General features: G+C 39.0%; 1 protein-coding gene and 1 pseudogene across 3 annotated transcripts; one reads left to right on the forward strand and one right to left on the reverse strand.

Annotated features, from left to right (window-relative positions):
* The first annotated feature begins 32,192 nt into the window (after positions 1–32,192).
* Positions 32,193–113,073, forward strand: ZFR (zinc finger RNA binding protein). 3 transcript variants are annotated; one of them, XM_027605044.1, is made up of 21 exons: positions 32,193–32,331; positions 32,631–32,730; positions 49,443–49,466; positions 50,967–51,249; positions 53,503–53,647; positions 56,081–56,299; positions 62,598–62,845; positions 65,923–66,114; positions 66,816–67,107; positions 68,983–69,176; positions 70,946–71,065; positions 72,058–72,203; positions 78,327–78,489; positions 79,509–79,714; positions 80,686–80,836; positions 83,674–83,815; positions 88,663–88,760; positions 89,628–89,723; positions 106,701–106,812; positions 106,921–107,018; positions 111,542–113,073. In XM_027605044.1, exons 1-21 carry the CDS (start codon positions 32,295–32,297, stop codon positions 111,719–111,721), a joined length of 3,246 nt encoding a protein of 1,081 aa, XP_027460845.1. In that variant the 5' UTR covers positions 32,193–32,294; the 3' UTR covers positions 111,722–113,073. The 3 variants fall into 3 exon arrangements, 2 of the variants coding, with proteins under 2 accessions (XP_027460845.1, XP_027460846.1); XM_027605045.1 differs by lacking the exon at positions 49,443–49,466; XR_003521987.1 differs by lacking the exons at positions 88,663–88,760; positions 106,921–107,018; positions 111,542–113,073 and having other exon boundaries at positions 106,701–106,715.
* On the reverse strand, positions 102,723–103,727 carry LOC113929166 (annotated as a pseudogene).
* Positions 113,074–131,079: the final 18,006 nt, after the last annotated feature.

The following is a 131,079-nucleotide window of genomic DNA, read 5'->3' on the forward strand; positions in this document are numbered from 1 at the left end:
CAATAAACAAATAAAAAAATTGAATAAAATTAAAATAAAAAATATTTTAAAAAGACTTCTTTTATCAACACATCTTTCCATTTGTATATATCTACATGGAGCCATTTAGTTCTTTTTAACTGCTACATACTATTCCATAGTATTGAGAGTTTAGAAAGCCAAAATAAAACTCCTTTCTTTCCCTCCTAAGTCTATGATCAATGGGGAAAGACAGGTATAAGTCGAAAACTTATAGAAGTCAAAACAACTGTGTTGTTAACATGCTGATTGGAAAACATGGTTTACGGGTGCATCTAGAGGGACTTGCATTTCACCCCTGAATGATTGTGGGGTCACAGGCATCCTTGGATGTCCACATGTCCTCAGGCGTCAGAGCTTACTACAAAGCAGGGCGCTGCCCTCCAGGCAGACACCTTGGAAAATGCGAGCAAAAGGGCTGAGCTAAGATGCGCCGCCCCTTCTCCCCGGCCCCCAATCGGGCAAACGGGTCCCCTCCTCATAGAAATGCATAAGTGGATGAAGGAGAGGGAGGGCAGGAGGGCAACATAGAATCTAACTGAGGCCAGGGAAGCGGAGATCCCCCTGATCACCTTCCAGCTTCTTGTTCTTGTAACCCTTTTAGACCAAAATGCACAGGGGCATGGTTGACTCCCTGTTTCTCCCTGGAGCAGAGAACAAGCATTTATCAGAAGGTTCCTGGCTTCTGCCTTCATGAATCCATTCCCTCAATACCAACCACTACTCCTTTATAGATCTGTCTTGTGAACATTTGAATTTTACATTGTGAAGTTTACAATTTAGCCTCAGAAGACTCCAATATGGGTTAGGACAGCCCTTTTATTAAATCGACTCCTAGACCTTGATGTTATCTAAACAAAAATGTGCTCCATATTTTGTTTCCCATCACAAATATGCCCACAATTTCCAGTGTAACTCACCAAAGGTTATACAGCAAAAAGATACTTCTTTTGAAAATGCAATATCTAACATAATAAAGATCATATATTAAAAACCCGGAGCTGACATCATACCGAACAGTGAAAGACTGAAAACTTCTCTCGAAGATCAAGAACGAGACAAGGATACATGCTTTCACCACTTCTGTTCAACATAATATTCCAAGTCCTAGGCAGGGTAATTAGGCAAGTAAACGAAATAAGAGGCATCTAAATTGGAGAGGAAGAAGTACAATTACCACTATTTGCAGATACCATGGTATTGTATATATCATATATAATTGTCTTTAGGGTTAAAAGACTCCACCAAAAAACTGTTTGAACTGATAAACAAATTCAGTAAAGTAGCGGGACACAAAATCAATATACAGAAGTATGTTGCATTTCTATGTATTAATAATGAACTATCAGGAAGAGAAATTAAGAAAAAAAATCCCATTTACAGTTGCACTGAAAAGGATAAAATACCTAGCAATAAATTTAACCCTGTACACTGAAAACTATAAGATATTGATAAAAGAAACTAAAGAAGACACAAATAAATTGGTATTCCATGCTCATGGATTGGAATAATTAATACTATGAAAATGTCCATGCTACACAAAGTGATCTGCAGATTCAGTGCAATCCCTATAAAAATTCCAATGGCATTTTTCACAAAAATAGAACAATCCTAAAATTTGTACGGAATCACAAAACACCCCAAATAGCCAAAACAATCTTGAGAAAGAAGAACAGAGCTGGAGGCATTCCTCTCCTTGTTTTCAAACTATATTACAAAGCCATAGTGATTTAAAAACCATAGAAACTGGGCGCCTGGGTGGCTCAGTTGGTTAAGCAGACTAGCCTGCCTTCAGCTCAGGTCATAATCCTGGGGTCCTGAGATCGAGTCCCCCACCAGGCTCCCCCTGCTCAGTGGGAAGCCTGCTTCTCCCTCCCCCTCTGCCTGCCTGCCCCACTCCCCCTGCTTGTGCTCTCTCTCTCTCTGTCAAATAAATAAATAAAATATTAAAAAAAAAACCCATAGAAACCAAAACAGTATGGTATTGGCATAAAAACAGACACATAGATCAGTTGAACAGAATAAAAAGCCCAGAAAAAAACCACACATAATTTTTGTCAATTAATTGACAACAAAGGAGCCAAGAAAATACAATGGGGAAAGAACAGTCTCTTCAGTAAATGGTGTTGGGAAAACTGGACAGCCAATTATGAAAGAATGAAACTGGACCACTAACTTACACCAGACACGAAAAACAGCTCAAAATGGATTAAAGACTTGAATGTAAGACCCGAAACCATAAAACTCCTAGAAGAAAACAGTAGGCAGTTAGCTCCTTGATGTCCTTCTTGGCAAAGATTTTTTGGATTTGTCACAGAAATCAAAGGCAACAAAAGCAAAAATAAACAAGTGGAACTATGTCAAACTAATAAGCTTCTGTACAACAAATGAAACCAAGGCAACTTGCCTAATGGGAGAAAATATTTGCAACTTATGTATTCATAAGGAATTACTATCCAAAATATATAAGAACTCATACAACTCCCTAACTAAAACAACAAATCCATTTTTAAAAATGGGCAGAGGAACTGAATAGACATTTTTCCAAAGACATACAAGTGGCCAACAGACTCATAATCATCAGGAAAATACAAATTGAAACCACAATGAGATAGCATACCTCACACCAGTCAGAATAGCTGTCATCAAAAAGACAAGAAATAACAAATGTTGACAAGGATGTGGAGTAAAAGGAACCATTGTGCACCTTTGGTGAGAATGTAAATTGGTGCAGCCACTATGGAAAAGAGTATGAAAGTTCCTTAAAAATTAAAAATAGAACTACCATATGATCCAGCAATGCCACTTCTGGGTATACATCCAATGGAAATGAAAACAGGATATTGAAGAGATAGTTGCACTCTTGAGTTCATTGCAGAATTATTCATAATAGCCAGACGTGGAAACAACTGATGTATCCATCAACAGAGGAACAGAGATCAATCGATTGATCGATCTATCATTTATCTATACACACATATACATATACTATATATGCATTACATATATATACATACATACACATTATATGCACACACATACACACACACATATATTTAATGTTATTCGGTCATGATAAAGAAGGAAATCCTGCCATCTGTAACAACATGGGTGGACTTTGAAGGCATTATAATAGGTCAGATAAGCCAAACAAAGAAAGACAAACACTGTATGGTATCACTTATGTGTGGAATATTAAAAAAAAATCAAACATATAAACAGAGAATAGAAATGTTGTTGCCAGGACTAGGGAATGGGAGAAAGGGAGAGGTTGGCAAAAGGGCACAGACTTTCAGCTATAAGATGAATAAGTCAAAGAATCTAATGTAAAACAGGGGACTATAGTTGGTAACACTGTATTGCAAAACTGAAATTTGCTAGGAGAGTAAAACTTAAATATTCTCACCAATGAAAAATAAACGTGAGGTAATGGATGTGTTCATTAACTAGATGGGGAGAATCATTTCAAATGTATACACATATCAAATCACCATGATGTACACTTAAATAGCTTACAATTATATGTCAATTATACCTCAATAAAGCTGAAATTAAAAAAAAAAACTTACTGCAAAGCTACAGTAATCAAAACCCTGTGGTATTGGCATAAAGACAATCATACAGACCAATGGAATAGAATACAGCACCCAGAAATAAGTCCTCAGATATTTGGTCAAATGATTTTCAACAAGGATGTCAAAACCTTTCAATGGGGTCAGAGCATGTTTTCAACAAATGGTGCTGGGAAAATTGAATATCCACATGCAAAGGAATGAAATTGCACCATATACAAAAATTAACTCAAAATGGATCAAAGACCTAAATATGAGAGCTAAAACTATAACACTCTTAGCAGAAAACATAGGGAAAAATTTTATGACATTGGATTTGGCGATAATTTCTTGGATATGACACCAAAAAAACAGGCAACAACAAAAATGAAAATAGATAAATTAGACTTCATAAAAATTAAAACCATTTGTGCATCAAAGGACACTATCACAGAGTGAAAAGCAATGCATGGAATGAAAGAAAATTTTTGTAAATCATGTATCTGATAAGGGATTAATATTCAGAATATTCAAGGAACCCCTACAACTCAACAACAACAAAAACAAACAACCCAATTAAAAATGGGCAAAGGACTTTGAGATGGTTAATGTTATGAATCAACTTGACTGGGGTAAGAGATACCCAGATAGCTGGTAAAACATTATTTCTGGGTGTCTCTGTGAAGGTTTCTTTGCAAGAGATTCACATTTCAATCAGTACACTAAATAAGGAAGATCAGTCCTAACCAATGCAAGCTGACATCATCCAATTCTTTTGGGGCCTGAATAGAACAAAAAGGTGGAGGAAGGGAGAATTTCCTCTTTCTCTTTTTGAGTAGGGATATCTATTTTCTCCTGCCATCAAACCTCAGCACTCCTCATTCTCTGGCCTTAGTCTTGGACTAGGAGTTCCACCATCATCTCCCCTGGTTCTCAAGTCTTCAGACCTTCAGACTCCAATTAAATTGTACCCTGGCTTTCCTGGTTCTCTAGCTTGCAGGCGGCAGATCACGAAACTTCTTGAACTCCATGACAGCATGAGCAAATTCCCATAATAAACCTCTGTCTATATATAGGACACATATATTCTATTGGTTTTTTTCTCTGGGGAACCCTAATACAGACTTGGATAGATATATTGCTCCAAAGAAGATATATAAAAGGGCAATAAACACATGAAAAGATGGTCAATATTACTAATCATTAGGGAAATACAGATCAAAACCACAATGAGTTACTACCCCACACCCATTAGGATAGCTATTATCAAAAAACCCAAAAAATAAATATTGGTGAGGATGTGGAAAAAATGGAACTCTTTCACATTGCTGGTGGGAATATAAAATGGTGCAGCCATTGTGGAAAACAGTATGGGGCTCCTCAAAAAATTAAAAATAGAATTATTGTATGTTCCAGCAATTTCGCTTCTGGGTATATACCCAAAAAAACTGAAAGCAGCTAATCAAACAGATTTGTACACCCAAATTCACAGCAGCATTATTTATAATAGCCAAAAGGTGGAAACAACGCTAAAGTCCACTGATGGATGAATAGGAAACATGCATTAACATACAACAGAATATCATTCAGTATTAAAGAGGAAAGAAATTCTGACACATGCTACAACATGGCTAAAACTTGAAGACACTATGCTGTAGAAGAGAAAAAATAATTTTCCCTCTACTCTTCTGAGTTCTTTGCTGAGATTCCTGTAATAAAAGACAGTTTAACACAAGAAAACCAAACAAATTTATTAACATGTATACTTCATATATATATATACGTATATATATATATATATATATATATAAGATAATCAAGGCAAAATGAATAACTCTCCAAAGAGGCATTAGAATTCAAGATTAAATACCATCTTAATAGGGAAAGGCGAGAGTAAATGATTTTTAGAAGAGATGAATGGGCTTTTAGAAGAATAGGTAGTAAATATGATAGTTTGTAAAAGAGTTTGTCTGGGGGTGGGGGTAACTTCTAATCTGCTCTCCTGTGATAAGAGTCAGTCCTCCTGGGTGCCTGAGTGGCTCAGACGGTTAAGCGTCTGCCTTCGGCTCAGGTCATGATCCTGCGGTCCTAGGATCGAACCCCACATCGGGCTCCCTGCTCAGCAGGAAGCCTGCTTCTCCTTCTCCCTCTGCTTCTCCCCCTGCTTGTACCTCTCTCTGTCTAATAAAAAAAAAAAAAGAGTCAGTCCTCCCTAGTTGTTGAAACTCCACGGGAAGGGATTGATGACAATTGAGTTCCTTTGGATGACCTGTCTTTGGGAAGATAAGGGGAGATAGGGAAAGCCTCTTCCTGCATTTGTGGTTTTTCAAGCGCCTACAGCTCAAAGTAATCAATATACTAAAGCAGTGTATTTTGGGGTGGTATATTCTGCTACCTTTCAATGCTAAGTGAAAGAAGCCAGTCATGAAAGGACAGATACATTCTGACTCCACTTACATGAGGTACCTATGATAATCAAATTCATAGAGACAGAAAGTTGAATGGTATCTGCCAGGGGCTAGGGGCAGGGGAGAAATAGGGAGTTGTTGTTTTACAGGTATAGAGTTTCAATTTAGGAAGATTGAAAAGTTCTGGAGATGCATGGAGGTGATAGTTGCACAGTAACGTGCATGTACTTAATGCTACTAAACCATACACTTAAAATAGTTAAAACAGTAAATGTTATTTTATGTTATGTATATTTTGCTGCAATAACCAAAAACACAATATCTGTAACATAGAGATTTGAATACGTTCTCCCTCCTATGATGGCTATCTCATAGAAAAATTAAAGTCCAGATACTGAATTCCCTTAACCTGGTAACTTAAAGTTTGAGGTTAAAATCCAAAATTCTTCCTCTCTGATTGACTTCTTATAATGCTCAGTTTCTGCCTGAAGTTTCTCACACTGATGCCCAGTAGAGTGAAGCAAAATGCATTCCCATTGGTGTCCACTGGAATGAGTGTAGTTCTATTAAGCCCTCACACACTGAATGAGGTAAGACTCTAATGTAAGACTCTAATGTACCTCTCTCTTAGTGAGTCCAAAGAGCAAATAGGATTCACAAGACTGTCATAGCACCAGTCACATACCTACCATATTTTGGGAACTCAAGCAATTCCCAATACTCCATGATGGCTGTAAGTACATAAAGCTAAATCTAGAAACTTATGATTACCAAAGACCAAGGCCATGGGATCTGAGAGAAGGAGACTAGTTGAAGAAATCTTTGTTTCCAGCCCTACCAGAAAGCAAATCATCCACATCAGCTATCTGGAGATGATAGCCTGAAAACGCACTGTGTAAAAAAAAACAAAAACAAAACAAAACAAAAAGAGGTGAGTTAGAGAACCATATAATTCAGTATACATAGAAGAAAAATGTCTCCTTTGGAGGATGGCATTTGAGACATTCCTGTCTTCCTGCAAAGTCACCGTGTTTTATCTGAGGTTCTTTTCTTAGCCACCCAAACGACTTCCAACCACTTAGTTCATATCTCCCCCTGTGTTCCTGGCCACTCCATGCTCTGTCTGGTGACAAAGGCTTCACACTCTCTCCTGAACAGACACAGCACATTCCTGGGCTCCTCTTGCTGTGGATACCCAGGTCTGCACAGGGCTTAAATTCTGTGGAGCTGCCCCAGGAAAGCTGTTCTCATCGTTGAGCACTAGCATTCCTCGGGACTTCAGGGCCTGTTTTCCCCAGTCCCCACTTTTGTTTCCTCGGGAGCCACCTCCCGCAGATTCAGAAGTCCAGCACTCTCCTAGAGGTCTGCAGAGGCCCATACCTCTGGCATCTGTTCTTGCTCAAGCCCTAGGCTTTCTTTGGCCTTGCATATTTTTGAGGTCTTGCATTTGAATTTCAGGTCTTGAAATACTTCTTCTGCCCAGTCTTTTTTTGTAGTAGTGGGGTAAACCTCTGGACTTCCTTATCCCCTGTAGTTCCCATCCCCCTTCAGGAAGATTTTTAAGCAGTTTAGCTAATTATTTATGTCCGTTCACTCTCTAATTCCTGCGTGGCTGATATTGCTCACTGGGCCTGAGTGCCTTCATCCCCACCAGCCTTTTGTTTTCTGGCCCAGATATGTTTTTCTAACATAATCACCTGCAATTCATCTTGTGGGGTCCCTGAGAAAGAGACATTAAATTAGTGAGTTCTGGGTTTCCTGAAAGCTTTCATTTTCAAACAAGGAAACAAATTCTAATATCATCTTCCGGAATCAAACAATTCCACCCTGGGGGTAGGTATTGAAAAAAAATTCCCTCTACCCTTTCCAAGTTCTTAGCTGAGACCCCTGTAATGAAAGACAGATTAACAAGAGAAAGACAAACAGAAATCTATTAACATGTATACCTCATGTGTACATGGGAAATACCCAGGAGAAAATGAGTAACTCCCAGAAGGGGCTTTAGAATTCAAGGTTAAATACTATCTTAATGGGGAAAGGGGCAGAGGGATGTAGGCCTCCTGAGGAGAGTAAATGGTTGTGGGGAAAGATGAATGGGCCCTTAGAAGAAGAGATGGGAGGTATGACAGTTCATGACAAAATCTGTCATTTTCTCTTTCAAATCCATCTAGCATATGCTCTAAGATAGTTCTCAATCTTTTAGCAGGCATTAGAATCTCCTGGAAGGCTTCTTGCTGGGCTCTGCCCCTGGAACTTTCATGAAATAGGTCTGGGGAAGGGCCAGAGTATTTGCATTTCTGTCAAGTTTCCAGTGAGGTTCATGCTACTGCTCTGGGGACCACACATTGATTCCAAGGCTCTCAGATCTCAATCTTCTTTGAAGGGAATCTCTCCTTATTTTGCTTGTATTCTTCCACTGCTCTATTCTAAAGCAGATTTTTTTTTTTAAGTAGGCTCCACACCCAGCATGGGAGCCAACACAGAGCTAGAACTCATGACCCTGAAATCAAGACCAGAGCTGAGATCAAGAGTCAGACACTTAACTGACAGAGCCACCCAGACACCCCCTAAAGCAGATTTTTCAAACCTAGTTTGAAATAACTAGTTCTTCCTTGACCCTCTGACTCCTAGATATAGGTCTTTTAATCACCTTCTTAGCCTTTGGCTTTATAGTAATTCTACTGAGGTGTTGTTCTACTTCAACCCAAAAGGTTGGCATAGTTGCTTACTAATAAGATACTTTTCTGTCTCTTGATCTGAGTGGTTGATATCGGTAGCGTTCACTTGAGCACATTTTTGCATGCATGTTATGCTTTAATTTAAAAATTTTTTTTATTAAAGGGGCACCTGGGTGGCTCAGTCGGTGAAGCATCTGCCTTCGGCTCAGGTCATTGTCCCAGGGTCCTGGGTTTGAGCCCCGAATCGGGCTCCTTGCTCAGTGGGGAACCTGTTTCTCCCTCTCCTGCTCCCCCTGCTTGTGCTCTCTCTCTCTCTGTGTGTGTCAAATAAATAAATAAAATCTTAAAAAAAAAAAAAAAGCCTAGGGGCGCCTGGGTGCCTCAGTCATTGAGTGCCTGCCTTCCGCTCAGGTCATGATCCCAGGGTCCTGGGATGGAGCCCTGCATCGGGATCCCTGCTCGGTGGGGAACCTGCTTCTCCCTCTCCCACTCCCCCTGCTTGTGTTCCTTCTCTCGCTGTGTCTCTCTCTGTCAAATAAATAAATAAAATCTTTTTTTAAAAAAGCCTATTAAACACATGTGAACACGTGCATGCATTCATTCTGATGATGGAGCTGTATTTTTTGAGTCTCGAAAATCCAAGGTCATGGTCAGAGGTTATATAATTGGTCAGCATGGTGGATGTGACTTTTAACCTGTAGACAAGCCAAATGAATCTAAGAGGTTCATTTCCTGCTTGACCCTAAAAACTGCTATAAAAAGTGGCCACATTTCAAACCGTATTTCAAACAGTCAAGGGCAAAAGGAACCCTGGCCCTGTCCTTCCTACAACGGCAGCAAAGCCTAATGCCAGCAGCCGGGGCTGTGCCAGGAGCATGATCTCTCCGTGTGTTTTTTTTCTGTTCTTAGGGCCAGTCCCAGTTTACTGCTCAAGGTACCAAGTTGTTGGGCTTTTAGAAGGTTACTGTTTACAGTTCTTTATTCCCATCCCCAAACAGAAGCAACCGAAAAATAGACAGTAGACCACAGCGTCTGCTTTTTTACAGCTGAGCATTGGATAGAACATGGATTCAAATTTTTGGCTATAAGCAGTTCAGCCTATAATTAGATAGATGGGGTGGAAATAGATAGGCTTCCTCATTCATTTACTACCGTGTCAAGCAGTGGAAAACAGGTCAAAATGCAGTGTCCCTGAGGATCATCAAAAAAGAGGAAAAGGAAAGAACTTGGCTGAGCATATCGAGTTCTTTCTTCCAAATTCATTAATCATAGATGTCCCCTCTTCCCATAGAGAGGTGTGAATGGGGAGGGGGGACTCTAATTTCCTCTCATTGGAAATATGAGACCAGAAAAGAAGTGGAGCTTCCCCCAACATATAGTATGGGCTTACCAGAGTTTATTTAACACTCTCCCCATTGATGGGTATTTAGATTGTTTCTAGTCTTTCACCCAATGAACAGGTGCCAGGGAAGATCCTATATGTTTCATAGCGCACACATGCAAGTTTCCTCAGGCAAGCCATCTGGAAGTGAATATCTAGGTTGAATGTATACAAATTAAAAAATTTAATGAAGACTGATGATTTGCTTTCCAAAAAGACTAGATGTGATTTGCACTTAAGCCAGAATGTGTGTAAATAACTGTTTCCCCACATCTTCATCAATGTTGATTATAAGTGATCTTTTAAATTGTTGCCAATATGATAGGTAAAAAGGATCTCTTTGTTTTGGTTTACTATATATGATTCTATCACAGGGGAGAATGAACATCTTTTTATGTTTTGGGCCATTTGTATTTCCTCTTCACAGAATTGTCTGTTCATTTCCTCTGCCCATACTTCTTTTAGGTTATCTTTTCCTTATTAATTTGTAGACATCCTTTATATATTTTGGATACTAAAATTTTGCCTTTTATATTTGTGATAACTATTCTTTCTAGTCTTTTGCTTGCTTTGTAAGTTGGGTATGTATCTTTGGTAGTACAGAAATTTTATTTTTATCAGGTTGTCATAATTGACTTTTTTTAATTTTTAAAAAAAATTTGGGGGGTACCTGGGTGGCTCAGTCGTTAAGCGTCTGCCTTCAGCTCAGGTCATGATCCCAGGGTCCTGGGATCAAGCCCCACATGAGCTCCTTGCTCTGCGGGAAGACTGCTTCTCCCTCTCCCACTCCCCTTGCTTGTGTTCCCTCTCTCACTGTGTCTCTCTCTGTCAAAAAATAAATAAAATCTTAAAAAAATTTTTTTTTAATTTATTTTAAGTCATGTCTATATCTAATGTGGGGCTCGAACTCACAACCCTAAGATCAAAAGTCATGTGCTCCTCCAACTGAGCCAGCCAGGTACCCCCATAATTTATTTATTTATTTATTTATTTATTTATTTATTTATTTATTTATTTTTGAGTGAGAGAGAGACCAGGGGGAGGAGCAAAGGGAAAGGCGGGGAGAGAGAGAGAGAGAGAGAGAGAGAGAGAGAGAATCCCAAGCAGGCTCCATGCTCAGTGCAGAGCCTGATGTGGGGCTTGATCTCAGGACCCTGAGACCATGACCTGAGCCAAAATCGAGTCAGATGCTTAACCCACTGAACCACCCAGGCACCCCAAATATCCTGAGTCTTTAAGAAAAAACTGAATTATGTTTAAGCCCCTTTGTTTTTTAAGACAGTTAGCAAGTTACATATTTTAAAGCAATTTCTGTTTTTTTAAAGTGGTTAAAATAAACACTGTTTTGGCACTTGAAGAGGCAAGTTTCCATTACATGGAAATATCAGTTGCATGGGACCTTGATTTTCACACAATGTCGGTACACCGAGTGTTGCTGTAATTCTTGGATGCGAAAAGACGTCATGGCGGAACCAAGTCCATAAACGCAGAGCAAGGAAGATCTTACCTGTCATTTTAAACAAACCTGGAAAAGACCCAAGAGTTTTATTTTTCCATGCCAGGCCTGGTTGCTGCATTTCGCTGCCTGAGCATACAGCCCCTTACATGACAAGTTGCAAGCTCTATGTGCTCAAGTTCTCAGCCTTGGTGCTTCCTGCCAGAGACAGAGATTCATGACCCTGTAATTTGAGCTTCCACAGGCTCATATTTTAGCCTGGGGGCAAAAATCAAGGAGGTTCATATTTTAGCCTGGAGGGTAAAAATCAAGGAATATGTATCAAAGTAACAGTAACAAAGGAACAATCTTGGCTGCATGCCCCTACCGTTGAGATTTTACTCTTCTCACTCAAGATGTTTCCATGGTAACTCACTTGTGCCTCTAAACAGCCTTGATGGGCCCTGTAGGATATTGGGTTACTGCTCCTTCGCTTCCTCCCAGCAAAAAAAAAAAGAAACATCCACAGCCTTTTCGGTGTGACTTTGGAGGGTCCCCCAGTGCAGTACCTTTTGATGTCGGGCTGGACACTCTCTTTTGTTTGTCAATGGAATATTCATGAACGTCACCTAAGCAGAGGCTTTAAATGTGCTTGCAAGGTCTGGCGTGGCTTCTTGGACCTCAGCCATGTGCCATGAGAAGCTGCTGGTCCCAGCGTGAGAGACACAGGGAGTAGACCTGAACCAGACTCACAGCCTGAAGAAGAACCACTCCAGCGATCTATGGTGAGAAGCATAGATGTGGTGGTGTTGATATAAGCCTCTGAAATTTGAGTTTGTTTATTTGTTTACACAAAATCATTGCAGGAAAACCTGACTGACCCAGCCTCCACTTTTTGTTTTTTCTTTTTCCTTTATTTTTTTAAATATTTTATTTATTTACTTGAGAGAGAAAGAGAGCACAGAGGGAAAGGGAAAAGCAGGCTCCCCACTGAGCAGGGAGCTGGAAGCGGGGTTCAATCCCAGGACCCTGGGATCATGACCTGAGCCAGAGGCAGACGCTTAAGGACTGAGCCACCCAGGTGCCCCCAGCCCCTACTTTTTAAAAATAGAAATTGTGGGGCGCTTGGGTGGCTCAGTCCTTAAGTGTCTGCCTTCAGCTCAGGTCATGATCCTGGGGTCCTGGGATCAAGCCCCGCATCAGGCTCCTTGCTCGGTGGGGAGCCTGCTACTCCCTCTCCCGCTCCCCCTGCTTGTGTTCCTGCTCTCGCTATCTCTCTGTCAAATAAATAAATAAAATCTTAAAATAAATAAATAAAAATAAAAATAGAAATTGTTCTAAAATATATAATTTATTACCTGTCTTAAAAATCAAAGGGCTCTAGGGATGCCTGGGTGGCTCGGGTCGTTGAGCATCTGACTCTTGATTTTGGCCCAGGTCATGATCTCAGGGTCGGGGGGATCAAGCCCCATGCTGGGCTCCCCACTCAGTGGGAAGTTTGCTTGAGATTCTCTCTCCTTCTGCCCCTCCCCTTGCCTGCATACTCTCTCTCTCTCTAAAATAAATAAATAAATCTTAAAAAAATTTTTTTAAATCAAAGGGCTCTAGGGGCACCTAGGTGATTCAGTCTTTTAAGCATCTGCCTTCAGCTCAGGTCATGATCTCAGGGTCCTGGGATCAAGCCCCGCCTACAGCTCCTTGCTCAGCGGGGAGTCTGCTTCTCCCTCTTCCTCTGCCTCTCCCCTCTGCTCATGCTCTCTCTCTCACTCAAATAAATAAATTAAATCTTTAAAAAAAAATGAAAGGGCTCTAAACATAATTTAATCCAGCCCCTTGCTGGGCACATCCCCAGTGTTTACCGTGCACCTCGCCTGTCATTCCGATAGTCACTACTCACGAGACACACGCTGTGACTTGCTGCACAGGTCTTTACCCTCCCCACTATGGCTGGTGCCCCCACCACCCCCTATAATATCTCTCATGTCTCTGGGGTCACAGGTGAGGTACAACCCCTCTCAGTTCCAGCTGACATGAAACACTTTCTTCCGACCTGGTTTAAACTGTATGAGGCCACAAAACAGTCACACTGTGCTGCTTTCTACAGCTCTGAAGCTTAACTAATTCTTGCATTTTAGCACAAGACTTCTCTCCGCAGGAGATAGTTACAAGACAGCTGGGCCTAAAGATCATTTGAGACTCTTATCGAGGCTGCATTCAAACCCTCTCTCCTCAGCAACCTAACCAGTGCTCACGGGCCAAGTATGAGTGCTCCTGTTGGGGTGAACTGCTTTCCTTTTAGAATACCAGCAGGAAGGTTAAGGTAAAGTTAATGATCTCTAATTGAATGTGGGTCCAGCTCTGGGGGCCAGGTGTCAGTCCCAATGTACCAGGTACCAGGGTCTTTTGGGAAAAGAATCCCTGATAGCCCATGTAGAAATACACATGAACTCCATAGCTCATGCCTACACTCTGAGATTCTAAGTAGGATAACAAGCTGGTATTTTCATTTTCCCATTCTCTAGAGAAGATAAATTCTGTATCAGACTAGTCCTGGAAGATGCATTCATTCAATTCACTCAACAAATACTTATTCAATTACTGAGTTAAGCCCTAGAAATACAATGGTGAAACAAAGTCCTTGCCCTCGTGAAGCCTCCATTCGTGGGAGGAGGAGGGGAAGGAAACAGAAAATAAAGAAATAAACATAAACATATCATTTTAAGTGTCAATAAGTGTTATACAAAAAAAGAGGGTAAATGATAAGAGGTAGGGCTCTTTTGTATAGGGCAGAGAGAAGGCATTTCTTAGAACCTAACATTTAAGTAGGCACTTGAACCAAGGGAGGGAACAAGCCATAAGAAGTTTTAAGGAAGAACAAACTAGAATAGGAAGAGCAAATACTAGGACCTGAGGCTGGAGCAAACATTCGAAGAGCATAATCAAGTCCAGTGGCTAGAGGAGAATGAACCAAAGGGAGTGGGAAACAGTGGGTAGGCAGGGTTCAGGTCGTTGAGGAGCCTGTCAGCCATGGAAGGAATTTGAATTTTGTTATAAGTAGAAAAGGAAGCCACTAGAGAGAGTTAAGAGGGAAGTAGGGGGGTGACTTGTAATCTGATTAATCTCTTTAAAACCTAATCTTCATCAATACAAATGATAAGGCGAGAAGCAGCAAAACCAGTTGGAAGGTTACTGCAGTAACCCAGATGAGAGACACTAGTGATTTGGACCAAACGGTAGCGGTAAAGTGGTGAACAGGAGTCAGATTTGGGGAACAGTTTGAAGGTAGAGTCCCTAGGACTTAGGAAGCAGCTGGATATGGACAGCGAAGAAAAGAGAAGCATCAGGAATGACTTCCCTGGAGGGGCAGAGGGGTGGCGGTGCGCCTTGAGGAAATGGCTGGAGCCCTATTAAACGAGAGCTGGAGAAGCGCCTTCATCACAAAAATAGTCGAACATTCGAGCCGGCAATCAGGAGCGAGGGCAGGGCTGGAGCCGTGAACCTGGGAATCATCACCTTTTAGATGCGTGGAAAGCTGTGAAGCAGGATGAATTCTCGAAGGAGCAATTGTAGTGAGAGAAGTAAGTTAAGGAGGATCTGATGTATCTGGAAATCTCACACTCTGGAAGATGCCCTGAGAAATGTAGATGGTTCTCCATTTGGATGTAATGGTGGATTCATGTTCTTGAGGGCAGGGGCCCTGCCTTAATCATCTTGGTGACCCCTCTGGGTTTTGCATAAGCCCTTGGGTCTGGCTCCTGTCTTTGTAGCAGGAAGAGTCTCACCCGAGACTTCAGCTGGGAACCTGAAGGAACACAGCCAACTCAGGGCTGAGTTGCAGCCAGAAACCAGAAGTGAGCTGACAATTTACTTTGTGTTGTACGTGGTTTCACACGAGTTTGGTTCTGCAACCGGAATGACAATTATGTTGTGTGGGAGGAGGAAAACGGAGATGGAAATTTCTTAGCATCTGAAATTTTCAACTATCTTTTGAGTGAACCTCTAAATTTTTAAATAAGTCTTTCACAGTTGCTGGGGTAGAAATAATTACCTACAATTAAATTGTGCTGGACATATCATAATTTTTAAAATCTTTTTATTTATAGAGAACTTCCAGCTTGCACAAAAGTAGACCAAATAGTATAATGAGCCCTCTATGTATCACTTAATCTGCAAAATTATCAACCATGACAATCGTGCCCCATCCATACCCTTGTCCAATTTATTGTGAAGCAAATCTTAGACATAACAGTATTTCATCCTTAAAATTTTGAGTATGTTTCTTTAAAAGATAAGTGTTTAAAATATAACCACAATACAATCATTACACTTAGGAAAAAAAGTCTTAATAGGGTCAAATGTCCTTTAGATTTCCAATCGTCTCATAAATGCTATGAATTTTTCCATTTTCATTTTTTGAGGTTTTTTTTAAATGGGATCCAAATAATGTCCACATACTGCAAATGGTTGCTATGTTTTTAAAATCTCTTTTAATCATAGGTTTTCCTTCTACTTCTTTTTATAACACTTGCAATTTCTCTGTTGAAGAAACTACATTGTTTATCCTGAATAGTTCCCAATAGTCATGGGTTTTGCTTATTGTATCACATGGTTTATTAAACATGTTCCTTTTTTCCTCTGCATTTTCTATAACTGGCAGCTGGAGTTGGATCATTATTTTGAATGTACCATTTTTTAACATAGATCATTTGAAAACTTACCCAAAAAATTAAAAAGCACCCAAAAAAGCACCCTTTCCTCAAGGTTCCACTACTTACTTTTACCACTCTTTTTGAACAGGAAAGAATAAAAATGGAAGTTCTCCCTTCTCCTCCTGGAATGACACCCTTTAGGAGTAACCACAGGTTACAATTTGGGACTTGGAGCACATAGTTCCAATTCAAAAATGAAGGAAGGTGTGATGGTTAAATTTTTTTAAAGATTTATTTATTCATTTGAGAGATAGAGAGTGGGGAGGGCAGAGGGAGAGAATCCTCAAGCAGACTCCTCACTGAGCATGGAGCTCAACTCAGGGTTCGATCCCACAACCCAGGAGATCACTACCTGAGCCAAAACCAAGAGTCAGACACTCAACCAAATGAGTCACCCAGGCACCCCTTGATGGTTAATTTTATGTGTCAACTTGACTGGGCCATCAGGTGCCCAGACATTTGATCAAACCTTATTCTGGGTATGCTGTATGTTTTTGGATGAGATTAACGTTTGAATCAATAGACTGGATGAAGCAGATGGCCCTTCTTCATGGAGATGGCCATCATCAAATCAACAATAGAACAAAATAGACTGACCCTCTTTGAAGTAAAAAGGAACTCCTCTTGCCTGACTGCTTGAGCTGGGACATTGGTTTGTTTTCCAGTCTTTGGACTCAAACTGGAACATTGACTCTTGAGCCTGTGGGCTTTTCATTGAAACTGACATCATCAAGTCTCCTGGTTCCCAGGCCTTTGGACTTGGTCTGGTTTTACACACAAACTCTCCTGGCCCTCTTGTCAACTGCAGATCTTGGGACTTCTTACCCTCTGTAACTGCATGAGCCATTTCCTGGCAATAAGCATATATATCACATATTATCCATATGTATATCCATATGTGATATACATATATATCTCCTATTGGTTCTGTTTCTCGGCAAAACCTCATGTAGAAGGCTAAGTGGAAGGGATGGAACTTGAGCTAGGCCTTGAAGGATTGGTGGCATTTATATGGTTAAAGACAAGGTGAAAGAGTATGCCAGCAAAGCAAAGTGGAAGAGTCTGGAATATGAATGTGTTATGTGGGGTTCAGAGTGGAGATTGGGCAGACTGCAGCTGAGATTTGGGGTTGTTGAATTATGCAGAGTATTAGAGACCAGGGTTAGGAATAAGTACATTATCCTACAAGCAAATAAGAATCACTGTCTACGCTTACCAAGATAGAAAGGCAGGTATTAAAGAAGCCCGATGTTGTATGCAGAAGAGCTCAAAGCAGTAGGACTTACTGGACAGATTCCACTATGGAATTCTGAAGGAACCTAAGATTCTCACTATCAACCTAGTGTCAGAAGTCTTACATACATGTTAAGAAACACATTTGGAGGGCAGGGACGCCTGGTTGGTTCAGTTGGTAGAACATGCAATTCTTGATCTTGGGGAGTCAGTTCAAGCCCCATGTTGAGTGTAAGTGATAACTTAAAAAATAAAATCTTAAGGAAAAAAAGAAAGAAAGGGGGTGCCTGGGTAGCTTAGCCGGTTAAGGGTCTGACTCTTGATTTCAGCTCAGGTGATGATCTCAGGGTCGTGAGATCTGAGCCCTGTGTTGGGCTCCAAGCTCAGTGTGGAGCCTGCTTGAGATTCTCTCTCTCCTCTGCCCCTCCCTGCTCCCCCTGCTTGCATTCTCTCTGCCTTTCTCAAATAAATAAATAAAATCTTAAAAAAAAGAAAGAAAGAAAGAAACACATATGGGAGCCCTCCAAAGGGAGGTATAAGGTAAATGAGGGCTGTACGGAATTGTGCCTCAACACGGTCACGCTCTCACACCCGGGCTCTGTGACACTCCCTCTTGCTCTGCATCCCTTCTGGCTCTCTGGTTCTCAAACGTGGAATGCAACTCTATCAGTATCTCCCTGACTTCTGATTCATTCTGGTTGCCAGTCCAAATAGTGTGCTTTGGGGTCTATGTTTATCTGCCTGGCTTCCATGAGAGGCAATAGAGGGTACAGTGACTAAGTATCTCTGGAACCATATTGTCAACATTTAAATCCCAGCTCTGTCTCTTCTCTCAGTCAACAGACTGCTTTACCCAGTCTACTGATTCAAATGTTAGCCTCCTCCCAAAACACCCTCCTAGCACACTCAGAATAAGTTTTGACCAAATGTCTGGGCAACCCATGGCCCAGTCAAGTTGACACAGAGTGTGATCCAACGCAAGTGCCTTAAACTTTCTGAGCCTCAGTTTCCTCATCTGTAAAATGAGGAGAGTGATAGTAACTTACACAACAGAGTTATCAGGAGGATTGAAAAGATGGTGCATGTGAGGTGCTTAGAACAGGCCTGGCACAATAGTCATAGTTGTTTTTCTTTATTTTTTAGAGATTTTATTTATTTATTTGAGAGAGAGAGAGAGAGTAAGAAACAGTATGAGAGGGGAGAGGGTCAGAGGGAGAAGCAGTCTCCCCTCTGAGCCGGGAGCTCAATGTAGGACTCAATCCCAGGACCCGGGATCATGACCTGAGCCGAAGGCCGTTGCTTAACCAACTGAGCCACCCAGCCACCCCTCATAGTTGTTTTTCATGAAAATATATGCAAAACATGTGGTCTCTGCTTGAGCTGCTCTATTCCACGGCTGAAGTAACCCAGGACCCTGAATTGCAACCTCTCTGATCTCCGAGCTGTATGCTGCACTTCCTCAGAGAGCTCCCCCGAGAATGCTGGATTTCTGCACTTGCGAAGCTGGTTTCCTATCCTTTGCCCCCAGCGAATTGAGCACATTCACCAGGTGAAGAGATGCACGGTATCTGTCCCTGCTCAGCTGTGGGCCTTGAGGCCTTTTTCCAGCAGGCTGAGCTGACCCTTTCTAAGAATGAAGGGGTATTGGGAATACCAAAGCCACCACGGAAGGCATCTGGAATCAGTCGGGCTGCCACAGGCCTTGATCTGCTGTGCTTGCTTCTCAAACCCCTCAGCCACAAACATGCCCCCTCCAAACCTCTGGGGTCTGCCTCCACCTCCCATTCCTGGTCTAGATTAGGAGTTCTCCCCTAGACAAGCCTGGCTTGTATGTGACACCCTGCCCTGCCCTCTCTGGCCCAAAAGGGTTCTCTTGTGTTTTCCTCTAAAGGCTTTATTGATTTTTTTCCTTTCACATTTAAATTTGCAGGCCATCTGAAATTGATCCTGCCTTCAGTTCAAATGTTCTGCAGAGAATTGAATTGAAAACGGTTGGCTTTCATTCATTAGACAATGGCGTCTGTCCAGGCTATTCCTGCAGCTCTGGCTTCTTTACCTTCCAGAGCTGACTTTGTTTCTGTCCAGTTCCGAGCGTGATCCTCCAGCCGTCCTGCTAAGCATGTGAGCTTTCTACAGCCTCTTCTAAAGTCCCCTGTGGGTTTCATCAGCCAGGGTTGGTTTCTATTACTTGTAATCAAAGATCCCTAATTTTTATACCCACAGAGAAGTGAATGACTCAGGTCCAGCTTTCTGGGGTGAAGGTGGTGGAAGTGAAGACATTTGAAGATACCAAGTGAGGAAGTATGTAGATTACTGTTAGTGAAATACGAATCTGTCATATTTACTTCCTTTATTCAGGAGACTAGAAATATCCATCCCTAGGCCTTGCCTCAAAATCGGGCAACGTGGATAACTATGAAGTTGTTTGTGGTGGAGACAGTGGGCATAGGCAGACAAAGAGTACGTGAGCAGGGAACTCAGGAAATTGCCAATAGGCTACTACTGCACATCGTCATAGATTCCAGACTCTTTGAGATAAACTTGGTCTTGTTATGACAGAAGCAACACCCACCCACACTCAGCCTGCCCTACGATGACTAAGATAATCAAGGACATTGTCTGTGGATAGAGCCCATTCACTAGGAGTCCCAAGCTCTGGAGGTCTGTGAAGGAGAATGTGAGAAAATGTGTTAAGCCTGAGTGGCTAGAGAAACATGATTTCACTATTGCTGAGTGTACCATAACTGCATCTTTGATGTTGCCTGCAACCGACATATTCCCCAGACTGCTACCAAGCTGGGCCCACCCAATCATCCCACAGAGAAGGAATGGCAGACACTATTTATTGCCTACTTGGCAGCTGTTATGAACAGGATGTTTGTGTCCCACCGCCACCCCCGCCTTCCTATGTTGAAGCCCTAACCCACAACATGATGGTATTTGAAGATGAGGCCTTTGGGTGTAATTAGGGTTAATCCAGGTCATGAGGGTGGGACCCTCAAGATGGAATTAGTGCCTTTAGAAGAAGAGACATCAGAGGACTTGCTCTCTCTCTCCCTCTCCTAGCACACACCCTGAGGAAAGGGGGAGCATTCGAGAGTATAGCACACGTTTCCAAACAGGACAAGAATACTTAACAGAAACTGGCCCCTGCTGGACCTTGATGTTGGACTTCACAGCCTCCAGTTCGAGGTTGCAGAAATCACCCAGTCTCCCCAGCAGACAAATACAGCAGCCTTTCCCTTTCTTTCCTAACAGAACCCTTATTCTATAATGGGTGGAAACCTCTGGCAACAGAACCCCAGGGCATGAATAATGATTTGTGTAAGACAATCATTGAGGGGTGCCTGGGTGGCTCAGTCGGTTAAGCATCTGCCTTCCCCTCAGGTCATGATCCGGGGGTCCTGGGATCGAGTCCCAAGTGGAGTCCCGCATCCGGCTCCCCGCTCAGCAGGGAATCTGCTTCTCCCTCTGTCCCTTACCGCCCCACCCCAAGCCCAGCTCCTGCTCGCTTGTGCCCTCTCTCTCTCTCTCTCTCAAAAATAAATAAAATCTGGGGCGCCTAGGTGGCTCAGTCGTTGGGCGTCTGCCTTCGGCTCGGGTCGTGATCCCAGGGTCCTGGGATCGAGCCCCGCGTCGGGCTCCCTGCTCGGTGGGAAGCCTGCTTCTCCCCCTGCTTGTGTTCCTGCTCTGTCTCTCTCTCGCTGTCAAATGAACAAATAAAATCTTAAAAGAACCAGAGGACATATTTAAAATCAATCAATCAAGCAAGCAAGCAATCAAATCTAAAAAAAAAAAAAAAGCTCCACTTGCTCCACACTTGCATGTTTATACATTTAAATGCATTCTTCCTACCTCACCTTACACAGAATCTTGCCTGTGGGGCTTTGAGATGTGGCTACAAGAACCCAGGAAGGTAGGACTGTGGCTACCTAGGCTTGGAGTCCTTTCTGAAAGTCCCGGAGGTGGACTCCTACTTCAGGTCCTTGCTGGCAAGGGCAGGAGAAAACTTGGCTGAGTCATATCCACACCCGGAGGCTCTGGGGCTCTGAAGCTCTGACTGTGTCTCTGAGGGAGAATGACAACTCCAAGCCCTTCCAGGCAGAGAAGGGTCTTTTAGACGCTCCTGGCCTTCAGCCCAGCTGCGTTGCAGCAGTAAGGCGAGACCGACCACACAGGTGGAGTGTGGAGTGGGCAGAGGAAGGGGAGATGAGGGGGCCGTGTAACAGCTAGAAAGCAGATTCAAGGTAGGTGGGAGTGGGGGAGCCAGAGTACAAATGACTGTATTTCCAAGATGTATGCAAATCAGATGTACTTAGAACTGGGTTTTTCATTTAAAAATCAATTCATTATACAAGGAAAACTTTTCAACCGCCACAGAAGGGCAAATAAAGTCTCTTTCACCTCTTAGAAATTCTGGTCCTCCAGGCCCCTTCCCCAGAGAAAAGCAAGTCCTCTAGAAGCTACCTGATTATGCAAGCATAGACACAGAGGGGAAGGTGTAAGGAGCACAGTCCGGAGAGACCCAGCCTCTACTTTTCCTGGTCGTTTCTGACATAAAGGAGAATAAGGGCACTTAATATAACTTTATTTTGCAAAGTTGGGGGTGCTATTATTCATACTAATCATTAGTAATAAATCTTTATGTTGAAATGAAACTGGCTTTGGAGTAGAAGTCAGATGTGTCTGGATGTGCCACCATGGTTCTGTGATCTTGGGTGAGTCACTTACCTCTCTAGACCTATTTCCTTACATAGACAATGGAAGAATGGATTGGGTGGTATCTTATTTTACTGATTCTAAGATGTATGGTTTGTGGGTTGTTGTTGTTTTTCACATTTTAATATCTCTGAACTTGGAATGCATATATAATAATTATAATCAATGCTGTCTTACAATTATTATTGGCAGAGTTATTTTCTTTGCTGCTTTTACAATCTATGGCAGATCAGAACCAATGAAATGACTGAAATTTACTAAAAATTTACTTCTAGCCTGGGAGGCTTCTGGACCCAACACCAAGTACCTATGAGAACTGTCCATCATGAATTGGGTATTATCTTATCCACCAAACTGTAAAATTAAACACATATAGCAACATTCCAAAATAGAAGTGGTATAGATATGAGCCTGGAGCAATCCAGAGGCACAAATACACTATCACAACAAGGTGGCCCAGGATTCTCCTGTAACTTGCTCCTAGTACTTTGCCCTCTCTTCCTCCAGCCATCCTTGGCTTCACCAGGAATTCCCTATGATCAGTTAATGAAAGGGGCAAATGTGGAAGAATCATTGATCAATCTGCATGCCATACTGGTTCCAGCTAGAATTGAACAATTTTGTCCTACTGCCCCAGTCAGGGTAGCCCTGAAATCCTCCCAAAGGGCAGGATTTAGGGTGTATACCTTATTATCTACTTCATGTGTAAGTAAAGATAGACTGAGCATGGATCTATATTTATTAATGAGCCCTGGCTAGTAATTTGGCCAGCTGAGCAGGGACTTGAGAAAGAACAAGCCTAAAAGATGGTGACAGGAAGATCCAGGGAAGAGATACCTGGATGGACCTTTCAGAATGGTCACTGAATGTGAAAATGTCCATATCCCATGTGTGGTAGGCAGAATAATGGCCTCCAAATCTATGTTCTCTTACATAGCCAAACAAACTTGCAAATGTGATTATGTTAAGGATCTTGAGATGAGGAGATTATCCTGGATTTTTCAGGTGGGCCTATTATGATCACAAGGGTCCTTAAAAGAGGAAGACAGGAGTGTCAGAGTCAGAGATTTGAAGATGCTCTGCTGCTGGCTTTGAAGATGAAGGAAGGGGCCATGAGCCAGGTAATGTGGGTAACCTCTAGAAGCTGGAAAAGGCAAGGAAATGGAATCTCCTCTAGAGCCTTCTAAAGGTATGCATCCCGTTGACACTTTCATTTTAGCCCAGTAAGGTTTCTGAACTACAGAATTGTAAGATGATGTGTGTGGTTGCAGGTCAAGAAGTTGTAGTATTTGTTATAGTAGCAATAGGAAACTAATACACCATGTAAATGCCCACAAAAGGGTGTTCCCAGCAGAGGCAGCACTCTATTAATCAGGTGGACCAGATGACCCATTTTTTGTATGTCAGTTGGTCTCTTTTCCAAGCTACCCAAGTGCTAGCTTGAAGTGTGTATGTAGTCACTTAATCCTCACACCAAATTTATGACATGAGTCCTATTATTATTTTCCCCATTTTATAGATGAGGAGAGCAGGCACAAAAAGGTTGAATAAATTGGCCAGTCACAAAATGGAGTCAGGATTTGAACCCAGGTAATCTGATTCTAGCGCTGTACTATCCAATATGGTAGTCATTAGCCATATATGGATATTTAAATTAAACAACATTAAAAATTTAGTTTCTGGGACACCTGGGTGGCTCAGATGGTTAAGCGTCTGCCTTCGGCTCGGGTCATGATCCCAGGGTCCTGGGATCGAGCCCCGCATCAGGCTCCCTGCTTGGCAGGGAACCCGCTTCTCCCTCTCCCTCTACTGTTCCCCCTGCTTGTGCTCTCTCGCTCTCTCTATCAAATAAATAAATAAGATCTTTAAAAAAAAATAAAAATTTAGTTTCTATCACCAATATACCCTTCAGCATCACTCGTTAATTTCATATCAATCTCTAAATGAGACCACAGTCTGGCTTAGAACTCTTCTCCAAGCCCCTAAATAGTTATTCTTCATGGCTATTTTGAATTCTGCATGTTCTTTCAATTCCTCAGAATGTGTTACTGACACAAAGAAACCCTTACAACACTGGTGCTGAGACTTGGCAGCAGATAAACTGTGCTAAAGTGTCAAGGGAGCTACGAGGACTAAAACAGGTTGGCATTTTCTTATGTGCCTAGTACTGTGCCAGGTGGGAGTTGGAGGAGAGTGGAGGGAGATACCAAAGGTACATATCATAAAGTCATTGTCCTCAAGAGATGAAGAACACAGAACTATTCTCGTTCATCCCACAAATAGCTATCAAGTGTCTACTATGTTCTGGCCAGTGTCCTAGACATTGGGAATTTAACAGAAAGACATGGTTCCTGACTCTGTGGTATTTACTACATTCTCTCCTGGGGGAAAGAAAGACATTGAACAAGAAATGACAAGTCTGATGTATGTGAGGAAATGCAAAGTATGGGATGCTTCAGAATAAATTAGAGAGTTGATAATACAAATACTCCAGGAATTTGCGAATGAGATATAGCCATGTACAATAAGTAATAGGCCATGTTTTTATTTTAGGTAAGTGGAAATCTTTGTAAGGTCCTCAGCAGGGTAGTGACGTGTTGGCCAGAGGTGTTTCAGGAAGGTGGTATGTCATAGAGGTTAGGCATTCTGGAATCAGGTTGGTGTTAGATTTAAATCCTGCCTCTGCCATTTACCAGCTTTGTGAACTCAGTTTTATCTCTAAATGGGATAAGCATAATAGTCTCTACCTCCGATTTATTTATTTATTTATTTATTTTTAAGATTTTGTTTATTTATTCATGAGAGACACAGAGAGAGAGGCAAAGGGAGAAGCAGGCTCCCACGGAGCAGGGAGCCTTTTGTGGGACTTGATCCCAGGACCCTGGGATCATGACCTGAGCCGAAGGCAGACGCTCAACCGTCTAAGCCACCCAGGCGCCCCTACCTCAGATTTTTTTTAATATTTCATTTATTTGTCAGAGAGAGAGAGAGAGACAGCAAGCACAAGCAGGGGGAGCGGCAGGCAGAGGGAGGGAGAAGGAGTCTCCCCACTGAGCAGGGAGCCTGATGCAGGACTCGATCCCAGGATCCTGGGACCACGACCTGACCCGAAGGCAGGCACTTAACCGACTGAGCCACCCAGGCATCCCTCTACCTCAGATTTTTTTAAAAGAATGAATCATTGTAATGTACATAGTTGTTCTTACTATTATTAGTGTTATTTTTTCAATCGTAGATCCTTTGATAATTATGTGGAGAATAGGATTGAGAGGATTAGATCCTTAGAAAGACCAGTTAGTAGGCTGTTGAATGGCCTTGGCAAGAGACAAACTAGGGCAGTGGCTGTGCAGAGAAAGAGAACTTGAGATATTTAGAAAGTTTTTTTGTGTGTATACCAGAAATTGCACTCAGGAGAACTGAAAACATGTCAATGCAAAATTTTGTATTAGTCAGGGTTCTCCAAAAAAACAGAACCAATATACAGTGATATATATAAGGGGATATTTAGTATAAGAATTGGCTCACACTGTTATGGAGGCCAAGAAGTCTCTCGATCAGCTATCTGCAAGCTAAAGAACCAGGAAAGCTGGTAACGAAATTTAGTCCAAGTCTGAAGGCCTGAGAACCAGAGCCAATAGTGTAAGTCCCTGTTGGAGCTGAGAGGCCTAAGAACCAGGAGCTCTAAGTCCCAGGGCAAGTGAAGATGAATGTCTCAGCTCAAGCAGAGAGAACAGATTCCCCAGACCTCTGCCCTTTTGTTCTACTTAGGACCTTGACAGATTGGATGATGCCCACTCATATAAGTGAGGGCATCTTTATTTAGTCTACTGATTCAAAGGCTAATCTCTTCCAAAGACACCCTCACAGACACCCCCAGAAATAATGCTTTACCAGCTACCCTTGGCTCAGTCAAGCTGACACATAAAATTAGCCATCACAAATGTTCATAGTAGCATTATTCTTAACAGGCAAACAGTGGAAACAGCCCAAATGTCCATCAACTTATGAATGATAAACGAGATGGGGTATATCCAAACTATGGAATATTATTCAGTCATAACAAGGAATGAAGTGCCAATACATGCTATAACATAAAGGAAACTTGAAAACATTAGACGAAGTAAAAGGAGCCAGATACAAAAAGCTATATGTTATATGATTCCATTTATATTCAATGTCTAGTATAGACAAATCCGTAAAGACAGAAAATAGGTTAGTGGTTGCCAGGGACTCGGAGGAACAGGGAATGGGGAATGAATGACTGCTAATGGGTTCAGGATTTGTTAATGGGGTCATGAAAATGGTCTGATATTAGACAGTGGTGAGAGTTGCACAATTTTATGAATATTTTAAAAACCACTGAATTGAATGCTTTGAAAGGGTGAGTCTTATGGTAAATGAATTATATTTCAATTAAATTTAATTGAAAAAATTTAGGGTAACAGGGTGACAGAGATCAGAGACTATCTGTGCCAAAAGATCCTTTACTCCCAGAGACATTGCTAATATCTATTCAGTCTTTGTGGTAACCAAAAGGATTGCATTGAGCACTTGTTACGTGCCAAGCAATGTTCTAAGAACTTTATTTTTATTAATTAATTTAATGTCTATAGCAACCATATGAACTAGGTGTTATGAGTTCCTGAAGAAACTGAGTCTCAGAGAGGCTATATAACTGGTCGTTGGTCTACACAACTGGTATATGGTGCAGGTAGGATTTGAATCCACAAACCTACTCCTAGAAGAAACCACTATATCACAAACTCTCTTATAGAAATGAAATACATCGTCTTTGTGCTAAACCCCCATTTGCACCAGTAGGTGTCACTGTGTTTATCAAGGATGCATTTTACCTCTGTGGATTACCCTAGTGTCTGACCTTGGACTATGGTTCTCAGTTTTCGCTCCTTAATTCTTTCAAAGTCCTTCATGTCTCCATCCATTTATCCACCATCCACCATCCATTGGCCAAAAACTCAAGAAAGAACTTCAACTGGATTCTGAAGAATATCCTTACTACAGCACATCTCCTAGGCTACACAGTTATTCCTCCGAGGGAAGGGAGGAGAGTAGAGGGGAAGGGAGGGAAGGAGAAAAGGAGGGGGCAATGGAAGAATTTAGAGGGGAATGCTTCCTAGTCTTTCACTGTCACTCCACCACCTGGAATACATCCTTCAGTTAATGTTTTCTTCTTTTTTATTCTTAAGATTTTATTTATTTATTTGACAGAGAGAGACATAACGAGAGAGGGAACACAAGCAGGGGGAGTGGGAGAGGGAGAAGCAGGCTTCCCGCTGAGCAGGAAGCCGGATGCAGGGCTCAATCCCAGGACGCTGGGATCATGACCGGAGCCGAAGGCAGATGCTTAACTGACTGAGCCACCCAGGCGCCCCCAGTTAAAGTTTTCTTAAAAAAAAAAATAAAGTTTTCTTGATTAAAATCAGAACTTTCCCAGGGTGCCTGGGTGGCTCAGTCGGTTAAGCATCTGCCTTCGGCTCAGGTCATGATTCCGGGGTCCTGGGATGGAGCCCCACATCAGGCTCCCTGCTCAGTGGGGAGCCTGCTTCTGCCACCCGCCCCCCCCCCCCCGCTTATGCTAGCTCTCTCTCTCTGTGTCAAATAAATAAAATCTTTTAAAAAAATAAAAATAAAATTAGAACTTTCCCTTTGAATCGTGAACAGTGTCCTACCCATTTAGCCCTTAAGAGCCAGTGTGACGACTAGGTCAGCTCCCTAGCCTGACTCTGTTCACACGCTCTCCCCTCCCAGCACCATCTGCCTATGTTGGTAAGGTCCCAGAATGCTTGGAGTCTCGGCCTGTCCGAGTCATGCGCAGAGCTAGAGCCTCATTTCCTGTTCTTTCTTTATTATCCCCAAATGCAATGACTGTAATTATCCTGGAAGACCATCACAGGTTCCAAGTGAATTTCCTGGCCTTCTTGATCCCTCCCTGGGGTCTCAGGGAAATAATGACGCAGCAGCAGTTTGCCCCTTGCCTTCTCTTGCATGCCTCCCTATGATCCTCTGTGCCCCCTTCCCTATCCCAGTCCCGCCCATTCTGTGCCATTGTGGGCTTGATCTTCCCCTTCCCCTACCAAAAAACCCCAATTCATCCTTTGGCTTCATCTCTGGTTGTGACAAGAATGGGTAATGGTTAGACTAAACAACCAACATTCACAGTACTTGCAGTGAACCCCGCATTGATCTAAGATCTTTACTTCTCCCAGTTAGTGGGAGCTGAGATTTGAAGCCGTGTGTGTCCAGCTTCAGAGACCAAGCCCTCATTCTCCATGTCATATTCTCTTGGTATGTAGAGTAGCTAATATTACTCTCCTTTCTGGCTGACAGGTATGCGTTTTAACAAGGACTTTCAGGATACCAGATCTCGACTCAAAGGTGTGACTAAAGGTGACTAGATATATTTGGGGTGAGCTTAGGGACAGGCCTTCTCAGGCTAGCTCCACCTTGTGGTTAATGGGTCTGCTAATTAACGTTTTCTCATTTGCCCTCAGATGCTAATTGAAGTTCTTAATGATGACCCTGAGGCATTACAGGTTCCTGAAACTGCCTTCTGATTCATCAAAGATTAAGTTGCGCACTACCTGGTTCATTTATTCAGTAAGTACTTACTGGGTGCCTATCACCAGGCACCCGATATTGGCACCCTGCCTTCATCAAGCTGTACTTTGATGGCAGAAATAATGTTAATCATTATTAACAGAAATGCCTGGGGCTCTGAGAGCATAATAAGGGTCTGATGGATCAAGGGGTCAGGGAAGGCTGAGGAGCAATTGACTGAGTGGAAATCTTGAAGCATGAGGGTTAAGTAGGTGAAGAGAGGAAGGAAGAACATTCTAGTCAGGCAGAACTTGCAAAGCCCTGTGGTGGGAGGGAGCATGGTAAATAAGAGGCCAAGGTGGCTGGAATGAAGGTTAGAAGGAGGAAGATGCTGGAAAAGGCTGGTAGGCCTGACTGCACAGGACTCTGTAAGCCATGTGACTTTTGCTTTGTCCTAAGAGCGAGAGGAAGCACAGAAGAGTTTCATCAGACTTGCATTTTGAACCCATCACTCTAGCTGAAGTGTGGAGAATGACTGCTAAGTGTAATTTTTTGTATTCCAATGCCAACCATTTCTGGACATGAAGGATAACGGATGTTGTAATTGGCTTCCTCCAGTCAAGTCTCCCACCTGTTTTTGGTCTAGAGGACTACATATTACCATGTTGGCTAGACTGGGTACACTCTGGGACATAAAGCCTCCTAGGGCAGAGCCACCTACTTTTTGGTTTTAGGTGAGTGACTTGCACAGTGCATTCACTTACTAGAAGGTGGATTTTGAAAGGATTCGCCTAGTTCTTTTTACATAAATACCCTGTGCTTGGCATTGTTTTATAGAAATGCTACCTCATTTAACCCCCACCATAGTCCTGTGAGGGAGATGTTATTATAATTCTTGTCATACAGGTTGAGAAAGATTAGATAATGCATTCAGGCCATTCCACTACTAAATACCCAGGAAAAGGACCCAAGGCTTCTTAATTCCAAGCCCACCCCAAACTCCTTCCTTAAATAAACCCATGCCAAAGGTAAGTTGGGCCCTTCCTACAGATTCCCTCTTTGAAGAGTACACTGTTGTAAACAATTTTCACTACTGCCACACCTACTCTGAACTCTAGGAACAGTTACCAAAGAGAAGAGGCACACCTTCCTCTTTCTAGTTACCTGTTTGCTCACTGAGGTGTGCCGGCAGCCCTCTTCCATTCTCTAAAGGCCTGCCAAGCAGCCAAGCATGAAACTGGCCTAAAAATAATCTTCTTAGGCAGGTGATTAACACCTGTCTTTTCTCCTCCAGTTTTATTCAAGTAGCCTAGTAGCTAATAGTACAAGTTTATCAAAGCAGTTACAGTCAGTGCTTTAAAAGCTTTATTGCTCCATGAAGTTCAAGACAAATTACCTTTAAAATGTGGTTCTAATAGCCTATGTGTAGGAGATACTTTTTCCTAGCAACACACTTGGACTGCAAATAACGTTTGCCTAGAGAAACATCAGTACTGGGGCCCCTGGGTGGCTCAGTTTTTAAGTGTCTGCCTTCGGCTCACGTCATGATCCCAGGGTCCTGGGATCGAGCCCCGCTCCGCGGGAAGCCTGCTTCTCCCTCTCCCACTCCCCCTGCTTGTGTTCCCTCTCTTGCTGTGTCTCTCTCTGTCAAATAAATAAATAAAATCTTAAAAAACAACAACAAAAAAACAAAAAACCCATCAGTATTGTCAAAAACAATGACATTGATTTTTCCCCCCAATGTTCTACACTTTCTCTTTTTTGAAATGAGTAAGAGGATAAATCAGACAGGTTCTTAGAACTCGTACCTTTGTAGGAGGTGTGGGGGAGCCAGGTTGGCACAAGTAAGAATTGAGGTATTGTTTCTGCTGTGGCATAAGAAGGTGGGATAAAGCCCTAAACTTCATGAGTGAGTTCTGATTCACCCTTTGCATTTCTTTTTTTTTTTTTTTAGATTTTATTTATTTATTTGAGAGAGAGAGAATGAGAGACAGAGAGCACGAGAGGGAAGAGGGTCAGAGGGAGAAGCAGACTCCCCGCTGAGCAGGGAGCCCGATGTGGGACCCGATCCCGGGACTCCAGGATCATGACCCGAGCCGAAGGCAGTCGCCCAACCGACTGAGCCACCCAGGCACCCCCCTTTGCATTTCTTTTTAATGCTCATGTTAAATATTAGGAGGGGCACCTGGCTGGCTCAGTTGGAGGAGCATGTGGTTCTTGATCTTGGGGTCATGGGTTCAAGCCCCACATTGGATGGAGAGATTACTTAAATAAACTTTTTTAAAAAAATGGTTAGATTATTTTTTTAAATAAATAAGTAAATAAATAAACATTGAGGAGAGGCCAGTAGCAGAGGGTATGGGGGCATGGGCATGGAGATGAGGAGGAGGTGAAATGGAGCACTTATGCATTGATGGGAGGTAAGGTGGAAGGAAGCAGTCAACAAGAAGAGGGACTGGACTGTAAGAGGAAAGAGAGTGGTTGGAAATGAACTGGGAAAGTAAAGAGAGAAGAGCGAGAAAGCAGAGGGAAGAAAGAAATGCTTGCATGAGGGAGAGTATTCTTGCGTCCTTACCATGAAAGATCTGGCCTCCTTACCAGGGACCTTTCTGAAGATCCTATCTCCTTACCACTCAACTCCAGCCACAACTAACTTCCTTGCTGCTCTTGAGCACTCTGGCTTTAGGACCCTCGATTTGCTGTCCTTCCTCCAGGTATCGACCAGGCTAGTCCCTCACTTCCTTTAAGTCTCAGCTCAGGTGATTGCTGTATCCACACTCTACATAAAACAGCACCTCGCTCCTATCTTTCCTAGGCTTTACTCTTAAAGCTGCAATCACCAGCTCCTATACTATTTGGTCATTACCTGACACCCTCCTTCTCCCTCCCCAGAAGGTAAATTCCATGTGTGCAAGGGACTTCATTTTCTTCGCTGATGTATCTCCAGGACCTAGCCTGACACTGCCAGGGGGTGGGGGTGGGGGGTTGCTCAACACACGTTGAAGGACTCGAGGAGTGGGTGCAGGTGGGGGAGAGGGTGTTGGGGAGGGGTGTTTGGGGGTGTGCTTCCAGCCCAACAGACTAGCATTCTTTTTCTCTCTTCCCCTGTCTTTCCCTCCCCAATTATGAGACTAGAAACAAGAAGCAGGAATGAGGCAAATAAGGAAGCATGCAAATTAGTCCAGCTCAAATTCTAATTTAAAAGTGCACGAGCGAGAAGGACTGAAAGGTAGAGAACATTGCACCACGCAAAAATGAGAGAGTGAAAAGTAAGAGAAGGCTAACAGACGTCACTCTCTCTGGTCATTCTCCCTGATCCCCCCAAGGCAGGGCGAGGCGCTCCTGGCACTCTCCTCTATAGCCCCTGTTGTGGCGCCTTGTCACTACCACGTTGAAGGCGTCCAGACCCGCCTCGGCCGAGGCCCGGCACGCGCCAGCCGGAGCCGCGAAGGCGGCCGGGACTACAGCTCCCAGGGTGCCGAGCGCGGGGGGCGCCTGCGCAGTGCGACGGGAGGCGGCGGTCTGTTCTCCGCTGAGGAGGAGCGGGGCAGAGGAGGGAGGCAGTGGGTGAGAGTTCAGAGTTCAGCAGCAGCAGCCCGAGCCCATGATTCCCATATGCCCTGTAGTTTCTTTCACCTATGGTGAGTATAATGTACCCCGCCGAGGTCCCTGCCCGGCCCCTTCCCCGACGCGGGGCCGCGGGGAGGCGCGGGGGTTGGGGCTGGCTCCGGGGAGGAGGCGGCGGCCGCCACCGGGGCGTGCGAGTGAGTGAGGGAGTGCGAGGCGGGAGGGGGGAGGCGGCGCGGCCGCGGCCCCGGTCCGGGCCCGGCGAGGGCGACTTCTCACAGCTCCTCTCTCTCTCCCTTTCCCTCCCTCGGCGTCTCTGCCCCACCGCACCTCTCCTCCCGCCATGGGACCCGACTCTCCATGCCCGCCGCAGTGCCCAGCCGGCTGGGGGAAGATGCCAAAATGGCGACCGGCAACTACTTTGGATTCACCCACAGCGGGGCGGCGGCGGCGGCGGCTGCGGCCCAGTATAGGTAACGGCTCCCCGCCCTCTCCCTTCTTTCCCCGTGCTCGCTCTTCCGCCCGGATCCCGTCGACACGACGCCCCCGCGCCGGCCCCCGCCCGGCGGCCCCGAGCCTCGGCCCGAGGCGGGCCGGGCCCCGCGGCCTCTCCCGCCCCGCCCGGCCCCGCGGCAGGCAGCGGCCCCCGCTGGGGGCGGGAGCGAGGGACGGCCGCGGTGTTGGGACGTGGAGGGCCGCCCGGGCTTTCGGCGGCCCCGCAGCCAAAATGGCCTCCCGCGGCCTCGGAGCCCAGCCGCCACCCCCGCCCGGCCGGCTGAGGGAGGGAGCCGCGGCCGAGGCTCGGATCTCCCCCCAGTCTCCGCCCCGCCTGTCCAGTCCCCACCTCTAATCGCCCTCCCACTTGGGGAATGGAGAGGGTGGGCGAAGGGGAGTGCCGGAGCGCGCTGCCCCCCGGCCTCTTCCGCGACGCCTCCCGTGCGCCCGTCTCCGCCCGGTGCTGCGGCCCCCAGAGCCCAGATAACGTGTCGTTTTCTCGGGTACTTCTCCTTCGGCTCCTCCTGCCCCTCCGCTCGAGTCCTGCGAAACAAACTGCGGGTGTCACTACATTCATTGGGTTCCTTTAGTTTTTCCTTCGGGGAGAGATGTAAACATACCAACCACCTGTGAATTTGTAGTTTGTAGACTGGAAAAGATGTGCGAAGTTTCTAGTACTGATAAATGAATCCTCGGCCTTGTTCTAACCATGGAGTTTAGGCTGGGGGTGATGGGGGCGGTAATAATTCCCCTTGGCGGGTCTTTCTCCTGGGGCGTGGGGGTGGGGGGAGGTGCAAGTGAGATTATACTGATTTACTGTGATGCATCCTATGAAATCTCCACGTTAAGGGAAGCTCTAATTTGTAGCTCATTATACATCTTATCAAAAGAGAAAAACACGTTAGATTTTTTTTTTTTTTTTTTGTGGTCGTTGTTGCTTTTGAGTCAGAGACATTCTCTTCAGATTCAGAGCATAAACCTACAGGGTTCCTAAGTGACAAGCTTTTTATAGAGAGGGAGATTATATTAGGTATCTGTGTGTTAACTATTTGGTTAAACCCAGGTAATTTTTTCATCTCATTAACTTCAAGCGTTGGGTTGTGTAATGGAAAGGGCATCATCACTGGGAATCAGAAGACCTGGCTTCCCTGTCGTTTTTGCTCTTGATTTTATGACGTTGGGGACATACTTATTTGGGCTTTCATTTTCCTCATCTGTAAAATGAGGTATTGGGCTATCTTCTTGGGTAAAAACCTGTAATTCTGAGAAAGTTGCCGTATTTCATGGATTTCTGAGATGCCATTTATTTGTAAAGAGTGACGTTATTTTATGTATCATTAAAAAAAATTGCTGCCAATTAAAATATACAATGCTTAAGACCCCATTGATTTTAAGAGCTGTTAAAATGTGTGTGCAATATATTTACAAAATTGGTATTAAATTTTTATAATTGTTTTAAATGTCTTGAATGCATGTGGCATTTTTTACATGTTTTATCTTGAGACATATTCCAGAAAAAGGACGGAGATGACAAATTATTGGGGCAGAATCTTGGGGCTTTTCAGATATTAAATTCTTTGTTTATAAGTATGATAATTAAACTAACAAAGTGGCAGTTACTTTGATAAAACCTTTTAGAGCCAGTAATTTTTGTGGGGAGAGAAAAAAAATCAAGCCATTTTCTTTTTCTGGGAAACAAGATAGCTAATCAGCATCTGTGCTATAAATCCTGTGCTACCAAGTACTATGTGTTCTAGACAAAGCTGTATTTAACCATTAAAAATGTGACTTGTTTCACACAGTATTTTTTGTTGTTACTGTGGGCAGAGTGATAAATTTTAGGATTTTTTACTTAAAATATAGTGGGTTCTTTGGCAGTTTTGAAGTATTTTTTCTAGTGCATTTCTACAGACAAAAATGGGGGAGGAAGTGCCAACTTAAAGATACTTAATTTTTTTGACAAAATAGTTGCATGTATGTAATTTATTCTAGTATAGAAAACTAGTACAGAATTTCTGTATCTAATTTCTTCTTTGGCTTTGAATCTCCTCAAGTTTCAGTAAACTGTAACAGTCATCCAAATTCCTAAATTGCTTGTTTATGTGTATGTCTAATGAGGAAAGACTAGTCTTTGGACTATACTTATTTATGCATAGGTATGTATAGCAAAATCGTTAATATGCTCTGTCCTTTTGTATAGATACAGTACATGGAAAGTTATTTGCTTTTAATGGGAAGAAATCAGGACTAATAATGCTAATACTTTGGCTCAAGGAAGATAAGTAGCAATAATAAAAGGATATGCAAAGAATGCTGTGATGATGCTTATTTTTCTTCTGTCTAGAAATCTCTATAATGTAACTTTTAGGAAGACCAAGGCTTACTTTGCAAGTTTTTTGTTGCTGTTGTTTGTGGGTTTTGTTTAATTTAAAGGATGCAAACTTGGGGAAATTTTAAGCATTTACAAGTGGATTGATAAGAGTGGTTGCTACACCTGTCGTTGAATACAGATAACTGAAACTAACCTAAATCTTCATTGCATTCTGGTTCTTAGTTTTCTTGGTTATAGCTATGTAAAGCTATAAATTCTGCTACTTCTAACTGCTAACCTCTAGATAAACTAAGTTTTTCATTTGTATAATGCATATTAAATATTTTTGTGATAAGCATTTACTTAGTCTTTGTGCTGCATGTTCCATCAGCTACTGAATATTTTTCTTCCTTTTTGTATATTTTTAAGTCAAGTAAATAAACCTACTATGCCCATTTACCACTCTAGCAAATGCAATCTTTTCACTTTCTGACCTTTCATGTGCTTTTTCCCCTTGGAAATGAGGAAATCAAAATATTTTTAAAGTATTTGTATGTGTTTATGTGTGTGTTTTTGTGGTAGAATTAATTTGTGGGGCACAGGACGGAGCAGATCTCAAGTATAGTGAAAAAATAGGATGGCTTCGCAGCAGAAAGGGGACTTGGTTGGGTAGGTAACCTACTTTAGTTAGAGTTACCTTTTTTGTTTGAGAAGATAGGCTTACGGATAAATCTAATTTTGTAAACTTGGGAAAAAGTATTTCAACGTGGGGTAGCAAAGAATGTGGGGAAAGATAATCCTCAGTAGAAAAAAAGCTTTCTGATAGTTTCATAGGCTCAAAATCATTTTTTTTCACTCCTTCATTGGAGGTGATACAGAAGTTCTCATAGGTATTTACTTGTAGAAAGGAATTTGTGGCATACACAAATATATGTATATGTAATATAAAGTAATCCATTATATTCCACTGTTAATAGGACATAAACATTTTTTTGAGTTTTAAACAGCCAGTTTCCCTTTAATTGTTGCTTAGAAAAGCCTTGGACATATCAATTTCTTGTCATCTATCTAATCAAGCTTCTTGTCTGTTACCTGGATAACCTAAATCTTTAGATTGTGCTTAATTAAACTAATTTTCTTTGTCCTATATATAACTTAGTGTATCATTGAATAACTTCAATAAAGTTAGCTATTTGAAAAAATCATTTGGCAAATTTTTTTTTAACCCTTCTTATATCTAGTATTTATTGAATTCAAAGGCTTTACGGTAGAGATTGTATAAAGATGCAAAATAATTACCCCCATATTCTTAGAGTCTTAGCAAGTATTGTTAAATGGTAAATATTTTAAGTGGATCGTGGCCGTTTGCCGGACATTAGTTTAAGCATCTGCTAGGAAGGCATCTCATCTCATCCACTGATTCTTGAGATATCTTTAGTATGTCTGTTCCTAAAGGATAATTATCTCTTCACTTCACTGAAATAAATGACTTGGGTAGGATGATTAGCTGGTGAATTTTCCTTTTTTCTCCTTCTCTTCCTTTTTTACTTATTTTGAATGTAGTGTTAAAACTATGTCTTGAGGAAAGAATTAAGAGTAACACTAGTAAGGTAGAAAAGGAGTAATCACTAACTGAGAAGGTGAAAAACCAGGTGAACAGGTTGTTGAAACCAATCATGGTGATGGAAATTTACTGGCTCTACAAAAAAGAAATTCTGCAACTGCCAGTTATATCAGCTTTCATTGTTGAATCAGATCTTGGGATTCATATTGCATGAATGAGTTTGAAATAATGAAAATGTTCTAAAAGGATTGCTGCTGTTACATTGATGATATTTCCTGTCTATGTTATTAATAGCCTTAAGAGTAGTTGTGAGCCAAAATATTCTCATATAGAATGTTTAAGGTGTAATATTTATGCTTTTGTAAACGGCTTTACAATATACTGTCAGGGGAAGAGCATAGATTTGGAGCTTGTTAGATTTGAATCCCAGCTCTATTTGATCAGTCACTTGGCCAAATCATTTCATTTTTCTGAGACTTCCCTCGATTAACCTTCCTTCAGGTAAAGATTATATATAAAACCTTCTTCCCTAGTACCTGATTTTTCAGGAGGCATTTTACCAATGTTAGTTTTCTATAAAGTATAGGTATTTGAATAATACTGTAAGGATTTTAAAGGAATTCCTTAGTTGATGTCTTTCATATACTTTATATAGAGAACTTTCTAATCTCAAGGTAAAATGTTTTAAAAGTAGGTACTTGAATATCAATTGATAGGTCTCAATTTCCATGTCAGTTTAATGGGGAAGGAAGGAAGTTTTTTATTTGCAAGCAGCAGACAAAAATAAGAGAAATAATAAGCATTCAGCAAATTTTCTGGATCTAAGATCCTGCAAAAATTGCTAACATTACTGTTTCAGCAATACTGAGTTAATAAAATTTCAAATTAAATCTTGTTTTTATATAGCCACAAAACCTATTAAGTAGAAATAAAACTAATGAGATATGCAGAACGCTTAAGAAAAAAATACATTAGGATATAAAGCCCATAAAAGAAGACATAAATAAATGAGGATGGGCTGGGTTTGTGGAGTGAAAAAAATCAATACCATCAAGTTATCAATTTTCTAAGTAATCTGTAGATTTAATGTAATTCCAATAAAAATCGCAACAGGTTTTTTTGGGATAACTGGATCATAAGAGATTCTAATGTTGGTAATGAAGATAGTATTTGTCCAAGAGTAAGACTTGTCCAAAAGACTTGTAAGATACGACAAGGAAGGTCTTGTGTTATCACATACCCAAACTTTGTTCAACAGGAGCATGTGGTGTTGTACAGGGATAGACAAATAGATCACTGGATTAAAATAGAGATCCCAGGGGCGCCTGGGTGTCTCAGTTGTTAAGCATCTGCCATAGGCTCAGGTCATGATCCCAGGGTCCTGGGATCGAGCCCCACATCGGGCTCCCTGGGAGGCCTGCTTCTCCCTCTGCCATTCCCCCTGCTTGTGTTCCCTCTTTCTGTGTCTGTCTCTGTCAGATAAATAAATAAAATCTTGGAAGAGAGATTCCAGAGATAGAATTATGCTTATGAGCGGTTGGATTATAATGTATAGCTGTTTAAATAGAGATATTTGTAAAACCAGCCAAATTATTTTTCAGAAGTACACCATCAGGTTAGCCGGAAGACAAAGCCTTGGGCTTGTAAGTGTAGTAGTAATTGACAGAGTATGTTAGAATTACTTAGATACATGATTAAAGGTATGGAGTGCACCTACTGTGCTCAGTCATAAATTGTCCTTGGCACTCTTCCCTCATAATTAGGGTCACTGTTTGGAGTATAGCATTTCTGAGTGTTGTGTGAAAGCTGTGTGCAGTACAGCTCTTTAATTCATGCTTGTAGAGGACAAATTTGTGAAATAAAGATTACATTGGGCTTTTTGTTTTAATATAAGTCTTCTCATATAAATATGTATGATAAAATACACTTTTAGGAAGTAACACATGGTATTTAATGAGCATCTACAATATGTGCAGTCCCTACACTCAGGAGTTTACACTTCTGTGAGATGGGAGTGGGGACAGATATACCTGCAAATAACCATGCCATGATAATGATCATACCTGAATTTTAATGAAATACTAAAATGGGGAATTGGAGAATTCTGACTATGGAGTTTGAGGTACGCTTCATGGTCTTTCACTCTGAAAATTGAGAGAAGATCATTTTATTATTTTTTAAAGCATTTTATTTTATTTTTTAAGATTTTATTTATTGGAAAGAGCATAAGCAGGGGGAGCAGCAGTGGGAGAGGAAGAAAGCAGGCTCCCTGATGATCAGGAAACCTGACATGGGGCTCCCTCCCTGGGATCATAACCTGAGCCAAAGGCAGACGCTTAACAGACTGAGCCACCCAGGTGGGGGCTTACTTTTTTGATAGGAAAAATAATACAAAAGCCTTTTATTTTTTTTTTAAGATTTTATTTATTTATTTGACAGACACAGTGAGAGAGGGAACACAAGCTGGGGGAGTTGGAGAGGGAGAAGCAGGCTTCCTGCCCAGCAGGGAGCCCAGTGTGGGGCTCGATCCCAGGACCCTGGGATCATGACCTGAGCCGAAGGCAGACAGATGCTTAACGACTGAGCCACCCAGGCGCCCCTACAAAAGCCTTTTTTTTTTTTTTAAGATTTTGTTTATTTATTTGACAGAGACACAGTGAGAGAGGAAACACAAGCAGGGGGAGTGGGAGAGGGAGAAGCAGACTTCCCGCCGAGCAGGGAGCCCGATGTGAGGCTCGATCCCAGGACCCCGGGATCATGACCCGAGCTGAAGGCAGACGCTCAACGACTGAGCCACCCAGGCACCACCTACAAAAGCCTTTTAAACAATAATCATATAGTTGAGGGCAAAGAATGCTGTGATTTGTGAAGATGGCTTTGTAGCTTCTCTCACTCCTACCCACCCCAAACCATTTTTTTTTTACTATAAACAGAATGCTCATCATAAAATGTAAATTCAGCACAACACTCTTCCGCTTAAAATATTCACTGGCTGTCCATTACTTTCAGAATGTCTGGTTATCCTAGCTTTAAGAATTTCAGGATCTTATTTTACACATTTATAATTCCTTATCCACATTTATGAAATCAAAATACTTCTGAAAATACTCCTAGTAAGGTTGTAAAACGTTTGACAATAAAAACTGACCTTAAGTGTCAGGAGGCCATTTTTAGTTTTGTTTTTCATCTCACTTAGTGTGAGTGTTCCTATCTTTCCTGGAGAAATTTTTCTTGAGTTCAGAAAGTTATAGGGCACTTTGGTTTAATCAACTTATGGTATTTATCAGCTTTTATTGTACCCAAACGTTTGTGAGTTTTTTGGTGTGTGATTTTTTTTGTTTTCTGGGTTTTTTTTTTTTTTTGAGTACTTTTATTTACAAATAGTTAAAAGGATTGACATTTCATGACTTTTTCTTCCTCAGAGGTCTTCCAAAGAAAATCTGCTTAGTTTTAAAAGTGGAATAAAATTCATTTTATCTTGCAATTACTATATGGATCCATTGGATCCTTTTTATAAGTCTAAAATTTACCATAGGGATTTTATTTTTTCCTATCTTGAAACATTTTGCTATTTCATCTTCCTAGGAATTATTTCCTCTTGTCGCTTACTGCCAGCCACTCTAAAAAAGACTGATACAGGCGCCTGGGTGGCTCAGTCGTTAAGCATCTGTCTTCGTTAAGCATCTGCCTTCGGCTCAGGTCATGATCCCAGGGTCCTGGGATTGAGCCCCGCGTCGGGCTCCCTGCTTGGTGGGAAGCCTGCTTCTTCTCCCTCTCCCATTCCCCCTAGCTTGTATTCCTTCTCTCGCTGTCTCTCTCCCTGTCAAATAAAATCTTTAAAAAAGAAAAAAAAGACTAATACAATAGGAAAATGGAGGAATGTTGGAATCACCTAGAAGGGTGGTATAATAGTGAGATAATTGGAAGATATTGCATTGCCCAAATTTTTGCATCTTTTTTTTTTTTTTTTTTAAGATTTTATTTATTCGAGAGAGAGAGCACGAGCAGGTTGAGCGGCAGAGGGAGAAGCAGACTCCCCACCAAGCGGGAAGCCTGGTGCTAGGCTCAATCCTGGGACTCCAGGATCATGACCTGAGCTGAAGGCAGATGCTTAACCAACTGAGCCACCCAGTCGCCCAGTTTTTGCATCTTTGAAGATGGTATGAAAAAAAGTAGAGACACTGCCTTTATAATTAGCTTTTAGTTTTTTCCTTCAGCAAAGTTGAGGATTCCAAATTGTCCATACTCTGTCCATATTGGTAAAGAAGAAAACACGGGAAGATGTTTGACAATTATTAGATAAAAAACAATGTAAATAACAGCATTGCTCTAGACTAATGATGGTAGTGAAATTGATTGTAAAAGCAAAATCTCAGACTAAAAATCTTCAGATACAGTGTCCTAACTGAATTTTTTTTTTTAACTGAGGAATCAGTGAGTGAAAGATAAAGTTTTTCAAAGGATAAGAAAGTAAATGTGTGTTTATCCACTCAATCAATAGGAATGACTTCATTATGTAATAATACTCCATGACAAGATCTTGAACATCTCAATTTGCTCAAAGTGTATCTGGCAGCATTCTTTCCTCTTTTGTGATGCTTGTGCACCAAAATTTACTTCATATAATTCATTAGTGGACAGATGCTGAAGGCAGGTATGTATTCAAAGATAATTGGGAGGAAATCGATGGTGTAGAAAGGAAAAGATTGATTATATTGACCATTCCAAACTTAAAATTGAAAATGTTTTGCAATTATGGAGCAAAGAAGATGACTGTCTCTCAAAACCATCAGATGTTTTTTGTGTGGTTTTTTTTTTTTCCTATTTATTTGACAGAGAGAGAGTGCACACAAGAGCACACAAGCGGGGAGAGGGAGAGGGAGAGAGAGAAGCTGAGCAGAGAGCCTGATGCAGGCTTGATCCCAGGACTCTGGGATCATGACCTGAGCTGGAAGGCAGACGCTTAACCACTGAGCCACCCAGCCGCCCCAAGCCATCAAATGTTTTTAAAAATTTTGTAAGCATTGTGTTTTGACAGTTCAAGTGCAAAAAGAAGAACCAGAAGTAATGATAAGGTAGAACTCGTTAGAGATATATATGAAATCTGCAATCAGCATTTATGAGATAGAAATGTTCCAGGTTCATGCATAAAAGTTGATTAGCAGTTCTGTTCAGAGAACATGGTTTGTTTTAAAACCAGGAGCATATGGAATAAAAATTTGGGTCTGTTGCTGCTTTTAAGAATTCTGATAATTTTTTTTTATTATTATCCCTTATACTTGTGCAAATAATTTGTCAAATGACTTCAAAAATACAAAAGTGCAAAAGGTCCAGTGGACCCAGGTGTAAATGGTAATGGCTCTTTCTTGGTATACTGTGAGTTACAGATCCCAAGAAAACAGTTTTCATATTACATTTAACCACTCCCTGCCCCAGTAGTAGTCTACTAGTGTAACGTGTTAGTAAAAGTTGTAGGATTGGTTATTTTCTTCTAAAATTCTATGATACAATTATTTTAATAGTATTGTAAAGGTAATGGGAGCATGATACATAATATCAAGTGTACAGAATAAAGATGGTTTGTCTTTGGGGTGATTCTGTGAGGAAGTTTAATTTTGCATCTTTGTGAACACTATGAAATATTAAATGTAATTTAAAGAAAATCTGTCCATAATTTGGTAGATACACAAGATGCCATAATTTGACCTGGAAAATAGAAAAGTCCAACAATGTTGAACATTCAGTTTGGACTAATGAAAAGATCAAATTGTATTTTGTATGCCATGAAAAGGAAAAAAGTGTTTGCCTATCAGTTACTTTGCCATTTTATCCAAAATTGAAAATAATGCACACACACAGAGAGTATGTTTTCCAGGGGAGAAAAAACACATCCAATAATGTGAGTGACAGAAGCAGTCTACATTTTCTTGATCGAGACTTTTTCTCATTCTTTTTATAAGGTCAGAATGAAGATTCTGCTTCTGTTTTATAGTAGCTTCTCTAGAAATTTAGCATGAATATTTCACGTATTCTAAAGTTAATCATTATCTTTACTTTCCTAAACAATGTGAGGACTTAAAATGCTTTAACTTTAATCAGTCCTCTCCTGATTTTTGTGCTGTTATGTATAGTATTTCAGATTTTAACCCCACAACCAGTCATTTTTGAATACTGTTATTTTATATAGTCAGTGATTAAGTTTACCTTCATATTTACCACTTTTTTAACATGACATTTATTCATTCTGAGATCATTTTCATTCTTCCTAAAGGAAATCTTTAAGAATGTCCTTTAATATGGGTCTACTAGTAATAGTTTTTGATTTGTTTTAATCTCACTTCCTTATTTTGAGAAGTCCTCACTTAGTCTCTGTAGGCACTTTTTTTTTCCCCCCGCAGTGCTTCTCTTTGTCTTTGTTGGGGCTTTCAAATTAATCTTTCATTAATTTTGGGAAATCTCAGACTTTTTTTTTAGATGTGTTTCCTCTATTCTTTTTCTCCATTTGCAACTCTACTTAGATGTAACTTAGCACTTTTTATTCTATCCTCATCTTTTAACCTCTAATAATTTTCATCTCTTTGTCTCTGTGTGCATAATGAGGAATTGTGGAGATACTTTCGAGTTCACTCATTTTTTTGTCAGCCATGTCTAATCAGTTATGTAATGCCTTTCTGAGTTTCTGATTATAATTTTTATATACTGTATTTCATTTTTTGTGAGGTCTGTTCTTTTAAAAATAAAAATTCATCTGGTGGTTTTTTTTATCAACTTCTTGGTCCTTGGTATTAGTTCTGATAGTCTAATCTTTTACCTTTCCTTTTTTTTTTTTTTTTTTTTAAGTAGGCTCCACACCCAGTGCAGAGCCCAATGCAGGGTTGAACTCAAAACCCCGAGATCAAGACCTGAGCTGAGGGTACCTGGGTGGCTCAGTCAATTAAGCATCCAACTATTGGTTTTGGCTCAGTCATGAGATTGAGCCCCGCATGGGCTCCATGCTGAGGAGTCTGCTTGAGATCCTCTCCCTCTGCCCCTTCCTCTCTCTCTCTCTCTCAAATAAGTAAAATCTTAAAAAAAAAAAACTGAGCTAAGATTAAGAGTCAGGCGCTTAGTGGACTGAGCCACCCAGGCGTCACTCTTTTACCTTTTTAAGTATACTTATTTTATATTTTATAGTCAATAATTCTAATACTTACAGTCTTTTCAAATTTTTTATTCTGCAAACTCCTGCTTTTAGTAATTTGTTTTCTTATGGTATTTGTTGTGATGTTTTTATTGAGCTCTCCTGTTTGTTAGAACATTGTAGCATTTAGAGAGGAAAATACGTTTTATGGCATCTGAAAGCACTATCATCTCAGGGATATATTAAACTAACTACTTAGCTTCGAGTTTTCTTAGATAAGGTGAATTCCAGAACCCAAACCTAGGGGAAGACTGGCTTGTCATAAAGAATTGTCAGGGGAGGGGTGCTTGGGGGGTTCAGTCGGTAAGCTCCTGAACCTTTGGTTCAGGTCATGATCTCAGGGTCATGAGGTGGAACCCCCCATGGAGCCTGCTTAGGATTCTCTCCCTCTCTCCCTCTCTCTCTGCCCCACCCCTCCACCCCATGCCCACACACTGCTCTCTCACTCAAAAAAGAAAAAAAAAATTATTAAGGGAGACTTCTCTCCCCTTTACCCAGAGCCAAGGCTGAGCTAGGAAAGTTTCTTCTACAGTTTTCCCTTACAAGGGAAAATGGACTTTTTTCTAGTTCACCTTCTGTGCTGGTTTCTTGTGGGAGTCCCAGAGTTCTAGGCCATTGCTTCCTAATACCTTTCTTGTCTGCTGTCACAGAAAATGATATTTGTGCACAGCACACTAGGTAAAGTGGGAGATTTTGAGCCCTGGATAGGGATATTGCAGTTGTAGGCAACAGACCTGGGGCTCTGACCATGTGCACTGCTCATTTTCCCTGAGAACTGTTTCACTGTTACAGAATAGAAGAAAATGTTTTTGTTTAAAGGTGTAAAGAGCAGGGAAATGAATGATGAATCAAAGTTAATGCTCTTTATCATAAAATGGTAGCTCTTGAAGCTTATGGTTTTGAGACCCCTAAAGCAGTTATAATTATTGAAGACCCAAAGAGCTTTTGTTTATGTTGATTATATTAATATTTACTGTCATAGAATTTTAAAAACATTTATTAAATCATTTTAAAATAAAAAGACTACTACATGTTAACCCCAAATTTCTTTATGGAACTATAAAAAAATAACTATTCCTGTCCTCCAATAATAGGGAGACAAGAGGCATTGTTTTATATCTTTACAAAGATTTTTATAAATCTTTTTAATATCTTAATTAAAATGGTTGGTTCTCCATCTGCTTCTGCATTCAGTCTGTTGCAATAAATTGTTTGGATTAAATTATATGAAGGCAATCTGTAATTGAAAAAGGGATAACCTCCTGGATCCTAACAGTCCTTGGATCATATTTTGAAAATCACTGCTGTATAGAAATTAAAAGAGGTATAGGAATGTTTTCCCTGTTACCAGATGCCACTTATATGGACAAGCCATTGGTATGCATAGTTGTTTTAATGCTGGTAGTGACTATAACTTTAGTATAATGTAAATCCAGGTCATATTAATGGAATTTGAAAGCACTAAAAATGGGCTTGGAGTTGGGTATAGGTTAGGGTCGAGACCAGAAATGTAGAAGTTAGAATTGAGTTGGAATACCTAGACAGGAGTAATTTAAATTTGTGGTTGTTGGTCATTCAACTTGCCAGTTTGAAAATTATGTTTTATGCTCCTCCCAGAATAATACATAATGTAATTAAAAATAGAAGGGATTCTTTTTAGATTTTAAGAGAGAAAGAGCACGCATGCACGTGTAGTGGGGGAGGAGAGGGAGAGAATCTCAAGCAGACTCCGTCCGCACCGAGTGTGAAGCCTGATGCAGAGCTCAGTCTCACAACCCTTATGAGATCATGACCTGCGCCAAAACCAAGAGTCAGACGCTTAACTGACTGAGCCATTCAGGCACCCCTAGAAGGGCTTTTAATGAAAACAGCATTCCCTTATTTTCCTAATCCCTTCTCCCCAATTCCACTTTGTAGCGACTCCCACCTTTAATACGTTCTGGTTTTATTTCTAACTCCCTATCATTAAATAATGTGCTTCTCTGTGTCTTTTTATTTTTTTAAGATTTTATTTATTTATTTGACAGAGAGAGAGATAGTGAGAGAGGGAACACAAGCAGTGAGAGTGGGAGAGGGAGAAGCAGGCTTCCTGCCAAGCAGGGAGCCCGATGCGGGGCTCGATCCCAGGACCCTGGGATCATGACCTGAGCCGAAGGCAGATGCTTAACAACTGAGCCACCCAGGCACCCCTCTCTGTGTCTTAATTTATTGACTTTTTATGCATTATATTTTTATTGCCTACAATCACAGTTAAGATTTAGTTCATACCCTCTCATGCCTCTTATTTCTCCTTCGAAGTTCAATGATAGGGCTATTTCTCTTACTTTCAGACACTCCATTTCCAACAAAGGTAGTCTGTATCTCGGTACTCTCTATATTAGGAAAAGAATCTTGAAACTCTGGTGCTTTACTTTCCCTCTTTCCCCACCCCATCCCCCAACTTAGCTCTAGTTCTACTTGTGATTAACATTTACATTATATTCTGTAATCATAGTTTATCTTCTGTAATTTAGGTTGATTCTAAAACTTTTAAGGCAGAAACTTACTAATAGGACTGTAAATAGGACTTAACTGTGAATCCAAGTGGTGGTGGTCTATGATTATCATTCCTAATGTCTTCCATTTTTACAACCCTGTACCACTTAATAGAAGAATCTTCCTCAGTTCAAGTTCAAATGGATGTTTGGTGTTTTTTTTTTTTTTTTACACCCTACTAATTGCTTAACTGTGGTGTCTTTTACCAGGATCATGCCTTTCTTGAGCAATGTACTATTTGCTGAAGTCTTTCATTGCCTTTTTTTCCCAAAAATCTTTTTGGTGCCTTGATTGTATCTTAATATTTTTTCAGGTTCCTAGTCTACTGTCTGTTGTCCAATCCTTTATTTTCCTGGACATCTCTCTCCTGGAGGCTTCTGTCCTTTTTTTTTACTTCGAGTCCAAGCTTGCTGCCTCTTTGGGCCTGCTGCACAGCTGGTGACCTGGGCTCTCATCTCCCTCCTGGGTTTGGATCCACTATTTATAGGATCCCATGATTTCTTTCTTGGTTTATTTTTTGTTAAAGTACATCTTCATGTCACTTCCAAAGAAAAGGTATATAGGAGATAAACTCTCAGTTCTTGAATGTCAAAAAAAAAAAAAGAAAAAACCAACAACCACCTTTATTCTGTCTTAATGGTTTAGCTGGGTACAGAACTCTGTATTAATAACCATTTTCCCTCGAATTTTTTAAGACATTAGTCTACTGTATTCTAGCACTAGTGTTATCAGTAAAAGTCTGGTTTTCGTGTAGTTGTATGCAGGTGACTTGTTTTTCCTCTCTGGAGACTTTGAAAAAAATATATATATATATTTTTTTAACTTTGAGATGTTGTGAAATGCTGTATGTCTCGAGGTTTTGTTCTTTCATTCTGCTTTGTACTCTGTAGGCCCTTTTTTTAAAGAATTTATTCATTTATTTGAGAGAGAGAGGGAGAGAGCACATGCAGGGGAAGCGGCAGAGGGAGGTGAAGCAGGCTCCCTACTGAGCAGGGAGCCTGATGGCGGAGCTCTATCCCAGGACCCTGGGATCATGACCTGAGCTGAAGGCAAATGCTTAATGAACTGAGCCACCCAGGCACCCCTCTGTAGGCCCTTTAAATTTGAAAATATGTGCCTCCCTTCCAGAGTGGGAAATCTTCTTTCTTAATTTCTTTTATTTGCTTTTTTCTTTTCAGAATTCCTTCTAGTTGGATATTGGACTTCCTAGATTTATCTTCTCTTTTATAGTTTTTATATCCTGATCTTGTCTATATCGCTTAACTTTATCTTCTAACTGGTGTTAAGTTCTTATTTCATGGATACAAATTAGAGTTTGTGAAAATTCTTGTTTGTTACATTGAGATATCCATTTCCTGCAGGATTATTCCTGTTTCTTTTGCAGTTTATAGTAGGCTTTCTTTGGTGATTTTGGTCGGCTGTCTATTTTGGTAAGGACTCTGGCTGGTTTCACTTTCTGGTAAGCAAGGAGAGAGCTGGCCATTAACCTCCAGGTGAAGTCCAAGAATATAAAAGTGTAATTACTTTTTAATATAAATAATTCCCTAAATACTTTCTCTGCCTTTTTCTCCCCCCAAGAGAAATACCCTTCCATTTTGTGTATGATTTTTCAAGTATTTCTTAATCTTGTTCATCCCATATTTTTATGTTTGTTTTATGATTTATTATTTAGTTTGTCCTGGTTTAAAACTGATTTATTAGATTTATTCACAAAGGATATTATCTAAATAGAAGCTTCTTTTCTGCTGGATGAAAATGAAAGTTTTTGCATATTTCACAAATATGTTTTTATCGCACAAGATTTGGGTTTTTATTTACTTATCCTATTTTATTTTAAAAATCATCTAGTGACCATTAAGTCTTAAGTTTTATGTAGGGATATAATTTAATACCTTTTATTCTAACACTACAAACTAGGCAAAACCTTGGTTTAAAATATTTCAACCTAAGATTAATTTTGCTTAAACTAATTTGAACTTGATAGGACCTGAATTTTTAAAAATTTACTTACTTTTTTAGACTTAGCCACTAGATATTTAATTGAATTGGTATAACCCAGGCTGGTCAGATACATCACATAGAAGGCAATTTTCTAAGGATATTTCAGATTGAAAGAGAATTTCCCAGATGGGTTTAAGATGACAAACTAGAAAATCTTTATTCTGAACAGCAGACCACTGCCCTAGCCCTTAACCCGTGGGAATTGGAACTAAATCATTATTCTTCATGATGCTTTTGGTAGAGGATATGGTTCCAGCCACATATCTGAGCAGATCTGACTATACAGATCAGAGTTAGGTTAGGCAGCCCTAGGCATGGAGTATATGATAATTGCTAAATGTACTGACATCTTGTTATATGGTTCCTGGGAAGGGAGATTATAAGATTTATTGTTCAAACTGAGACACATCGGTGTGGGAGCATACTGTTAATAATTATGGGGGGACAATAGGCTTAAACCAGAGCATATCATCATCCCTTTTTTAGTCAATGGACCTTTAAGGATCAGAGGCAGTATAAATCAAATTGCTTGCCTAGTTGACTTGACATTCCTATTCTATTCCCACTTTGTTTTTTGTCCTATAGGACAAGTTTTGGAGACCAGGAAGTGTGAACAGATATTCAATAAAGAGCAGTGGGATGAATGGAAACTGTATAGGAATCCAAGATTATCTGAATTTTTACATAACCAAACCCTTTTTATGCAGTATAGTCTGAATGTGTGAAATTTTATCAGTAAATGTTAAATACAAGCTTCACAGAACTGGTGTATTTATATTTTAAATATAATTCTTTTTCAGTTCTAGGAATTTTGAAGAAATAATAATGTTATTGGCATTTTTTCTTAAGGATATGGAATTATCCATAGAAAGTGTCAATCCCAAACCAATTTTTCCACTATTACAATTTAAATTTCCCTTTTCCTGTCTTTTAATTGTCATATATGTAGAAAATATTAGCTACTTTTAATATCAAAATGTGGAAAACCTCATCCGAATATAAATTATAAGAGTTTCTTTGGACTTTGTTCTAAGTTTTTGTTTTTTTTTCTTTTTCATATTGGGCTGAAATCTGCCACCCTTCCATCCATTGGTTCTAGTTCTGTTCTCTGGAGCAGCATGGAGTAAGTCTCTTCTATTAGAAGGCAGCTCTCCTATCTTCCCCAGTCACCTCTTCTAGACTGAATGTTCCCAGGTCCTCCATTTTTTATGTGAAATAATAGCCATACTTATAAGCTTCATATTGATTCCCTTTGAATACATTATAATTATCAGTGTTTTCCCTAATACAGTTAAAATGTGATGGCCCCAAATTCTAATTCTATGCCATATTTGTATGGTAGTGTGCACACCAGTGAAGAATATACTGTACTATAACCCATGAATCAGACACTTAATAGAGCAGCTTCAGCTTATGTTAGGTATTTTTTTCTTAGCTATTCTTAACTGTTGGCTCATATTAAGACTTAACGGTCATGTAAAACCTGTCAGCTGAATAACTGTTGGGGCTCTCCTTTTTTTAGAAGGCATTTCTGCCTTGGTAATTAAGCTTTAGCAAGTGTAATTGTGAGTGTTCTAGAGAACCTAGACCAACAAATACACTTTGATGTGCTTAACATCTGTAAGCCTTGGTTTTATGTGACATAGACTCTCAATTTAAAAGTTAAAATTTTTAAAAAGTTAAACATCACTCTGAGAACTTTAGCTGGAAATTTTATTTGATTTACAGTTTTGGAAAATGTTTTTGCCTCTTTGAGTTTTAAATGGTTATGATTGCAAAGTATCTGGCTTAGGTCTCCTTTTGCAACATGTGCTACCTTTTTGAGAGAAAAATAAATGTGTATAATGAAACGCTGCCTGTAACTTGAGTAATTTATCTAAAATAATAGAGAGTCCATTGTAGGTTTTGTGCCCTAGAGCAAGATTTCTCAACCTCAGCACTGTTAACATTCTTTGGATAATTCTTTGTTGTGGGTAGCTGTCCTGTGCATTGTAGGATATGTAACAGCATCACTGGCTTCTACCCACTAGGTGCCAGTAGCACACATCACCACCACCTCCTCTGCAGTTTGACCATCAAAAATATCTCCAGACATGGCCAGATGTTCCTGGAGGGCAAAATCTCCCCCAGTTGAGAACTACTGCCCTAGAGTATCACAAGTATTTAAGTCAACTGGGTAATAGTTTTCTACTTTAAATGTTTTCTACAGTTGGAGTTAGAATGTAGTATTTTTAACATGATTTCTTTGTAGAGATTTTTTTTTTAACTGTAGAACATAATAAAGAACTCTACAAGCAACAAATAATTTTTTAAATTCCTAGTTTCATCAAGTTTTCCTTTCTTCCTAATACTGCATTTTATCCCAGTTTGTCGACAAGTCCCTGCTTTGTGATATGGTCCATGATCTTAAGCATAGTATGTGTGACTGTCTAATGCATTGAGATTAAGGAATAAAAATTATACAACAGTAACAAATACGGTATTGACTAGGCTTATTGAGTTCAAATACTTGGTGTTTTGTAGTCCATGATTAAATTTCTTGAAAATGTGCTTTTTATTTTGTTAAACTCTTAGATTTTAAAATTAAATTGTATTATGTTTATTCTTCTACTCCACAATATAGCCAGCAGCCAGCTTCGGGTGTAGCCTACTCTCATCCAACTACAGTTGCTAGCTACACTGTCCATCAGGCTCCAGTAGCTGCTCACACAGTTACTGCTGCCTATGCACCAGCGGCCGCCACAGTTGCAGTTGCCAGGCCTGCTCCAGTAGCTGTTGCAGCTGCTGCAACAGCTGCTGCTTATGGAGGCTACCCCACTGCACATACAGCAACTGACTATGGTTATACCCAGAGACAACAAGAAGCACCACCACCACCACCCCCAGCTACTACACAGAACTACCAGGTAAGAAAACTACTAGTTTCAGTAGTCTTAACACACAGGCTTCAATGACCCCAGTGTATGATATAATGTCCAAGCCAGTGCTTATCATACTTGGGTCTTCCAAAATACAACTCTGATGATAGAAATGAATGTGTATTCTTAGGTAATTTAGGGGCATAGTCCAAGCATTAAGTTCCCTTGCAGTGAGTTTTTAGAAATAATTCCCCTGAGTCCATTCCAGTCAATTTTATATCTATGTCTGCTTTAATTAAAAATATCTTACATTAATTGCTGGTTAAATATTCAACCAAGGTTTTCAGAAAAATGAAGACATGGGGAAGATGCTCCTTGTTTGTACTATGGCAGTGTTCCTCTGTCTCCTATTTTGAGAATCATGAGCCTAAACTATATGGGCCAAACAATTACATAGTGTCTTCTTAGTACTTAACAAGAGCAGAAATTCTCTTGCCTGTACGTTCTTCCCCTCAAAGTATTCTTTCTTAGTATGTAACAGAAATTGGTGCTGCTCTTATATCCTGTAGTTGCTTTTGGTTCAGTCTTATTTGAGACATGAAGCTCTAATTCCCTTTTATAGTACTATGTTTATTATGGTACTAAATTACTACTTATTTAAATTTGGTTCTAATCCTTTATTTTTCTTTTAAGATTTATTTGTTTGAGAGAGAGCATGCAGGAACTGGGGGAGAGGGAGGGAGAGAATCTCTAGCAGACTCCCTTCTGAGTGCAGACCCTGACGCAGGGCTCAGTCTCGTGACCCTGAGATCATGATCTGAGCCGAAATCAAGAGTCTGACACTTAACCGACGGAGCCACCTAGGCTCCCCTGGTTCTAATCCTTTAATAACCTGCTTTCTGTTTGTTTGCTTTAGGGTCTTCTGAACTTTGCCTAGTTTTTCTATGTTCTTTCTAAAGTATATGAATTTATTTTGCTAAGTAATGAATTGACATATAAATTATAATGTTAGTATTTTTTCTTAATATTTGTCAAATTACGGGGCACCTGGGTGGCTTAGTTGGTTGGGTCTAACTCTTGATTTCAGCTTGGGTTGTGATCTTGGGGACATGGGATGAGCCCCACAGTGGACTCTGCTCTCAGTGGGGAGTCTGCTTGAGATTCTCTCTCCCTCTCCTTTGCCACGGCCCCCTGTGCTCTCTCTAAAATAAGTAAATTAATCTTTAATAAAAAGATATTTGCAAGTTACTAAACTCAGAGCCCCTTTTGCTATGTGTGATTATTTTCATTATGTCCAGAGATGAAATGTAATAAATTTTCATTGTTTTTAATAAGGTGTATGAAGCCCATCATTTTCTGGGCCCTGCCTACTTCTTCAGCCTTTCCACCTGCATACCTTCCCATCCCTCCTCACTTTGTTTAGTGCCAGAATTCACCCAGCTCACCTTGATCTTCACTGCCTTGGAGATTTATATATAGTGTTCCTTCTCCCTAGAACCTGTGTTCCCCTTTCCTCTCCTCCACCCGGAAGCTTCTATTCATTATGTTAACGATAGTGGTAAACGGGCACCTGGGTGACTCAGTCAGTTAAGCGTCCCTATTGATCTCAACTTAGGTCTTGATCTCAGCTCAGGTCTTGATCTCACGGTCATGAGTTCAGGCCCTGCGTTGGGCTCAGTGCTGGGCATGGAGCCTATTTAAAAAAAAATAAGTTGTAAATAATAGTGGTAAATAAAAAAGAATGAAAAGAAAGCTGGAGTAGTGGCAAAGTTTAAGACACGCAAGTGGTCTTTACTATGAGATCCATTTTTAAAGCAAAACTTCTATGAATTTCTTAATAGATTTTTTTTTTAAGATTTATTTATTTGAGTGTGAGAGAGAGAGTGAGGGAGCGAGCAGGGGGAAGGGAGAGTGAATCCTCAAGCAGAACCACCCCCCTACCCCAGAGCACAACACCAGATTTGATCCCAGGACCCTGAGATCATGACCTGAGCCTAAATCAAGACTGCTACTTAACCTACGGAGCCACCCAGGTGCCCCTTTCTTAATAGAATTTTAAAGATAAGCATTATTTTAAAATGTGTCAGTGGTTTTTTTTTCCTGATGTAAAATTAAACATGCTGCTTGAAATGGCTTTAACCTTATTTTCAAAGTCCAGAATTGAATGCCCTTTGTTTTGAATTTGACTGTTATACCTAGGTCAATAGTTAGTTTTTTTTCCTTTATTACACTTTTATATAATAGAGTTAGGGATTTTTCCTGCCACTTACAGCAAGATTTTCTTTCATTCCCTTTCTTTAGGACTCGTACTCATATGTAAGATCCACTGCTCCTGCTGTAGCATATGATAGTAAGCAGTACTACCAACAGCCAACGGCAACTGCTGCTGCTGTAGCAGCTGCTGCCCAGCCTCAGCCTTCTGTTGCTGAAACCTACTATCAGACAGGTGGGTTTTATTGGCATACACAGTTTCATTGAAAACTACTGAAATACATTATTCAGTGTGCTTAATGAAGATACCCTTTTGAGTCCACCTAAGCTATTGTGTTCTGTTACCTCAAGAAGCAGATTCTAGCCATGTCCTTCTCTTCTGCTGCTGCATACCTTTGAGTACCAAAGAGTGAGAGGGCTATGGGGGCAAACTGTAATCATGCCCTTCTCTCCCTGAAATGTATTTGATTTCTAGGAGTTGTGCTGATAACTTCTGGCCACATCCTTATCTTCGCCAGAAATGCCCAGAACATACTGCTGATAGCCTTTGTGTAACCAGTGGAAACCCTTGGTGGGCCTGTATTTTTAATGCATCTTTCTCTGATCAGTAATGACAGTTGGTTCTGTTTCCAGCCTCTGATACTACAGTAAATGTAATGGTTCAAATACAGGAAATACTTTGTTTTCAAGAAAGCCCACATATTTAGTCTTTCTTTTTTTTTAAGATTATTTTATTTTATTTTAAAGATTTTATTTGAGAAAGAGAGCACATGAGAGGGGGGAGGGTCAGAGGGAGAAGCGGGCTCTCCACTAAGCAGGGATCCCAATGCGAGACTCGATTTTATTTATTTGTTGAGAGAGAGAGAGAGAGAGAAAATAATAGAGAGAGCACATGAGAGGGGGGAGGGTCAGAGGGAGAAGCAGACTCCCTGCCGAGCAGGGAGACTGATGCGGACTCGATCCCGGGACTCCAGGATCATGTCCTGAGCCGAAAGCAGTCGCTTAACCAACTGAGCCACCCAGGCGCCCCTTATTTTATTTTTTTAAAGATTTTATTTATTTGACAGTGCGCACACTTGCCCATGCACAAGCAGGGGGAGTCACAGGAAGATGAAGAAGCAGGCTCGCCCCTGAGTAGGGAGCCCGATGTGGACCTCCATCCGAGGACTCTGGGATCATGACCCAACCCAAAGGCAGATGCTTAACCCACTGAACCACCCAGGCACCCCAAGATTTATTTATTTTAAAGAGTGTGAGCAGGGGGAGGGACAGAGGGAAAGAATCTCAGTCAAGAATCAGATGCTTAACTGACTGAGCCACACAGGCACCACTTGTAGATTTTTTGATAGAGATTCAGCTGAAAACTTTTAAACAAAGCTTTCTGAGTTCAGAAAAGTAGACAGTTCCTTTATTTTAGTTACTTTTGAAGGACCGTAAGAGTGTGGGTAGAGCCTTGGATTAGGAAGGAGTAGGACTGGCTCTCGTACTGGCCTTACCACTAATGTGGTTGAGTGAGTTTTACCTCTTTTCATCTCTGTTATTTGTAAATGAGGTAGTTGACCCAAACCTCTCTACGGTACTTTTAGTTCTAAGATTTCTGTGAGTCCCTTAAAAGTGGTATAAAAATATTTTGAATTGTAATGACCAACTTTTCTTATAGTTTCTTCTCTAAGAATATGTGGGTACACTGATCTGTAGTGAACTTCCTGGTTAATTATCAAAGTTAGATTATGTTAAAGAGTCAGAAGAGTCTTGATTTAGTCTTAGCTCTGACATTGACTATGTGCCTTGTAAGCCATGGAGCTCTTCGGACATTAGTTTCCTTTTGTAAAATGTCCTCATGTGTGTGTTGTGTGGATCAAGTTTTATACTACATGTAGATAACCATTTTATAAACTTTTAAGTGCTATTTATTTAAGGTGCCTTAACTAAGCATAAAGTGAGTTCGGCCCCCTGATAACTGGGCCTTTATCAGGAATTACATTTGTATGCTTTAGTGATCATTAATAAGATTAATTATTAATTTAGGGCTTAATAAGGTTCATAAGATTCTTAAAGCGTACGTCTATTTTGGATATGATTAAAGGCAGCAGAAAGTTTAACAGAAACATGAATGGTAGCCATTTAAAAACAGTTGCACTCAAGCTGTTCATATTTGAAGAATTAAGTCGGTGGCACCTTGTGAGTTGGAATTAGACTGAAGTTCACTATAGATAAAATATGAATGGTATATGAACAAGTTCGATATAATTAAACATTGAAATTTTTACCGTGAATTGAAATCGTATTTGAGGCTCTTTATTCTGTTCACAATATTAAGCATAACCCTCAAGTTAGACTGACTCTCCTAAATACACACATGCCTTTTCTAAAAACTTTATTAGTACCTGTTTTAAGTAGTACTGCTATTTCAGTTAGTTGTAAATTTGGACAAAATGCCATTCTGGAAATACATAGAAAGCATCTGGGAAGGGATGGTAAATGAATTTTATGTAGATGTTATATTTTATTTAGTTGGTAATAAGAATTTCAACCCTTTTGCCAAGAAGAAATTGCTAGCATTAAATTTACAGTTGATATTTACACTTTTTCTAATTTTCAAGAATATTGGTACAATAACTGTTGAGGTTCACCTTTATAATTTTCTGAAATCTCTTTGCCCTTTTAGCCCCCAAAGCGGGTTATAGCCAAGGTGCAACTCAGTATACACAAGCCCAGCAAACTCGACAAGTGACAGCCATAAAACCAGCCACACCAAGTCCAGCTACCACTACTTTCTCCATTTATCCTGTATCTTCCACCGTACAGCCAGTAGCAGCTGCAGCTACTGTGGTGCCATCCTATACCCAGAGTGCTACTTACAGTACCACAGCAGTCACTTATTCTGGTAAGATGGATAAACTGTTTAAATGAGTAAACAAATCAAACTTATTAGAAACTCTCTTGATGTTCTGTGGCATGATCTTACTCCCAGTAGCAAGAATTGAATTAAATAGGTGTTGCTCTATGTGTCTCATGTGACAAATGGACCATACTCTAAGTTGTGTTTTTAGGGTTTTTGTTTTTTTAAGCCAGGAGATACTAACAATGTAAAATGCTCTTTGGGCATTTGAAAGGCAGTTATGCATGAGTCCTGGGCCTAGCATTGCAGTTAGAGAAAATAACACCTAGTATTTTACAAGGTTATTTTTTTTTCTGACTTTTCCAAATGAATTTGAAAACTTAAGGTTAACATTCAGGGACTACCACTGACAAATAGTATTGTTTATTTCAGCCACCAGGGAACTATTTCTTTATTATCAGGAATAAGTAATCTTGAAAATAATTGGGTAGCCTTTGTAAATATCCATAAGGTGGTTATATAACATAAGTGTCTTGGAAGGACAGAGTAGCTCTATTTTCCTGAAATAATCATATATCTATTTTATTATCTTATTACGGAAATTATATATTTCCTTAAATCATTATATTAAGAGAAATATGTTCATTAAAATCTCGCTATGTCCACTGCTTTTGCTAATTTCTAGCTAAGGTACTTTGCATTATTTCAGTGATTAAAATCACATGTTGCTTTTTTGTAGACATGTAACCTTGTACTACTATATGGTTGGTTCTGCATTTTATTTCTCAATACCTTGTCTTATTCTATGGATGATTTAAGGCAATATGGGCAATTTTAGTTCTTGATAATTATCGCAGTTTGGGTGTTAAAACCCTAACTACTGAATTAAAAATTTCTTTTGTTGTTTTTCAGAGTTTGTTTTGAGAGAGAGTACGCGGGCACATGCTTAAGCAGGGAAGGAGGGGCAGAGGGAGAGGGAGAGAGAATCTTAAGCAGACCCCACACCCAGCACAGAGCCCAAGTCAAGAGTCAGATGCTTAAAGGACTCAGCCACCCAGGCGCCCTGTTTTTCAGATATTTTTATTTCTTATCCTATGACAAATGCTTATGCTGGGTGCTGGGGATATGGTGGTGAATTAGGCAGATGTGGAGTATTTAGGAACAAGTTTGTTGTGGCTGGAATACAGAATATATGGGGTAAATATCAGGAGATAAGGCTGGAAATGTCAGCGTGAAAAGCCTTGCAGGCTCTGTTATGATGTCTGTCTTTATCTTGTGGGCCAAAAGGGTGCCCAAAAGGAGCAAATTTATAAGTTAACTGTGACAACCAAGCAGAAATGAATTGGGAGTGAGGAGAGGTTATTCCCAGATCTGTCATTCAGGATTGCCCAGATACAACTTTTCTGCCCCTCTTTATCTCTGATTAATTTTTATTTGTATCTGATTAATCCGTTATAACTATAAATGGGATTATTTCAGTGAGCTCTGACTGGACACATTTTTTTTTAATGTCCACATTCAACAAAATAAGGAGTACGATAGTATCCTTCCCTGTTACTGCTTCTGTCTTATATGTTCTCCTCCTCCCTCTCTTTTCTGTCTCTCTTCCATTGTCTCCATTACTTGAATATATCTTACACAGGATGAAGTTAATTATTTTTATTTACTGTTATATTATGTGAGTATATTTATATACTGTTAATTATTTTTATTTACTGTTATGTGAGTTTATTTACTGTTATATTTAAAACTAGAAACTATAGATAAAAAAAAATATTAAATCACTGGACATGTACCCCTAGATACTAAATGCCATTAACATTTTGGTGCATATCTTTCTCTAGTTTTCTTCATGGGAATATACATACGCAGTATATACATTTCGTTATAAAAGTGAATTTGTCCAGTGCATACTATTTTGTTAATCGCTTTTTTTCTCATTGTGAATGTTCTTTCATGTCACTGAGTATAAGATACATCATTCTTTTGATTTGTGTTTTTCCCCAACTTTTTATTTTAGAAAATTTTAATTCTGCAGGAAATTTGAAAAAATAGTGTAAAGTCTATATACCATTTACCTAGATTTACCAATTATTAGTATTTTACCATATTTGCTTTATCTCTTAAAACATTTCAAATGGGTCAGCATTATATTTATAAGTTGCAGATGACCTGGCGCTTTGCCTAGAATTCTTCAGCCTGTATTTCCTAAGAATAAGGGCATTCTCTTACATAACCACATGCAAATATCATTAAAAGGAATTGAACATGGATATTATCTAATTTCTTCAGTTGTCCACAAGTGTTTTCTATGGCTGAGCTTTCTGTTTGGTGTGTTTGTGCTTTGTTTTAAATTCAGGGTCTAATCAAGGCTCGTGGATTGTACTTGGTTGTCATATTTTGTTAGTTTCAGTTTCCTTTACTGTAGAATAATCTCCTATTTTTATCTTGTCTCTCCTGACCTTGACATTTTTTAAGAGTTCAGGCCAGTTGTCCTGTAAAATACCACAATCTGGATTTACCTGCTTTCATTATGCTTAGATTTTGGCAGTTTTCTAGTCAGTAAAACTACCGAAGTGAACTTTTTGCATTTCATCACATCAGGAGCAGATAAGTAATGCTATAAATTCCTTATTGATGATGCCAAGTATAATCACTGGTTGAAGTGGTGACTACCAGATCTCTCCATTTTAAGGATACCTTTTCCCCTTTGTAATTAACCAGGTAATCTATGGGCCTGTTACCCAACCACTTTTCACTCTATGGTGTTAGATCCTTTGAAAGTCTCTTAACTGAATCAAGTTCTACGATGATGGATATAAAATCTTTTTACATTGATTCTTAGCACTCTTCTCTAAGGAAGCATCCCCTCTCCTCTTCTTTTTTAGTATTACTATAGACTCATTCTCTTTTGTTTAGTGTAGTATAATCCATTACTCTCATTTTTCTTTTTGAGGCACGTTTTCCCAAATTTGGCCAATGAGTTCCTTTTCAAACTGGCTCCTGAGCTGTTTGGACTTGGCATCATTATTCTTTGAGCACTTTTTCCTTTTTTCCTTCCACAGTAAGATATTACTGATACACTTCAAGCATTTCATGCCCAAGACTCACAATCAGCCATTTCACAAAGGAGCTGTGGTTTTTAATATGGTATTTAGAAATCAGAATGTGTGCTTAGAAATACATAGTTTTCAATGGCTGCATAATATTTTATTGTATGGTTGTACTATATAGATTTTAAAGTTTCTTTCTTGGGATGCTAGATTTCATATTAGGGAAAAACTGGAAACAACAGTGGGTAAAATAATCCTTGTATGAAAAGATTCGTGTATTTGCAAGTTGTTTCCCTAAGATAAATTCCTAGAAATTCCCATTATGTCAAAGGGTATGCTCTTTAAAAAAAAAATGTGATACACAGTATGAAATTGCCATCCAAAGAGATCATTGTTAGGACTCCTGAGTTCTGTATGTGCAATTTTATATTAGCTACAATTTAGGTTAGCTATATTTTTCATCTCATTAAACTTAGTTCTAGAATCTTGGTACCTGCTGAATGGTGGCTTGTAACATGCTGAATTATTACTGAAATGGTATATACCATTTTGTTTCTGATATTGTACGTTTAAAAATTACATTTTAACTTAATACATAACTTACTAATTGATAAGCATTTTTAATAATTTTTTTTTTCTAGAGGTGGAGGGGGAGAGGGTGAGGGAGAGGCAGAATCCCAAGCAGGCTCCACGCCCAGGGCATAGCCCAACATGGGGCTCAGTCCCACAACCCTGAGATCATGACCTGAGCCTAAATCAAAAGTCGGATGCTTAACCCCTGAGTCACCCAGGCGCTCCTAGTAAAAGTATTTTTTAAGTGAAACTGTTTTAGCCCTAAAAAATTGGGCTTTTACTTAGAGATGCAACCTTATATTTGTTTACCCATAGTGCTTTTACAAGAAATGTACATTTGTTTGCTAGTAGTCATAGGAGATTAAGTAGTAAGCTATAGTTAAGCTCACCTTTTATTAGTTTTAGACTACAGGTGTGCAAATGAAGGAGATTATTTTGTAAATATTAAGCCTAGCCTGGTGATTTTTGTGGTTTAAATAACTCAGTGTTTAAAGCATCTCACGATCTCTTAGCCTCAGTTTTCTCATCTGTCAAGTAAGGGTAATAATATTTGCCTAATAGGTCTGTTTTGAGACTTCACTGTGTCTGGAACATTGCCCCTCATACTATGGATTCTCAGTTTAAAAAAAAAAAGCTAAACTAAAAGTCCTGGTCATCCAGCATTGTAGGATGCTATTGCCCTTATGCTACTTTTTATTTTCTTGATACATTAATTCATGAGGTTACATTTAAGTGGCATTTTGCAGTTTCTGTACACAATAGCTAGTCATTTGGAAAATGTCTACTTAAAAAATTTCATATAAAAATCATGGTCCTAGCCAGTTATAATTTAAAAATAGCTTTGTTAGTTTTAACTAGACAATTTATGGTGTTTTAAAAGTGAAATTTAAACTACATATTTCTGCCTATCACTTTGAAGGTATTTGGTCTTCTGTCACATTTTTAAGTAACATGACATTGGTAAGACTGACCAGAAGAGTTTATTGATCTGTAGTTTTTCCTTTGATGAGTTATATGAGTTGTTTTCTAATTGTTTTTTATCTGATCATATGCTTATTATTGATATGCCTACCTGCTTCTTCCTATTTTTACTTTTAGATGTTTTCTTCTCTTACCATACTTTCTATCTTTATAAGCATTTATATGATTTAATAGCCTGACATAAAAGTCTAGGAAGGCTTTTCTTTTTTTTTTTTTTTAAAGATTTTATTTATTTATTTGAGAGAGAGAGAGAATGAGAGCCAGAGAGCACGAGAGGGAGGGAAGAGGGTCAGAGGGAGAAGCAGAGGGAGAAGCAGAAGCTGAGCAGGGAGCCCGACGTGGGACTCGATCCCGGGACTCCAGGATCATGACCTGAGCCGAAGGCAGTTGCTTAACCGACTGAGCCACCCAGGCGCCATAGGAAGGCTTTTCATGCAGATCACTTGATTGCACTGTTTTCTGGATATTTCCAGTTTCAGGTGCCTGTGATTCTCATTTACCATGCATCTTAAATCCTCACCTGTCCCAGTTCCTGTTTTCTTTCCTATGTGTGTAGATGCCTCAGAGCTAGTGGGTCATAAGTCTTTTCTTTTCAATATAGCAGTCTGCATTTGAGAGAGGTTCAGTTTTCCTTAAGTAGTTCTTATGTGCCATCCTGGCAACTAGGAATATTTTGCCTGAGCCTTACGTGACTCTTGGCCCACTTAATTCCACTTGAAAAAAAAGAAGTTTTGCAGTGTGATCAATAGGGAGTCCACCAGATTTCCAGAGATCTTAGTTTAGAAAGGAGAGAAATTTTCCAGTTTTGAGGTAGGCTTATGAATAAAACCCACAACTTTGTCAAATTTAAAACTTCTATAGATTTTTAAATCTATAGATCACTGAACATAAGCAACATGTATATGTTATGTCTATGTCAGTAACTAGCTTGGTGTGCTTTATCATTAGAGACTTTGAACAATGGAAATGGATAGAATCAATCCATGCATTCAACCAGAAAATACAGTGCTCTTTTTCTTTTTTTTTTTTTTTGGATACGGTGCTCTTTTTCTTTTGGAAAATGAGAACCAATGTATTTGGTCCTTATTTCCAAAATTTTTTATCTGTTGTCCTATGTATTCATCTGAACTCCAGCTCCATATCACAGACGTCTGCTAAGGTTTCTTCACCTTGCTTCTCCAAACCAGCTTCTGTCGGCTCCTTGCTTTGATCAGTTGCACAACCCCCAATCAATCACTAGAACTCAAAGTCTTGGTGTGTTTTTCTGTTCTTTTAAATCTTCTGTCCTCTCAGGCATCAAGCATATACTTTCATGAGTTTCTTTTTTTCCTATCTAATATCCTAGTTCAGACGCTTCTTCCAATTCAACCCTTCCCAAATTGTGTGCAGAAGAATTCTTTTGGGGAAATATTAACAGATTCTGTAACCGCGTACGTTTATCACTGTCATATCCCACCAACTGAACTATAAGTTTCTCGAAGTCAAGGACCAAATCTTAAGACTCTTTTATGCCTTTATAACACCTGGCATGTGTGGAGTTAAAAACTTGTTGATTGACTTGTATAAAAAGAGAGGGTAAATAAGATTTTTCCAGGTTTTGTGAGATACTCATTATTTGTAAATATGCACATTTAAACCTACCTTTACTAGCAGAATTTATTGAATTTAAATTCATAGCATTTAACCTGGCCTTTGGTAATTATATAACGTACTCTTTGTTTGATTTGATTTGTAAGGTACGTCGTATTCAGGTTATGAAGCAGCAGTGTATTCAGCTGCATCCTCCTACTACCAGCAGCAGCAGCAGCAGCAGAAGCAGGCGGCGGCGGCGGCGGCAGCTGCCGCTGCGACAGCTGCCTGGACAGGGACCACCTTTACTAAAAAAGCACCATTCCAAAATAAACAACTGAAACCAAAACAGCCTCCCAAACCGCCCCAGATTCACTATTGTGATGTTTGTAAGATCAGCTGTGCTGGACCACAGGTACTTATGTTGTATGTTTTACCACACGCCTTCAAGTTATTTTTGATAGTCAAGTATGGTTGATATTCTAACAGTTAAACAGAGAAGGCTTACATTTTCTTCCTGTTAGCTTTTAGCTAACACATACATATTTTGCTAAACAGTCTTTTTTTAAGAGGTATTTGTATTGAGACATAAGAATTCTATTAAAAAAATTTTTTTAAATGATTATGTTAATGAAAAATGGGTAAATTATACTTTTTTCATGAAAGATACTTTGCCCCTTACACAGTTGGTATTGATTTCCTTAGCTGTTCTTAGAGGTCCATGAGTATATGAATAGAATTTTACAGTTGAGAAAGGATGACCATAGAGATCATTCAGTTTTACATACTTGAATTAAAGATGAGAGGACTTTGTCAAATATGTTATTTTTTGGAGCATTTAAATAGCAGAAGAAAATTGTCTTTCCGGAATATTAAAAATCCTTAAAATAAGTTCTTTTAACAGTCTGTAGTTTGCAGGATAACATTTCTAATAAGGCTAATTTTTGCATATGCTTTGTAGAATGTTCTTTCTGTGTAATTTCCTTTGTGAGGGAATAGAAACTTTGGGAACAAGAAAGATGTGGGGAAGTGTCTTTTTCAAAAATATCAACTAATGGAGCATGTAAAATATTTATCCCCCTTTTCCCCCAGGTTTTGTTTTTTTTCCTGATTGTTACACCTTAAAATGTATGATTTAGGCATGAGTGTTTATAAAGTCTAATGTGTTTAACCCTTATCCTGACATTGTTAATTTTTTTAAAAGTGTCTTTTTTTTTTTTTTTTTTTTTTAGATTTTATTTATTTGACAGAGACGCAGTGAGAGAGGGAACACAAGCAGGGGGAGTGGGAGAGGGAGAAGCAGGCTTCCCACGGAGCAGGAAACCTGATGTGGGGCTCGATCCCAGGACCCTGGGATCATGACCTGAGCTGAAGGCAGACGCTTAACGACTGAGCCACCCAGGCACCCCTTAAGAGTGTCTTTTTATATAAGAATTGACAAGCAGTTTGGCAGATAAAAGGCATATTATTGGGAAGGGACAGTCTTTGACTCTGTAGTAGTTTCTTTGTTAATATTGTCTCTGCCCCACTTATGTACATTCTTAATTTATTAGATTAGTTCTATCTACTTTTTAAATACTGATTTTTTAGATTATTTTCAATTACCAGCATTCCCTGAGTTACACAAATTAGGGAATGATTGTGGAATATTTAATATATGTGACTAGTTACATAAAACCTTCTTTCTCCCTATTTGAGTGTGATAGGAAATAGTTTCATTGTGATTACATGGTCAGGGGAGACGGAGCAGGTAGGGAATGTTGGCAGGGACCCAGGATTAAACATGGAAGAAGTATATCCTACTCTGCGATGGCTACTGAGAGGGGATGATGCTATGAGTGGCAAATGTAGACCCAAAAGATGTGTTGAGTATCTGTTACCCATATAAAATGCTAGAACATGGGTCTAAGATCATTGGTGAAAAGTAGCATTTAGAATGATATATATAAGGCTGACCATTGGTTTGGAGTGTCTAGATTTTTATGAAAGAATAGGCCAGGGATACTTCTGCAAGTCAGAGGCAGTGCCTTAAGGGGCTAATGAGCCTTTGAGAAAAGCATCATTGACTTTTTAAGTTAGAATCTAGGTGTGGACAAAGGAGGGAGGAGAGAGATTAAGATTCACGTTTAAGGGGCCATGGTCCCAGTCCTGGTTCTGCCACTGTTTGGCTTTGGACAAGTTGGAGACCTTCACTTCTTTGGGCTTTTGTTTCCTCACTTACTAAGGACTTGCCCTAAATAATTGCGTCTCAGACTGCTTCATGGAGCCACTTCAGGCCACTGCAGATAATGAGAGGAGAATCAGATGACTGGGTCTTAGGTCTCCCTCATTTGTTTCAAAAACAGAGCAATTTTCCCTACTACTGCATATGATTTCATTTGGAGAAAGGATTATCTTGTTTAAAAATTAGAAAATCATTGTTTTAGGTGATCTCTAAAGTTCCATCCAGCTCTTAAATTCTGTGATGAATATACAGTTTTATGCTAATAATACATCTGTCTTAAAAACTTGTGTTCCCTCTCTCGCTGTGTCTCTGTCAAATAAAATCTTTAAAAAAAAAAATTTTTTTTTAAACATGAAAGAGGAACTATTTGACCCCACTCAAGAAAAAAGAGACAGCAGTCCTTATTAACTCCTCATTTTAATAAATCTGCCTTCTTTAATCATCTGATTCCAGACAGTTTTTGTTGGTTTTTTTTTTAAAGGATTTTATTTATTTATTTGACAGCACACAAGCAGGAGGAGCAGCAAGCAGAGGGAGAGGGAAAAGCACCCTCCCCGCTGAGCCGAGAGCCTGACATGGGGCTCCGTCCCAGGACCCTGGGATGATGACCTGAGCCAAAGGCAGACACTTAACCGACTGAGCCACTCAGGCACCCCCAGACAGTTTTTAATATACAGTTTCACTATTTTGTTGGCTAGTATTATAATAATAATGTTTTTCCTTGCAAGTACATGTAATTTTGACTGTTACATATTTTAAATAAGCTTTTGTTTCAGGATGGCATGGGTTCTTATGAAAACACATTCTGAGTTAGAAAAGTTAGTTTTATAAATAAATATACCTCTTCTTAAAATGTCTTGTTACCATTCAGTAACTTTTTTTTTCATGATATAGATACATTCCCTCCTTCATCTTAGTTCTACAGTTAAATAATTTGTGGAATGGTCATTCTGTCCATTGTTACACATAAACAGTAAAAGATGCAAATTCTTAAAACCGGAAGTGGTTACCTTATATTGTTAATATAGCTATGTATGAAAGTCCTTTGTAAATCAGAGTGTTAGATAAATGTATTCTTGGTAAGCAAAATACAGAGAACCACAGATATATCACGTATATAGGGAATCCTACATGCTCTTGTTCAGTTGCTTTTGTAGTTGTTTAGTGCTCATTATTAAATGAGTACTAGAGATTTGAGAATTGAATAATTTCAAATGATACAGATAGAAAATTAGCAAAGCAACATTTATCCTTTTTGTTTGAAACAGACTTATAAAGAACATTTAGAAGGACAGAAACATAAAAAAAAAGAAGCCGCATTGAAAGCCTCACAAAATACCAGCAGCAGCAACAACTCTACTCGTGGGACTCAAAATCAGCTACGTTGTGAGCTCTGCGATGTGTCTTGTACAGGAGCAGATGCATATGCTGCCCACATTCGTGGTGCTAAGCATCAGAAAGTAGGTGTTTTTTCCCACACACCCTTATGTCTTACTCTGTTTCCTTTTACTTTTTCAATGGAGGGTTTAAATATAGGTGGCTTTAAAACTTGAGAACTTTGAGTGGATTATAGGCCTTGTTTATATGCTAATATACATAAAGGTAACATCAAATAGTCATTGCTTAAAGAGGGAAAGATTGGAGACTTTTTTCTTTGAATTAAACTAAATCATTTATTCTTCCAATTGGAAATTTGTTGTATGATTATTTTCCTCTTGTCATGCTTAAGTATAGGTTGGTATGTAGGTGGCCAAGTTGATTTCATCTTTCTTTGCCTTGGTTTCCTCACCTTGTGGTAAATGGAGTATGTATCAAAATCTTCACAGAGATTGTTTTGAAACTAGTGAGTTTTGTGTATACAAATATATAAACAAAAATATAACAAAGAAAAATATAGCTCAGATTTTCATTTTATAAAGTCTTTTATGCCAGCTCAGAGCAACCAAGGGTCATCAAAGAGTCATCAAAAAAGGGCTGGATTTTGTTTAGTTTATGTTGTTTAAAGCGGAGAATGTATATGTATAAATATACTTTAAGGTTTTTATTTAAAATGATAAATACCCGTTTCTTTGATTTCTAAAAAAAAAAATAAACTCTTTTTAGAAAAAGTTAAAAATCAGTGCTTTTTGGGTTTCCTCACAAATGTGCTTTTATTTTGTAGGTGGTTAAATTACACACAAAACTTGGTAAACCCATTCCTTCAACAGAACCAAATGTTGTTAGCCAAGCTACTTCTTCAACAGCTGTGTCTGCTTCAAAACCGACTGCCTCTCCCTCAAGCATTGCAGCAAGCAATTGTACTGTGAATACTTCATCAATTGCAACTTCTTCAGTGAAAGGTCTTACAACTACAGGAAACTCGTCTCTTAATAGTACATCTAACACTAAAGTATCAGCAGTGCCTACAAATATGGCTGCCAAGAAAACATCTACACCCAAAATAAACTTTGTTGGCAAGTACTAAAATTCTGTGTTCCTCCTAATTGTCAAAGTGATGTTTCTCCTCCATTCCAGGACTAATCCTTCTGTTTTATGCTCTTGTACCCATCTCCCTTCTTCTCTGAGACCTTATTCGATCACATATCTGTTTTTTTCTCTTGAAATTTTAATCAGTCCTCCATCTTCTAATGGCTTCTTCCGTCTTCCTTTTGGTCATACAGGTTTGCCTGTGTCTTCCATAATCTTTAAAAAAAATAAAAGAACAGGCATTTTCTTATTACCGTAATCCTCTCAAGCTGCAGCCTAATTCTTTCTCTACTTTATACTTCTTATCCAGTCCTCAGTCTGTTCCAGTGTTTCCACCCTACTCTTCTGAAGCTGCTTTCAGAAGTCACCAAAGATCTAATTGCCAAATCCAGTGACCAGTTTTCAGTCTCACTCTGGTGACCTCTCTAACATTTGACACAGTTGACTGCTGTACCTTAAAGCTTAAAGTCTCTCTTATACATCTACCCACCCCATTCTCCAGGGTCTCTATAGGTTCTCCTGCCTTCATGTTCATTAAATGGTGGTGCTACTAAGATTCTTTTGAGTCTGGTTCTCATCTCACTCACCTCACCTAGTATTCACAAGTGGTCTCATTCATTCCAGTGTGCAGTAACTTTAAAATTTCTTGGGCAAACGCAAAACTCCCACCTTTTAGAGCTGTATTGTAGGAATTACCTAGTTATTTTCTGTATGGCTCTCTATGGCCAACCAGTGTCTCATTCTGTCACAAGAGTGTCATGAAATAATCTCGTCAAATTGCTGCTTTTTTTTTTTCCACATGGAAAATTTTATTGACATTATTTCTACTTGTTTATTGTCTCCTTCGGTTGTGTACATAGTCCTTTTGTTTCTGTCACTACAGTATTTCTACAGAAAAAAAAAATGCCTATTTTTCTTCATATCTACTGCCTTGTTTTTAGGCCTTCAAAGTCTCTTCCTCAGAGCTTTGTCTCTTAACCACATTCAGTCTCTCCAAGGCTTATCAAAGTCATTTTTGTGTCAAATTGTATTAGTCTCCTGCTTAAAAATTTTCAGTGGCCTTCTCCTTGCATGTAGGAAAAAACTATATTCCTTAGTTATGCCATCCAAGGCCTTCATAGTCTGAATGTGTCATCACGTCTGCCTACATAGTATTGATGCTGAGGTCTCCTTGAATTTACCATAGTCTTTTAAACTTCATGTTATTGTGTATGGTATTCTGTTTAGACATCATTCTCTTCTTTCTACTGGGCTGAATTCATACTTAACTCTTCTTTCAAAGCCCAGCTCAAGTGACACACCCTTAGTGAAGCCTTTGCTAACTGGATCATGTTAGAAGGTAGAGGCTCCCCTTTTTTTTTTTTTACTTTAAAAAAGAAAAATTCCCACCACACTGTGTTCCTGTTTATTGTAGCACTTACCACATTGTATTATAATTATGTGTGTCTTCCCTTAAATTATTGGCACCTCAAAAGCAGCTACACTATCTTACTCTGATATTACCAGGACTTAGGACATTGCCCAGTTCCTTGGGAGGGAATTAGGGATACAAACAGGAATTGGGCTTAGACCCTTCCTTTTTAGGTACTTGCTATTGACTTTTAGGTATTAGCTGTTATGAGAGTCATGATGGGGACTGAAAGGATCACTGGGTGTTGGAGAAGGGAAAAATCCAGATATGTATTTCATTAACAGGGTAAAAGCCAAATGGTTGTTGTGTTATTCAAAATTCTGATGTATGTCAAGCAGGAGTTGGACTAATGGTGAAAAAATAAGAACTTCATCTGAAATTTTTGTTGTATCAGATTATACATTTACAAAAAGAAAATGAAAATTACTATAATTCTTTTATGCTTTTCTAGGTGGGAATAAGCTGCAGTCAACAGGAAATAAAACAGAAGACTTAAAAGGAACCGAATGTGTTAAAAGCACTCCTGTCACCTCTGTACAGATTCCAGAAGTAAAGCCAGACACCGTGTCAGAACCAGTCACACCTGCATCTCTTGCTGCTTTGCAGAGTGATGTGCAGCCAGTGGGCCATGATTATGTGGAGGAGGTATTGATTTGAGAATACCATCACTGTGAGATTAGTACAGGAAAGAAGTGTGTCACATTGGGGGTGCCTGGGTGGCTCAGTTAGTTAAGCGTCCGACTCTTGGTTTGAGCTCAGGTCATGATCTCATGGTTGTGAGATTGAGCCCCATGTCGGTCTCTGTGCCAGGCATGAAGCCTGCTTAAGAGTCTCTCCCTCTGCACAGATGCTTTATGCGTAAAACTAGATTTAGGTTACTTATAAAGGAATATCATAGGTATCTTTGTTAAAGGTTTTTAAAAAGCATGTCCTTGGAGCGCCTGGGTGGCTCAGTCGGTTGAGTGACTGACTCTTGGTTTTGGCTCAGGTCATGATCTCAGCGGTCGTGAGATCAAGCCCTGTGGTGAGCTCCACACTTAGCAAGGAGTCCACTTGAAGATTCTCTCCCTCTCCCCCCCCCTTCAAATAAATAAATTTTTTTTAAAAAATCATGCTCTTTAGGCTTGCCTAAGTGACATAATTTTTTTAACTTTTTTTTTTAACTTTTTCCTTACCAACACCATCATTGTGATATAAGGTAACTTTCTATTTGGTAGACATTCTTGTATCCTTAAAGTATCCTGCATATAAAGAGTAAAAAAAAAAAATTGTGAGCCACAAAATAATGACAGAGAGGGCCAATATTTCTGAACAATCATGTAGTTTCGTGTGTAAAATTAAAGTTGCTGATATATCAGATCATGTTTATTTGATTTCTCAAGCTGATTAGAAATCTTCCTGTCTTACAGGTAAACTCAGTAAATTGAGGAATGAGGGGCCTGATAAATATTTGCTATTAGCAAAAAGCCCAACATAGAGTGGTGTAGCACTATATACTTTTCACTGTGTTATAGAACATAAGTTCTCTGAGCTTCAGTGTCCTCATCTGTAAAACTTGGATATTTCCAAAGTTGTGAAGATTAAATAAAGTACCTAGAACAGTACCTAGCATATAGTAGATTTTTGGTAATTATCTCTTCATTTTTTTTCTCCCATCAAGAAAAATTACATATTATGTTGTCTTTGTTTACCAGATAGAAAACTGGTTTATACTGTTTATAAGCAGTTCACAATTTAAAAATTACAGATCTTAAGAGAGTAAACATTTGGTTATCTAAAGAAATGTACACGGCCAGGATACCTTAATCTTTAATGGTATTGGTTAATTAAGTAAGCCAAAACTTAAGAGAATTGGCATTCAGAGCCAATCGTTAAAGCTTTCACAAATAATTTGAACCTAGTATCCATTATAGACATGTTAATAACCCTGTACTTCTCTTCCTTACTGGTTGTGCATTTAGAAAAAAATTGACATTGATTTTCCATAAAGTGACATGTATAAAATCTTGAGTTTTGTAGAAACTTGTATACCATAATAATGTCTTTAATACTCTTATTTCCATCTCCAAGAGCAGTACCTAGCCAGTAGCAGGTATTCACTATTTATTAGAGAACTATTATCCAATTGCATTTAAATTGAAATGTTTACACATAAATAAAGGTATTGAAAATAAAGTTAATATCAAATGCAAATACATGCAGGTACGCATCTTGCATGGTGCAGTTAAGAAAATTAACACGTTTTGATTCTCTAGATTATCCTTTTAAAAAATTATAGATACTGTCTCATTTTCCCTCCACTTCAATATTAATTGTTTACATTTATTCATCACAGAATCTGTGAGGGTTTGTGAATGAAATCTTCAACTATAATATTTTGTTATGATTCTTGAATTCTTTTTTCCCATGTGAAGGTACGAAATGATGAGGGAAAAGTAATTCGATTCCATTGTAAATTATGCGAGTGCAGTTTTAATGATCCCAATGCTAAGGAGATGCACTTAAAAGGGCGAAGACACAGACTTCAATATAAAGTGAGTAAAATTTCAACTGTCAGGGCAGTTCAGTCAGTTAAATGTTTGACTCTTGATTTTAGCTCATGTCATGATCTCAGAGTTGTAGGATCAAGCCCCATGTCAGATGTGGAGCCTCCTTAAGAGCCTCTTGCCCTCTGCCCCTCCCCCGCTTTAAAAATTTTTCAGCTGTCTTTAACACAGCTTGGAACATTCTACATAGAAAACACAACATCTAAATGTAACACAGTTCATGAACTCCATTCTAACATTAGCATGTCATGTCTCACTTGGATTCAGATGTTTGGTTTTTATTGATTAGTTTGTTGTATTTGGCTAAGAACAGTATAACCATATTTCATCATTTTTAGTGACTGTAACATTGGATCAAGTAATCATGTATATATAGATAATTGCTTCACATAAAGTATTTTGAAAGAAGTAATAGGTCTCCATTTATTTACCTTCTTGTCTTGGTAGAATTCCCACTAAAATGAATTTTAAGATAAGGAATTCATTGAAAACACTTCAAATGTTAAGTTAAATCCAAATCATTTATTTATTTAAAGTTTTTAATTAGCCTAGACTAATGCACTAGATTCATGTGTTCCCTTCTAAACAAAGAGGTGGTAAAAAATTAAAATAGTCTGTTTTTTAACCCTCACAGTCTGACATTTATAATCTTCTACTTACAAACAAGTAAAGGAAAATTAAATATCCATTAGTTCACTAAGGATTTCTTCTATTGGTTAGCACTAAGTTACGTACTTTTTACATACTAAGTATGTCATTGTAAACTTAGTTAAGAATTTGGGGGAATGGGAGGGGAAGAAGAATGTTTATTAATGTATTCCAAATCTTTCCTCTAATACAACTTATTTTACTGATTTTACCCTTAAAATAAATTTGCAACTGAAAGCCTCTATGATGAAAGAATATGGGGGATTGTATGATTAATAATACGTGTAGATTGTTACAGGGCCTGCTAATTTTTTAAGTGTCTGCATTAACAGAAAAAAGTAAATCCAGATTTGCAAGTTGAAGTAAAGCCCAGTATTCGAGCCAGAAAGATTCAAGAAGAGAAAATGAGGAAGCAAATGCAGAAAGAAGAGTATTGGCGAAGACGAGAAGAAGAAGAACGCTGGAGAATGGAAATGAGGTAATATCTTTAACTTTTAGTAGCATGATAGAAAGTGGTTCAGCCTTTCTAAAAAACTTAGCTATTCTGAGTATGACTCCTATTCAAAGCAATCTAGATTTATTTAGTGTACTTTAATTTTCACTTTTCAGGAAGATCATAGGTATAGGAAAGAAATGCATTAAAATTAAGATATTGGCTATTCTAGTATTTGACTGTGGCCTTGGTATTAGGAATTATGTGGTAAGTGGTATCTTATATATATTAAATATATGAAGAAATAGTTGAATTATGTATAGATTTTTTTTTTTTTTTTGATTAAACTACTATACCCAGTGTGGGACTTGAACTCAAAAACCCAAGATCAGGAGTCACCTGCTCTACTAATTGAGCCAGCCAGGTGCCCCAGAATAGTTTAATATTCTAAATAAATGCCTCAGTTTAAAACAAAATAGAACATTTTGTTACATGATAAAAATATCCTGAGTATAAGATTTGGTAGATTCTAGACAATAATGTGTGCATTTTATAAAAGAAACGTCTATTATAGAAGCTTTAGAGGCTATAGGGAAGGAGAAAGAAAACATATCTTCTAGAGATATGTTAATGTTTGGTTTTATTGATACAACTGACTTTTTTTTTTTTTTTTTTGGGAGAGAGCGCGCGCGCATGGAGGAGAGGCATAGAGGGGAGAGAGAGTCTTAAGTAGGCTCCGTGCCCAGTGCAGAGCCCAATGTGGGGCTTGATCTCACAACCCTGAGATCATGACCTGAGCCCAAAACAAGAGTTAGGTGCTTAACTGACTGAGCCACCCAGGCGCCCCAACATATCCTTAAATGATAAAATTGAGGGGCACTCGGCTGGCTCAGTTGGTAGAGCATGTGACTCTTGATTTCAGGGTCATGAGTTCAAGCCCCACATTGTGTGTAGAGGTTACTTGAGAAAACTAAATGGTACAGTTCAATGGTTTTTAAGTAATACAGAGTTATACAGCCATCACCACAGTCAATTTTAGAACTATTTTTGTCACCCCCAAAAGAAACCACAAACCCATTGGCAGTCACTCCTGTTTTCCCGCCAATCCCTACATCTACCCCTTTCTGTATAATATACAATATACTTTCTGTCTATAGACTTATTCTGGGGGCGCCTGCGTTGCTCAGTTGGTTAAGCATCTGCCTTCCATTCAGGTCATGATTCCAGGATCCTGGGATTCCAGGACCCCTACATTGGGCTGCTTGCTCAGCAGGGAATCTGCTTCTCCCTGTCCCTCTGTGTGCTCTTTCTCTCTCTCTTGAATAAATCTTTAGACTTATTCTGGAGATTTCACATAAATGGAATCATACAATGCATGGTCTTTTTTGTCTGCCTACTTTTTTTTTTTTTTTTTAAGATTTTATTCATTTGACAGAGAGACACAGCAAGAGAGGGAACACAAGCAGGGGGAGTGGGAGAGGAAGAAGCAGGCTTCCCGCAGAGCAGGGGGCCCAATGCGGGGCTCGATCCCAGGACCCTGGGACCACGACCTGAGCCGAAGGCAGACACCCAATGACGGAGCCACCCAGACGCCCCTGCCTACTTTCACTTAACATAATGTTTTCAAGGTTCATGCATGTTTTAGCATGTATCAGTAATTTGTTTCATGGCTGAATAGTATTCCATCATATGAATGTGTAACATTCATTTATCAGTTGATGGACATTTGTGTTGTTTCCACTTTTGCGCTGTCATGAATACTGCTGCTAGGAGTATTTGTGTGCAAGTTTTAAAGTATAATTTCAGGGGCACCTGGGTGGCTCAGGTGGTTAAGCATCTGCCTTCAGCTCAGGTCATGATCACAGAGTCCTGGGATTGAGCCCCCACCCTGCTCAGTGGGGAGCCTGCTTCTCCCTCTCCTACTCCCCCTGTTGTGTGCACGTACTCTCTCTCTGTCAAATGAATAAACTCTTTAAAATATATATATATATAAAATTTCAAAAAATAGGGGCGCCTGGGTGGCTCAGTCGTTAAGCGTCTGCCTTCGGCTCAGGTCATGGTCCCAGGGTCCTGGGATCGAGCCCCGCTTTGGGCTCCCTGCTCAGCGGGAAGCCTGCTTCTCCCTCTCCCACTCCCCCTGCTTGTGTTCCCTCTCTCGCTGTGTCTCTCTCTGTCAAATAAATAAAATCTTAAAAAAAAAATTTTTTTTTCCAAAAAATAACAGAAGCATAATGTATGCTTTTTTTTTTTTTTAAGATTTTTTATTTATTTGACAGAGCACAAGCAAGGGGAGTGGGAAAGGGAGAAGCAGGAATGAGGGGTTCAGTCCCAGGACCTGGGATCATGATCTGAGCCGAAGGCAGACGCTTAACCGACTGAGCCACCCGGGTGCCCCTGTTCACATTTTATTTGTTTTTTTTTTTTTTTTTTAAGATTTTATTTATTTATTTGAGAGAGAGAGAGAATGAGAGATAGAGAGCACGAGAAGGAAGAGGGTCAGAGGGAGAAGCAGACTCCCCGCTGAGCAGGGAGCCCGATGCGGGACTCGATCCCAGGACTCCGGGATCATGACCTGAGCCGAAGGCAGTCGCTTAAGCAACTGAGCCACCCAGGCGCCCCCCTGTTCACATTTTATAATTCACTTTTTTCATTTACATGTCAACTTAAAAATTAAGCTAGGATTTTTTTTATTTTTCATGACAGCATAGTATTGTCTTATAGGTGTATAATTTTCTTTATAACTTGTCCCATACTGTTAGGTTGTTTCCAGTGTTTCTGTAACATAATTATTACATTGACCATCCTTGAGGCTGTATTATTGCATAAATCATGATTAGTTGCTAATATGTTTGAAGGAGACCCGTACTTCTGCCTATACTGAATACTGTAACTTCAGTGGTTTTCAGATATTTTGGTCTCAGGACTCTATACTCAGTAATTATTGAAGACTCCAAAGAGCTTTTGCTTAATGTGGGTTATAGTTGTCAAGATTTCGCTGTATTAAAAATTAAAACCGAGAAGTTTAATATTTATGAATTCATTTTAAAATGACATTTTAACTATATTTGTTTAAAATATAAACATTGACTATATTATATTGCATGTATTTAATATAACGTAGTGAAAATTAACTCTAAAATAACTATTTCTTCACCAAAATAGTGAGAATGATACTGTTTTACAATTTTGCAAATCTCTTTAATGTCTTGCTTAAGAGAGGGCATCATGATTCTCCTATGTGCTTCTGTGTTCAATTTGTTGTGATACCACATTTTGCCTCTGGATAACTCCACTGTACGTTCAAAAGAGAATGAGAATGGAAGAGGTAAATGATGTCTTAATATTAAGACATGGATCCCCTGACAGGGCCTCAGAGACCATCTGGAGTCCTTGGGACACACTTTGAAAATTGCTGCTGTAACAGTAAAAGTCCCTGCCAATGAGAGAAATAACGAAATCCTTTTTCGGTTGGTTTTTGTTTTCAGATTTGAAATTTGGGGGTAGGAAGGGGAAATCTTTCAAATTTGTTTCAGTTTAGTTTGAATTGTAATTATATTACTGGCAGATTTTCAAAAACGTCTTTTGAATATAGTTGACACACAATACTACATTAGCTTTAGGTGTACAACATACTGATTGAATAAGTTTATACTTTATGCTGTGATTACACGTGTAGCTACCATCTGTTCCCAGACAACACTGTTAACAAGATCATTGACTATGTTCCTTATGCTGTGCTTTTTATTCCTGTGACTTACTCATTTCATAACTAGAAGCCTGTATCTTCCACTCCTCTTCACCCATTTTGCCCACCCCCTCACACCCCTTCCCTGTAGCAAACGTTAGTTCTCTATATTTATAGGTCTGATTTTGCTTTTTTTTATTCATTTGTTTTATTAGATTCCACATATCAGTGAAATCATATATTTGTCTTTCTCAGTCTGACTGACTTCACTTAGCATAATACCTTCTAGGTCCATCCATGTTGTTGCAAATGGCACGATCGCATCCTTTTTTATGGCTGCATAATATTCCTATGTGTCCATCCACATCTTCCTTATCTGTTTGTGTAGTAATGGCCAGTTAGGTTGCTTCCATATCTTGGCTATTGTAAATAATGCTGCAGTAAACATGGGGGTGCATGTATCTTCTCAAATTAGTGTTTTCAGTTTCTTTGGGTAGTTACACAGTCGTTGAATTATTGGATCATAAGGTATTTCTATTTTTAATGTTTTCCACATTGGCTGCATCAGTTTACATTCCCACGAACAGCATACAAGGGTTCCTTTTTCTCCACATCCTTGTCAACCACTTTTTATTTCACAAATTTAATTTTATTTCATGTTTGACCATTTACATTTCTTCTGTAGTAAATTGCCTATTCATTTTTTATTTTTTTTTTTACTTACCTGTTGTTTTGTACAGGCACTATATTGTAGCTATTAACCTATTATTAATGTGTTATCTTCAGATAGTTTCTGCTGTTATGTATTGATTTTTATTTTTTTTATATGTTTATATCAGTCCCAATTTTCATGAATAATCTGCCTTTGTAATGCATTTGAAACTGTCTGTACTTAGATTATGGAACTTTTCTCTCTTGCTGATATATCAAGTATTTATTAAGCACCTATGATGTGCTAGGAAATTGCATGTAGTTTGTTAGGCACTGCGTATGAATTGGTAAACAATGGATAAAAATCCCTGCCCTTATATAACTTAAGCGTTTGTGTTCAGTAATAACAATAAATTACTCAAAACTGGAATGAATGTAGTTTTCCAGAGCCTTCAACCTGTTGTTACTCATTTTCTCTCAAGGCCTAAATAACAGAAAAGTATGTTTCTATACTACTTCTAAGTTGGATGACCGAGAAAAAGCACCGCTTATTCCCAGCCTGAGGAAATTAGTAGTTTCTATAGAGCTACTTGAGAAGCATACTTGGGTTTTTTGGTTTTGTTTCTGTTTTTGGAGAACTACGCTTTCTTTTATATTAAACACATTTCTCTAGTAAACTTTATTACTATCAAAGTTTGCTTTAGAGACATGATTTCCCATCGGGCTCCCTGCTCAGCAGGGAGTCTGCTTCTCCCTCTGACCCTCCCCCCTCTCATGCTCTCTCTCTCTTTCATTCTCTCTCTCAAAATAAATAAATAAAAAATTTTAAAAAAATAAATAAAATTTAGAGACATGATTTCCCTTGGGAGTTATCGGTATCCTAGTTTGAAGCTAAAAGTAAAGACAGAAGTGAGAGTGAGGTAGTAAAAGAAATTAGATTCTGAAAATTACTGTTAAAGCAGAGGTTATACAATAGCTGCCCACAGTCCAAGGTCACCCCATGGATGTTTTATTTGATAAACATGGTATTTTTAATCTGAACCAACATTAAAGATTTTGAAAAACATTAAAATCCTGATGATCTTGGGATTGCAAACCTGTATTCCCTTATGGCAGTAATTAATTGGGGCTGAGTAGCAGCTGTTCTCTCTAGCCAGAACATGTACTTTCTTTTTATTTTTTCTTCAAATTTTTATTTAAATTCTAGTTAGTTAACATGTGCTTTCTACTTGACCATAGTCCTCTCCAGCCTTAATATGCCCCCAAAAATGAGACAGAAAGTAAGTTGCCATTTATCACTGTCTTGCACTGTTGTTCTTCCTCATAGTAGACAAATTTGTGTATGCCTGTGTCCTAAATGGGGAAATTAAAAGTAGTCTTCAGAGATTCTCTCTAAGGAGAAAATAGGGAACACATTTCTTTGGAGACAGAAAGAAAATTCCTGAATTTGTGCTTCATGATGTCTTTCATTCACACATGTTATTGGTCTGGCCACTCTAGGTAGGCATTTAAGTTTACAATCTTTATCTTAAAGAGGGAGAGATTGAAAGGAATTCTGAGGTTTCTGATGTTTGTTCCTTTGGCTTTGACATCAGGCCATGAAATTTTGTGTTGCTTTTCTCTTTGTTTTCTCACCTCTCTTCACTCATATTTGCATCCATTTACTTGTAGATGAAAACAAATAAAGGATATTAGATACAGTAGGGAAAAAGAAAGGTGTTAGCCAAGCTGATTTGGGACAATTTTTTAATTGCATTTTTTTGTTATTATTGATGTAACTTCTTGGGTTGTATTTTTCCTTAAAGGCTTGTAATGTGATTCTCTATTTTCAGACGTTATGAAGAGGACATGTACTGGAGAAGAATGGAGGAAGAACAGCATCATTGGGATGATCGCCGCCGAATGCCTGATGGAGGCTATCCTCATGGTCCCCCAGGCCCATTAGGCCTTCTGGGCGTCCGACCAGGCATGCCTCCCCAGCCACAGGGGCCTGCAGTGAGTGTCCACTTAGTTTACATAGGGGGGGTGAAAGTGTAAGACTGGTTCCGCATTAGAAGATAACAGTTTGGGGGGCTGATTCTTAGATTTAATAGTCTCATAATCTCAATGTAAGTTTTTCATCGATTTAGAATTTTCCCTCCTTTTACTATAACTTCCTAACTCATGTCTTTGTAAGGACTTCATAGAGTTTCCATGAATTTTTCTTTCTTTCAGTAAAAGCTAAACAGGAGCAGAGCTTTTGTTCTGTCAAGTGTTCTTTAACATTAGAGATTTTCTTTCCTTGGTTTTTCTTGACATTTTCAAGAACAACCAATTTTGAAGGCAGCTGGTTTGCCTTCAAAATTATCTTCCCATTACCTGTTGTTGAGAATCTTTCTTCCTTCTTCAAATCCCAACTTTCTAAAACCTGCTACTGCTTCTGAATTCAATGCAGGATAAGAGGTATGTAATGGTTCAACCTGAACATCAAAACTATAGGAAAGGTACACATCTTAAGAGTTTGTGTTTCAGAGAAGCTGTGTAGAAGAAGAGACACCAACTTACGAGGAACATCTCATAGAAGTTCAGACTACAAAACTAGAGGATTTTTGTTCTGTTGTCCAGAGAGCATTTAGGAGAAAATAGCAAATTCCTCCTCTTTAAGTCATTCGCTTTCTCATTTGTCTTTACACAGAACAAGCATTTATAAGACCTGTTTTATCAAAGCCAAAAAAAGTTTTACAATCACTGATCTTTAAAGTTGAGTAAAAAGTATTTTCATAACTTTATTAGATACGGTGTTCAGGCAGAGATATGCATACATATACAAGCTTCCAACTCTTGACAGTATAACTTTCCAAAGTTTGCAGTTTTGTTTTTACTGAAGTAGAAAAAGGGAAGATAATTTTAAATGGACATTTTGCATAGTTGACTTTCTTACTAAAAAGGTATGAGAAACATATGTATAGTTGAAAAACAACTTTACTTTTGCCCAGGAACCATTGCTTTTAAATTAAGTAACTTTTTTCCTCTAGCCTTTACGTCGTCCTGACTCATCTGATGATCGTTATGTAATGACAAAACATGCAACCATTTATCCAACTGAAGAGGAATTACAGGCAGTTCAGAAAATTGTTTCTATCACTGAACGTGCTTTAAAACTTGTTTCGGACAGTTTGTCTGAACATGAGAAGAGCAAGAGCAAAGAGGGAGATGATAAGAAGGAGGGAGGTAAAGACAGGTGTGTTTTCAGAGTTACTTACTTTGCTTATTTTTGTTTTTCCTTCCATGGACTTCTTATACTTGAAATAAAAAGTTAACAAAGACTAAAAACTCTGGTGTGAGTGTACATGTCTTACCTTATTTGAGTAGATATTTAATGTATTTAGCTGCTGTTTGCTAAAATGAGAAATACACAGTTCCTTATAATCTCCAACCTTGTGATTTTACTAATTTTATCTTAATTTATATAAAACTATTTTGAGTCCTTTTTCAAAGCAGCCTTCATATTTGCATTCAGCTGCTCTTCAGTTTTTATTTGTTGTATCTGTCCCTGTTCAGTCCTTGTTTTAGCAGCTTGTTTCCTTAATTTATTGACCATAAAGAATGAAGAAGCTTAAGCTTTGGTAACATCTTTTTTTTTTTTTAACATAGGCTCCCAGGCCCAGTGTGGAGCCCAACACAGGGCTTGAGCTCATGACCCTGAGATCAAGAGTTGGACACTTAACCAACTGAGCCGCTCAGGCACCCCTAGAAACATCTTTCATATCAAGTTTTGCATTGTAATCTATAACTTCTCATTTTCCTTTTACCATTTGGAAATATTTTTATATTAAACATGACTCTTGGGGTGCCTGGGTGGCTCAGTCAGTTAAGTATCCAACTCTTGATCTTAGCTCAGGTCTGAGTCTCAGGGTCATGAGATTTAAAAAAAAAAAAGAACAACTGTGACTTACTCTGATTTGTAAAGTGAGACACAGAAATGTTAATATTCTTTGAAATTGTCCCTGTGAGAACTTAGTTCTTGATTTATTTACCCATATTTCTTATCTAAATGAAGGATACTTCTAAAAAGTACTAAATATTTTTAAACTGTAGTTGATTAAACTTTTAATAGTATAAAAATTATTTAATTTACTATTATATATTTAGAGAGTATCATGGCTCTGGTTGAGAAGAGAAATGTCATAATATAATTTGATTTCACTGCAGAGCTTTAAAAGGAGTTTTGCGAGTGGGAGTATTGGCAAAAGGATTACTTCTCCGAGGAGATAGAAATGTCAACCTTGTTTTGCTGTGCTCCGAGAAACCTTCAAAGACATTATTAAGCCGTATTGCAGAAAATCTACCCAAACAGCTTGCTGTAAGTATCATGGAAATGTTCATTTTTACCCCTTGTCTGGTTCAGAAGTTTTTGGCAGGACTAACTGTGCTTTCAGCCTAAACCTAAGCCAGCCTTTAAATTTTTGGCTTGACTTTCCATGTTGAGTTTTTTTTTGCTTCGTTGTGCAAATCGGTAGGACTATTTTCTACTTTGTCTTTTTAGGTTTTATAGTGCTTGTATTTGACATGAAGCCATCTTGCTAATTTATTTAAAAATGTAAAATTGTAGCACATGTCCTCATCCTGTTTTTTTCCCCAAGATTTGAAGCATAAGAGAGAAGGCAGTTGACAGAATGTGGTTTTTCTTTTTCTTTCTTTCTTTCTTTCTTTCTTTCTTTCTTTCTTTCTTTCTTTCTTTCTTTCTTTCTTTCTTTTCTTTCTTTTCTTTCTTTTCTTTCTTTTCTTTCTTTTCTTTCTTTTCTTTCTTTTCTTTCTTTTCTTTCTTTTCTTTCTTTTCTTTCTTTTCTTTCTTTTCTTTTCTTTCTTTTCTTTCTTTTCTTTCTTTTCTTTCTTTTCTTTCTTTTCTTTTCTTTCTTTTCTTTCTTTTCTTTCTTTCTTTCTTTTCTTTCTTTCTTTCTTTCTTTTCTTTCTTTCTTTCTTTCTTTCTTTCTTTTTTGTTAAAGCCCCTGTGTAGCAAGTTTAAATTTTTAAAATCTGTGAACCTCTTGCCTATTTGGTTGAATACATGTTTTTAATAAAATATAGTAAGAAATAGTCTTTCCAATTTGAATTTCCCTGGTTTTGTTGCGATTTTTGTTTTGTTTTTCTTTGTTTATAATGATAGGAATTCTCTGTCCAGCAAATCATGGCAATGCACAATTAGTAGAATATCCCCTTTTGGTCTTACAAAAGCAAACTTTTTAAGTTTGAATTCTAAAAAATTTTATACATTAATTTGTCAGAATCCCAGATTGAGGTTTAAAGTAAATATTCCATGGGATGCCTGGGTGGTGCAATCAGTTAAATGTCCAGCTCTTGGTTTTGGTTCGGGTCATGAGATCGAGCCCCATGTTGGGCTTGGCTCTCAGCACAGAGTCTGTTTAAGACTCTCCCTCTCCTTCTGCCTTACCCGCCCCCCCCACACACACACTCACTCGCCTGTTCATGCTCCCTCCCTTTCTCTCTCTCTAAATAAAATCTTTAAAAAAAAATACTCCTTGAATAATTTAATGTATATAATTTATCTTAAAACCTTGCAGTTTAATTAGGTATTCTAAATCCAAGGATTGACGTTTCATTGGTAATGTGTATTCTACAGCAATGAGTCAGAATAAATAGTACCTGACCACAGCAGAGCAACTGGTAACAAAAGGGATAGTGAAGCACAGTGTTGAACTTAAGCTCTGACAACTCTGACACTTGTTTGCTTTATGTTACCATTGTTCCAGAAATGAAGTTTCTTATTGTGGATGAGTCTTTTAAGTACTAGGAGCCAGCAGAATTGGCATTGTGTGTCTGCTTCTTATTCCTCTGTGGAGGTGGCTAAGGCAATGGGGTGTGGTGGGGGAGAGAGGAAAGGTTTGAGGACCTTGAGAGAATTACATAATTTGCTAGAAATACCTTGATCTTAATTGTGATACTTAGTAAAACTACAAAGCGGGAAATATATCCTAAGGAAATAATCAAGCAGTTAGACTAAAAATAAAATACCGTTTCCAAATCAAGACTGTACTTAACTATACAAGGGAATAAAAAAAGGTAGAATTAATTCTTCATCATTATTATAGTTGACATTTGTATAGTACATAGTAGGTACCAGGCACTGTTTTTTGTTTGTTTGTTGGGTTTTTTTTCTTTTTTAAGATTTTATTTGAGAGAGCACACACGAGCTGGGGGAGGGGCAGAGGGTTGGGAGAGAGAGAATCTCAAGCAGACTCCCCGCTGAGCACAAGCCCCCAATGTGAGGCTCAATCCCAGGACCCCCAGATCATGACCTGAGCCAAAGTCAGACGCTTAACTGACTGAGCCAACCAGGCACTGTTTTAAGGGCCTTATATAGTTAATTCATTTAGTTCTATAGGTTAGGTAAAGATTTCTGTCCCCATTTTACAGAAACAGGATAGGAGAGTTAAATAATTTGCCCATCTTCATGGCACTAGTAAAGTAACAGCTGGAATTTGAACTTACATACTATATGTATATACTATAAACAATGTAATTTCTGTGTAAAGTCTTCATTCATTCATAGAAACTGGGGCTTATTATCTTTTATCAAATTGTAGTGAATCCTGGTTTTTCTGGATGTTAATCAAGACTTTTTGCTCCCTGATTATGAAATATAGATCTGTTGATTTCACAGTGTACAGTGGGAATGGTTGAATTCAAGAATCTATTTAGTTTCATTCAGATTCTGCAAATGTATGAGAACTTAACTACCCGGATGCTATTTGGAAGGTACAGTAGTAAATACAGCAGTGTTTCTTTTATCCAAGAATTTGTAATCTAATAGGGACATATACAAATAATCCCTCTGATACAAATAATGATAAATATTAGCTCAACAAAGAATTCTAAACGGAAAGTATGGTAAGAGATTAATGATATTTGCATTATTGTTAAGACTTTTCTTGGAGAGTAGTATATTATCTACTCCTTATAAAATGATTGAAGTAGGGGCGCCTGGCTGGTTTCCTCGATAGAGCACGTGACTCTTGATCTTCGGGTTATAAGTTTGAGCCCCATGTTGGGTGTAAAGATTACTTAAAAATAAATTAATTAAATGTTTGAGGTAGTGAGAAAATGAAAGAGCCATAATGAAACTGCTTTGTCTGATAATGTAAATGTCCAACTAATTTTTTTGTACTCTTCATTACATAGGTTATAAGTCCTGAGAAGTATGATATAAAATGTGCTATGTCTGAAGCGGCAATAATTTTGAATTCATGTGTGGAACCCAAAATGCAAGTCACTATCACCCTGACATCTCCAATTATTAGAGAAGAGAACATGAGGGAAGGAGGTTGGAAAGCCATTAAACATTCTACTTTTCTATTAACTTTTTTTTTCATTTACCTACTCTTTAAGATGGCATTAAGCCCTAGAAGGCAACATGCTGGCATTACATATGAATTTGTTAGATTTGACTTATGTAGCAACCAGTTTTGCTTAAGATCATTTCCCAGAAAGTAAATGCTCTTTTTAGTAGTGTACTTTTATATAAAACACTCATGGTATTATTGACTTTCTTGATTTTTTTCTTTTCTTGCTAACCTCAGATTTCTGGAAAAAAAAAGTTCAAAATTATTCTTGCTGACGTAGTGGACACATGAAAATAATTAAATGTTGGTAGTAAGGGGCCACAAATTTAACTTCTGTTAAGAAGTTTTTGTTCTTGTCTTTAAAAAAAGACAAGAGAGTTTCAAATAAAATTGGTTATATACTTGTAACACTTCCATTTTAAGAGGCATTGTTATATGTGTAATCATGGATTTGGCTTGTCCTGAGGTAAATATTTCTAGTTCTCTGAGGTTGCTCTTTTGTTTGGAGAGTTTTCATGAACGCAGAGCATCCTAATGCACGTAGATTTGGGCATTTGAACCCAATATTATTATACTAGAGATATTGAAAAATAAATGGTGTAGGTGTAATTAGTAAGTTATAGTACAGTACAGGGTTTTTAAAAAACTTACTTTACAATTGTAGAAGCTGAAATCCTGCTGGTGCCAGCAATGTTGCTTTAGGGACTGTTCTGTAACATTTTCAAAGCTTCAAAAGCTTTTAAGCCAAAAAGCATGGTCAGTGTCTGCCTTATGTTGGTTCTGTTGTTTTATGGGTCAGATAAAATTTACTTTGTTTCCTTTCATGTTGTTTTTGTACATCTTAACTTGTTGAGTATGGAGTTATATAGTCTACACTAATATTTCTTTGTGATACAGATAGAGGAAAAAAGAATACTGTATATTGAATATTAAAATTGTCTAAAATAGCATCAGTAGACTCTTAGTTACTGTCCCTTTAAATTTGTTTTCTTACAGTAAAGCAATTTTTTTTTTTTAAGGCACTGGGCTTTCCATGACCCAGGAAGACAACACTTTATTTAAAATGTGGTCATTGGGAGGCATGTTTAATCTTGCATACTTCACATAATCACCATATCAGGACTTGTATGTTGTATAAGCTTTGCATCTTAAAAATGAACGGGTTTTGTGTAAAGGATCTTTTATATGAACATGAGTTTCCACTCAAAGTCTGACTGTGGATATTGCTGGAAAAACAGTTCCTGAGTCAATCTGGTCAATTCATATGCAACATATGACCCTTAGGATTTGAAAAAGAAATCTTCTAATATATAAATAAAAGTTGTTATACTTAGGATGAAATTATACTCATATAACCATTTAATTGAACTAATTCAGAGCACATTTTATCCAATTCTATTTAACCTTAGTTAAATTTGTGCATTATCGAGTTTTATTTTGTTACATTGCAAAAGTCTAAAGTTCATATCGCACTTGTAGTAGTCTTTGATAACCTATCCCTTCTAAAGGAAACAAAATTATATTTTTGTCTGACCCAGACTTGAGTTAGAATTACTGTTCTGGATTTCATAAATACTCTGGTGAGAGAAGTGATCAGTCCAAAATTGGAAGATTTTACTTCAAGACACTGAGCTGAAAAGTTGGATGTGCAAAAAATGTAGAAACATTGATAGTGTTCCTTGCTGCAGATAACTGCAGTAAACTATGTCTTTAGCTTCATTATGAAGATTGCTTCTTTCTTGCTGCAGAATAACGGTATGTATTCTCTCTCACTGCAGCTCCCAATGCTCTGTGTCTTAAAATGACTTAAAGCCTATAGCTTGCTTTGGGGAGTTAGTACAGGGGGTAAGGAAGGCTTTGCCGGAAGAGCAATTACAAATCTTGAGACTTGGGACTTGCGCAGTGTGGTAGCTCTTTAATAAAGATGGTCCTGTTTAATACCAAAAATTATTTTTCAATTATTTAAAAGAAATTATTAAATTGCCCAAATAACTGTTAAACACACGACAGATCTATTTTATGGTACTGTGTTTGACAGTTAAACACTAAGTTAACAGTTAATTGACTTGAAGCTTGAAATGTTGGTAATGCTCTAACCCTTGCTACAGAGTCTTTTCTGCAGCAAGTCAAGTATGTGTGTGTTTTTTTCCACCTGTAGCTTATCAGGCCCGGTCCAAAGCCTTCTAGCAGAGGGGATTGATTCCTGTCAGGGGTTGCTGCCAAGACATCGGAAGGATTTTTGACCAAGGTTTTCAAAAGCTCAGTGTCACACCTGCCATTTGATTAAGGAGGGATTTTGGATGCAGAGTCTGGCATTTATTGTCCTTTGTGTGGCTGTTTTGTTTGTTTTGTCTTTGTGTATTCTAGAATTGAGCAGTGTTCACACTAGTTTTTAAATGGTTGTGGGTGGATTATATATTTTACATAACCATGTTAATTTAAATTAATATATTCCCATTAACTTTTAATCATAAAATAGTGTGGACACAGCATGTCTTCTAACTGGTGATTAACCCCTTAAAATTTATGAAATTACATTTATGTAGGGTAAGAATTAGCTTTTTTTTTAAATAAATTAAATGATTTTTGTTTTGTTAACTGGGTATTAGGCAACAAGTATGATTTTTTTGTTTTTAGCACAATATACCTAAGGGGTTAATCCACTTGAAATATAAAATGGGTGCAAAAATCCACACTCTAAATTTAACAAACTTTCTACTTACAGCTCTTAATTTGTTTTTAAATTGCAATAGGTGTCTTGGCATCTTTGAAATTGTATCATTAATTAAAATTTTCAAAGTTATAAATGCTTGTGTGCAAAAAGAAAAATGTTCTTACATATCGAAGGAGATTATAACATCGTGAAAATAACATTAGAAATTCAGAAACTTTTTTAGAAAGAGATTGCACATTGTCACCTATTTGCATTCTAGCTTTAGCAGGTAATGTAAATAAGGGACATAGAAAGAGGGTCCTTCAGCAGTTCTGTAATCCTGCTTTGAAGAATGGTTTTTTGTTTCATTTCTTTTTTCTTATTTCCTTAGTTAGCTGTACTTTCCTGTATTCCTTTTCCTTATCTCAGAAGAGCCCCATCTCTTATGGTCAGTATGTTTCTGATTTTAGTAGTAGGTCTTGCAGGTTTTGAGATTGTCCACTATTTTTTAAAAATCACTAATATTTTGTGTGATTTTTAATCTTTTAGTTTCTTTTTAGTACCCACATTCTTCTTTCAGTTTTAATTCTCAGAATGCTGCACAATGTTCTTTGATTATCTATAAATCGCCCTTTTAACATGTCTTCTTGAAAAATTTGGATCATCTGATTATTTGAAGAGCAAGAACTAAGACTAGAAAGCCCAGTGGATAGATTTCATCATTTTTAGAATATGTTTCTTTATGTGTTACCTACTCAAAATAAGGACAGCTGTCTTTTAAGATAACTGAATGCCCATACAAAATATATACAATTAAATAACTTGCCTAAAGTGGCAGTAATACTCTTAAAATCATCTTTAACTTCTTTTATCATATATTTCTTTTGTCCCTCATATTCATTTGGTACCCTCAATGATTTATTAAATTATATCTTAAATAGCCCATAATTTTGGTACACTTTTGCCAGAAGACTGTTAAATTCAATAGATTACTCACCTAGTGTGTAATTATGCTGTATTTAGAAAATATTTCTACTATTAAAATCATTAAGAGCTACAAATTAGATTGACTTAGTTGCTATTTTGAATAGTTTGATTAGCAAATATGCTGTTATTTTTATACACACTTTACCAGATACGTTCAGATGAACATATAGCTGGCCCTCTATCATGAATGTAAAATTAACTTCTTGTCCTAGTTTAGGTTCAGATTTTCTCAAGTTTTTTAGATAGCTCCTGTATGTTTTAATATAATACTCTGATTTAAAATCCATTGTTATAATTTTAGACCATACATATTATTTATCATCAAAGAGTTCTTACTGCATCTCTTCTTTTTCTATACTTATCCTATTTAACCATGCTAGTTCCTATTGCCCTTTTCCACTATACCCATTATTTCTCTCCAATTATTCTTTGGAATTTTTTTTTTTTTTTAAGATTTTATTTATTTGACAGAGAGAGACACAGCGAGAGAGGGAACACAAGCAGGGGGAGTGGGAGAGGGAGAAACAGGTTCCCACGGAGCAGGGAGCCCGATGCGGGGCTCGATCCCAGGACCCTGAGATCATGACCTGAGCCGAAGGCAGATGCTTAACGACTGAGCCACCCAGCGCCCCATGGGAACTTTTTAAAAGAGCATTTCATATTCCCTTAAAGCTAAAATTTCCTTGTAGAAGAGAAAAGCATTGACCTCTTAGAAATGCCTATTTTAGGCTTTGTTTTTTTCCATGATTATTACTGTATTGATCATTCCATATTTATTACTAGCTCTTTGCTGTATGAGCCCCAGAATAACCTCTGACCATTTAGAATACTGAACGAACTTAATAGTTTATCATGAACTCTCATTTATTAAGGTGGATTTTTGTGTTCCCTCTTGTCTTGTCTTTGTGCTGGTGCGCTGTGTCCAGTAATCCTTCCTTTTGATTTTATTTTGGTGGGTAGGGTTGATTATTTGCAGAAATCACTTATTCTATTTCTTCAGAGTTTAAATTCTCCTTTTGATTTTCACATTGGATTATATAAATTTGCTGAAAATAACTCTGGGTACGTTAAAGTGCTGGTAAACTCGCAAATGGCTCATGTGACACTGATGCTACTTTAAGGAAGTGTCTTGCTCACCTGGTCAAACACCCATTCCTCACTGCATTTTGCCAATTCAATCCATTTTAGATGTAACCTCGGGTATGGTGAAAGACCCACCGGACGTCTTGGACAGGCAAAAATGCCTTGACGCTCTGGCTGCTCTACGCCACGCTAAGTGGTTCCAGGTTCGGAACATCATTTTACTTTTTTCTTGTAGCCTTATGAGAGAGTAGTTCAGTACAACATGTTTAACTGTGTTTAAACATTTCAAAAGATTGCCCAAGCAATACTACTTTAAATTAAATCTCAGAAAATATGTTAACATAGAAAGCTGGGTATGAAGATCTGCATATTGCAGTTACTATTAATTTGACAATAACCCTAGGTTTGGGGGTGTTTTGTAGTTTGGGTTTTTTTATTTTTATTTTTAGTGGCTATATTTAAAGTTTACTTGTTTAGGAACATCACATGTTTGTGTATATATATTATATTCCATAAGGCTGCAGATTAACTTTTGCTTTAAATAATGGAATATGTGTTTAAAGCTTTGTGTATAGTTTTAAGATTTTTTCCCCCTCTTTCTCTAAGTTAATAAGTGTAGGGAGTGAAAGGTGAGGAAGCAGCTGTTTGGTTTAGTGACTTTGCAGTCATGCAAAGGCACAGAAGGGAAACCAAACAGATTTCCTTAACCTTTCAGTCCCTAGACAAACCTTTTAGCTCTTTACTTTTTCTTTTATTTCTAATGTAGGCAGATTTTTTTTTTTAAGTTTACTGTTTTAAATGAACACAGGTCAAGGTTCACAGGGGATCAAGAAATATTATTCTTGTATAATCTGTTTACTTTGACCTAAAATACCAGCTTTTAAATACTAACCCTGGCATAAAATACTGCTGTAAATGGCAGCTCATTGAATCCAATTTTAAGTGTGGTTATTTTTGTTTTATTTTTATCTGAGCTTCCATTGAACAGTGGTATTTTAACTTTTTTTCATCAAGGGATATTTTCAATATTTCTAAGATTAATTCACCTGGGTTTTTGTGTTGCTCTCAAGGCTAGAGCTAATGGTCTGCAGTCCTGCGTGATTATCATACGTATTCTCCGGGACCTCTGTCAACGAGTTCCAACGTGGTCTGATTTTCCAAGCTGGGTGAGTAGTATGTAACTTTATGGTGTGAAAAATAAATATTGAGAAAATACTTCTGCAGTTTTTTATAATCTCCTCTTACATTTAATTGTCAACTTTTTTTCATTTCCTAAATGTTTCTTTCCTCTTCTAGTGAGAAATCCTGGGGGTCACAGAGTGAAAATTTGTTTTTTTTTTTTAATTTTTTTATAAGAGTGAAAATTTTTCTATGATTTTACTATTTAAAGAATTGCACTTGATGTTTCTTTTTGTATTGTCCTTTTTTTTTTTTTGCTCTTCTCATGATGTTTCTTTTTTAAGATAACAATTGTTAGTTGACTTTTACTTACATCAAGGTACAAAGACCAAAAATAAGCTATTAATCTCCTTATGCAGGGTTCTGTTGACAGTTGTTGTTTTTTTTTTTAAATAATGTGTAGGGGCACCTGGGTGGCTCACTCAGTTAAACGTCTGATTTGGGCTCAGGTTATGATCTCAGGATCCTGGGAAGGAGTCCTGCATTGAGCTCCCAGCTGAGCAAGGAGTGTGCTTGTCCCTCTGCTCCTCCCCCAGCTTGTGCTTGTGCACGTGCGTGCTGTCTCTCAAATAAATAAAATCTTTTTTTAAAAAATGTGTAAAAGTTTAAAAATTTAAGAATTCAGAAATAGAGGGGTACCCGGGTGGCTCATTTGGTTAAGTGACTGCCTTCGGCTCAGTTCATGATCCTGGAGTCCTGCGATCGAGTCCCGCGTTGGGCTCCCTGCTCAGCAGGGAGTCTACTTCTCCCTCCGACCCTCTCCCCTCTCATGTGCTCTCTCTCTCTCTCAAATAAATAATAAAATCTTTAAAAAAAAAAATTCAGAAATAGAGATTGTGAAATAAAATGTGAAGAAGAAAAAGAAATGTGTGAAGTTAGGAAATTCAAATAATGCAGAAAGGCACCAAAAAGTGAGAGTCTTCTCATTATTTAATGGCACATTATCTTTAACAGTTTGTTGTGATTACTTCCAGGAAAAAAGCGCATGTATATACATCATATATATTCTTATTTTTATGTACAAAGTATCCCTTTGATGTTTGAGCCCTCTTGGTTCCTGAGTAGCAAGGATTCAGATAGAGGAGGGGTTTCTTCAAAAATATCATTGAACCTATTGATTTCAGAGTTGGGTTAGTGAGAAGTGAATAGCCAGGTTACTTTAGTTCTTTAATTTTTTTCTAAACACAGGCGTGTTCGTGTTATTTACATTATTTGCATTTTCTTAACAAAATACATCTTGGGGGCGCCTGGGTGGCTCAGATGATTGGGCGTCTGCCTTCAGCTTGGGTCATGATACAGGGTCCTGGGATTGAGCCCTGTCTCGGGCTTTTTGCTCGGCGGGAGGCCTGCTTCTCCCTCTCCCACTCCCCCTGCTTGTGTTCCTGCTCTCGCTGTCTCTTTCTCTCTGTCAAATAAATAAATAAAACCGTTAAAAAAAAAATACATCTTGGAGCTCTTTGAGAAGGGCATAGTCAAATCCACCTTATTCTTTGCATTAACTACATGGTATGCCCTTTCTGCGGATATGCCATACTTTATTTAACTAGTATCCATTTGATGGACATTTTGGTTGTTTGCGGTGTTTTGCCATTAAGTTACTGTCAAGCTTTTGTATTATAATTCACGTAATAAATTGCTAGGGCCAGAATTCCAAGGTCAAAGAACATGTGCCAAATATTTATCAAGAAAGTTGAGTCGTTGAAAACATCCAGAAACTGTTGGATTGATCAGTTTTGGGGTTTTTTTTTTTTATGATTTTATTTATTTGACAGCAACAGCGAGAGAGGAAACACAAGCAGGGGGAGTGGGAGAGGGAGAAGCAGGCTTCCCGCTGAGCAGGGAGCCGGATGCAGGGCTCGATCCCAGAACCCTGGGATCATGACCTGAGCCGAAGGCAGATGCTTAACGACTGAGCCACCCAGGCGCCCCGGATTGATCATTTCTTTCACACCCTCACTAACTCTGGGATATCATCACATACATAGTAAATATAAAATGGTGTCCCGTTTCTTATGTTTCTTATTTGAGTGATTGCTGGCATTTAGAATTATTTTTCTCTTAACCAGCAGTTCCTTTGTTACTCAACATTTTCTTAATTATATTAAATATTTTTATTATAAGAAATTAGTCCTCATCTGTAGCAAAAATTATGTTTTCCAGCTTTTCATCTGCCTTTTTTTTTTTTTTTTTTAGATTTTATTTATTTATTTAATTGACAGGGAACACAAGCAGGGGGTTTGGAGAGGGAGAAGCAGGCTTCCCGCCGAGCAGGGAGCCCAATACGGGGCTCCATCCCAGGACCCTGGGATCATGACCTGAGCCAAAGGCAGTTGCTTAACCAGCTGAGCTACCCAGGCGCCCCTCCAGCTTCTCATCTGCTTTTTAGCTATATTATCATTTTTACTATATCAGATTTTTTAAAATTTTTGTAAATTTTAATCCATTAATCTTTGATGACTTCTGTGTTTTGTATTCTACTCATAAAAATCCTCTTGTATTTTAGACTATAAATTAGTTCACACGTGCTTTCTTCTAAAGCTTTTTTTCCCCATCAAATTTCTTTTTCTACAAGGGTATATATATATATTTAATACATAACAAAAGCTTTGAGAAGAATGTATTCCAACTTATAATGGGGATTGTCAAAAAATATATATATATAATAGGTTGTCTCTGAGGAGTAGGAGAAAGGGATGATTATGATAAAGATCTGTAATGTTTAGTTTTTACCAGGGCAAAATATATATACATTATTTGTATAATTAAAAATAAATTTAAAAAATTTAAATCATAAATGGATTTAGCTAAATGTTTTTTCAGACCAATTGCCAATTATTCTAGTACCATTGAATAATTTATTTAACAATGATATCTGTTCTCCCAACCCCCAGTTTGAAATGCCACCATTATCATAAACCTGTGGTTCTCAACCAGGGGCAGTTTTGTCCCCCAGGAGACATTTGGCAATGTCTGGAGACACTTTTGGTTATCAAAACTGGTTATCAATAGCACTGAGGAGGCACCTGGGTGGTTAAGCGTCTGCCTTCGGCTCAGGTCATGATCCCAGGGTGCTGGGATTGAGCCCCTCTCGGGCTCCCTGCTCAGCGGGAAGCCTGCTTCTCCCTCTCCCACTCCCCCTGCTTGTGTTCCCTCTCTCTGTGTCTCTTTCTGTCAAATAAATAAAATCTTTAAAAAAAAAAAAACAGCACTGAGGTCGAAAAACCCTGTCCTAGACCAAAGTTCCTTTTCTGTGGGTCCATCTCGGCAGTTGTCTTTGAATCTTCAGTCTGTTTTCTTCTGTAGTACTAAACTCTTAATGATTGAAGCTTCAGAATTTTAAAATTCTGATTGTCCTCGTCATCACATTCTTGCCTCGTTCTTTGCCCCTTTTAAACACCATCTTGCACAGAAGAATTTTTTGGCTTTTCTTATGTTTGTTTTTCCAGATGAACTTGACTACAACTTTGTTCAGTTTCTCCAAAGTTCTTGTGATTTTTTTTAAGTAGTACTGCATTGAATTAATAGATTCATTTGGAGAATTATCATCACTTTTATACTGACTCTTCTTAGCTGAGAGTATGTGACGTCCTGTTTACTGAAGTTAATTTTATGTACCTGCTTAGATTTGAATATGTTCTGTGCATGTTAAGTTTTGGTTTTGGTTGTTTGTACCTAGGTATTTTATCTTTTAGAGGCTTTTTCCCCCCTTCACATCTATTTTCTGGTTATTGTTTGTGTATACAGAAGCTATTAACTTTGGATATTAATTTTGCAACCCCTACCACCTGACTGCATTCCTTTATTTGTAATAATTTTTTTCATATGATTCTCTTGGGTTTTCTAATCTTAGAATCATACCTATAAATGGTATTTTGCCTTCTTTTTTCTAATTTAACTGATACTTCTAGAATAAATAGGAAATAAAAGAAATAATATACTTTACACGCATTCTATGTTCCTAATTGTATTGAAAATACTTCTAGGCAAAAAAAAAAAATGCTTCTAGGGTGTACAGCATACTAAGCATGATGGTTAGCCTCTTATTTGAGATACTTCTTTGTCAGGTTAGAATTATCATTCTTTTCCTAGTTTGCTAAGTAATTTAGAATCAGGAATAGAGGGGCACCTGGCTGGCTCAGTCGGTAGAGCATATGACTCTTGATCTCAGGGTTCTGAGTTCAAGCCTTAAATTGGGTGTGGAGCTTACATTTAAAAAAATTTTTTTAAGGTTAAAAAAAACGAATCAGGAATGGAAATTGAACTTTATCAGATAATCTTTCAAGGTTTATTGTCCTGAATGTATAGTTTTTTCCTTTCAACCTGTTCAATATTGTTCATTATACAAATAGATTTCCTCATACTGAGCTATCTTTGCATTCCAGGAGTGATTCTCATATATGAGAATAATATTAATGAACTATAGTCTGTTTGCTGATAGTCTATTTAGGAATTTTCTTGGTGACATAAAAGAAAGTTTTATAGTTTTATTTTTGTCCTGTTTCAGATTCAGAATCAAGAATGCGCTAAATCTCTAAAAACAATTTGAAAGCTTTTGTTCTTTATTTAAATTCTGAAACGCTTTTGGTAGGATCAAACTACTACTGTCATTTGATGACATTATTTCCCAATCTCTCTTAATAGAGGGGGTAGCATTTTTTCAGTTTTTTCTGTTGTGATTAATTAGTCTTACTTTTCTCTCTCCTGCTTTAATTTTGTCAATTTCTGTTATCCTAGAAAAATTGACCAATTCAGCTAGGTACTCAAATTTTTATAGGATAGAATTTTGCTCTTGGGATCTTGGGAGTTTTTTGTTTTTGTTTTTTTGTTTGGGGTTCTTTGTTGTTTTTCTTTTTAGGTTTTTGGGTGGGGTGGGGTGTTAAGATTTATTTATTTTAGAAAGCGCGTGCACGTGAGCCAGGGGATGGGGAGAGAGAGGGAGAATCTGAATCTGAAGCAAACTCCTCCTGCCACCCCACTGCAGTGTGGGGCTTGATCCCACGACCCTGAGATGACCTGAGCCGAAACCAAGAGCCAGCGGCTTAACCAACTGAGCGGCCCAGGTTGCCCCCTCAGGGTTTTTTAAGTACTTGCAGCATCTTCATTATTATTTTGTTTGTTTTTAATTCTTAGTTTGATTGATTAGACTATCCAGCAGTAGTAGTTGCTATATAGGAGCAAAATGACAAATGGGTGTTTCATTATTTGTATGTGGTCAGAATACACTAAATTCTTTTTCTTTTTTTTTTTTTAAAGATTTTATTTATTTATTTGACAGCGAGAGAGGGAACACAAGCAGGGGGAGTGGGAGAGGGAGAAGCAGGTTTCCCGCGGAGCAGGGAGCCCAATGTGGGGCTCGATCCCAGGACCCTGGGATCCTGACCTGAGCCGAAGGCAGTCGCCTAACCGACTGAGCCACCCCGGCGCCCAAAATACACTAAATTCTTAATATATTTTAATATAAAAATGCGTTAAGCATTATCTAACTTCAATTTTTTTAATGTATAAAAATATAGGCACTATACATCATTTCTACTTTCTGCTTCCTTCAGCTTCAAAAAACAATCAAAACACACCAGAATGTCTGTATTTTGACATTTAAAAATGCTCCTAGTATTGTCTTCTTTAGGCAGAGGCTTACTTTTTCATATTATTTTTTCCTTTCCCCAAAGAATCAACTCCTTGGATTTATCTGTCAGATCTACCATTTTCCTATTTAATCCTAATTTCATCTCTAATTTTCTGTTTTCCTTGAGTTTATTGTTCTCTAACAAACTTCTTGAGTTGGATACTTGTTTCATTCACTCTTTATTTCCAGTACAGTTATTAACACGCAGTGTAATATTAGTTTCAGGCGTACAATATAGTGATTTAACAATTCCGTACATCCCCCAGTGCTCATCAAGACAAGTACACTCTTGGTTTGTTTTCTGTTTTTTGTAGGATTTATTTGTTTATTTTGGAGAGAGAGTGCATGCGCACGGGGGGAGTGATGGTGGGAGAGAGAGAATCAGAAGGAGACTCCCTGCTGAGCACAGAGCCCAGTGCAGGGCTCTATCCCATGAGCCTGACATCATGACCTGAGCTAAAATCCTAAATCAGACGCTTAACTGACTGAGCCACCCAGGTGCCCCCTTGAGGGAATTTTTAAATTGTGTGATTAAAAACGGGTTGCATTTGTTTCTGTAAATAATTTCTAGTTTTTATAGCATTATAATCTGATAAATGTATTCTGTTTACAATTTTTGGAATTTAAAGTTTCTCTTTGTAGTCTAATATGTACAGTTTTTATGATCTATGGGCACTTTTTTTTTTCCTGTGGTCACCTTTAAAGAGGTGTTCTCACATACACCTCTTAGTTCAGCTTTATCATTTTGTTCATTTCTTCTGTATTTTTTCCTTACATATTTTTTGTCTACTTCATCCATCCATGGATTGATAAAAGTAAATTTAAATCTGTTATTTCTGTTATGTTTTCATTTCTGTTCTATTTCCTATAGTTTGTGCTTTATTTTGTTGCAGTGATAATTTTGGATGTAAACACTTAATACAGTTACATCATCATTGTGAATTTGAACCTTTGCCATTATAAAGGATCCCTTGTTTAACACTTTCTGTCATGAGTTAATAAGCCTTGTTCATTGATTAATATTGAAACTCTGGCTTTCTTGTCATGAGCATTTGCCTGGTATGAGTTTATTTATGTTTCCTTTGTTTTCTTCTGTGCTTTATCATAATTCTTATTCTTTCCTTGTTTGTGTGTGAATGTTTTTTCCTTGTGACAGTTAGTTGTTGCCCTTCTAGTTTTATATGATGTTCTCATTCATCTATCAACAGTTTTATATAGTATCTGTCAACTCTCACCCATAAAAGCTGAGAAAATTTTTACTTATATTTCCTCCCCTTCCCCAATCCTTTGGGTTTCTTGTTATGTAATTCTTTCGTTTGTTCCATTTTTTAAAAAATATATTTAAACCTGTTTCTTAATATTTGCTGATTGCACTTAGAAAACAGCCATTTACACACTTAATGCTTTTTAAACCTTAAAAGTGTTAAAAATAACTACATTTACCTTTGTATTCATATTCTCTGTTTAATGTTCTGTATTTAAATGGTTCAGTGCAAACCACTGGTCTTGTACTGGGGCTTTTCCTTTTCATTTCCTGATTGTATTTTATCATCATAATTTTTATCAAAAGGTGTTTTGAAATTCTGTCATGTTTGAGAAGCTCTGCCAATTGCCATTACTTTAATGAGAAATACATTGTTAGGTCACAGTTTTTCCCCCTCTCCATTTTTAGTTTCACTTTACTATCTTCCAGCGTTGTGTATTGGTAAGTCTAAGTTTCGCCTAGTTTTTTGGCCCTGGCTTTTTTTTACAGGCCGTTGAAAGAATCTTTATCTTTGTATATCGTTAACTTTAACCAAATATGTCTTGGAATCTGTTGTTTAATATCAGCATTTTATTGAAATCGTTGTCCTTTGTCCTGCAGATTTGATTTTTCTTTCAGTTAGGGGAGAAAACAATCTTCCATTATGTCTGATTAATAGGATTCTGTATTTTAGGGACACCATTATCCTTTTTTTTTTTTTTAAAGATTTTTATTTATTTTAGGGAGAGAGAGCACATGAGAAGGGATAGATTCAGAGGGAGAAGCAGACTCCCTACTGAGCAGGGAGCCCGATGTGGGACTCGATCCTGGGACTCCAGGATCATGACCTGAGCCGAAGGCAGTCGCTTAAGCAACTGAGCCACCCAGGCGCCCGGGACACCATTATCCTTATGTTGGATTCCTTTTGTCATGCATATCTTTTATCTTCATTACTGTTTTATTTTTTTTTTTAAGATTTATTTATTAGAGAGAGAGTATGTGCATGGGGGAGAGGGAAAGAGAATCTTAGGCAGTGTCCCCCCTGAGTTTGGAGCCCAACATGGGGCTTTATCTCACAACCCTGATATCACGACCTAAGCAAAAACCAAGAGTTGGCCACTTAATGGACTGCGCCACCATGGCGCCACTGTAATTGTTTGAAATCTTGTCTTCTTTCCTCTTGTGTCTCCTGTGATTATCTCTTTGGTAGTAACTTGATTTTCAGCTATGTCCTAGTCTTCTTTGCTATTTATAATTCATTTATTCCCCAATAATGTTTTTATATTTCAGTATGCTTTGTTAGCTGTAATCTTCCTTTTCATCTCAACTTTGAGTTTTTAATTTATTGGTATTTTGCTCATCAAGTTCTCTTATAACTCAGAATATTAGCGGATTGATTATACCTTTATTAGCTTAAACTAAGATCCTTCCAGAGCATGTTTTTTAATTTATTTTTTAAATAGACATTATTTTTTTTTTAGAGCAGTTTTTGGATCTTCTACTCTCACACATGCACATCCTCTCCATCAACATTCCTCCCTAGAAAGGTACATTTGTTACAAGCAGTGAACATAGATCACACATCATTATCACTCAAAGTCCATAGAGAATTGATTTTTCATCTCTATTTTTCATGGTATGTTCCACCCAAATAGATATCTTCCCTGGTTTCTTTTTGTTTTTTCATCTTACTAGTTGTCAGTTCCATTACAAAATCATCTTTTTGTGTGCTCTGACATTCAAACAAGAATTGTCTTTGAACCTGTCCAATGCTTATTTTTTTATTTTTTACTTTTTTTTTTTTTAAGATTTTATTTATTTGACAGAGACACAGCGAGAGAGGGAACACAGGGAACACAAACGGGGAGTGGGAGAGGGAGAAGCAGGCTTCCCACTGAGCAGGGAGCCCGACGCAGGGCTCAATCCCAGGACCCTGGGATCATGACCTGAGCTGAAGGCAGATGGTTAACGACTGAGCCACCCAGGTGCCCCATCCATGCTTTTTTAAAATAGCTCTCCTTTTTCTTCCCCTGTGAGCTCTGCTTTGAGGATTAAACAAAAGATGTATGGATTTGCTGCATCAAGCCTTGTTGCAGACATAAGCAGTGCTCTCTATTATGTATTGATTGAATGTGTTATGCTACTCTTTGAGGTAGATCCCATTGGCACACCTTCACACTTTGGTTTTCAAACCCAGGGTGGGCATCTAGAGCCTTTGCCTATGTAGAATCTGCTCTCTCTCGCTTCCCCCCCCTCCCCCCCGTTCACCATCCCCTTTTAGGAACAACTTCCATTTCCCTGAGCCAACAGAGTGTTTTGAATATGGGAAACCACTTTGGGACACTTCTGTTGAGAATTCACAGCCATCCTTGGTAATACATTTTCCCTACCACTTCCTTCTTTGGCAGATCTTTTTTACTTTTCTTTTACCTACATATTAGCCAAATGTCTGTTTAGACATATTTAGATATGGATAATTAGGATTCTTTTGTTCTTCTCTTCTTCCCTTCTGCAAGAGTCTTCAGGATAGTGAATTCTATTCTTTTCCTTTCTCTGGAGGGGGATGGTAGAAGGGGTTTTTACATTTAGGAAAATTTCTTTTTCTGCCGCTGCCTTCAGTATGACTTGTTCTATCTACCTCTCTTAGTTGGGAAGTAATTGATGAAATTTTTTGGATTTTTTTCACTCAACTGCCAGCCCTACCCCCATCTTCCCTCTAGAGAACCAAGTTAGGAGCTCCATGGAGAGAGTTCCCTAAGGCACTCAATTCCTTGGGAAGATTCTTTCACTGACCTTTTCCTCTGTTTTTGGTTGAAACTGTTAAATTTTTGCTTGGGTGTGTTGTAACTATTATTAATTATGTGTTGGGGCAAGAAATCATGAAATTAGGCTTTATACTATCACCTTATGCAGAGATAACATTTGTGTTTTAAGGATTTTATTTACTTATTTATTTATGTGAGAGAATGAGCAGGGGGTGGGGGGGAGAGAGAAGCAGACTCCCCACTGAGCAGGAAGCCTGATGCAGGGCAGGATCCCGGAACTCCAGGATCATGACCTGAACCAAAGGCAGATGCATAACCAACTGAGCCACCCAGCCGCCTAAGAGTAAAGTTTCTTGATTTTCATAAAAGAAATGTGAAATTCTTATGATCTTTATTATTTTCAGTTTTATTTAGCATTCACATTATTTACTTTGAGTAAATAAGTAATGGTGCCTACTTTTAGGCTTTCCTTCACCACTGCAGTGAGTACTGAAAATGGCACTCTGCCCTCAAATTAGTTCTTTTGTCCTGAACCCATGGTAATGAAGTAAAGAAAATACAGGTAGAGTTCTTGTCAAATTGGTCTAACATCAGAATTGCTACATAGTATCTAAACCTCCTTTGGAATGGTATACCTGCTATAATTTATAAAGGGTATATACTTAATTTTTTGATGTTTATTATATGTTTTATTTCTGAACAGTATAGAGTAGGGTAAGGAATATTTCACAAAAAAGAATGATCTGTAACAACATGGCCGAACCTCCAAAACATTACATTAAGTGAAGGAAGCCAAACACAAAGGTCACATTATATGATTGCATTTGTGTGAAATATCCATAATAAATTCATACAGACAGAATGCTAATTGGTGGGTTGCCAGAGACTTGAGGAAAAGAGGGAATGGAAGAAACTACTTAATGGGTTAAGGGGTTTTATTCTGGAATTATGTCAATATTTTCAATTAGATAAGAGGTGGTCGTTGTACAGCATAGTGAATGTACTAAATGCCACTGAATTATTCACTTTAAAGTACTTAATTTTATATTACATGAATTTTACCTTGCTTTTTTAAAAAAGAATGATCTGTCAAATATAAAAGGACAGTTCTCAAAGAGGAGGCTGAGAGAACTGCCATAATTCTACTTTGTGCACAAATAGCTGTTGAAATATGTAATTCAGTATCTCTTTCTACATATTTCATTTTTTTGTTTTTGTTTTTAAGAATATAAGTAATTTAGATTTTAATGATGGTAGCTTGTAGTAACAGAGTTCCTGTCACTTTTTTTTTCTCTTTTTTGGTAGTAATCTCTTTACCCAGCATGGGGCTCGAACTCAAGACTCCTGAGGTCAAGAGTCTCATGCTCTATTGACTGAGCCAGCCAGGTGCCCCCTGTCCGTTACTTTTAGAACCAGTGAAGTTTCAGGGCACTTGGGTGGCGGCTCAGTTGGTTAAGCGACTGCCTTCGGCCCAGGTCATGATCCTGGAGTGCTGGGATCAAGTCCCGCATCGGGCTCCCTGCTTGGCGGAGAGCCTGCTTCTCCCTCTGACCCTACCCCGTCTTGTGCTCTCTCTCACTCTCTCTCTCTCAAATAAATAAAATAAAATCTTTAAAAAAAAAAAAGAACCAGTGAAGTTTTTAAATGATAGGACACTGACGTTCAGGGCAAAGAACTAACCATTGTCTTAGCTTGCAAAAGAATCCACAAATTATATTTGAAGTGTATCCTCTCATTCACTTAAGCTTAAAAATAATATATGTGCAACACTTAGTTACCCCCAACAAAAAACATCTACTTAAAAGTTCATGCACTCCTGAATCACCAAAAGCTGTAAAAATCTTTTTTCCACAAGACGTGACAGTTTTTACCAAGAAGTTTTGAGTATGAAATAAGGTGCTATGCATAAATATAATATAAAAATAGAACATCCTACACATGGACTTAGGAATGGAAGTCTGTCATGCATGTATCAATATTAACCTATATCAGCTGGAATGTAGAAATGGTTTTTGTGTGTACAGTTGCTTGTTGTAATGGTATTCCTAAAATCCCTATTTGATTAATATAAACATCTTCATCTGTAAAATAGGAATAATAGTCATATCTATCCTCAAAAGGTGATTGTGATGATTTAAATTGGTTAATGCTTAATATATAGTAAGCGCTCAGTATTAGCTATAATGAAGGGGATAATTACTATTATTTTTTATTATTTAACCAAACTTTCTAGTGTTAGATATCTTTTGTGCATTCATTTTTTAAAGATTTATTTATTTGTTTATTCATTTGTTTATTTATTTATTTATTCATTGGAGAAAGAGGGCCTGCGAGTGAGCCAGGAGTGGGGGGAGGGGCAGAGGGAGAAGGAGAAGCAGACTCCCCGTTGAGCCAGGAGCCTGACGCAGGGCTCAGTCACAGGACCCTGGGATCATGACCCTAGCCAAAGGCAGATGCTTAACTGACTGAGCCACCCAGGTGCCCCTTTTTGTGCTTTCATTAAGTATAATAACCCTATTGTAAATTTTTGAATTTGTCAGTTGTATGATAAAAAAGGTTTTACCTGTTTACACTGCCACCAAATGAAAGTATTTTTGTTACCACAATCTCTTAAGGTGTATTTTTAGTCAGTGGGGCGCCTGGCTGGCTCAGTCAATGGAGCATGCGACTCTTGATCTCAAGTAGTGAGTTTGAGCCCCACGTTGGGTATAGAGATTACTTAAAAATAAAATCTTAGGGGCGCCTGGGTGGCTCAGTTGGTTGGGCGACTGCCTTCGGCTCAGGTCATGGTCCTGGAGTCCCGGGATCGAGTCCCTCATCGGGCTCCCTGCTCGGCGGGGAGTCTGCTTCTCCCTCTGACCCTCTCCCCTCTTGTGCTCTCTCTCATTCTCTCTTCTCTCGAATAAATAAATAAAATCTTTAAAAAAAAAAAGTAAAATCTTAAAAAAAAAACTAATATGCAAGGTAACTAGTTATCAGTCTGGATCACCCATCAATAAGGGGTATTTATTGAAATACAGTTGTGTTTTTTTTTTAAAAATAAAAATAGATTTTAAATCAGACCTGGGTTCAAATCCCAGCCTAATTTTTACGTTCTAGCTGTATAACCTTGGACAAACTGTTTAAGTTGTTGCCCCCACCCCCCCAATCTTTAAAATTAGGGTATAATAGCATCCAGTTATGAGAATTAAATGAAATCATGCATTTAAAGTGCTTAACATGTTGCTTGCCACATAGTAAGCATTTTTACTACTACTAGAGGTGAGAAGGAAAAACAGGCTTCATGAGTGGTGGGGTAGGGAGGGCACAAGTAATTTTTTTTTTTTTTTTTTTTAACAAATGCACCAAAGAATCATGCAATCCTGCCAGCACTGAATGAAATCCTGGGCCACAAGTCTGCACACCCTTTTGCAGCGGGTCCTGTGATAGCAGAACCTTTCATTTTGCCTTTATTGTTTATTAAGACCCCTGCATTATCTTCAAATAGAGATATACACCATCTTTTCTCCTGTATGACCTTCATTATTGAATTACCACTGCCCCATGTACCTTCTTTCTGAGCTCTGGTTTGTCTTTCTTCACTGTAGCCATCACCGTCTTACCTACACTAGCGGCAGAAAGTCTGTTCAGTCATCCCTTGGTCCCCTTCATAGGGGATACACAGATTTTTGGTTCCCATGTTATCAGCACAGTTGATCGTGGCTCCTACCAGAAGACCCAGGGAAATCTGGAATTTCACACCGGGGGACCCATGAGTGGTTTTTAAAGCAAATATTACAATCCTAGATTTCAAATAATATAGAGAGCTTTTCTCTCTAAATAACTTAAGCTACCAAGATCCTTTATAGTACAGTCTAAAATTGTTTCTCTGATTTCGATTGTGTTCATCTTTGATGTTGTTCTTTTACTTTGCATACACTTCAGAGCTTATAAACCACGTGCATTCTACTTTTGTTGCTATCCTAACTTACAGACATCTGCTTGGCAAACAACTATGTTCTGTAGAAAATCAGTATTTTTAAATTGCTCACTTCATAGCAAATGATCTTAGAAGGCAGATAGTGAACTTAGTTTTATTGTGGGTGTTGATACACTGACTTTGGTTTTCCATAAATTTCTTTCTTTCTTGGTTTTTAGTTTCTACCTTTATATGCAAGTATAAATCATAAATTCTCATTTTTTAGAGCACGTGGGTGACTCAGGAGGGAGCCTGCTTCTCCCTCTCCTTCTGCTGCTCCCCCTGCTTGTACTCTATTGCTCTGTCAAATAAAATCTTTTAAAAAAAAAATAAGTTCTCATTTCTTAAGATCAGTTAGTAAGCAGATTTTGTTAAAGCTTTGAATTACTTGGAACACATCCTGTATCTTGACATACAAGATGATTATAGCTGATTATTTAATACTTAATTTTCTCTTAGCATTCTCTAAAAGTACTTAGTAAAAGTTTGAGTTACAATTGACCCTTGAACAATGAAGGGGTTAGAGACACCAATTCCCACACAGTTCAGAATTCGTGTATAACTTTTGACTCCCCAAAATTTTAACTACTAATAGCCTGCTCTTTACTGGAAGCCTTACCAATAACACAGTCAGTTAATACACTTTGTATGTTATATGTATTAAATCCTGTATTCTTTTTTTTTTTTTCCTAAGAGTAGGGAGGGTTGGGCAGAGGGAGAGAGAATCTTAAGCAGGCTCCACACCTAGTGCAGAGCCCAGCATGGGCTCGATTTCACAACCCTGAGATCATGACCTGAACCGAAATCAAGTTTTGGATGCTTAACTAACTGAGCCACCCAGGCACCCCTATATCCTGTATTCTTATAGTTTTATCTTTTTCTTAAATTCTTTTGATATTTCAAGGCTATGTGGTTCATCTGTCTTTTCAAACTCTCACAGATGTCCAAAAAATTTTCTGATATATTTATTGAAAAAAATCCACATGTAAGTAGATCCATACAGATCAAACCCCTTATTCAAGGGTCAACTATATTTATGAAAGTTGCATATTTTATGACTCAGCTTTGTATTTTAAGCATAGCATCAATAATTTTGATAATTATTACCCTTAATTTCTCTTATGAGTAGTAGTATTTTCAAAAGTATTTTGTTTCCTAAGCATATTAAGTATTTTCTATATGTTGGCCATTACACTAGGCACAGGAGCTCAAAATAAATGACGTTGATCTTACCCTTAAGGATTTCACAGTCTGTTAGACATCTTAAAATAATAGTTGGTTTGTCTAAAAAGAGAGATATTCATTATACATTAATTGAATTATCTGAGTAACTGAAGCTGATTCCTTAAAATACTAAAAATTTTTAAATGAAAATCCTTTTTTAAATAAAAGTCTTGAACATCTCCCTGCATTCTTCTACTGAATAAACTGAACTACCTTAATTTTTCTCATTGTGATGTACATTTTTTCATTTTTGTTTTTTTTTTTTTTTTAATATTTATTCATTCATTTGAAAGAGAGGCCACATGAGACGGGGGAGGGTCAGAGGGAGAAGCAGACTCCCTGCTCAGCAGGGAGCCCGATACGGGACTCGATCCAGGGACTCGATCCAGGGACTCCAGGATCATGACCTGAGCTGAAGGCAGTCGCTTAACCAACTAAGCCACCCAGGCGCCCTTTCATTTTTGTTTTCAATCTCATGCTGCTCAGCTATCATTTTTGTAGCTGTTAATGTATACTGTCTCTTTAAATTTCCATCTCTCTTATAATTTATTCCTAATTTGTTTGGAAATGCAGTCTCCACATGTCCAAACTTTAATTTAGAGTTATTCCTATTTAAAAGATCTGCGAGATGACCTTGGGGTGAATAGGTGGATATGGTTTTTACCTCAGATTACATTCATAAGCTTCTTATGCACACAACCAAAAGTGGGTTCTCACTAAGGTATTTTCAGCTTCATTATCTTTTAAGGACTTTATTGTAGTTCCGATCTATTCAGTTTCTTTGAATGTTATATTTAAAATTTCAGTAAAGGCTATGACATGGGTGAACCTTAAACATTATGCTGAATGAAGGAAGCCAAATGCAAAAAGGCACGTTTTATATAGTTCCATTTGTAAAAAATGCCCAGAGTAGGCAAATCTGTAGAGATAGAAAGTGGTTTAGTAGTTGCCAGGGGTTGGAGGAAAGGGAGGATGGGGAATGATTGCTAGGGGTGTGGAGTTTTCTTTGGGGGTGGTGAAAATACTCTGGAATTAGATAGTGATTATGGTTGAACAACTTTGTAAGTATACTAAAAACCACTGAATTGTACACTTTAAAAGAATGGTTCTTATGTGAATTATATCTCAAGTTTTAAAGTCTAAATGAAAGCAAATTTTTCTAATAGACTGTTCAGGACACTTCCTGTATGTCTGCTTTCCAAGTGTATACTTTTACTTTTGTCTTCTATTGATTGGTTTAGATTTTGAGTCTCTCTAATGTAATTTGCAGTGAAAGCATAATTTATATTTTCCTTAGGGGTAATAGAAGTTCATTTGTGCATTAAGTGAAAATTTAGATAATATACGTTGTTTGTAAAGAAAGAAGTCGTCTTTACTTGGGATATTGACCTGCTCTAACTGTAGGGGTATTTTTGAGAGAACACAGAGGGAGAGTGAAAGGGATAAGCAGACTCCCCGCTGAGCAGAGAGCCCTATGTGATGCTGGGCTTAGTCCTAGGACCCTGAGATCATGCCCTGAGCCAAAGGCAGATGCTTAACCCACTGAGCCATCCAGGCACCTCTAACTGTGGGTTTAAAGAATAAACATGTGAGCCCTAAATATGTAAAGAATTTTAAGGACTGAGGTGCCTGGGTGGCTCAGTTAGTTGGGTGTCTGCCTTTGGCTCAGGTCATGATCCCTGGTTCCTGGGATCAAGCCCTGAGTTGGGCTCCCGCTCAGCAGGGAGTCTGCTTTTCCCTCTCCCCACTCGTGCATGCTCTCTCTCAAATAAATACATAAAATATTTGGGGTAAAAATTTTAAGGACTGTCATTTTAATAGGAAAAACCGGCAATAATTAAAACTAAAAATCAAAAAACCTTACTAATCTATTTTACATTTTTCTTCATTAAACATAAATTACAATATCTTTTTAAAATGTAAGTTATATATTGTCTCATGAGTTTTGTTTTCATTGTTTTATTTCATTTTGATTGTTTTTATATGTGATTCATATTCTGATTTCATAATCTGTTCTGTGTAACATTTTTGGTCTTTAAAAATTTTTAATGACCACTTCATGAGTAATTTGTCATTCTGGTATTTGAAAATGAGTGATTCTTTTGGTCTATAAGCTGTTAAACACATTTTTTATGTTTTTACTTTTAGGCTATGGAGTTACTAGTAGAGAAAGCAATCAGTAGTGCTTCTAGTCCTCAGAGCCCTGGAGATGCACTGAGAAGAGTTTTTGAGTGCATTTCTTCAGGGATTATTCTTAAAGGTAGGTTTTGCTTTGTTCTTAATGTTTGTTTGATAATTAAATAAGAACTCTTTCTTTTACAAATGGATAATGCTAATGCCTTTTTCTCCATATATTGATTGCTTATAGGTAGTCCTGGACTTCTGGATCCTTGTGAGAAGGATCCATTTGATACCTTGGCAACAATGACTGACCAACAGCGTGAAGACATCACATCCAGTGCACAGGTACCAGTGTGTTCCTAATCCCAGAGCTTTGTTGTTGGGTCACTACCCTTCAAGTTTTGGTTTTTTAGAATTGTCCTTTAAAAGAAGTCACTGCATAGTATTTATTTCTGTTCTTCTTTAGTAAGCAAGCCCTTGGAGGGGATATAAGTTAAACTAGATTTCACTAATATAATCTTAAATTGTATTACTTTAACTGTAATGTGTATGTCTTAAGTAAGTGTATTATATAAAAATACAGCTGTATTTTCAGTGCCTTCTTAAATCTGGGTATTAAGTTACATATCATGATGTATGGAAACTGTTTATGTACTCTGGTTGTAAGAAGTGATATGCTGGGGCGCCTGGGTGGCTCAGTTGTTAAGTGTCTGCCTTCGGCTCAGGTCATCATCCCAGAGTCCTGGGATCGAGCCCCGCATCGGGCTCCCTGCTCCGCGGGAAGCCTGCTTCTCCCTCTCCCACTCCACCTGCTTGTGTTCCCTCTCTCGCTGTCTCTCTCAGTCAAATAAATAAAATCTTTAAAAAAAAAAAGAAGAAGAAGTGATATGCTGTGTGATTTATGGTAATTATTGTTATAATTTAGTCTCTCCTGCCACTGGAAAGGCTGTCTAATGTAGTTAATTAAAAGTGTGGGTTCAGGGCACCTGGGTGGCTCAGTCAGTTAAGTGTCAGACTAGTGATTTCAGCACAGGTCATGACCTCATGGGCTGTGGGATCCAGCCCTGTGTCAGGCTCTGTACTCCGCGGGGGAGTCTGCTTGAGTTTCTCTCCCTCTGTGTCCCCCCTCCCCCCGTGAGAGCTTGCATGTGCGTTCTCCCTCTCAAATAAATAAAATCTTTAAGGGGGAAAAAGTGGACTTTAGAGTCAAGACTCCCTGGATTTGAATACCAGCTGTGCTCTCCTCTATAAAACAAGGATAAAAGTAGTATCCTGTTTCAAGCAGGATTATTGGGAGGATTAAATGAGTTAATGTGTTTAACTGTATTAACAGTATCTGGTATATGGAAGGATTTTAATAAATGTTAGCATTATCATCATAATCAGTTAATAATTTTATTGGAAAAAGATTTATGGAAAAGAAATGTGAACCTAATGAAAAAAAAAGAAACAGTCTAAAACTACTATAGCTCTTTTTTTATTCCAAAAATGTACTAAGGGGAGAAAAGGCAACTAGCAATGAAAGTAATAATTCACTCTAAGACATTAAGTTATTGGACTTAAGTTCTTGATTTGTTATCTCTTCTGGCAACTATAATTTGGAATTTGGAAGATGTCAAGATTAAATTGTTATGTCATAAGTATATTAAGGGATAACTTATGTGATTACTAATTAATGTGTATTGGACATGTTTTGTTTGTATTTCTTTGGGTTTATTTTGGGGGGATGAAGATAGTTACCCTAAGTGGCTTGCTTTCTTCCTTGGTGCTTAAAGGAGGAATTATTTATAAATTCTAAGGGAAAGGAGATTTAGGATTAGGAGCAGGGCATTCAAAAACTAATAGAATTCACATTTGAAAGGCATTTTTTTTTTTTAACGTCATTTTGATGAAAGTGGTCTGGCTTTAGGTGGTAGTGACAAATGTCCTTGTTAAAAGTGAAGGAGTTAATAAAAATTTTTTTTTAAAAAGTGAAGGAGTTATGGGATGCCTGGGTGGCTCAGCTGGTTAAGCGGCTGCCTTCGGCTCAGGTCATGATCCCAAAGTCCTGGGATCGAGTTCCGCATCCAGCTCCTTGCTCAACGGGGAGCCTGCTTCTCCCTCTGCCTGCCTTTCCCCTGCTTGTGCTCTCTCACCAAAGAAGAAGAAAGTGAAGGAGTTAACTGCATTATTCCATTTATCTAATATTCATGAAATAACATGAGATGGAGAACAGTAGTGGTTCCTAGGAGTTAGGGATGGATTGTTAATGGTGGCTATACAGGGAGTCTTATGGTGATGGTATAGTTTAATATCTTGATTGTGATGTGGCTATGCAAGGCTACACATATGACAAAATTACATTAAAGCTAAAGACAGAGGAGTGCATATATAACTGGTAAAATCTGAATAAGCTCTATGAATTGTACCCACGTTGATCTTTTTATTTCTTGGTGACCTGTAGCACCCATATTAATAATTTTCTTCCTTCCTTTGTCTCTATCTAGATCTATTCCTCTCTTTTTTTCCCCCCATAATGCTTATCTTTATTTTTGTGTATTTCTGTAGTCTTACTCTTTAGTGATCTTTTCAAGTTGCTTCTGCCAGATACAGCCTTGGTCATTTATTCAGATCCCTTCCCATAGGTGTTAACCCTCCCTCCTCTAAAGGAATTGTAAAGTAAACCTCAAGTCTTCTTTGATCTTATTTTAAAATTCCAAGTTGTCTTTGAGAATTATTCCAGTATAAACCCTCAAATTTTGTTTGCTGCCAAATAATTGCCAATTATGTGGCAGAATTCTCTCTTATTAAATGTTAGAAATACATAACAAGTCACATGCAGAACAAGAGGTTATAGGATGCTCACTCTAGCCTCAGATGCTTAGTTTTACTTACTGGAGTATTCCTTCATTTAGAAACTCCTAGTATTCAAATACGCTGATGATTAGCAGCAATATCCCTGGGGTAGAAATGTATTAGTATTCATTATTATATACCAGATATCTTTGGATATTTTCCATGAATACAGAAGAAAGAATTATTCTGTTTATCTTTTCTAAATCTCAAAATAAAGAATTAGTATTCTATTATGGTAAATGTTCCTAGTTCTCACTTCAGAAAGTTAACAGCCTTATAGCTTAAATGAAGTAGAGAAGCACCCAGTACTGGTGAAAATCTGGAATTACAGACTAAATAGAATGCTATATCAAGTCCTTAACACAGATGATTTGGAGAATGAGGATTTCAAAAGCCAATATATGAGGCAAAGTTCGAAGGAATTGGAATCATGTCATCAAGGAAAGTTCTAGAATAGTAAATTCTCACAGAGATAATTGTAACAAACTAAATCTCAGCTGAAGAAAATAATTAGGCATTAAAAAATAGTCTCGGGGCACCCAGGTGCCTCAGTTGCTTAAGTGTCCAACTCTTGATTTCCTCTCAGGGTCGTGAGATTGAGCCCCATGTTGGGCTCCACAATGGGCATGGAGCCTGCTTAAGATTCGCTCTCTTCCTCACCACCCCCCCCCTCCCCGGCACACACACTTGCGCTCTCTCAAAAAAAGAAAAAAATAGGGGCACCTGAGTGGCTCAGTCGGTTAACCCTCTGCCTTCAGCTCAGATCATGATCCCCGGGCCCTAGGATTGAGCCCTGCATCAGGCTCCCTGCTTCTCCATCTCCACCCCGCCTTGTGCTCTATTTCTCTCTCTCAAATAAATAAAATCTTTTTTTAAAAAACAGTCTCAATAGCAGCCACTTTAAGAGAAAGAAGCCAGACACAGAAAGCCATATGTTATATGAAATGTCCACAGTGTGTAAATCTTGTAGAAATAGAAAAGTAGATTAGTGTTTATCATGACCTAAGGGTGGAGGGGTTGAAGAATGACTAACATTGGGTCATGGGGGTTGTGGGGGTGGAGGTGTGTGAAAATGTTCTGAAATTAGAGTGGTTATGGTTGAACAACTTTAACTTTGTAAGTATATTAAAAAACACTGAATTGTACACTTTAAAAGGGTGACTCTTAGGATATGTTAATCTCAAAAAAAATAATCCTAAACATTTACATTGAAGGTTATAACCATATAGTGAAAATTGACTACATCTCAATTGAATTAATTTAAGAGGTATATAGTCCCAGAAATATGAGGAATAGATTATGTCTTATGAAATCTTGTGACGGTGATGCCTAACACATTTCTGCGCATATATAACCATGTAGTGAAAATTTTGATTTTGGTTCATGAAGTAACAAGTTGAAGAAATGTGACCCTTTTTTGTAAACCTGGGGAAGTGTGTGTGCGTGTATGTATATGTGCAGCCTATACACATGGGCATCCACAGAAAAAAATGGGAAAATACGAGTAGATACCAAAGAGGGATTTACTCAATGAGATTTACATTCCTTTTGCTACGTATTGTTTCAATTTCAAGATTTTTTTAAAAATGAACATAATATTGAATTTTTTTTAAAGATCTATTTCTTTTTTGAGAGAGAGAGAATGCAAGTGCATATGAACTGGACAGAGAGGGAAAAGGGGAGAGAGAATCTTAAGCAGGCTCCATGCCCAGCATGGAGCCTGACTTGGGACTTGATGTCATGACCCTGAGATCATGACCTGAGCCGAAACCACGAGTCAGACCCTTAACTGACTGAGCCACCCAGGTGCCTCTTAATTTATTTTTTAAAAAGCAAAACAGCATGCGTACAGGAAAACCTGAAAATAAAAACACTAGAACATATGGAGTATTTTGGTTGTGAAACTTAATATTATTCAAGGTGTTTATTTAAATATATACTTTTTATATTGATATATGGAGATATAAGCCTAGTTAATAATTAATATTTTGGTTCTTAAAATTAACTTTGAATTCCGGCTCTTTTTGTTGCAGTTTGCATTGAGACTCCTTGCATTCCGCCAGATACACAAAGTTTTAGGCATGGATCCATTACCCCAAATGAGCCAACGTTTTAACATCCACAACAACAGGAAACGAAGAAGGGATAGCGATGGAGTTGATGGATTTGAAGCTGAGGGGAAAAAAGACAAAAAAGATTATGATAACTTTTAAAAAGTTCCTGTAAATCTGCAGTGTTAAAAACAACAGGTGCCCATTTGTTGGTTGTTTTTCATTCATAATAATGTCTACTTTGAAAAATTTATCAAGAATTTAAAGAATTTCATGGAAGAACCAAGTTTTTCTGTGACATTAATATCTTAATGTACAGTGTTAGGTATTATATGAATGGAAAGACACCCAAAAAAAAAAATTGTGCTCCAACTAGGGGAAAAACAATGCTTCAGATGTTTTCCCCATTATTTTGGTTTTATTTACTGGTTGCCCTAGCTCCCCCTATTTTTGTGTCTTTTATTAACTAGTCTTATTAAATCTTTACTGTATTTAATGCAGTATTTGTGCTTCAGTTGCTATGTGTATTTTGATATTTTTATTTAGGAGTTTTGTTGCTCTTTGACACTAGTTGTTACTTTGTGTTAATAGATGATATCCTTTACCCCTTAATATTTTACAGCAGTACGTTTTTTTGTAACGTGAAACTGCAGAATTTTTTCCTTTTGTTTTGTTATTCTGTATGTGATGGATTACAACACAAAAAGTTATCCTGCCATTTAAGTGCTCAGAACTGAATGTTTCTGCAGATCTTGTGGCATTTGTCTCTAGTGTGATATATAAAGGTGTAATTAAGACAGATTTCTGTTAATCTAATCAAGTTTGCTGTTAGTTGTGCATTAGCAGTATAAAAGCTAATATATACTATATGGTCTTGCAACAGTTTTAAAGCCTCTGCATAATTGATAATAAAAATGCATGACATTTTTGTTTTTAATAGACTTTTAAAATTATAATTTTAGGTTTGACACGTAGACCTTTGTACAGTTGACTTTTTGACATAGCAAGGCCAAAAAATAACTTTCTGAATATTTTTTTCTTCTGCATAAGTGGAAAGGGCATTTTTCATATATAAGTGGGCTAACCAATATTTTCAAAAGAACTTTATCATTGTGCAACTAACAACAGTAACTAGCCCTTAATTATGATGACAGTTCCTTATTGGTGTGTGTGAGATTACTCTAGCAAACTGTTACAGTATAACACAGTTGAATGATTCCTCCCCGCTGCCCTCATACCCCATCACCCAGATAATTTACAGTTCTCTTAACAGTGAGGTTGATAAAGTATTACTGATAAAAAATTAAGGTTATCTAAGGAAAAAAAAAACAGAAAATTATTTGGTGTGGCCATCTTACATGCTTATGTGTTCTACAAAAAGCTAAATATTCTAGCAGTGGTGTAATGAGAAGTTACATCTTACTGTTGATGTATGTATGCTCTGGTACACAGATGTCATTTTGTTGTCACAGCACTACAGTGAAATACACAAATAAAAACTTAAATTCACATAATGACTTTAAATGTATTATATGTTAGAGTTGACTCATAAACTACTTTTGCTTTTAAATGACTTATGCTTAAGTAAAACCACATTCAGGTTTTATTGGGTACATATATCTCGTTATTCCTGACAACTACTTGTTGCCTGAGCACATAATTTCCAGAAAAATTTATAATTCAAAATAGTATATTGGCTCAGTGTCTTTCTGGAATTTGAATCTTTCCCTGGACCCTTAGAAGACCAGGAAACTATAGGAGACAACCACTGGAGAACTAGAAAAGGAAACTTGGGCATTTCTCCCAAGCTTGTCACATACTATCTCTGTAACACGGACAAGCCTTTTTCACCCCTACTCCCCGTTGTTTGTTTTTTAAATGTTTCTGGGTCTCATTTTACTCTTTTGAATAGTGAGTTTTACCCAGTAAAATTTTCGAATTTGGTTCCTCACTGTTATCTTAAGAGAAGGCAAGAACTTAACATTATACACCAATGACATGCTAGGTCATTTCATGTTTTCCCATCTTAAACAATAAGTGACATTGCTATATTTCTTATTTTTCAGATGAGAAAATTGAAGCCCGGAGTGGCTAACTAACAAGATCACAAATCAACTTATGTGACAGGATTAAAATTGAGTCAGGTTTCAAAATTCATGCTCAGCACTTTTCCAGGCTGCTCCCTTCATCTTAGAATTATGTTCTAAACATGATTTCAGTCTGTTTCAAAATTTTGCATTTGTTTTGGGTGTCTTCATCCAGATAAACAGTTGGTGCCATTTAAATTTTTTATGAAAATAATTGTCTCAGTACCAATTTTTTGCATGACTTAATTATTTTCATTGTTATGGATAGACCCATGTTAACCATCTTGAATGAAATAACTTGGGGTGCCTGGGTGGCTCAGTCGGTTAAGCGTCTGCCTTTGGCTCAGGTCATGATCCCGGGGCCCTGGGATCAAGTCCCACATCGGGCTTCCTGCTCTGTGGGGAGCCTGCCTCTCTCTCTGTCTCTCTTTCTCTCTCTGTCTCTCTGTGTCTCAATAAATAAAATCTTTAAAAAAAATGAAATAACTTGGATTCATTAGTATCTTCTGCTTTGACATCTTTTTAAAAGATTATCTTAAGAGAGAGAGCAAGCCAGGGGGAAGGGGCTGAGGGAGAGGGAGAGAATCTCCAACAGGCGGCACTCAGTGTGGAGCCTGATTTAGGGCTCAATCCCACAATCCTGAGATCACAGCCTGAGCCAAATCAAAAGTCAGACGCTTAACCGACTGCGCCACCAAGGAGCCCCTGCTTTGACAATTTTTAAAGAAAACTATAAACTCTAGTTAAAAGAAGTATTGGGGAGGGGGGTGCCTGGGTGGCTCAGTCAGTTAAGCATCTGCCTTTGGCTCAGGTCTTGATCCCAGGGTCCTGGGATTGAGCCCTGGGTCGGACTCCCTGCTCAGCGGAGAGTCTGCTTCTCCCTTTGCCCCTCCCCCTGCTTGTGTGCTCGCACGCTCGTGAGCTCTCCCTCCCTCTCTCAAAAATAAAACCTTTAAAAAAAAAAAAGTTCTGGGCATCGTCCTGCTAATACATTCTTGAACCAGTTGTTTTGGCAACTAATTATCAGTTATTCTCTGCATCTCAGGCTGACTTTTCCTGTTCTTATGTTAGGATAATTCAATGATAACCCCCAAATAAATTGATTCCTCTTACCCCCAATTACACAATGCACTCCAAACTAGAATTTTCTTTTTCTTCACCACTATTTTTTCTTCTGTTTCTTTGGATAAGTTAGAATTAAAAATGCAGAATTGCATGAACAGCACAGCAAAAGATCTCTGGTTTTTTTAAAGTCAGTATTTTAAATAATTTTTTCCTTAAAAAAATTTTTTGTCTTGCATGGTCATGCTATTATGTTGTCAGTGTATGAATTGAAGTTATAAACAGTTGCTTTAATGGATCCACTACTTTTTATACTGAATTTGACAGAGCTATCTAATTTTTGAAGATTTTCCCAATAAAGGGCAAGTTTTATAGTATCCTAGAAAGATAATGTTCATAGCATTGGTCTCAAATTTGTTCCTTGAAAGTTGTCTGGGGAACATTATAAAAATTAAGATTTTTAAGCCCTAATTCCAAAACTTGAGGAGGGCCAGAATAAGCCTAAGAATGTTGTTTGGATGGTTCATGTTTAAAATTTAAAAGGTGTGAAGTACATGGCATAAAATGTCTTCTGCCTCTTACGTCACCCCTTCGCAGAGGGGGTCAGTATTAATCCATTGTATACCCTTCCACACATGGCCTGTGCACATGGCATGAATATGTGCACCCTTTTGCTCTTTTACAAATGGCTGCATACTGTGTATATTCTGTACCTGCCTTTCTTTCATTTAGTATCTTGGAGTCCTGGAGATTGTTGCATATCAGTACACATAGGGAAATTGTATTTTTTTTTTTTTTTAGAAGTTATTAGAGGGTGAGCGGGGGAGGGGGACAGAGGGAAAGAGAATCTCTAGCAGACTCTGCTGAGCATGGAGCTCGACTTGGGGCTTGAAACCATGACCCTGAGATTTTGCCGGAGCCAAGACCAAGAGTCGGACACTTAACCGAGCCACCCAGGTGCCTTGGGAAATTGCAGTTTTAACAAGCACTGTAGAAACATTCCAAATTAGATTTTTTTTAAGTATAGGTGGTTCTGTTGCAAGTGGTACATTGAACATGTTTAAATAAACATGCTTTATAGCAGTGACCATCATGTACTCTACAAGTCCAAAAACGATTATTTGTGTATATATTTCTTAAGTAAGCTCTATCCCCAGCCTGGGGCTTGAACTCGTGACCCTGAGATCAAAAGTCTCATTCTCTACTGGCTTAGCCAGCCAGGCTATATTTTAAATCTAGTATTGAAGGTATTTTATTAGCAGCCACACAATATGTATAGCATAAGTTAATTGGGATATTTAGCAAATCAATATCCCCATCCCCTAAGCAATTTTACTGATTAACTGTAGTCTAGGTAATTTTAGTCTTCCTTTATCTTGTTTAGTGTGATAATAGTAGCTGTAAAATAAAATGTGAAAGTAGAAATCAACCAACCATGAGAGACAATGGACTCTGAAAAACAAACAGCGTTCTAGAGGGGAGGGGGGTGGGGGGATGGGTTAGCCTGGTGATGGGTATTAAAGAGGGCACATTTTGCGTGGAGCACTGGGTGCTATGCACAAACAATGAATCATGGAACACTACATCAAAAACCAATGTATGGTGATTAACATAACAAAAAATTATTTAAAAAAAGAAATCAGTAACCAACTTAAAGCTTGAATAATATTTTTGAGAAATACCTAAACTGGTACATTAAATACAAAGCTACTATATTCACCTTCTCTTAATATAGTTCCAATACCTGGTATTAGAAAAATAGGGTCTTATGCTTGGAAAGGACTATTTAATCAGTTAAGTAACAATGTGAATGCTTCTTTATAATCTGTTGAATCAAACTATGAAAAGACAAGTTGATCTCCATTAGCTTAATCACTCTTAAAATGAGTTCAGAAATAGGGAAAACAGCACATACCTAGGGCTTGGATCAGTGGAGCCCTATGTTAAAGAAATACAGCATAATGCAGTATGACAGGTTCCTGATGAGAAGAATTCCAGGGTGTTGTAATTTACCTCGAGCTTTGCTATGAGCTGTTCAAAATGAGTGTGCTGCATTTCAGTGCAATTTAGTGTGCTTTATAGTGTAGATAAAAAGACCTGGGGCACCTGGCCTGTGACTCTTAATCTCAGGGTTTTGAGTTTGAGTCCCACATTGGGTATTCAGATAATTTAGAAATAAAAAATGTTTAAAAATGTTAGTGCATAGGGTAGGGGTTTGGGGGGAAGTTCAAACCTACATTACCAATCACAACTAGTTTTAGTGAGCAGGCATTGAAACTTAACCCAGAGGGAGCTACCTCTGTCCTTCATATGATACCTAAAATGACAGCTACATATCCTTGGCATTGGTCCATATCTAGAGCCATAGTGTTCAGTTCTGGCCTCTTTTTTTTTTTTTTTTTTTTTTTTTTAATAAGCCTTATGCCCTTTGTGGGGCTTGAACTCAACCCTGAGATCAAGAGTCATGTTCTACTGACTGAGCCAGCCAGGTTCCCATCTGGGCATTCTTATTTTAAGTGATACTTTGAGGTAGTAAATTTGAAACAAAGCTGTGTAACTGGAACCACAGAGCAGGAGAGACTATAGAAAAAAAAATCAAAGAAATAGCTTTTTTTTTTTTTTAAAGATTTTATTTATTTATTTGAGAGAATGAGAGATAGCACGAGACGGAAGAGAGTCAGAGGGAGAAGAGAGCTCGATGGGGGACTCGATCCCGGGACTCCAGGATAATGACCTGAGCCGAAGGCAGTCGCTTGACTGACTGAGCCACCCAGGCGCCCTAAAGAAATAGCTTTTTTGAAAATGTTAACTGCAACAGTAAAATAGAGGTCATTTGTAAAGTTGTTGCTCATGTTCAAAATTATAACCACCTGTTTAAGATTTTGGTTAAAGGTCCTGGCATTAGGTATGGAAGTATATAAAATAATCAGATCTTTTCCAAGTTGAAGGTGTGATTACCAGGCATACCTCGGCGGTATTTGGAATTTCAGTTCCAGACCACCATAATACAGCAAATGTCACAATAAAGTGGTTTCCCCATATATAAAAAGTTACGTTCATCTATTAGGTGTACAATACCATTAGTTTTTTTTTTTTTTTAAGATTTTATTTATTTGAGAGAGAGAGCACAAACAGGGTGCGGGGCAGGGGGAGAGTCAGGCTCTCCACTGAGCAGGGGGCCCGATGCAGGGCTTGATCCTGGGGCTGGATCCCGGGACCCCGGGATCATGACCTGAGCCGAAGGCAGACACCTAACCGACTTAGCCATCCAGGCACCCCACCACTATGTCTTTTTTAAAAACAATGTACATACCTTTAAAAAATAAGTCTTTAAAAATAAATTTTAAAACTTAAAATTTTTTAAAGCTAAAAAATGCTAACCATTATCTGAGCTTTCAGAGTCATAATCACTGATGACAGATTGCCATAATAATTATAATAATGAGCTAGTGTGAAATATTTTGTGAATTACCAAAGTGTGATTTAGAGATACCGAGTGAGCAAGTGCTGTCAGGAAAACGATACTGACAGACCTGCTTGGTGCAGAGTTGCCACAAACCATAAATTTCAAAAAAATGCAGCATCTGTGAAGGGCAGTAAAGCAAAGCACAATAAAAAGAGTTATGCCTTTACATTGTTAGTCCATGTACCTGGTAAAGGTCATTTGAATAGAAGTCACATAGCCAGTTGCTTCAAAGTTGATCATTATTTCATGGCAGCCAAAATGCAGGCATAAAGAAGATTTTGACAAAATGGATGCTGGTTTTGCTATATAATGTGTTAACGTTTCCCTTGTTTTCCATGGCACTGAAATTCCTGGGTTGTTGTGTTTTTGGTTATTTTTTTTCCCTCCTGCCTCTCCGAACATTCCTTCTGTGTGCTGCTTCTAGGTAGCACCCATGGTTCTGTCATTAGCATTTTAATGCTTTTGATGATCTCATCCATCTTCCAAGTTCTAGATATTCCCTTTGTTAAAATTATCTCCAAATCCTGCCTTTATCTAAACTCCAATCTTGCTTTTTTTTCTTTCTGCCTCCAGTCTCTCAGCCAACAACCCCCAGATTATTCCTCCTAACACATCTGTTTATGTCACTGCTACTCAAAATACCTTCAAGCAACTCCACATCACTGTGCTGAACAGTATATATTATTTCATCCTCACAACATTGCTAGATGTTCAGTATTACACATGAGCAAACTAGGGTTTGAGCTTAAGTAACTTGTCCTTTCTGTAATAAAGGATCATTCGAATGATATAATCTCTTGAATTGGGTGGGATCATCAGAAAGCTACATACTTAGAGAGTTATGTTAACTTCAAAGCCGAGCAATTAACCCTAACCCTAACCTCCCATTGATGTGTCCTGCAGCCAAGCCTCTTTCTGTAGAATTTTAATCCTTATGGCATGGTGTACAAATAATTTTTAAGTAACCCAATTTTGGTCTACTCCAAAGGCCCACTTTCCCCTCTTCATTCTAAGGAACTTACAAAGCTACATCTTTTTCAAAGGTCAATGGTTAAATAATAATTCTAGAAAAAGAGGGAATTCCATCTTCTTTGCTCTGCATTTCAACCTTTACCTGAGCCAGAAGTCATATCTTAGGTACCAGATCCAGGATATAGCTGTGTCTTATGTGGCCCAAACATTGTTAAAAACAACCAGTATTAAAGATTTCACAGAAAATCCCAGCTTGACTTCTCTATTTTTTTTTTTTTTTTTAGGATTTTATTTATTTATTTGACGGAGAGACACAGCGAGAGAGGGAACACAAGCAGGGGGAGTGGGAGAGGGAGAAGCAGGCTTCCCGCTGAGCAGGGAGCCCGATGCGGGGCTCGATCCCAGGACCCTGGGATCATGACCTGAGCCGAAGGCAGATGCTTAACAACTGAGCCACCCAGGCGCCCCCCAACTTGACTTCTCTTGAAAAACTGGAAGATCTGATGACAGGGGGCATGTATTCTTGCGTGCTAACAATTATGTACAGCTGGAAAAAAAAAAAAAACTAGCTAAAGCTGAGATTAATAGCCATTCCTTCCAGAGGATAAATTTAAGACAAAATGTTTTCTGGAAAGTTTATCACAGCCTCTACCATTCCCTGTTTTACCTACCAGGCTGGCCAGTGTGCATTTGATTTTATGACATCAGAGACCCCAGCCATTTTACCTATGGACTCTCCAAAATTCTTCAATTCCATAATCATATGTTTCTCTCATACACTAGGATACTTGATGTCCCCCACACTTAATATAAAGGACAGTCATAGGGACGTCTGGATGACTCAGTTGGAGCATGCGACTCTTGATCTCAGGGTTGTGAGTTTGAGCCCCATGCTGGGTATAGAGATTACTTTACAAAATAAAATCTAAAGGACCGTCATAAATACTCAATGCACTTCCTTCATTGATTGTTTCAAGAGAAATGTCAGGAAGGAGACCTGAAATTTAAGCAAACTACAGCCATAAAGGAACCCTTCATTTTAAAGCAGAGACCGAAAATCTCATAGTAACATTGGAGCAGCCTGTCTTCCTGTCTGTTCTTTGGTTGGACTTAAAGAGATAGAAGGCTGTGGGAGTTGAAGAGAAACAAAGATGGGCTCAAAGGGAAAAAAGATTTTGTAGATGGTAAAATTCTTAATTGAGTTCTTAAATTTTTTTTTCCTGAAATTTAGTATACAACAAAAAAAGATGAAAAGGAGAGGGCTTAGTATATGGTAAAGTGGGAAGGCAGCTACAACTAAATTATTAGTTGAAACCAAATTTATGAGTCCAAGGTCCCAGTAAAATGAAGTAAGCACCCTCTGCCCTGTCTCTCCCTCTGAATATAAAGTCTGGATAAAATACACAGAACAGCAGTTTGGGGACTCTAAAACATAATTAGTGCCAGGAAGACTGGAGAAGACAAGAACTGAAGTATCATCAAAGTCAACAATTTGCCGTATTTCCACCTTCCAGAGGTAAACTCACTGCTTAGCCATAGACGTGAGTACAACCATAGAAGTGTGTAGTAGGTAGTAGTAACTAAAGCCCCAGATTTCTGGCCAGAGGATTGAAAAGGGGAGTCCTGAGTAACTGGAACACACTGGCCAGACTGGGGAGTTGGAGGAGCTAGGGTAAGTGGCTTCATAAAGTTATTTATGAATAACTTCATAATTTTTTTCTGGGGCTCAACCTCAACTTATTTTATGAGGCCAACATTACCATGATATCAAAACCAAATAAAAACAGCTCAAAGAAAACTCAGGCTGTCTGGCTCAGTTGGTAGATGTATGACTCTTGATCTCAGGGTCATGAGTTCAAGACCCACATTGGATACAGAACTTATTTTTTTAAAAAAGAAAGAAAAACAAAGCTCAGACCAATGTACCTGATGAAGTTAAAGTGAAGTACCCTTGAGAGATTTATCAAATCATATCCAGCAATATATATAAAGAATAATGTAGGGACTCCTGGGTGGCTCAGTCGGTTAAACACCTTGCTCTTGACCTCAGCTCGGGTCTTGATCTCAGGGTCGTGAGTTCAAGCCCCATGCTGGGCTCCATGCTGGGCGTGGAGCCTACTTAAAAAAAAAAAAAGTAAGAATGATATACCACGGGGCGCCTGGTTGGTTCAGTGGGTTTAGCGTGTCTGTCTTCAGCTCAGGTCATGACCCCAGGGTCCTTGGATCCAGCCCCACATGGGGCTCCTTGCTCAGCAGGGAACCTGCTTCTCCCACTCTCTCTGCCCCTCCCCCTGCTCATGTGTGCACGGGCACACACACTCTCTCTCTCTCTCTCTCTCATCTCTCAAAAAATAAAAATAAAAAATCTTAAAAAAAAAAAAGAGGGCATCTGGGTGGCTCAGTGGGTTAAGCATCTGCCTTCCACTCGGGTCATGATCCCAGGGTCCTGGGATGGAGCCCCGCATCTGGCTCCCTGCTCAGTGGTAAGTCTGCTTCTCCCTCTGCCCCTCCCCCACTTGTGTGCGCGCGCGCGCGCGCGCTCTCTCTCTCTCTCTCTCTCTCTCTCTCTCTCTCAAATAAATAAATATTTTTTCAAAAAGAATAATATACCACAACGAAGGGGAGTTTATCTTGGGAGTATCTGGTTCAATATATGAAAATCAATCAACATATGAATTTTACTACAAAAATATAAAATTCCTGTATCCCGGAATAAAATTTAGAGACAAATAACTGGGCTGATTCCACTAAGAAAAGAACTGGACACAGACATAAAGATTTTTATTATGTTACCTAAATGGTCAGGAACTGAACAAATGGAACATCCACGTAGTGGATCATTACATAGAATGATTTAGCTAGGTATTTGCTGGTATGCTGGGATGTTCACAAATCATCTATGTAAAACCAGTATCTGTGTAAGAGTCCACTTTTGCAGTACATACATCTACATATGTACACACACATACAGAAGTTCTAACTCCAAACTATTAGCATTGCTTATCTCCATGTTATGAGATCCTCAATGACTTCAACAGATGCAGATGACTTGACAATGAACATGGAAAACTTTGGTAATAAATTATAAGATAAATTTCTTTGTTTGAAAGTGTAAATGAGCAATGTACGTGAGTGGACAATTCTCTCTCTTTTTTTAGGATTCTATTTACCTGTCAGAGAGAGAGAGCGCACGCACAAGCAGGGGGAGCAGTGGGCAGAGCAGGCAGAGGGAGAAGCAGGCTCCCCGTCGAGCAGGGAGCCTGATGGACGCGAGGCTCATTCCCAGACCCTGGGATCATGACCCGCGCCGGAGGCAGATGAGACGCTTAACCGACTGGGCCGCCCAGGCACCCCCATAATAATTCCTTAAAAAGAAAAAAATGGTGTGAAAAGTCTTCCATACTTCCACATACCTAAGGATAAATCGCAAAATCCTTAGCCTGACATTCAGGGGCCTCTAAACTGTAGCTCCAGCCTGCCCTTCCAGCCTAATCTCCCACCACTGCCTGTCCTGGAACCAAGCAGTGTGAACGCAGGGCAAAGCCCTGGCTCTGGCTTCTCCCCATGGTGCCCGTCCTGCTCTCTCTGAGGTCATCCTCACGGGCCGGTGTGGGAGGCTCCTTTTTCCACCACGAGGGACAGAGCCTTTCCTTCGGGGATGGGGACGGTGCTGCCCTGGCACACGAGGAGACCAGGAGAAAAGTAAAGCAGAGAAACTTCTTTCTAAAAACAAATCCAGGGCCGCCTGGCTGGCTCAGGCGGTGGCGCCAGCGACTCTTGATCGAGCCCCATGTTGGGTGTAGAGATTACTTAAAAAAGAAAAAAAGGAAAAAAGGAAAATGAAAAGGGGAAAGAATGAATCAGTTGCTTCTCTAATGTTGCGTGGTTTCAGATTAAGTTCCTCTTAGTATTTTCTCTTCAGTTGATGTTGTCTCACCTGAAGGGGGAGAATGAACTGACTCCCCTCCCTCCTTCTGCTCCCCCCCCCCGTTTCAGTGGAGCCACAAAACTTCTTTTCAGATTCCTTAAACCTGCGTAAGATGTTTGCAAAGCCTGAGATTGCCTTGCTTGGTGCTTTACTTGGCTGCCCTCAGAATCTGTTCCAGAGACCAGGTGAATGAATGGTGAATAGACTCCAGTGTTCTGGGCGGGGGTGGGGGGGTGGGGGGGCATGGCTAACCAATAACAGAGCTCAAGCAGAAAAGTGACTCTGTAAAAATACTGAGATGTTTCTTAGCAGCTCAGTCATTTCCAATCCTTGCCTTTGGACAAAAGGGATTTTTAAGAAAAACTTTTGATTACATTTTCACCTTGGGACAGATAACTTCTTCAGACATAAAAGAGCGGGCCTTTCACAACCTCTGTGTTCTTTTACAACTACCTGAACAATAAGCCTTTCAGGTTTCCAGGGAGCGGGAAGGGGTCAGCCAAGCTCAAAACAGTCTTGACTGCACTTTCAACAAAGATCAACTATCCCAGCAGGGAGGCATGCGCAGCCTGTTTTTATTTGAGAAGGTTCTCCTGGCCCCTATGACAGCAACAGCTTTCTTCTTCCCTCTAAGATGATTCGGCTCCAAACACCAGTGGCCCTCCTCTGTGGAGAAGAGGTGCTGCCCTCCCACCCTTCTTCCAGATTTTCAAACCAGATGCAGCCCTGAACAAAACTGGGAAGGAAGAGAAGATTCTCTCAGTGTCATCTTCCTTCGAATTAGAGCATAAACAGCCTGGATATCGGGTCCCTCGATTTTTCCCAACCAGCTCTGGAGTACCAGAAATTCTAAGATCTAAACGTAAGGCTCTGATCTCAGTTAAAATTCCAGGAGGAATACTACCTTATTTTCATTTTGTGATACACAGCCTCCACAGAGTTGGACAACATATAAAGCAAGAAGTCGTGTCACTCTTAATAATTTGAGATATCAATGAGTTTTTTTCATTCCCCTTTCCTGAAGATCATCTGTGAATCAGATGTCAGATCTTGACTTCTATCATCCTGGAATGAGTCAAGAGAAATTTGAAATGGAGAGCCAAACAAAATAACAGGTTTTTTCTGGCTACTCCAGACACACACACACACACACACACACACACACACACACACACACACGCCCCCTGCCCAGGGCGCTGAGCTGGGGAAAGGGCAGAGTGAGAAGCAGGTAGTGTCCCTGCACTTCCCCTGCCCCAGAGTTACCCCCTCACTCAGGGAAACCGAGAGAAGGGAAGGGCTGGCCTGAGTCTGGTACCCCCATAGGGGACTTTCGGAGTGGCCCTGCCCACAATCCCCCCTCCACTGCCTCCAGGCACACAGGAGTTGAAATTGTGGTGTGGACTTTCCAGGCGCTAGAGACCATGCAAAAGCCCCTTGACTCTTCTGTGTCTCCCAAGGGGTTTGCAAATGATCCAGAGTATTCGGTGGCTCCCAAGGGAGACCCAGAACGTAATTAGGAAAGACAGCCAAGGTGCTGCCGGGAGGCTGCCTCACAGAGGAAATGGGCACACCCGTTCACAGGTAGGGCACAAACCACCCCAGGGCGGAGGACTGAGCTGCCTCTCTAAGGAATCGCCACATCAGCCAGCTACAACGGGGGAGGGGGGGCAGGACCGAGTGACTGCAGGCCCAAGTCTGCACCCTCGGAACCAGGCACCTTCCCTGCCCGGGAATACACAGGACATGCAATGGGCCTGAGTCAGGGAGATGGGTCAACCCACCCTGTCCCATGCCAGGCCCCGATGGGGCTCTGTGCGTCCTTTAATGCAGCCCAGAGAGTGGGGGAAGACACACAGAAGGGAGCTCTGAAATGGACTGTGACTGACTTAGAAGACTTGAAGTGACAAAGATAAAGCTTAGAAATAACCAGATTAAGTTGCCTGTGTTAGACCCCTCTGGCTTAGAATTCATGTTCAGGAAGAAGACTGTGTTACAGAAGTTAAGTGGCAGGGTGGCACGGATCAGTGCGATCTCAGGCAAGGCCTTTTACTTCTCTGGGCCTGGTGACACCCCCACCCCCACTCCTCAAACTGAATTTCTCTCCGCGTGTGGCAGTAGCTACAGCCTCTAGGGGTGGCCCAGCCCCTGACGCAAGCATACTTTCCACTGTGTGCTGTCTGCTTGTGGACCCAGTGTGCCCACAGGAGGCCTGGTGAAGGAGGACAGAGAGGGAATGGGCCCAGCCTCCTCCTCCTTTTTCATTTTCCTTGATCCCATGCCGGAGCTGAGGGACCCCCGCCTGTGCTGTGAATACAAGTTTCCCCAGCTGTCGGAAAGTAAAGCATTCCTATGAAGCCTATTCTAAGCCGAAATGGCATAAGCAAAGAAGCAATTACCATTTTGTTAAAAGCAAAAATCGTCTTCAGATTTCTTTTTTCTTTCATTAGCAAAAACAGGTACTAATGGGGGTCTTTCTTAAAGTGGAGTAGTGTAACAGGAACTTTTGGACAGTGGGGGAGACCGATGCCTTCCTTGCTCAGCACTTCCTAGATAGTCCTGTAGAGGGCACAGTTTCCTTGTCCCAGAGGCCTCCAGGGTTCAGGCAGGTTCTGAAGGCTTTCCATCAATCTGATACTCTGTTCAAAGCACCAAGGATAGCACTGTAGGAAATGCCAAGATGTGCAGGAGGGCCTCCTCTGACTGGGAGAAGCTCCCAGGTTAGCTCTAGGAGAGAAGACAAAGGTGAGGAGGCCCTTTTGCAGTGATTCCAGCTCATGGGCCAATGCAGTATACAGATACTGGATGCTTAGGAATTCAGAAGAGCTCTAGACTGGCTCCAACAGTCTCCAAGGAAGATGTCACAGGGGTGGTGACATTGGGGGTGGGCCTTGATGGATGGATTTGGGAACTAATGCCAAGACAGGCAGACACAGAAAATGACAATGTCTTGTAAAAGGCTCTTGCTTTTAAATTAAATGTATTTTAGGGCACCTGGGTGGCTCAGTTGGTTAAGCGACTGCCTTCAGCTCAGGTCATGATCCTGGAGTCCCTGGATCGAGTCCCACATCGGGCTCCCTGCTCGGCGGGGAGTCTGCTTCTCCCTCTGACCCTCTTCCCTCTTGTGCTCTCTGTCTCTCATTCTCTCTCTCTCAAATAAATAAATAAAATCTTATAAAAATAAAAAATAAAAAATAAAATAAATTAAGTGTATTTTAATTGTTCACTTTAAAATGGCGAATTTTATGTCATGGGACTTTCACCCCAATTTAAAAAAACTATAGGAGATAATTCTGTATGTGAGTTTGTGTGCAATTTTAAATTAATTTGTTGTTGAGCTAGGTAATAATTCTGATGGTTTAAAATCCAGAGGTATAAAAGAAAATACAGTGAGGGGTGACTGGGTGGCTCAGTTGGTTAAGGGCCATCTCTTGATTTCGGCTCAGGTCATGATCTCAGGGTCTTGGAATTGAGCCCCACGTTGGGCTCCACGCTTACGTGGAGTATGCTTGAGGATTCCCCCTCTCCCTATGCTCCTCCCCCTGCTCATGCTGTCTCTCTAAAATAAATAAATAAATAAATAAATAAATAAATAAATATTTTTAAAAAAAGAGTATGCAGTGAAAACTCTTCTTTCAATCTTTCTTCCAAACATCAAGTTCCCCCCCTGAAAGCAGTTAATGTCATAGTCCCCTTTATATCTATCCAAAGGTGTTCCATGCAAATATAAGGACCTAGGTATATGCAGTCTTTTTTTTTTTAGTTTTCTTTGTTTTTTTAAGATTTTTATTTATTTGACACAGACAGAGAGAGAGAGCACACGCACAAGCAGGGGGAGCAGCAGGCAGAGGGAGAGGGAGAAGCAGGCTCCCCGCTGAGCAAGGAGCCCGATGCGGAGCTCGATCCCAGGACCCTGGGATCATGACCTGAGCCGAGGGCAGCCACTTAACGACTGAGCCACCCGGGCGCCCCGGTATATGCAGTCTTTATTTCTACTTTTTTATACTAATGGTAGCCTACTCTGCCTACTGTTCTGCCCCTTGCTTTGATCACTGAATATCCTATGGTTCTCACACCTTATGTAACAACACTCTAAACACTGTATATTCATTAACTTATTTAATCCTTACAGCAATCCTATGAGGTAGATGCCTTTATAATCCTCATAACCCTCAAGTTTATTTAGTAATCTCTGACCCAGTGTGGGGGCTCAATTCATGACCCCAAGATCAAGAGTCGCATGCTCTCCTGACTGAGCCAGCCAGGCTCCTCCATGACCCTCATTATATTGGTGAAAAAATTGAGACCTAAGAAGATAAATGCTTAATTAAAAGTCACACACCTATTAATTGTTGGAGCCAGGTGCTTGGACCCCAATGCTAGGAGTGGGATCCCATGACCTTGAGATCAAGACTGAGTCTTATTGGGAGAGGCTGGGACACAAATCAAAGTGAGCCGTGAGTAAATCTTTACTTAATGAAAAAACCAATCAGGCCATTAACTTGCGTTTTGATGAGAATACAGATCATAGAGTAGGCTCATCAAGCCCCCCACCACGTGATCATCTTAACTTGCATGTTTTGGGGGGGGAAATTACCAGAACATCTTTGTTTACAATTTGAGTCTCCCCAGCAGGCCCTCATATTGTAGCGCTACAAGATTGAGAACGATCCAAATGCCTCAGATCTATTACTCACCATCCTCAGAGGAAGGTTGAAAGAGCCCTGGCTGCAGCAAGAGGCTAAGGAATTTTCTATTTGCAGTGAAAGAAGAGGGTAAATCTTTGGATCCAGACCATTTGCTAAAATTGAAGTGGGCAAGTGGCCATTAAATAACATGTGCATCTTAGTCCTTGAAAATTATATATATGTAATACAACAGAAGACATAAGATATATATTTGAACTCTTGCTTCCCCCACCTAATAAAGCTGCCTAGGCTGCTTTTCATCTGATAACATTTCACTCACTTAGGTGCAAATACTGATTGAATTCCTACTATGCGCCCACACCAGATAAAGATGAATTAACACCCACAGATAGGCTGCTTCAAGTGACTCCAAGGAGGAGAAATGCGAATGCTGCTAGGCTTGACCCTCCACCAGAGGAAAACATTTTCCCCTATTTTGGAGTATGCTGTAGGTTTCACTTGTCTGGGGGAAGCTCTGCCTTTGGTCTGGCCCTTGTTTCTTTTTTTTTTTTTAAGATTTTATTTATTTATTTGACAGAGAGAGAGGGAACACAAGCAGGGGGAGTGGGAGAGGGAGAAGCAGGCTTCCCGCCGAGCAGAAAGCCTGATGTGGAGCTCGATCCCAGGACCCTGGGATCATGACCTGAGCCAAAGGCAGACGCTTTACGACTGAGCCACCCAGGCGCCCCCTGGCCCTTGTTTCTATGTGAGCTAAGATTTGTTCCTATTTATAATTCTCCAAGAAAGCTTAGGGCAGCATTAGGAGAAAAGACTGACTTTATTTTATTTTATTTTTTTTTAAAGATTTTATTTATTTATTTGAGAGAGAGAATGAGAGAGAGTGCACGTGAGAGGGGGGAGGGTCAGAGGGGGGAGGGTCAGAGGGAGAAGCAGACTCCCCGCTGAGCAGGGAGCCCGATGCGGGACTCGATCCCGGGACTCCAGGATCATGACCTGAGCCGAAGGCAGTCGCTTAACCAACTGAGCCACCCAGGCGCCCGAAAAGACTGACTTTAAACTACTGTGTGTAAATTAAAATATTTCAAGGTCTAAGGACTTCCATCTGCGCTTATTAATAGATGGAGAATTATTTGACCTCAGCCTGACAGGAATTTTTCAATCAGTTGGGAGAGGCTCTCCCAAGGAGATCTGACCCACACCCTAAAGATTAAGTAAAAATATGCTGATAGCTGGAAAACCTTAAGAGCAAGATGGAAACAGATGTTAGTTTATTCTCTGTCCTCATTCCCTTACTGCTTCTTTAAGTATTATTTTTATGAGGCACCTGGCTGGCTCAGTCAGTGGAGCACGTGACTCTTGATTTCAGGGTCATGAGTTCGAACCCCACACTGGGCGTAGATCCTACTTAAAAAAAAAAAAAAAAGTGTGGGTTTTCATCATTGAGTCTAAACTGCTCCTGGAAGCAGCCAGCCTTTCACTCTCTAAAATCTTTCCTCGCTTGCTGGCTATAGTTTCCTGAGGGTGTATGAATGCAGTGGTTGTGTCAAGTGTCCAGAATTATCACACTGCGGACCGATTTGACCATAAATGATGTTGAAGAGTAGGATAAAGTAACTATAATGCAGGATGGCTGGAAGACAGGGAAATCCAGTGCAGTCGATTAAAAATGAAAGCTGTTATTTCTAGTCCCAGGATTGGACTAGAAATTAAAAACAAGAACAAACAAGCAAAAAACAAAAATTTTTTGTCAAAGTCCCACAGCTGGTTATTGGGAGAAGTCACTTTGCTTCTCTTTCTACGGTGCAGGGCGAGGCGGGGAAGGCTAAATTATGTCCCGCTTGGTAGGATTGTACCAAGACAGCTGTTACCGATTTAGTTCTTGTTGCTTACTGGGCATCACCTGGATCATCTTTGGGTTTCAGAACAATCCCCAACCACCGGGAGATAATTATCACTGCCGTTGCCATCATCCTACATAGAAACAGAGGCACTGAGAGACAGAGTACCTTGCTCAAAGACACAGAGATAACAAAGGGCATAGGCAGGGCCAGCTACATAATTTGCAGAGATCAGTGCAAAATGGAAATGTGGGGTCCTGGCCAGGGGCAGGGAAGTCAACTACCATTCCCACCCACAGTGTATGGGCGATCCCCAAGGGGTTAGAACTGCTGTGCCTGGCCACATTTGGTATCTGCATGGGGATGGGCAAGAGGTTCCCACCAGTAGCCATGCCATGGTCCTTCCGGTCTCGAGCAAGGATGGTTGTTTACCTCACCCAGAAACACAGGAAGTGGTGGGGTGGGGGCTGTGTCTGACCCTAATCATCTCCCAGTCGGTGTCCAGGCACCCATGGGGGTGAGAGGTGGATGGCGATGGTGGAATGCGGGATTCCCTTCTCACTCCTTCCTAGCAATGAGCTTGCTGCCCCAGCAGAGGTGGGCAGCAGTCATGGTATTGGCTGGGGGCAGGGCAAGGTGCTAGGGGAGTGAGCACCAGGGAAGAAGTGGAGAGTGGATGGGAGGTGGGACTGTGTAGGAAATAAGGCTTCAAGACCCCTGGGCTTGTTCCATCGGCCCATGAAACTTCACTTAAAAAACATAAATTCAAGATAAAATGATTAAGAATTTCAAGGTTGCAACTGCTGAGCATTAAACCCCAAACACTTCTAAGTGCCCGCCCTGCATGACTGCACTAGTTGCATGTTCAAGAAGCCAACCCTGGCCATAAGTACCCCAGCTAACATACTATGGTGGAAGACCATGGAAATTCAAAGTCCTCTGAAAAGTAAGAAAGTAAAAATTTGCCCGGTCACTTCACTTTGAAAGTAAAAACTGCTGTAAAAGAAACTGATATTTTAGTCTGAACAAATAACTTCATTCCTCAACACCTCCCTAAGGAGTGTCTTTATTTATGAAGCCTGACTTGGCCTTCTCAAACAGAATTTATGGCTTTCAATTGTGCTCTCTCCTAATTTGCATAATCACAAGTTAAGAACTGGGGCTTTGGAATCAGACAAACCTAGCTTGGAATCCTAGCTCTGTCAGTGAATAGTTGTGAGACGCCCCCCAAATTACTTGCATCTATTGTCTCACCTGAAAACCAGGATAATGCTACTTAACTGTGGCTCCAGGGCTGCCATTACTGATAGGCTTGATGAGGGCCGTCTAACTGGAAATGCGGCTACAGGACTTGTCCTGAAACTATGTTTGCAAAAGTAAGCACGTTCATTTTCACTTCGATTTTATGTTTATTTGGCTTTGGGGAGGGATGCTCATGGAGATGAAGAAGGTAAAAAGCATTGGTGCCTGACACCAAAAAAATCAACTGCAAATATTTATTCGTTTTTTTACACTAGACTC

Source organism: Zalophus californianus, chromosome 5 (assembly GCF_009762305.2).
Source record: "Zalophus californianus isolate mZalCal1 chromosome 5, mZalCal1.pri.v2, whole genome shotgun sequence".
In the NCBI taxonomy this organism is placed as follows: domain Eukaryota; kingdom Metazoa; phylum Chordata; class Mammalia; order Carnivora; family Otariidae; genus Zalophus; species Zalophus californianus.

What these genes read in the sequence shown, in the direction of transcription:
- ZFR (XM_027605044.1), top strand. Translation starts at nt 32,295, where the DNA reads ATGATTCCCATATGCCCTGTAGTTTCTTTCACCTATG. An exon ending in TGTAGTTTCTTTCACCTATG is followed by an intron (nt 32,332 to 32,630) that starts GTGAGTATAATG and finishes TGCCCGCCGCAG; the next exon opens with TGCCCAGCCGGCTGGGGGAA. An exon ending in GGTCTGATTTTCCAAGCTGG is followed by an intron (nt 89,724 to 106,700) that starts GTGAGTAGTATG and finishes TTTTACTTTTAG; the next exon opens with GCTATGGAGTTACTAGTAGA.